The sequence below is a fragment of the Bos indicus genome, chromosome 8 (genome assembly GCF_029378745.1).
Source record: "Bos indicus isolate NIAB-ARS_2022 breed Sahiwal x Tharparkar chromosome 8, NIAB-ARS_B.indTharparkar_mat_pri_1.0, whole genome shotgun sequence".
Lineage (NCBI taxonomy): Eukaryota > Metazoa > Chordata > Mammalia > Artiodactyla > Bovidae > Bos > Bos indicus.
Genome location: NC_091767.1, coordinates 96,307,141 through 96,451,319, shown reverse-complemented (window position 1 = coordinate 96,451,319; position 144,179 = coordinate 96,307,141). Strand labels below are relative to the sequence as shown.

Genomic DNA, 144,179 nt, shown 5'->3' with positions numbered 1-144,179 from the left:
AATAACTTTCCCAAGGAAGAACACAGTTTATGAGTAGTGAAGCAGAAGTGTGAACCCAAGCAAAATGGCTCCAAAGCCTGAATTCCTACCTCCATGACTACTTGTTCATGAAGGAACAAATGTAAACAAAGAAAAGCTAAGTGCAGACTATTGCTTATTTTCTCTAGTAACATTTACTTGCAACTTACAATTTTGTTGTTAATATTTGAGTGGATACTTGAGTAAAAGGACTAAAATGTAGAGAAGAAAACTCAAAAGGGAAAGAAAGTTTATGCATTAATGTTTTTCCTCAACAATTGGAAAAAGAGGCTTTAGATGAAGAACTCATTAGTCCAACTCATTATAGATGATCATTTTGTGGGATCACCATTTGAGAGTTACTGGGGTAGGATAAGGTCTAGTCAAGGCTATGGTTTTTCTAGTAGTCATGTATGGATGTGAGAGTTGGGCTGTGAAGAAAGCTGAGCGCCGAAGAATTGATGCTTTTGAACTGTGGTGTTGGAGAAGACTCTTGAGAGTCCCTGGGACTGCAAGGAGATCCAACCAGTCCATTCTGAAGGAGATCAGCCCTGGGATTTCTTTGGAAGGAATGATGCTAAAGCTGAAACTCCAGTACTCTGGCCACCTCATGCGAAGAGTTGACTCATTGGAAAAGACTCTGATGCTGGGAGGGATTGAGGGCAGGAGGAGAAGGGGACGACAGAGGATGAGATGCTGGATGGCATCACCAACTTGATGGACGTGAGTTTGAGTGAACTCCGGGAATTGGTGATGGACAGGGAGGCCTGGCATTCTGCAGTTCATGGGGTCGCAAAGAGGCAGACACGACTGAGTGACTGAACTGAACTGAACTGATAAGGACTCGAGCTTGAGGTAGAAACATGTGGTCTGATACATGTTTTCTGGGATTTTCTAGGGTTCTTAACATGGTGCACTAGAAAGACGTTGGAAAATGAGGTAAAGTATCACCAGTATACAGCAATATTTCTTCCAGCAGCTTGTCTTGACTTAGATGTTCTATCACTTACACGCTCCCCACTGCCTGATGGAAGCTTCCATCTTGTGTATCTTTCAACCCTTGTATACCCACTGAGTCCTTCCTCAAGTCTCAACTTCTCTTGAGACCTTGCTTGACCACATCAGCTCCTCACTGAACTCACCTGACCTTCAGAAATCCTACCTTTCCAGTAACAACATGGGAGGTTTTTGAGATGTTTTGTGTGATAATTACCATAGATCTTCAACTTGAAAGTACACATTCTTGAAGTCAGGGACTGGATGTTTTTTGCCTCTTACCTTCCCTGGCACAGATCTCAAGACATGTCTGCTGGTAGATGGTGTTGAGTGAGGGAATTGAATAGCATCGCCTTAAAGCTGTTCTATGTTGGTATCTGAAAGGGCTATCCATAACATCAAGAAAGATAGAAAACAAGGACTTTTAAAGTTTGTATAATAGAAAAAGTACTTTTAAAAATAGCCACCATGGACTGTTGAAGAGGGGAGTTTCTGTCAAATGGAATACTGAAAGTCTTGCTGATTTTGACCATCGAAGCTGGGAAATGAAAACAAGGGAAAGCTGACTTGTTCTGAAGGGCAGAGGGAGAGGAAGGTGGGAGGAAGGGGAGAAAAAAGGAGCCAGGAACAGGTGGGGGCACAGGTCACAAAAGGAACTCTCCTGGAAGTAGGGTGGCCTAAAAGGACTTTTAAAGACCAGAGGCATCTAAAATGAGATACTCAATTGTCTGATCTAAGTATGCTGTCAGGCCTCTTCACCTGGTCTCTGTGTGTGTGTGTGTGAATGTGTGTGTTGGTGGTAGATTTTGTCTTTTTAGAAATTGGCAAAGGGGCTTGGTTTCACATTTTGTAAATGTGGAATAAGGAGTCAGGATTGTAGGAAGCTGACACAGGTCTGGGCTCAGAAGACCTCTGAGAATTTAAAACTCTCAGAGAAAGATTTGACTTTCTATAAAACATTGAAATGGGATTCAAGTCAAGCATCTAGATCTTGAGGTCCAAGCCTCAGGTGATAGCTGAGTTACATTTGTCAGGAAAACATCTTGCCCTAGAAATAGATAATAGAAGTGATAGTGAAAGTGTTAGTTGCTCAGTTGTATCTAACTCTTTTCGACCCCAAAGTAGACCGCTAGGCTCCTCTGTCCATGGGATTCTCCAAGCAAGAACACTAAAGTGGGTAGCCATTCTCCTCTCCAGGGGATCTTCCTGATCGAGGGATCAAGCCTGGGTGTTCTGCATTGCAGACAGATTCATTACCATCTGAGCCACCAGGGAAGCCTGAAGTATAGTGAAAGGGAGGTCAAACTTGGGATAGGAGGACAGAGTTTGTATTGTGACTCTGTGACTTGCTGTTTGGAGCCTCAATTTCATCATTTACAAAAGACACCTACCTAGATTATGGTAGATAAGGCTAGATTATACCTAGTAACAAACAATCCCCATTTTTTATTGGTTTTGAACACTGAAGTTTATTTCTCACTTGCTGTGTATATATGTCACAAAGTGGCTCAAGATCTGCTTCTGGATGTACCATTCCAGAGCCAGGCTGATGAAACAGCTATGATCATTGGCCATCACGAGAAAGGAAAAAAGGTTTGGAAAATCTACAATAAGTTCTTTTTAGAAAAAAATTACATTTTATATTGGAGAATAGTTGATTTACAGTGTTGTGTTAGTTCAGGTGTACAGCAGAGATTCAGTTATACTTGTGTCTATTGTTTTCAGATTCTTTTCACATTTAGGTTATTACAGAGTGTTGAGTAGAGTTCTCTGTGCTATACAGTAAGTCCTTGTTGGTTATCTATTTATATATCTGTGCTGCTGCTGGTAAGTCGCTTCAGTCGTATCCGACTCTGTGCAACCCCACAGATGGCCGGGCTCTCCCGTCCCTGGGATTCTCCAGGCAAGAACACTGGAGTGGGTTGCCATTTCCTTCTCCAATGCATGAAAGTGAAAAGTGAAAGTGAAGTCGCTCAGTCGTGTCCAACTCTTCGCGACTCCATGGACTGCAGCCTACCAGGCTCCTCCATCCATGGGATTTTCCAGGCAAGAGTACTGGAGTGGGGTGCCATAGTAGTGTATATATGTCAGGCTTCCCTAGTATCTCAGTGATAAGAATCCACCTGCAATGCAGGAGATGCCTCTTGTGTGGGAGACGTGGGTTCAATCCCTGGGTCAGGAAGATCCACTGGAGAAGGAAATGGCAATCGATGCCAGAATTCTTCCCTGGGAAATTCCATAGACAGAGAAGCCTGGTGGGCTTCAGTCCATGGAGTTGCAAAAGAGTCAGACGTGACTTAGCTACTAAACAACAGCAACAACTGTGTATATGTGAATCCCAAACTTGTAATATATCCTTCTTCCTAACCTTTCTCTTCTGGTAACCTTAAATTCATTCTCTAAGTCTGTGAGTCTGTTTCTGTTTGGTAAATAAGTCCATTTGTATTATTTTTTTTAATATTCCATGTATAAACAATGTCACATAATATTTGCCTTTCTCTTTCTGATTTACCTCACTAAGTATGGTAGTTTCTAGTTGTATCCATGATGCTCTAAGTGGTATTATTTCATTCCATTTTATGGCTGAGTAATATTCCATCGTCTATACATGTGTCATATCTTTTTTATCTATTCTTCTGTTCATGGACATTCAGGTTGCTTCCATGTTTTGACTATTGTCAACAGTGCTGCAGTGAACACTGGGGTGCATGTATCTTTTCAGAGTATGGTTGTCTCCAGATAGATGCCCAGGAATGGGATTGTGGTGTCATAAGTTGGCTCCATTTTTAGTCTTTTAAGGAATACAATAAACTCTTGAATAAAATGTAACATTCCCATGCCTGGAAAGTAGAAAGTTGCAATCATAACAAATAGCACTAAGGGTGACACGGCAATAAGTTTATGCTTTACTGTTTCTACAGTATCTTCATGAAGGCTGCGCCATACTGCTGTTGGGCAGCAGTTTTCTGAGTGAGTGGTAGGAAGTTTCCCTACAGAACTGTTCCCTCTCAGAGTCCATTACCCTCTGGCTAATGGCAGAGGATTGCTTTTAATCTGTCGTAATGATTTTGAAGCAGTGGATTTTAAACATCATTTAGTTGAGTCAAAGATTTTGACAGGGCATGTACAGGATTTCCTGATGTAAGTTCTGATATCCTCAATTTTATGGCATTGGAGGCCAATTCTTCTGTCTCAATAGGTGGTAAAGATCCTTTATATTCCAAGTCAAATTTAATAACTATTGGTACCATCATATCATCCAAATGGAGTATGAAGTATCCCAGTACTGTTATATCTCATTATGATATATTTACAGGCTAATACATATATATTAAATATATATATATGTATCTGTATACATGTCTGCCTGCATGTACACTCTGAGAATAGAAGCATTTATAGAGGTAATTTTTTGTATTGTCCTCCAATTGTGCCACTAAAATATGAGGATGTGAGAACTGTTAGAGTTGGGTTTCTAAAGTAATCACAGAAATGGAGACAGATCTCTGGCCAGTTTGTGTTCTTGACACTTTGTCCCACCTGCCTAAAATCATCATCAGCTCTGCTGATTTTTTGCCCAGTTTTCCCCAAGTGCTGTGTACTTTTATTCATCTCGAAGAATAGAGCCCCTCACTTTCTTTACCTAGAAGATTCTTGCTCCTTAATTACTTAGCTCAAATATTTAATTTCTTCTGTGAAGTGGTCTGTATTTTACTCTGAGATCAAACTGCTCCCACCTCTATAATTCGAAAGCACTTTGACGGTAATTCTTTTATAGCACTTAGCACATTGCATTGTGATGGTCTGTCTCTCCCCTCTAGTCATTTCTATATCGTTAGCACCAAGCATAATTCCTGGTACATAGTGGATGTTACGTGGATAAATAAAAGACAGAAGCTAGGGCTTGAAACCAGATCTTCTAATCATGACTGCAAATCATGTTCGATTTCACACTGATCGTGACTGGCTTAGCGGTGGCAACGTTCTCCTTAAGATAAAGGTTAAGAACCTCATCATAGTATAAGTTCCCTACTAGAACGTGTGTGCTTTGAGGACAAGGATCTTTCTGTCTTATTCTATCTTATAATTCTGGTGCCTAGGGTATTTTCTGATCTACGAAAGGAAGGCAACAAACATCTGTTGAATGAATCAGTGAAACACAAATAGAAGACATTTTAGCCATTATGACCACTGGGCATTTAAAAAATTATTATTTCCCCATAGCATACCAGGTAGAGGGAAGAGGATGCCAGACAAATACACTGAGATGTTAGGGGGAAAGAGGAGAGGTTGGGAGCATGGGGTCACCCAGGATGTCTGGGTCTGTTTGTGGTAATAAAAGGGAACTTTGTGATCCCCATAGCTTATTTGATATTTCTCTGTGTTGAAAGAAGCAGGATGATTTTGAACCATAGGCTCCCCTCTTTGCCACCAGAAATGCCAAACTCTTAGCGACTCCAGAGTCTAGACTACAATATTTCTTCTTTATTGGAAGTATGTAGGTGAAATTGTCATCTTGTATTAAACCTCAGACCTAGAACCTCCACATTTAGGCAATGGAGGGTGAAGCCTTGCTGGGGAGAGTGGGCAGAACCTGCTTGCCATGAATGAATCCACTCTTCCTAAGATTTCCCTTCTCTAAATTTCTCTGCCACCATCCAGCCTGCTCCCCCAGGTATATGCTGGCCAGAGTGTCCACATACTAATTAATTAAGTGTCCACACACATTAATTCACTACAGTGGGATAGATGGAGGGGGTAAAGGTGTGGCTTCAGGACTTGCCTTTTTGGCTCTGACAGAGCTACTTTCCTCCTCTAAGCCTCAGCGTCCTCAAGTGCAAAATAGGGAAAATAATTGTGTGAGGAACTGAATTGTATCTCTCCTAAATTCCTATGTTGAAGTTCTAACCCTAACTATATTTGGAGAAGCCTTTAGGGATGTTGCTGTTTAGTTGCTAAGTTGTGTCCGACTCTTTTGTGTCCCCGTGGACTATAGCCCATCAGGCTCTTCTGTCCATGGGGATTCTACAGGCAAGAATACTGGAGTGGGTTGCTACTTCCTTCACCAGGGGATCTTCCCAACCCAGGGACTGAACCTGTGTCTCCTGCGTTGGCAGGCAGATTCATTACAACCTGGGAAGCCCCACTTTAGGATGTAATTAAGGTTAAATGAAGTCATAAGTACAGGGCCTTAATTTGATAGGATTGGTGTCCTTATAAGAAAAGGAAGAGCCACCAGATTTCTCTGTCTCTCTCTCTTTCCCCCTCTGCACAGGCACAGAGGGAAGGCCACATGAGGACACATGAAAAGGCAGTGGTCTGTAAGTCAGGCAGAGAACCTTCATCAGAAACTGAATCTACCTAAGTCTTGATCACGGACTTCTGGTCTCTAGAAGTGTGGACCAATAAGTGTCTGTTGTTGAAGCTACCCAGTCTGTGGTATTTTGTGATGGTAGCCCAAGCAGACTAATACAAACAGTACCTCATAAAGCTCTTGCGGAGAACAGGTGGGGACTCAACAAATGTAACTTAAATTTGTTGTCGTGGTGACTCAACCAGCTGAGAGGAGGATGATTCACAAATAAGACTTCAGTGGAGGTTTGGGATAACCCAGGGAACACAGTCACATACAAATGGGCTCCAGAAACCTTCTGCTGTTCTTCTCTTCTTTGCAAGTAGATGGGACAGAATGGCACAAATGACTCTAGACACAGAATGGCTGGGACATTTGGATGGAAATTATGATGCCGCTACTTATAAGCTGAGTGATTTGGGGGAAAAAAAAAACAACACCTTTCTGAGGCTTGTTTTCTTGCTAACACAATGGGAGTGATAACAGCTATGAGACAGGGTGATTGTGAGCTTTCAGTTCATGTAAAAGGAGTTAGAAGCCTGACAATCCAGCACTGTCCAACAAAGCCCGGGTCCTGTTGTAAAGCTCTGTGTCGTAGCCTTACATGGACCAAACAGTAGAAGGCAGGGTCTTGTTTTTAAGAGAGAAGTTTATGGCAGTTGAATATTTATTCCCAAGAGTCAAAAATAAACTGTGTCAACATTATCCCCTGTCCCCTTGTCTAGGGCTTAGTGGGGGAAGACGTCTGAAGGTCTTGGTTTTGGTGAGAAGGTTTGTCACTGTGGTGTTTTATTTTAATTTCATGACATAACCATGAGAAGCCGTATCGCCCATTTTCACCTGGGAAGTGATGGACTGGGACATCTTGTAGTGAAAAGCCTTTAGCTCCAGTCCTTGGGCCGCCTCGCGTCTCCCTGACCATGCTGACCACTGTGGTACTTGATTGCTCTGCTTAGAACATCCTCTGTGGCGTCTGGTCAGGCATCAGTTTGTCTCTGAGGTCCTCTCTGGCCACCTTGTATAAAATCGTGGCCCTTCGCCTCCTGACACTCCTGTCTCATGTGCTCTGTTAGATATTTACTTCCTTATATTGTCTCCCTGCACCCATGAGGGTGAGGACTTGGACTGCTCTATTTCCTGCGGTGTCCTTAACACCCAGAACACTGTCAGGAACATTGCGGAGACTCAAGACAGGAGCGTGAAAAGAGCAAGTGAGTATTGTTCTTAGTATTAGCATCATCAGTATTATGGAAATGAATGCATTTCTGGAAAAGGTTGGATTGTGTCTACCCCTTTGAAGCTCATCCTGAACTTGGTCACCTCTGGTTTATCTAACCAACACTGCCCCCATGAAAGACTTGGCCTGGCCACACTTCTCCATGGCCACCCACCACCGCACCCCCCTGCCGCCTGGCCCCCGCCCCAGGCCTTCTCCAGTAGGAGTCTGTTTTATAACCCTGTGAACTGCTTGGTGACTTCGTGCTCCTTGTTGTAAATAGAAGGCAGGAATGCACTGAGAAAGACGAAGCTCAGCGTTTAAGGCAGTAATTCATTCTTATTTAACACATTTATGTAGTGCTCAGTGCAGACCAGGATCTGTTAGTATCTGTTAAGTGGAGCAGATTAGCAGACAGTCTCAATACAGGTGTGATACAGTACAGGGGTAGGGTGAATTCAGGGGTCTCAGAGAGTACAGAGGAAATGACCCCACTTCACCTGGGTCCCAGTCTGTTTGTTAGAACTGGGCTTACCGTGTGACATGTGGTTATAGAGGTGAGTCACCCATGCTGCTGAAATAAACAGGCAACACCAAAATGCTGAAGTCAGTTAAATGTAATGGATTTTTCATCAGACATATTGGAGGTATACCACTGTTGTGGCTTCCAGTGGTTTCCAGGGGTTATTCAAGGTTTCTTCATGTCTTGTAGAAGCAACAGAAGTTGTTTTTTTCTTTTCTTCATGGTCATGTGGCCCTTTAAAACCCACATTGGACATGGGGGTGGGACTTGTCTTTTTGCACATTATATCCAGCATTATATTCAGGAACAGGACGGCCTCCCTGAATCTGGGGGTGATTTTCACACAACCTATATGAGAACACATGCTGTATCTAGAAAGACCAGGTCATGTGAGTATCTTCAGAAGGCCAAGGACTGAAATACTAACCCTGATTTTAGTGCCAAAGCCTAAAAATAATCCAAGCCCAGAGCACAGCACATCACAGAGGTCTCCTCCTCAGCTGCAAAACTGTCTTATTTTCCTTCACTCTCCAGTGTTTTTCCACAAGTCTCCTTTGTTTCAGCTCCTTGGTTTGTACTTCGTTCAGGCAAGATCAGATGTGAAATTTCCTAGTTTTTAAACTGGAGAAATTACTTAACTAAACTGCTCTTCCTCATTCATGTAAGGACAGGATATGTTCTTGGAGAACTTTAGCTTCAGGTGTTAGGAAAACTTTGGGAGTTAATAGGTTTTGATGTCATGCCTGAGACAAGTTTGGGGTTGAGGTTGTACCTCATCATATTTCAGAGGCTGTTTGGTACTGAGAGATTGAAGGCGACAGCCAGGAGTTTCCTTAAAAACATTCAGCCCTGCATATGGTTCTAACTATAGTCATGTCCTCTAGGGCCTGGGAGACAGAGCTCTCCAAGAGCGCTTCTTACATCCAGGTTGGAAATTGGCTGTGGCTAGCTTGGCCTGAGGACACACTCAATACTTTGAAAGTTTTCCTCCAAAACCTCTCTGCTTCTCCTCCCTGCTCTCCTGGCTTTGTCTTCTATCCCAGGATTCTGAGCTGGGTGTGAATTCATCTGAGGGAGGTGCCTTCATGCCTTATCTCTGCCAGTGGCATCCGAGGGAAAGACGCACAGTGTTATGTGGTGCCTACCTGTTGCTCAGTCACTCAGTTGTGTCTGACTTTGTGATCCCATGAACTGCAGCACGCCAGGCTTCCCTGTCCTTCACCATCTCTCAGAGTTTGCTCAAACTCATGTCCATTGAGTCATTGATGCCATCCCATCATCTCATCCTCTGTCACCTACTTCTCCTCCTGCCCTCAGTCTTTCCAAGCATCAGGGTCATTTCCACTGAGTCAGCTTTTCACATCAGATGGCCAGTGTATTGGACCAGCTTCAGCCTCAGTCCTTCCAATGAATATTCAGGATTGATTTCCTTTAAGATTGACTGGTTGGACTTCGTTGCTGTCCAAGGGACTCTTAAGAGTCTTCTCCAACACTACATTTGGAAAACATCAATTCTTTGATGCTCAGCCTTCTTCATGGTCCAACTCTCACATCAATATATGACAACTGGAAAAACCATAGGTTTGACTATACAGATTTTCGTTGGCAAAGTGATGTCTCTGTTTTTTAATATGCTGCCTAGGTTTATCATAGCTTTCTTCCAAGGACCAAGTGTCTTTTAATTTTGTGGCTGCAGTCACGGTCTGTAGTGATTTTGGAGTGCAATAAAATAAAGTCTGTTACTCTTCCCATTTTCCCCCCATCTATTTGCCATGAAGTGATGGCCCTACCTGGTACCAGATTTATGAACAACCCCATATAGGGTAACTGTCTGCCCAGTGCAGGTCCTGAAGCTCATGGTTCCATCTCACTCAGTCATAGAGCCAGCCCTGTGCAGAGTTGGCCCTTTGACAGAGGCTTCTTCCCCATCAGGAGATTGGTCTGACACATGTCTTACTGTCATTATCATCATCTCTTTTAACAGGGGAGCTGGGCCTGGCCTGTGTGCTAGCTCAGACCTCACCTGCCTTGGTTTCCCGATGATGCTCCGTTTCCCCTAATACTAGAGTTGGATCTTGGCTAGAACACTTGTTCATTAGAAAGCTAATGTGAGCTATGCATGCAAACCACATTGGAAAAAGTAAAAAGGTGGGAATTTCCTGGTGGTCCAGACACTTCCACAGCAGGGGGCATGGGTTCAGTCCCTGGTTGGGGAACTAGAATCCTGCATGCCATGTGGTGGAACCAAAAAGAAAAAAAAACAAAACAAAGGAAAAAAGCCCAACAACGACAACAAAAAGGTACAAAAGAAATGGATGAAATTAATCTTAATAATATATTTTATTTAACTCAATAGAACCAAAGTATTATCATGTCAACATGAAGGCAATTTAATAAAGAGTACTAATGAGCTATTCAACTAATTTTTTTCATACTTAATCTTTCAAATCCCAAGCAAATTGGACACTTATGACACTTATGACTTGTACGATCATGACTTATCTTGACAGTCCAGCCACAGCTCACTTGTTCAATAGCTGCATGTAGCTGTGGCCATCGTGTTGGATGATACACACCCTGACCCTACACTGGTTAATTTGGACATTGTTGCAGCCTAGAAGGAGAACGTGGAGTGGGGGACAGTCCAGTCTCTGGGCATTTCTGATGGGTGGTCACTGTTCACCAGCCTAGGGCCCACTTTCCCCTGGAGACTGGAATTAACCTGCAAAGAACATTAATTATAGTTTATCCTGGGCCAGATTGCTGTGTGCTAAGAGCTTTGCAAACATTATCTCATTCTATCCTCAGGACAATCTGGAGGTTCTTTTTATTACCTCTGGGGAATAAGAGGTTATGTAAGTTGCCTAAGGTCAGAGAGTTGCTAAGTGGCAGTGCCAGGATTCAAAACCAGTTCCATCTGACTCTGGAGTTTGCACTCCTACTTGATGTACTGTATCCCCTCTCTTCCTCCCTGCCCTCGCCCCCACCCCGTGGACCTCAGGACTGGATGGCTGCCCTCTTTCTCTCTCAGAACCTGTCCAGCAGCCCAGTCTGTGCCTTTCTACATGGCCTTTCCTGCTTATTCACCTGGCCCGACTGACTCAGCATGAATATCCAGGCATGTTCTGTAGACAAGCTTCTCTGGCATGGGGTCCCAGGAAAAACAGACCTATAGGGCAATCCATGTGACACATTTCTCTCTCCTCCATTTGGAAAGCTGGCGAGCCCTGAGTTCCTGGCAGGCTTGCTTGCAGCTAATGAACTCAGGAATATGGAATTAGAAAACACCCTGAGCTGGTTGCTCGGCTAATGGAGACATATTGTACATCTCAGGAGCTTGTCTCGGGTCTCTGGGGACCTGGAGCCTCTCGTGTTAAACAGCTGCTTTAGCACATTGTCTGCCCTGGGAGCGGGTGCAGTGAAGAGCTCTTATGAGGAATCCTTGGGGACTGGAGGAATGTTTGCTATGAGATGGATTTTTCTGGGTGCAAACACTCCCTACTGGTCTGGTTTTCTCCTGGGAGGAAAGAAGGATTGGACTGAATGCACTGAGAATGCAGACAGCAATGAGTGGCTTGCTGACCTTCATGACCTCTGTGGGCATTCAACCTGATGGGACATTCAGCTGTGTCCTAAGGGCATTTTGTCCACACCAGGGGTATAAAATACAATCTCCATTCTGAGCTAGCTCACTTTGTCCTGGGGGAGCAGAAGGGGCCTCGGACTGTACCAAGTCCCTGAATACAGGAAGCACATGCATCAAAACATCACGCTTGACCTTTGGGGCCAGACTGACAAGACGCTGTGTGTTCTGAGTCAGTTTATCCACTTCTAAGATCAGGATTCTACTTTCAAGGGATTTCTGGGTACATGAAGGTAACTAGCACATTCTTGGTTCATAGAAGACCTTCGATGTATGCTAGTGTTCATTCTCTTAATAAGGTGAAGCCAGGGAAATGCAGAGAAAGGCATGATTAATTCCAAGAGAGAAAAATCAGAAAAAGTTTCATGGAGGAGGTAGGTTTGGGGCTTGACTTTGACAAACGAAGAGTTAGAGATGTGGAAAGAGGAATTTCAGGTGGGTGTGTTTGGGGAGAAGCCCTCAGGTTGTCCCACTAGATGTGATCTCTGGGTTTACACATGCACTATCTCACCATCTTCCTGGTTTCTGATCTTCTGATTTGCTTGAGTCTGAATTAGATCTTAATCCATGTGCTTCCATAACCACGATGTGCTTCTCTATCTGGCACTTGCTGAGTTTTGTTGACTGTGGGTGTACTGGATTGAATAATGTTCCTTCAAAATTTGTGTCCACTCAGATCCTCAGAATATGACTTTATTAGGAAATAGGGTTTGGTAGATCTAATTAAGGTCGAAGGATGGGCCTGAAATCCATTGATTGGTGTCCTTGTAAGAAAGGCATAGGAAGACCAGAGAGAAGAAGGTGATGCAAAGATGCCCAGGAAAGAAGTCAGGTGAGGAGAGAGGCAGAAGTTGGAGTGACAGAGCTACAAGGGACACCAAGGATTGCTGGTAGCCACTGGAAGCTAGGGAAAGCAAGGAAGGATTCTTTCTTTAGAGCCTTCAGAGAGAGCATGACCCCATCAGGACCTTGATTTTGGATGTCTAGCATCCAGTACTACAAGAGATACATTTCTGTTGTCTTAAGCCATCTAGTATGTGGAGATTTCTTGTGGCAGCTCTAGGAAATTAAGAATACAGTGGCAATGATTCTTTCTCTATTAGGCTGTGAGTTTCCTTATATGGTTGTGATTTCCGTGTCCAGTACAGTTCCTCTCCTGCAGTAGATGTTCAATTTCTGCTTGTTGAGTGAATGAATGAATAGCACTTGGCCATTTAAAGTCTGACCACTCTGTGTGGCATAATTTTCGCTCTCCCTTACCCCCAGCATATCTACAGTACTCTGTGTATCAATTATGTGACATTTTAATAGTCTGATTTGTGTCTAGGTTCCATTTCTCTACGATTGCACTTTCTCAAGGGTACATTTGGGTCCTGCCATATGGTCTAATGTGGTGTCCAGCACTGGGTTGGGATAGGTCCTGCACAGCCCAGGCCTCCGCAGCCTCAGAGAAGAGCTCCAGAGATGATCAGGAATGGACAAGCTTCAGCTGTCACCTTCAAAGTGGATAAAATAATACTCTACTTCCAGGACTGTTGTATTAAATTAGGGAACTAGCACAAGTACGGGAAGGTGCTTGTTAAGCGGTGTGTATTGTAAAGACAGTTTGAGTCAAATCTGGTTCCCCCTAAGATCCAGACATGGCTGGTTTGTTTGGAAGTCTGGTGGGATAGACTCATCTTTGTTTTATGAACCAGCATAAGCACCTTCAAAGCTTTGAATTTATAGATAAGGATGGGTCCACCCACCTTCACCCATGGTGTCTGCCATTCAGAATTCTCCCCTGGTCTAGCCTTCTGTAGATTCCTATTTGAACTCCAGAGAAAGAGGGAGCTACAAGTAAGCCTAAGTGCATCACTACACTTGTCCGAATGCTTTTCCTTACAAAGGAACTTGTAAGACTTTCCCTCCACTTGAGCACAAAGATAGGTTGACTTAAGCACACTAAAGATAGAGGGAAACCAAGTTCTGCTTTGGCATCTTCAGAACTGTAGCACGTTAGTTGTATTTTTGGAGGGTCCATGGGAGCTGTTGCAAAGATGTGCCCTAGCAACTGTGTTGGGGTGCCTTTACACAGCACTGAAGATGAACGAGTTCTGGACCAGGAAGGGAAGACAAAGTAGGTGATGAGAGCAGGCAGAAGGAGGACGTGAGCACACGTGAGACAGCCCTTAGAGGCCTCCTGGGAATCAATGGGGGGTGATGAGGATGATGCTAGAGTCCAGATAGAATCAGACCTCCTTAAATACTGTTTTAATGTATCTATCTCTCAGGCTAGTTTGTCCTGGAAACACGTAGGCTACATTGAAAACAGGAGCCTGGCAATCCCACTGAGCCTGAATTTATTTGTAGGAGTGAATGGAATGAAGAAAAGGATACATATGAGGAGGAAGTTTTGAGTAGATGGTTCAAAATATAATAAGAGAGATAACATTGGGTCTTGTCATTAGTACATCCATATGCATTGGGTCTGGACCCTGTGAGAGAGGCCTGTTCTTCCCATTTGTGCATAGAATTCAGCAGGGTCTTAATGCATTAAAGACTAAAGGGAAACTTTTGGCACCTCTGAGGATGACAGCTTTGGATGTCATCCCTTGGTGTCACCACCCTGGAATGACCATTATTCACCCACAGAACAGCAGGAAATTACTAGAAGGACCTGATGCCCAGTGACAGCTCCAGAGTTTCCATCTTTTATATATAATCTCCAATGTGGCTTAGGCACATCAGCATCTTGGTACTATGACCCAGGGAAATGTCATAGTATTTGGATGACTCTTCTTGAGACAAAAATGGAGGTGGGTACATGCATTCTCAGTCGTGTCCAACTCCTTGCGACCCCATGGACTGTAGCCTGCTAGGCTCCTCTGTCCATGAGATTTCCTAGGCAAGAATTAGAGTGGGTTGCCCTTTCCTCCTCCAGGGGATCTTGCTGACCCATATCCCCTGCGTTGGAGGCAGATTCTTTACCACTTGAGCCAGTGGGGAATTCTGAAGCAGGTACAGGGAGAGACAATTTCAACATCTTTCATTTAGAGTTAACATTTAACAGATGAGATAGTTTTGTTACCATAGATCAGGAGTGGATTTAGAGACAGTTGCTTCTAAGAGAAAGAATAACTGCCAATCAATCCTTCTAAAACCAATGTCACTGTTTAGAAAGATACGTCAATTTTAAACTTATTTATGGTGAATAATCCTGTTTAAAAACTGGTGTCAGTCATTAGGTTATAGACATTTTTCAGTTAGTTTCTCTTGGTGAGTGTGCCAGGAAGTTGTTTAAAACTCTTTATAGATTTCATGTATACCAGTGTGTATATATGTGTGTGTGTGTATATGTATCTATGTATACATGGCTAATGGGAGCGTTCCGTGTGCTTTGGATTTTTCCTTGTATGTAGGTCTCATTGTTTTGATGCTCCTCCTCCTGTTCCTGTTAATTTATTTTTATTCAAATGGGTTTTGGGATGATAAAATTGATCTTCATTGACGGGCAGAGATTCTACTCATTGCTGACCTGTTACATTTTAAGAATAGTCCTGAGGGTACAGTTTAAGAATAGTCCTAATGTAAACTAATTACATTGTGTAGTTTCTTCTTTGTGTAGATTGGAGTGTGATAGTCTTCCCTGGTTTCAGCAGCAGGAATAGATGAGGTTCCTTACTTATTTTGGGAGTGTATCTGATTTGATTCTGCTTTGTGAACTAAGTGAATCTTCTAACTTACTAATCTTGTTTCCTTTTTAGCATTGGTTGCTAGGAAGCTCAGAGTCAAAATTTGTTTTTATTTCTATTGTGTTATATAGGATTTTCTGTCTTGCATTTGATAAACTAGCTTTACCCTTGAGCCTACTATCTTTATTTCTTTGATGTCTTCTCAAATGATTTATCTTTAGTTCAGTTTATCTGACAATTCTATATTCATCTTTATAAGCTACCATAAGTACCTTTTTGGAGTCAGGCAGAGCTATAAATACACACATATTACAATATTGTTTTTTAACTTATAGATGGAGGAAAAGGCAAGGATTTAGAATCTTGGCATAACTCACCTCATTTCTCTGATTCTCAGCTTCCTTATCTATAATATAGGGTGAACAGTAAATTCTAGACTAGTGGACTCCTGTGAAAATCAAATGAGACAGTTGGTGCAAAAGTCTTTTGTAATATTACTTATAATAGCAGAAGTATGAGATCGCTTTTCCTTTCTATTAAAAATTCTGTGTGTAGTACACATAGATTGAACATAAAGTAGTACCAAAAGCTTCCATCAGTCAGTTCAGTTGCACAGTCATGTCTGACTCTTTGCAACCCCACGGAGTGCAGCAAGCCAGGCTTCTCTGTCCAACACGAACTCTCGGAGCTTGCTCAAACTCATGTCTATTGAGTCAGTGATGTCATCCAACCATCTCATCCTCTGTTGTTCCCTTCTCTTGCCTTCAATCTTTCTCAGAATCAGGGTCTTTTCTAATGAGTCAGCTCTTCCCATCAGGTGGCCAAAGTATTGGAGCTTCAGCTTCAGCATCAGTCCTTCCAGTGAATATTCAGGACTGATTTCCTTTAGAATTGACTGGTTTGATTTTCTTGTAGTCTTCTCCAACACTACAGTTCAAAAGCATCAATTCTTCAGTGCTCAGCTCTCTTTATGGTCCAGCTCTCCTATCCTTGCTACTGCTGCTAAGTCTAGAAAAACCGTAGCTTTGACTAGATGGACCTCAGTTGGCCAAGTAATGTCTCTGCTTTTTAATATGCTGTCTAGGTTGGTCATAGCTTTTCTTCTAAGGAGCAAGCATCTTTTAATTTTATAGCTGCAGTCACCATCTGCAATGATTTTGGAACCCAAGAAAATAAGGTCTGTCACTATTTCCGTTGTTTCCCCATCTATTTGCCATGAAGTGATGGGGCTGGATGCCATGATCTTCCTTTTCTGAATGTTAAGTTTTAAGCCAGCTTTTTCACTCTCCTCTTTCATCAAGAGGCTCTTTAGTTCCTCTTTGCTTTCTGCCATAAGGGTGGTGTCACCGCATATCTGAGGTTATTGATATTTCTCCCAGCTATCTTGATTCCAGCTTGTGCTTCATCCAGCCTGGTATTTTGCATGATGTACTCTGCATTTAAGTTAAATAAGCAGGGTGACACTATACAGCCTTGATGTACTCCTTTCCCAATTTGGAACTAGTCCGTTGTTCCATGCCCAGTTCTAACTGTTGCTTCTTGACCTACATACAGATTTCTCAAGAGGCAGGTAAGGTGGTCTGGTATTCCCATCTCTTGAAGAATTTCCCACAGTGTGTTGTGATCCACACAGTCAAAGCCTTTGGTGTAGTCAATAAAGCAGAAGTAGATATTTTTCTGGAACTCTCTTGCTTTTTGATGATCCTACAGATGTTGGCAATTTGATTTCTGGTTCAATAATTCCTTGCCCCAACTTTTTTTAATCTCTGGTCTATATTTCAGAGGAAGCTACTTTAAACTCTTCTGTTTCTTTGATATTTATCTTCAAATGTCTAAATAATATACTTTAAACGTTTTTTTTTAAATACTATGTATTGAATTCCTATTATGTTTCTTGAGGATTTATCTCCCTTATAAGCCCATTTATTCCCTTCCAGTTCTGCAGATTCCCAGTGTAATTATATAATATTTTTTTTACCTATTTATAGATAGGGTATTACTGTCACAACTACTTAAATAGTTCACTACCTGGCTAAGTAGTATGGATTCTTTATTATATTATTTTTGGGTTTTTGTGTGTTTCAATTTTTTTCTTTTTATTTAATTTTCTATTTATGTATGATACTAAATTTTTTCCTAAATATAGCAATAGACATGTTGAACACAAAGCAGTAAGTTTTCCAAATGCTTAAATACATAAGGTAAAACCTATCAATTCTATATTTTTTTCCTGGGAAATTCTTTCCTATAGTTCTCAATACCCCTTATCTGAACTGGGTTGGGTTTTCTTTAGGCTTGACACACATCATAAATTCTGTTAGCTACTTTCCTTTATTCCTAAATCTTTTAACTTTCATTTTCTGAACCCAGCCCACCTTCTACTGAATTAAATCCTTTAGTAGTTTCTAAGGAAAGGTGTAAGGGGTAAACATTTTTGAGGCTTGGTATATAAAACATTGCTGTAATTTTCTTTCTTACCTGAATGGTAGTTTAGCTTGATATAAAATTCTAAGTTAAAAAATGTCTCACAAACTTAAAGGACATGCTTCACTGTCTAAAAATCAGTGTTGAAACTGAGAAGACTAATACCTTCTTATATGTATTCATTGTCTGTAACTTGCATTTTGTTTCTAGAAGCTTTTTACATTTTCTATTTATCTCTGGTATCTTAAAATTTCACAATGATTTGCATTTATATGAGTATGTTTGTTTTTGTGTATGTACACATAAGCCCCTTTAATTAAAGATTTGTGTAAAGTAGCTATACTCCAATAAAAAATTTTAAATGATTTGTATCTTTCATTTTTTGATAATTTCTTTTCATTCTTTTCTTCACTCTGGTTTTCTTTAATTTTTATTATTGAGATGTAATTACTCCTGGTTGATTCTCTTATTCATCTCTGTGTCTTTTTGTTCCTGCTATACATTAAGATTTTTTCTACTTTAGTATTTCTGATGAATTTTACTTAGATTAACATACTTTAATATCTGAGAGCTCTCTCTTGTTCTCTAATTATTTCCTTTTTATAGCACCCATTTCTTGTTTTATGGATGCAATAGTATCTCTTATTACTTTAAAGACATGTTTCTTTTTTCAAAAGCTTTCTTATGCTCCCTATGTTGTTTCTATTTCTTCCACATTTCTTTTTTTTCAAATATTTATTTCAACTCTTTGCAAAAATCATGTTGATGATATTTCTTAATGACAAATTATGCTCCACACTCTGTTCTCATTTAAAACGTAGTCATTTTATGGAAGCTGTATGTGTGTGTGTGTGTGTGTGTGTTGATTGAATATTTATGAACTGGTAGGCTTCAGTCTGGGCACATCGTGGACTGAGAATATCTCACCATTGGTAAAGCCCTGGAAGGTCTGTCCATGATATTTTCTCTAGAACTGTTTGATTTTTCTAGAGACAGATCTTCAAAATATCTGCTCTGAACTTTTTAGATTACTGCAGCCTCTCGGGACTGCAGTTCATAGGTCAACTTACTTGTAAAAGTCTTGTTTCAGCCCTGCCCCTGCCCACCGCACCCCACATTGGGCCCAATGCTTTCCATTGGGCTGGTGCCTCTGAGCCTGTCTAGATTCTGTCTGAAATACACCTCTGTCATACCACCACGGAGGCTGAGAAAGGGGTAACGAGGGGGCTTCCTATAGTGAAGGAGGAGTTGGGGAGGGGCCGTTCCTCTCCATACAGACCTTCAGCTAATACCTCTTTCATATTTCAAGCCCCTCCCTCTGGTTCTAAGAGTCCCTCTCTTTTTCCTCCAGGGCTCCCGCAGGGAAAATTGCCCACTAAATTCTCATGATTTTATTCATCCATCCGTAGGCACTGAGTTTGTAACTTACTCTGCTCTGCTTAGTTCTGAAATCTGTTGAATTTTCATCTTCTGAAGACATTTTCTCTGTTCTCCCTGTCCTTGGATGTCTTGTATCTCTTCCTTTACTATCATTTTAGTGAGGTTATGAGAAGGGGAAAAGTAAAATAAATCTAGTGTATTTAACTTGGAGCCTTATTTGAATTTCATAATGAATATATCATTACTTAAACTTTATTGAAATATAATTTAAATACAATAAAATGTACACAGTTTGAATATCCTGGGTAATGACTTTTGACAAATGAAAAGAGCCATGTAACCACCACGATCAAGATATAATTTTTTTTGAAGCAAATACTTCCATTTGCAAAAACATGGATGAAACTTGAGGGCATTATACTAAGTGAAATAAGTCAGACAGAGATACATAAATATACTATGATCTTACTTATATGTAGAATCTAAAAGTGCTCTCAAATTTGTAGAAAGAATAGATTGGTGGTTCCAGGGGTGAAAGGGTGGGGGAAACAGATGAAAGTGGTCAAAGGGTATGAGATGAATAAATTCTGGGGATCTAATGTACAGCACATGTGCTGTGCTTAGTCACTTCAGTCATGTCCGACTCTTTGTGACCCCATGGACTGTAGCCCGCCAGGCTCCTCCGTCCATGGGATTTTCCAGGGAAGAATATTGGAGTGGGTTGCCATTTCTTTCTCCAGGGGCTCTTCCTGCCTAGGGATTAACCCACGTCTCCTGTATCTCCTGCATTGGCAGGCAGATTCTTTACCTCTAGCGCCACCTGGAAAGTTCATGTATAGCATGGTGACTAAGTCAAAACATTGGATTGCATACTTAAAAGTTCTCACCCCATACGCAAAATGATAACTATGTTAGTGATAGCTATGTCAACTTATTGTAGTAATCATTTCACAATATATATATACATATCAAAACATCACACTATATACATTAAACTCATACTATGTTATATGACAATTATATTTCAATAGAGCTGGGGAAAATACGCTGTTATTACCCCCCAAAATTCCTTATTGCCCCTTACAATTAGTCCCCCTACTCCTGCCCCCAGACAATTGTTGGTCTGGTTTCCATCATTGTGGATTATAAATATATTATTTTGTTTAAGAAATGATAAGAGGAGTTATGCAGTTTGTGAGATTGCAAAAAATTTTGAAAAACTGTCTCTGTAATGAAGAACTAATACATTTTAGAAAAACACAAAACACAAATCTAATTTAAGAAAGTGTACTATCAACTGTAAAGTGCTTGCCAAACATCAACATATTTTTAAATCAACATACACCTTACTGGAAGCTGTTGGGAGGAGAGGGATTTTGCTAGGGGAAGGTGGCTCAAGGCTGGGCTGGGGAGAAGGAGCTGAGAGAGATAATGGGACCAGCTGGAATCCCAAGTAGAAATTTATCCCATGTTTCCTTTTGGAGAAACTGGTAATTGGAGAATTATTATTATTAGATTCTGTGAAGTGAGTGGTCAGTTAAATGTCTGTGAACCCCTTCATCTTTGGAGCTGAAAGGAAGCATTTTGCTCTCAAAGAATATAGGAGATAGAGTCTGCAAAGTAACTTGTTCAGATGGTGTTTGTCTCATCTGTGAGCAGCGAATACCCAGGGAACATAGTCATTCAACAGGAAGACAGAAGGAAGAAAATACAGATCCAAATGAGGAGAACTTAAATTAAGAGCCAGTGTTTCTCTCAGATATAAACAGAGTAGGGGGTTGAGATGTCCCTGGAGTCAGGAAGGATTTTCTTCCTTTTTAAAAAAATTTATTGGAATATAGTTGATTTACAAGGATGTGTTATTTTCAAGTGAAGTTCACTCAAACTCATGTTGGATGGTGATACCATCCAGCCATCTTATCCTCTGTCATACCCTTCTCCTCCTGCCTTCAATCTTTCCCAGAATCAGGGTCTTTTCCGATGAGTCAGCTCTTTGAATCAGGTGGCCAAATTATTGGAGCTTCGGCTTCAGCATCAGTTCTTCCAGTGAACCTTCAGGACTGATTTTCTTTAGGATGGACTGGTTGGATCACTTTGCAGCCCAAGGGACTCTCAAGAGTCTTCTCCAACATCACAGTTTAAAAGCATCAGTTCTTCTCCACTCAGCCTTCTTTCTGGTCCAACTCTCACATCCTTACATGACTACTGGAAAAACCATAGCTTTGACTAGATGGACCTTTGTTGGCCAAGTAATGTCTCTGCTTTTTAATATGCTGTCTATGTTGGTCATAGATTTTCTTCCAAGTGGCAAGTGTCTTTTAATTTCATGGCTGTAGTCACCATCTGCAGTGGTTTTGGAACCCAAGAAAATAAAGTCACTGTTTCCATTGTTTCCCCATCTATTTGCCATGAAGTGATGGGGCCAGATGCCATGATCTTCGTTTTTTTAATGTAAAATTTTAAGCCAGGTTTTTCTTGCTCTTCTTTCACCTTCATCAAGATATTTTCATTCTTTTTCAGATTCTTTTCTCATACAGGTTATTACAGAGTATTGAGTAGAGTTCCTTGTGTTATACAGTAAGTCCTGTTGGTTATCTATCTTATATATAGTAGTGTGTATATGTTAATCCCAAGATCCTGATTTATCTCCCCCTGCCTCTGATGTTTCCTTTTGGTAGTCATAAGTTTGTTTTCAATATCTTATCTGTAAGTCTGTTTCTGTTTTATAATTATGTTCATGTGCCTCATTTTTAAAAAATTAGATTCCCTATATGAGTGATAGCAGAAGATATCCATCTTTATCTAACTTACTTCATACTTGGTATGATTATCTCTAGGTCAAAGGAGGAATTTTCAAGTCCTTGAACTTCAGTGTTTTAAAAGGGCAGAAAAGCACACATCTTTAGGATGAAGGTGATTAATAGCTGATTGGAACTGTATGATATATAGAAGTTTCTTTTTCTTTTCAGTTCCAATCAAAAAGCCTTGAAGTTAAAAAAATCAAGGTGGTTTGTAAAGAAATTTGAACTTCGATACCATAAATGTTTTTCATAGTTAACGTGGGTTCTTAATGGACAAAAAGGATTAAAAGACTAAGTGGGAAGAGGAGGGGAGGAACAATTCTGTCACTTGGAACACTTAAACCCAGTTGAAGAAAAATCAATAACCACATTTAAGTTGTTGTGGAAAAATGGCATAATTAAAATTCCCTTTACTCACGAGGCTATGTCTGAGTTCTTTGTTGTTGTTTTAGGTTGAAAGGGAAATATAGTTGGGCATTTAGTATATAAATTTATTGAAAGTATGTCTATCAGAGCTGGGATTTCTGTTAACTCTGGACATTAATATGGAGACAAATCCATTGTAACAGCAAGGGTTTTGCAGAAAGCAGTACTTGATGGCATAGGGCAAAAGAATATATGTTCTTTTAAAATTATCACACATGTATACCTGTGGCAGATTCATTATGATATTTGGCAAAACTAATACAATTATGTAAAGTTTAAAAATAAAATTAAAAAAAAATTATCTGATTGGAGTTAGAGATATAATTTTTGCTGTCCTCCAACTCAACAAACCTTAGCATTTTTCTTGCTCTTTTCTCTTTCCTAACCCTTGAGTAAGCAAAGTAAGTCCTGGCTGAGTGGTCAAAGAGCTGTGACAAATGACATCCAGAAGAGTCTTATTGGCCTCAGAAGGACAGATTCTAGTGTGACATCAACAGTTTCTTCAGTGGCCTAACAAGAGTCAGCCTGACAGTAGGAAGAAAAAAAGGAAGAGAAGAAAAAGGAGGCCAACTCAGCTTCAGCTCAGAAATTTTAAACGTTTTCAGGTAGTTTTTTGATCTCCCTGTGTTATGCATTTTCATAAAGAGACCTTAACAATAAAACCATGATTAACTGGGACATTAGTGAGTTTTTGATTCATTGAGTTTCTGTACTGGCCTTTCTTACTAAGGTAAAAATAAAGCCCAAGTTTGTTAAGGAAGGGGCTTGGAGTGTTTTCATAGAGTATAGGATTCAGGGAGTTGGAGTTACATTGGCCCAGGCCTCAGGGTGTGGAGGATTTGTTTGAATCACCATCCCCACCAATCACTTGTTCTGGTTCTCAGTTTCATCTTTTATTTGGAGAATCTGGGGAAAATAATACGTGAGGAGATTGGTTCATTTTGTTCAAGTTATTTGATGTTTAACTGTGTTTGCAAATGCTCTGTAATTGTAAGTCCCATTTTTGTTTAAAGCCAAGATAAGGATAGCACAGGACCTCCCTGATGGTCCAGTGGTCAAGAATCCACCTGCTAATGCAGGGAACCTGGGTTTGATCCCTGGTCCAGGCATCCACATACCATGGGGTCACTAAACCCTTGCACCACAGCTATGACCCCCCTACTCTGGAGCCTGCAAGCCACAACTGCTGAGCCCACATGCTGAGAGCCCGTGCTCTTCAGTAAGAGAAGCCACTGTGATGAGGAGCCTTCCCACCGCAACCAGAGAGTAGCCCCCACTGGCCACAACTAGAGAAAGCCCATGTGCAGCCAAGAAAAAAGAATAGAGCAACTTGGGCTTCGGAAAACTGGGAATTCTAGTGTATTCTGTGCTCCCTGTATGATCTTGGCAAGTCTTCTCATCTTGGTTTCATATTTTTCTATGTGGTAAAATATATACAACATAAAAGTGACCAATTGGACCCTTTTAAAAGTGTAAATTTCAGTGACACTAAATTCATTCCCCGTGTTGTGCCACCGTCACCACCATCCATCTCCACAACTTTTTCATCATCCCAAACTAAAACTCTGCATCCTTCAAGCAATAACTTCCCTTTCTCCTCTCCCCTCAAGCCCCGACAATAGCATTATACTTTCTGTCTTTATGAATTTGACTATACTAGGTACCTCATGTAAGTAAAATCATACGAAATGTATCTTTTGTGTCTGGGGTATTTCATTTAGTATACTGTCTTCAAGTTTCATCCATATTGTAGTATGTGTCAGAATTCCATTGCATTTGAAATCTGAATAACCTTCCATTGCAGATATTCTACATATTGTTTATCCATTCATTTGCTGATGGACATTTGGGTTGTTTCCACCTTTTAACTATTGAAATAATGCTGCTATGAACATAGGTATACATGTATCTGTTTGAGTTCCTACCTTCAGTTCTTTTGGGTTTATATCAAGAAGTGGAATTGCTGGATCGTATGATAACTCTGGGCTGAGTGTTTGACTAACCACCATATTGTTTGTCATGGCTACTGCGCCCGTCTAGAGTCTTTCATCACTGAGTGTAATGTTAGCTGTGGGCTCTTCATATGTGGCCTTTAGTATGTTGAGATAGTTGCTTTATATGCCTAGTTTCTTGAGTGTTGTTATTCGTTTCAGTTTTTTAGTTATAAAAGTAGCAGTTTGAATGAGGTGACTCAGCATGATAGACATGGAAGTGTATCATTAAGTGACCTTTGATACTTGGCTCAAACTTTTGGAATCTTGATTTTTCATTCATAAAATAGAGATAATAGTTTCTACTACACATGGTTATCAGAAAGATTACATGATATGATGTATGTCAATGGCATAGCACACATAGCAGTTGCTTAATAATCGTTCATTTCCCTGTCCATTCCGTTTTGTCATTCAACAAGCATTCATTTAACACCTACCTCTGGGCAAGTTGCTGGGAATATACAACTGACCAACATATAGAACTAGTTCTCAATATACTTACAGTTTATGGGTCTCTGTACTCTTTTTCCAGTTCCAATAATCTTTTCTCATTCACTGACAGAAAATACTTTGTATGTCTACTATAGGCCAGGTGCAGAGCTAAGCACAAAGTTAGGTGCTAATAGTCAGTGGTGATCTCCTCCTCTTTCCCCAACAAACACACACAAAACAGAGGAGGTCTTTTGTCTTCACAAGCTTACAACCTTGTGGGGGAAGATAGAGAATAAATAAAAAAGGAAATACATAATTTTGAATTGTGCCTGGTAAGAGCTATGGAAGTAATAGAATTCTATGAGAGAGAGTGAGCAATGGAAAATGGAGAAGCTGATGGAAAGATCAAAGGAAAAAACCTTGGTTAGGAGGTGACATAAAAGTTGAGGCCAGAAAAAGGAAGAATGAACCAGGAATGAGAGGAGTTGGGGGAGGAGAACCCAGCCAGGGAAGATTGTAGGTACAAGGTCCTAGGCAAGGGAGGATATAGTTTGTTAGATGCGAAGTAGTGGGGAAATTGTTAAAAATGGTGGTAGTGGAAAGAAGAGGCCAAAGTGAGAAGTTTGTATTTCACTCAAATTTCAATGGGGAACCAGGGAAGTTTTTCCAGTAGGGCATATGGCATGATCTGATTTCTAGTTCAGGAGGCGTGCCCTCATTGATGGATGAAGGATGTGTTATAGAAACCAAAATTAGAAGCAAGGAGTTAAGATGGGAAGAACTGGTATTGTTTCAGGGGAGAGATGACGGTAGCTTGGTTAAGGTGTGGGAATAGGGTTTCAGGTTTTGGTTTGAGCAACTGGAAAGATGGTAGCCCATTGAATTCTGTTCTTATAAATAAACATTTAGGTCAGATGGACACATCTCTGGTACTTATGATTGGAAAAGCTACTTCTTTACTTTGGATTAGTTGTTGCCCGCTATTGGATTTGTTCTTACAAGTGTCATAAATCTCTCCTCCTGTAAACTACTGAAGCTTCCTAACATATTTCATTCACAATCTAAAGTAAATTCAGCTGTTCATTCATTCAACAAGTATCTACTAAGATTGTTCTAGGTGCTTGGAATACAGGAGAGGATGAAAAAGCCAAAGATCCCTATTCACATGGACTTGATGTTCTACAGACGTGTGGCAAAGATGTTGTTACATGTGACTTTCTCTAGGGCAATGAAAAGATTTCCGATATTAACATATCACTTTCTTTTGCTTTTCCTTTCTTTTTCCCCTTTTTTCTTTTCTTCTTTTTTTTCTTTTGCTTTAAGAGAAAAGGACAATCAATAAGCACTTGTACTTAGGAAACAGAACTTCGGCTTACACTTAAGTGCCGTTGACCTTGGTCAAGTCACTTCATTTCTCTGAGCCTCAGTTTTCCTTTCTGATTCATAGGGAAAATGAAGAAAAACCTGACTTACAGGGGTTTGTGAGGATTAAACTCATATCTAAGGGAGGGGTTCTCAAAATGCAAGTGCTCAGTAAATGGTAACTGTTAATAATAATCTTATTGTTATTGACTGATTTGTTATTGACACTCTGAGCTAGAGCCCACTGAGAAGGCATAGCCCAGATCACAATGAAGGATCAGGCTGTGGTAAAAAGTGGGTTAATCCACTCAGATTTCTTATCCTCGTGACCTTGAACATATTACTTCATACCTCTCAGCTACAGCTGGCCCATTTGAAAATTGGGGACAATAATGTCCAGTTCATAGCATTTCCATACGGATCAGAATAAAAGTGTGTCATGACCAAATCCAGCACAGTGAGGCAATTATTACCATAGGTTGTGATGAAGATCAGGGACCTGCAGCTAGACTTGCCAGGCTTAAAGCTTGACTCCTGCACTTACCCACTGGTGAATTCGGGAAAGTTACTCATCTCCCATGTACTTCAATTTCCCCATCTGTATAGAGGAGATTCTGGTAGTGTCTACCTTGCAGTGTTGTTTGAGAATTAAATGATATAAGGGCTCAAGGCTGGCATATAGAAGTATTACCCAATAGCCATTGTTATGATCATTATAACGACTATAATCATCTTGGCTGCCCTCTTTAAGAGTCTATAGAATGCCTTATAAAACATTTATAATCTCTCTCCCCATCCTGTCCTCACATTAAGTGAATGAGGTCTTAAAGAAAAAAAACAGCCTCCACCCACAAACTGAAATTCCTCCATTGGGAGTGCGTCCCCGTCTCCTGCTTGCCATGACACCACCTGGAGGGGACCCCTTCACACCCCCGTGGATTCAGCAGTAGGCCTGCCGGAGATCTGAGCAGATGTTTCTGCTTTCCAGACCCAGGCATTTCCTCTCTTTTAGGAGCACATGCCAGCACAGTCAATATCTGGAAACCCGCTGCTTCACAGTAGGGCTGAGAACTAAACTGGTACTTTACTAGAAAATGGTAATAAAGCACTTTAAATTGCTTTTCATCCTCCTTGCTCTTAATGGCTTTTAGGTTCATACGAGACCAATCAATTAATCCTGCTTCAGAGCTGCAGGAATGGGGTGTTTTCCAGCCCCTGAATAAAAGATGGGCCCATAACAGAGATTTCCCAGAGCTATCCCCTGGATCCTGAGTCTGGTGTCTGGAGCAGTGGGCCGGTGGAGGTGCCCAACTGGGTGATGCCATCTTCCTACAACCTTGCCAGCTCTCCAGGTCCTCACGAATTGCCTCTGCCCCAAAGGCAAACCATGACTGTGATTCTGCTTTGCACACTCTGCTCCTCACCCCACTCACCTCCTTCAATCCCCAGTTTCTGTCTGGGAGGATGAAGAAGATAAGATGATTTACCTGGATGGAAAGTGACGCACAAATATAAAAAGGAGTTGCCTTTTCTTTCCTGACCAAGTACAAGATAGTTTGTTTGAAAGCTTCTTCCCTTACCTTGAGGAAATTCTCATGATTCCCAGCATTCCCAGGGCTGTGCCTGGCATACAATAACTCTCAGAGAATAATGGATGATGTGAATTAAAACAGAAACAAAGTGAAAATTTTGAAAGAAGGGAGTTTAGGGCAGGAATTTTTCCCTTCTCTTCATGACCAAGTATTGAATAGCCTACTTTTAGAAATTTAATTTCTTTAAAAAATTCTTAGGACCAAAAGATAAATGATTAATCTGTAAGCAGAAGGTAACAGATTGAAAGTGATCAATGCAAGGAGACCATCTCATTGGTTCTCCTGCAGACAAATTGGTGACGGGATGAACTGATGCTTTTCCCTTGATGAGGAATCAGTGTGGGGTATTGCTCCATCGCAGCACAGGTTTTACCAGAAGTTATCTTGAGACCTCAAGCACAACTTGTTTAGGCAGTTTCCAGTTGTAATTTTTTTCTAGGCTGTTAAAAATATTGACTTTGACAGCTTTAAAATGATGGCCTCAAAATTGGAATAATTTACATTCTGGAATTAAGATAATTCAGGCATTTCTGCTGGCAATGACAGAGGGTAGGTAGGAGCCAGTTATTTAAATCCCAGATTGGAAGGAGACTGAGCCATTAGCATAGATTGGTCTGCCTTGGGTATTCGGAGCAGTCACCTTCCCATGTAAATGGATCTTTCTGTCTCTCCCAGGCAGGCCCAGATTCTGAGCTATTTTCGGAGCTCCTTTTGGATCAGGTGATGTAGAAGAGGGTGGGAGAAGGCCGCTGACTCAGGCCACATGCCTGTTGCTGGCCTCTTGGTGTTCTGCAAGAGACTCGGAAAGCCTGAGGAAAAATTCTAGCCACTGTCTGGCCGTTGTGTGTTTACCCTAGACGTTCTCCCCTTTAAATCCTGGGTCTCAGTCCCAGGGAGTCAACATAGAAAGCATTCAGAGCAGCTCAGTGGTCCTGGACCAGGCCCAGAGCTCTCTGCCAGATTCCAAACACACCTGCTAAACAGATTCCTCTCTCCCAGCACTCTGCTGACATTTTCAGCAGGAGCCCAAGTCCCTCTCCTGGTCCATGGCATTCTTCTGAATGCTGACTGGATCATCCGCCTGCTCCTTCCCCGAGAAGCTGCTCCTCCATTCTGGCTGAAAACACCTACATCAAAAGTAAACCTGGTTCCAACCTCAAGGCTATGGCTGGGAAATGGTCAGGTGGTGATTAGGTTCTGTGGGAAAAAATGAAAGCAAAATCTTCCCATTTGGAGTTCTTCCTTCTCCTCTTTGGTACCAGATACATCTGCTCCAAACTGCTCTGAGATGTCATCCACATTTGACATATGAAAAACACAAAAACAAAACAAAAAAAAGAAAAGCTAAAGAATTGGCCCAGGGACACTTGACTAATGACTGGGTCAGATGGACCCCAAGCCAAGGATATTTTAGCTGTCATCTCTAGCAAAGATTCTGGGAACTGAATCAGTCTTCTCCATGGCATTCACCAGGTGAAAGAGACACTAGAGATGACAAGGACCTCTTTCAACTTTGTGGCTTGTAGGAGGGTTTAAGTTCAAACCAGTCACAGCCTCATTGGCCTGTGGAGTTTTATGATTGGAAGGAATATTCAAAGGCACTGAGTCTAACTCTTTAACATTCAATGCCTGAAACCCCTAAGTATACAGTAAGGAGTTCTCAATCGGACAGGAAGATTTTGACCCTCAGGGGGTGTTTGGCAATGTCTAGAGATATTTATTGTTCTCCCAACTTGGGTGGGGGTGCCCCCTGGTAGTAGAGGCCAAGGGAACCTCTAAACATCCTCCAACTCTCAGGCCAGTCACCCCTCCTCAGCAAAACAAAACATTACCTGGCTCAAAGTATCAGTAGTGCCATGGTTGACGGATCCTGATGTATGAGAAGGCAAGATGATAGAATCATAGCTGTTGGAGATAATCTGGACTAAGATCCGCATTGTCGCAAACAGGAAAAAGAGGCCCAGGATGGTGAAGTCATTTACCCTTGTTGTTATTTTTCAGGCGCTCGGGCATATCTGACTCTGTGACCCCATGGACTGCAGCATGCCAGGCTTCCCTGTCCATCTCCCAGAGCTTGCTCAAACTCATGTCCATTGAGTTGGTGATGCCATCCAACCGTCTTGTCCTCTTCTCCTCCTGCCCTCAATTTTTCCCAGCATCAAGGTCTTTTCTAATGAGTCGGCTCTTTGCATCAGGTGGCCAAAGTATTGGAGCTTCAGCTTCAGTCCTTCCAATGAATATTCAAGGTTGATTTCCTTTAGGATTGACTGGTTTGATCTCCTTTCAGCCCAAGGAACTCTCAAGAGTCTTCACCAACACCACAGCTCAAAAGCCTGAATTCTTCAGCACTCAGCTTTCTTTATGGTCCAATTCTCACATCCATACATGACTACTGATTTCACAGCAAATTTTGGTAGAGCTGGGTCTACACTCCATTTGATACTGGCACACACAATATCTAAATTAAAAAAGTGAAAATTAAAAAAAATTTTATATAGATATTACAATATCTATATAATATTAAAGTGAAAAATTATTTGTAAATATGAGTCACTTATAGAAAAACGTACAAAAAATTATCGCTATTATCACCAGGCATATTACTCTGCATATGAAATTACAACAAATATGAGTGAAATATACTGCTTGGGTATAATTTCTATTAAAAAAAAAAAAAAACAACTGTTGAAAAGCGAAGGAACCGAGAAGGAAATAGCTAGCTTAAAATCTCGCAGCCAGTCAGTGGCAGAGCTTGGAATTAAGCTCGTTTTCTCTAACTCTTAAATCAAAGGCCTTTGGGATGATCAGTCTGGGCCTTGGTTATTCCCATGACTGTAGAGGATTGAAAAAAAGAGAAAGTTTATGTCCTTATATGTGAGAACCGAAGGATATTCAGACATCTTTTATTGTATCATAGTCATCTGCATTTGATATATCTTTTGAGTCCACTGTTATGAAGGATGCTACATTTACTTCTGTTGGGTGTATAAATTACTCGGAAACTTCTGGAAGATAATTAAGCATTATGTATGAAGAGCCACCCTTTGATACAGTGATTTTACTCATTGGAACCAGTCCTAAGAAAACAATCAGAGTGCAGATAGATTTATGCACCAAGATATTACGATAATAATAATGGCTGGGATTTATCCAGCTCACGCCATATGCCAGACTCTGTGTTAAGTGCTTTACATGCTTCATCTTATTTAGTCCGTATAACAACGTAGTGAGGTGAGTATTATTCTCATCCCCATTTAAACATGGGAAGCTGAGGCTTAGAGGACTTCAGTCATTTGGCCAAAGTTACTTGGCTCTGATGTGATAAAAGGGATTCAAAGCCAGGCAGCCTGATAACACAGGTTTCTTTATTTTCATGACACTGTGATAGTGACTGATAGCAGTAAATCACAACTTTATTGGGAAAAATTGGAAAGAACCTGAATGTCTAACATTGGAGTTCTTGGTTAGGTGAATTATGATCTGTTTACCTCTTTTTGTACCTTGGCCTGAAGTAGCCTTTACTGTGCCTTCCTTAGTAACAAAGACACCAGGTGTAGACACCCATTGCACTTGAGACTAATGTTATTTAGAGCTGAACTCTGGTCACAGGAAGGAGAACACAGTTGACTGGAAATCAGACCAACCTCAGGTTGAATCCCAGTTGGGCACCTCCTAGAAATTCAGTCTGTGATGAGTCACCTTTCCTTTACCAAACCTCACATGAAAATAGTGTTGTTGGGTCCACTTTTTGGGGTTGCTGTGTGGAGTCCCTGACTTGGGAAAGTGCATGGTGGGGATATAAAAGGCGCTCATTAAGACTCAGGCATCTGGCAACAGACAGAGGTGGCGCCCTCTACTGGTTTGGGCACTGAGGAGCCGGGTTTGCTCTTCTCCAGAGAAGTGGATTCCCGACTGTGCTGTGGGAAGAGGAAGTGAGGCAGGCCACCTGAGAACCCTGCATTCTTGTGGCAAAGTGCTGGGAGCAGCTTTAGAACAATGGAAACAGGATAATTGGCTGTGGGAATTGACACAAGCAGGAAAAACCGATTAGGAGAAATCCAAACACCTGAAACAGAGGGCTCTTTCTTCTGTGGAAGCCCTAGCAGGTCTCTTGGATCATTGGAAGGGGAGAAGCTGGGAGAGGCTTGGGTGATTAGCGAGTTGCCTCTGACATCTGCCTTGGACCTGACCTGCTGGGCCTCGACTCCTAAGAATTGACCTTGAGGAGTTACTGCAGTGATTGAACTCACATTTCCTGGTTAAGCCCAGAGCAGTCTTTGTTTTAGAGATGACTCAGCTTGGAAAGGCCAGGACTGGGGTGGCCCTTATCACAAGGGTTTGACTCACAGAGTGTGACAGCAAGAGAAGGCCTGGGAGAGAAATCATCGCAGTAACCTCCTTCATTTGGGACACAAGAGTGGCTCAGAGAGACAAAGGGACTTGTCTACCATCTAGCCAGTGACAGGGCCAGAATGCCATCCCAAGCACTACCAACTCAGACCTCAGATAAGCTGTTCTCCCCTAGCACTTCTTTCTTTTTTTCTAAAGGAGACCTTGTTTTTGTAATTTTTATTTATTTATTTTTGGCTGTGCTGGGTCTTCATTGCTGCGCAGGCTTTTCTCTGGTTGTGGCTAGCAGGGGCTACCCTCTGGCTGTGGCTACCCTCTCGCTGTGGCACATGCGCTTCTCATTGTGGTGGCTTTCCTTGTTCGGGAGCATGGGCTCTAGGGCATACAGGCTTCCGTAGTTGCGGCGCCTGAGCTCAGTAGTTGCAGTTTCCAGACTAGGGCCCGGGCTCAATAGTTGTGGAGCACAGGCTTAGTTACTACGCGGCGTGTGGGAACTTCCAGGATCGGGTGTCAGACCTGTGTCAGACCTGCTTTGGCAGGCAGATCCTTTACCACTGAGCCACCAGGGAAGTCCTCCCCTAGCACCTAAACTTTGTTTATTTGTGATCTTGGCGGGTCTATTTATTGGATTATGGATCTTCCCTCAAGCATTTAAGGAACTCACAGACTTTTGTAAACTCAAAATGTATATGGTGAACACAAAGAAGTATATATCTCTCCTGTCCACAAGTGCTTGCAGTTTTAATCCAAAAACCTCTCTTGACTCTGTTTCCATCTCTCTAGTACAGACCTCTTTTCTGGATCTTTGAAAGTATCTAACTTGTCTTTTTATTAACTGCTTCTCTCCTTGAACCTTTTTATCAGTCCAACCACCAGAATCATTTTTCAAGGAAATCTTTCCATGGTTTTGTTGTTTACTAGACAAACTAAACATCTTTGGAGGGCACTTTCAAGGCCTTTTGTAATCTGAGCCCAGCCTCCATCATCAGGGTCTTGTCTAACACTGCTGCCCACCCAGACATAATATACTCCTGCCACACTGAACAATTCACAGTAGCTGCTTCATGTCTTCCTGGCTTCTTCTTCTTCCTGGCTGCTTCATGTACTCACTCTGCCTAGAAGACCTGTCTTCTGTGTCCTAGCTCAGAAAGCTTTTTCTCCTCCTTTCAGCAGAGACCAGACATCATCATATTCCTAAAGCCCCTATTATCGTTCTCCAGGCCAAACCCATTGCCCGCTCCGCTGTTTCTCCAGGACTCTGCACACATTTGCATTACAGCTCTTGTATCGTATGGAAAGGGGTTAATTATTTGTCTGATTCTTCAAGGAGGCTGTGAGTGAGCATTTTCATTCTACCTCATCCACTTCCAGGTTCTAGTATATAAGGCCTAACAGATTGTGTTCAATAGTGTTTTCAGATTTAATGAATAAATTATTGAATTCACATAAATAAATGTTTATTGCTTATTTGTTATCTTGTTAGGCAAAATATCTAGATAGATGGGCACCAAACTTGAGGGTCAGTTTGAGACGGTCCAAATTAAATTATAGCCTATGTAGGACAGCCATGAAATTAAAAGGTGCTTACTCCTTCAAGGAAAGTTATGGCCAACCTAGATAGCATATTCAAAAGCAGAGACATTACTTTGCCAACAAAGGTTCGTCTAGTCAAGGCTATGGTTTTTCCTGTGGTCATGTATGGATGTGAGAGTTGGACTGTGAAGAAGGCTGAGCGCCGAAGAATTGATGCTTTTGAAACGTGGTGTTGGAGAAGATTCTTGAGAGTCCCTTGGACTGCAAGGAGATCCAACCAGTCCATTCTGAAGGAGATCCAACCAGTCCATTCTGAAGGAGATCAGCCCTGGGATTTCTTTGGAAGGAATGATGCTAAAGCTGAAACTCCAGTACTTTGGCCACTTCATGCGAAGAGTTGATTCATTGGAAAAGACTCTGATGCTAGGAGGGATTGGGGGCAAGAGGAGAAGGGGACGACAGAGGATGAGATGGCTAGATGGCATCACTGACTCGATGGACGTGAGTCTGGGTGAACTCCGGGAGTTGGTGATGGACAGGGAGGCCTGGCATGCTGCGATTCATGGGGTCGCAAAGAGTCGGACACGAATGAGCAAATGAACTGAACTGAACTGACTGTACCTTCCCAGCAGTCTGGGATAGGGGACTTAATATACCCATTTTACAGATGAGGACTCTGAACTGCTGAGATGTTCAGCAGTTTTCTAAAAGAAGCAAGTGGCCCGAATGAAACTTAAACCTAGATTTTGTGATTCCTATTTTAATACTCTTGAGTGGCATCAGTTCAGCTCAGTTGTTCAGTTGTGTCCAACTCTGCGATACCATGGACTGCAGCACACCATGCTTCCCTGTCCATCACCAGCTCCCAGAGCGTGTTCAAACTCATATCCATAGCTCCTGGATTTTCATCCAGCCTCCATCAATCTACTTACAAATATGATTTGGAGTAAGTTGCTATCCTCTGAGCTTCAGTTTTTGTTTTGTTTTGTTTGGTTTTTAATCAGTAAGATGGGCATGATGGTATCTCTCTCTCTGGATACTCTTAACTTCATTCAGGAAACACAGAATGTAAGGAAGTAGGTAAAACTAGCAAATACAAATAAATATAATCGATTCCTTTTATGTGGCTGGAATGTAGGGTGGGGAGCTGGAATGCTGGAACTTGACAAACCCGCTTGAGATCTCATGGAATTTTCATTTAATTCCGAGGGCAATGGAGACCACTGAAGGTTTAAGATTATTTAAGAAAATGAAGAGTTATGTATTTCTATTTTCTTTTATATTTTCTTGATCTTACCACATAGCATGTGGGATCCTAATTCCCCTACCAGAGTTTGAACCTGTGCCCCTTGCATTGGAAGCATGGAGTCTTAACCATTGGACTGCCAGGGAAGTCCCAAGAGATATGTATTTTCTAGCAATGTCTCTTTGGCATGGGCTCCTACAGGAGTGTCATAACTAGTCTCCTCCCTATACTCTTTCCCTCTCCAGTCCACTTCACAATGATACTTCTGTGCCACATCCCAGCATCTCAGTTGCCTACAAACCCTCACCAGCTCTGCATATCTGGTTGGATGAAAGTACACAACGTGTATGCTGGCATTCAAGGCTCTTCACCTTTTGCCTCTGCCAACCCTTCCGGCTTCATGTTGCTCCTTCTGCTCCCAGCAGTAGCTCATCTTCATGGAAACCCAACAACTGTCACAGCTGTTTCTTGCTTTTGTACATTCTGCTCCTGGAGGTGCAATGCTATATTCTGGCATCCAGCAAAGGGATACAATCCTAATCACTATCAAAACCCAGCTCACCTAGCACTGTCCTGCTTTGCTGGAATTAGGTGTCTGCCTCTGCCATCAGACTGTGAACTCCTCAAGAGCAGAGTCCTCATTCAGTGGCTTGGTCATCTCAGAGGCTTTGACATGCAGCACAGTGCTCAGCCCAGTCTGGGCACAGCAGATGTGCAATGAGTCAGCATGGGCTCTGCAGTCAGACTGCCTGAGTCCTAATTTGAGCTTTGCTTCTCACTGGCTGTTCAGGTCAATGCAACCTCACTGTGCCTTGCTTTTCTCATTTGGAAAGTGTACAGCCTCCTAGGACTGACTGATTATATGTATGTATTGGATTGGCCAAAAAGTTTGTTGAGGTTTTCCCAAACAATCTTCTGGAAAAACCCAAATGGATATTTTGACCAACCCAGTACATGTGTGCATGTGTGATCAGTCGCTCAGTTGTGTCTAACTCTGTAACTTCATGGACTGTAGTCTACCAGGCTCCTCTGTCCAGGGGATTTCCCAGGCAAGAATACTGTAGTGAGTTGTCGTTTCCTACTCCAGGGGATCTTCCTGACCTAGGGATGGAAGCTGTCTTTCTTGCATCTCTTCCATTGGCGGGTGGATTCTTTACCACCATGCCATCTGGGAAGCCCTCATAGCATATATAGTGATAATAAAAGGGCTTGACACATAGTCAGATCAGATCAGATCAGTCGCTCAGTCATGTCTGACTCTTTGTGACCCCATGAATCGCAGCATGCCAGGCCTCCCTGTCCATCACCAACTCCCAGAGTTCACTTAGACTCATGTCCATCGAGTCAGTGATGCCATCCAGCCATCTCATCCTCTGTCGTCCCCTTCTCCTCTTTCCCCCAATCCCTCCCAGCATCAGAGTCTTTTCCAATGAGTCAACTCTTCCCATGAGGTGGCCAAAGTACTGGAGTTTCAGCTTTAGCATCATTCCTTCCAAAGAAATCCCAGGGCTGATCTCCTTCAGAATGGACTGGTTGGATCTCCTTGCAGTCCAAGGGACTCTCAAGAGTCTTCTCCAACACCACAGTTCAAAAGCATCAATTCTTCGGCGCTCAGCCTTCTTCACAGTCCAACTCTCACATCCATACATGACCACAGGAAAAACCATAGCCTTGACTAGACGAACCTTTGTTGGCAAAGTAATGTCTCTGCTTTTGAATATGCTATCTAGGTTGGTCATAACTTTCCTTCGAAGGAGTAAGTGTCTTTTAATTTCATGGCTGCAGTCACCATCTGTAGTGATTTTGGAGCCCAGAAAAGTAAAGTCTGACACTGCTTCCACTGTTTCCCCATCTATTTCCTATGAAGTGATGGGACCGGATGCCATGATCTTCGTTTTCTGAATGTTGAGCTTTAAGCCAACTTTTTCACTCTCCTCTTTCACTTTCATCAAGAGGCTTTTGAGTTCCTCTTCCCTTTCTGCCATAAGGGTGGTGTCATCTGCATATCTGAGGTTATTGGTATTTCTCCCAGCAATCTTGATTCCAGTTTGTGTTTCTTCCAGTTCAGCGTTTCTCATGATGTGCTCTGCATATAAGTTAAATAAGCAGGGTGCCAATATACAGCCTTGACGTACTCCTTTTCCTATTTGGAATCAGTCTGTTGTTCCATGTCCAGTTCTAACTGTTGCTTCCTGACCTGCATACAGATTTCTCAAGAGGAAGATCAGGTGCTCTGGTATTCCCATCTCTTGAAGAATTTTCCACAGTTTATTGTGATCCACACAGTCAAAGGCTTTGGCATAGTCAATAAAGCAGAAATAGATGCTTTTCTGGAACTCTCTTCCTTTTTTGATGATCCATTGGATGTTGGCAATTTGATCTCTGGTTCCTCTGCCTTTTCTAAAACCAGCTTGAACATCAGGAAGTTCACGGTTCACATCTTGCTGAAGCCTGGCTTGGAGAATTTTGCGCATTACTTTACTAGTGTGTGAGATGAGTGCAATTGTGTGGTAGTTTGAGCATTCTTTCTCATTGCCTTTCTTTGGGATTGGAATGAAAACTGACCTTTTCCAGTCCTGTGGCCACTGCTGAGTTTTCCAGATTTGCTGGCATATTCAGTGCAGCACTTTCACAGCATCATCTTTCAGGATTTGGAATAGCTCCACTGGAATTCCATCACCTCCACTAGCTTTGTTCGTAGTGATGCTTTCTAAGGCCCACTTGACTTCACATTCCAGGATGTCTGGCTCTAGGTCAGTAATCACACCATCGTGATTATCTGGGTCGTGAAGATCTTTTTTGTACAGTTCTGCTGTGTATTCTTGCCACCTCTTCTTAATATCTTCTGCTTCTGTTAGGTCCATACCATTTCTGTCCTTTATCGAGCCCATCTTTGCATGAAATGTTACTTTGGTATCTCTGATTTTCTTGAAGAGATCCCTAGTCTTTCCCATTCTGTTGTTTTCCTCTATTTCTTTGCATTGATCGCTGAAGAAGGCTTTCTTATCTCTTCTTGCTATTCTTTGGAATTCAGATGCTTATATCCTTCCGTTTTTCCTTTGCCTTTTGCTTCTCTTCTTTTCACAGCTATTTGTAAGGCCTGCCCAGACAGCCATTTTGCTTTTTTGCATTTCTTTTCCATGGGGATGGTCTTGATCCCTGTCTCCTGTACAATGTCACGGACCTCATTCCATAGTTCATCAGACACTCTATCTATCAGATCTAGGCCCTTAAATCTATTTCTCACTTCCACTGTATAATCATAAGGGATTTGATTTAGGTCATACCTGAATGGTCTAGTGGTTTTCTCTACTTTCTTCAGTTTAAGTCTGAATTTGGCAATAAGGAGTTCATGGTCTGAGCCACAGTCAGCTCCTGGTCTTGTTTTTGCTGACTGTATAGAGCTTCTCCATCTTTAGCTGCAAAGAATATAATCAATCTGATTTCGGTGTTGACCATCTGGTGATGTCCATGTATAGAGTCTTCTCTTGTGTTGTTGGAAGAGGGTGTTTGTTATGACCAGTACATTTTCTTGGCAAAACTCTATTAGTCTTTGCCCTGCTTCATTCCATATTCCAAGGCCAAATTTGCCTGTTACTCCAGGTGTTTCTTGACTTCCTACGTTTGCATTCCAGTCCCCTATAATGAAAAGGACATCTTTTTTGGGTGTTAGTTCTAAAAGATCTTGTAGGTCTTTATAGAACTGTTCAGCTTCAGCTTCTTCAGTGTTACTGGTTGGGGCATAGACTTGGATTACTGTGCTATTGAATGGTTTGCCTTGGAAATGAACAGAGATCATTCTGTCGTTTTTGAGATTGCATCCAAGTACTGCGTTTTGGACTCTTTTGTTGACCATGATGGCTATTCCATTTCTTCTGAGGAATTCCTGCCTGCAGTAGTAGATATAATGGTCATCTGAGTTAAATTCACCCATTCCAGTCCATTTCAGTTCTCTGATTCCTAGAATGTTGACATTCACTCTTGCCATCTCTTGTTTGACCGCTTCCAATTTGCCTTGATTCATGGACCTGACATTCCAGGTTCCTATACAATATTGCTCTTTACAGCATCGGACCTTGCTTCTATCACCAGTCACATCCACAGCTGGGTATTCTTTTTGCTTTGGCTCCATCCCTTCATTCTTTCTGGAGTTATTTCTCCACTGATCTCCAGTAGCATATTGGGCACCTACTGACCTGGGGAGTTTCTCTTTCAGCATCCTATCATTTTGCCTTTTCATACAGTTCATGGGGTTCTGAAGGCAAGAATACTGAAGTGGTTTGCCATTCCCTTCTCCAGTGGACCACATTCTGACACATAGTCAGTCCTCATCAAACATCATAGTTGGTGTTGTTAGCATCTTGATTTCAGCCTATGAATTGGTAGCCATAAAATCTTCAGTGATTTTCCTCTCCTTTGGATTTACTGTTAGTAATGGAGATACAACAGGATTTGAGATAGAGCCATCTGTGAAGTCAGAGGTTAAGTTTGCCATAAATTCCTACTTTGACTGGACAAATACCAGTATTTCTCCAGTCTACAAAAAAGGAATCCCATCTAGACAGGTCAGTGGAAGCTGAAACAGAACCTTGGAATGGGACATGGGCTCTATTTCCCCTGAGTTACTATTGATGAAGGCACTCAAGCTGGGGCATGCCAATGGCATGTGGGAGTAGAATCCAGACAGAGTGGGCCCAATAGTGAAGAAGTGGAAGTTTGTCTTTGCAAACCCTTTCTCTTAGCCTTTGCTTACTTACAGATCTCAGAGTTCTACCTTCAGATGATGTTCAGCCCTCCTTACTTATCTCAATCAAAGCTGACTGTGTACTCAATCTTTCAAGATCCTGCTTAATTTCTGCAGTGGTGTGATTGTTTGTGGCAAATGGCTTTTCAGATAAATATGTTCTAGTACTAATTCAGAATTTTTCTAGGTGAAAATAACCCTTTGGAAAGATAGCAGACAAGTTGGGACTATAAAATGTTTAAATACTTAGCCTCTCAGCTGCAGGTAGTTTATGGGGATATCTGTGTCCAGCCCTATGTTGATTGTTTTTTCTGTTTTAAAATTTTTATTTATTTTTAATTGAAGGATAATTGGTTTACAATATTGTGTTGGTTTGTGCCATACATCAACATGAATCAGCCATAGGTATATGTATGTCCCCTTCCTCCTGAACCTTACTCCCACCTCCCGCCCCTGATATTTTTGATGATATAGAGACTGGTTCTTTTGTAGTGATACTGCATCCCATAAATGACCACTCAATTCAGGAATATGTGAGAATATCTTTATCCCTAGGACTAGACCCATTCCATATTTCTGAAGGTCCAGATAATCAATAGATGTTATAGATGGGCTCAAGAATGTGTGGGAAAAAAGCTCACTCATGATGACAGTGGTAGTGGGTAGCAGTGAGGAATAGGCAAAATAAGAAAGGAAACCCAGCAGAACCTCCAAAAAAGATGCTCCTACTTCATTTGGCTGACTTCCATTGCAGAAAGAGCTCTAGATAGGGAATAAGGGAGAGGATGTATTATATTGTGAAACTAATGGTCCAGTCTTTAATAAAGTGAATGATTGCCTTATAAATAATATATAACATATAAAGGCAGAAATGCTTGTTCTTTATATTTGTTTATTCAGCTGCTAAGATATATATCCTGAGCCACTTTCTATTTTTCCCATTAAAAAATCTATTTCATTGAAAAAAACACAACATCCTTCTGACATAGGTTCTGATACAATTTTTCAGAAATATGAAATGATGAAAATAGTGCACTTCTCTACCAAGCCCTTGCAAACCAGCTGTTTAATATTTATCTGGAAGAACAATCGAGGGTGCATTGCAAGACTGTGTATATTTGGGGTGGGGTGGAATCAGCAGGTGTGGATTCCAGTTCTCCATCTTTCACAACTGGCTGTTGTTGCCTTGGGTAAGTTACCACCAAACTCCGCTGACCTAGACTCACCCCATTTGAAAACTGTGCTGACTTCAAGGATCATTGATTTCCCTTCTTGATCTCTGGTGAAAACATGTAGTAGTGCCCAAGGGCTGTAATCTCTTCAGAATTCATCTTTTATGACCTCTCGTCCAAAATGAGCACCAAATGCCCACTGTGTTGCCTAGAGCTTTCCTTGGTGCTTTTCTTAAATGATTGCCAAGGAAAGAGATTCTACAAGTTGCCTTCATAACTCAGTCCACTGTTTAGCAAACCCTTTCATCTATCAGAGTTCTTCCTTTTACATTGAATGTTGTAGAATGCTTTAAAGAACACACACACACACTCACTCACTCACACACACTCACACACTCCTGACTGCAGAGGACTATTCAGATGCAACAGGTGCAGTGTGTTATAGATCTTACAAAGGACACAAAGAAGCACCCAGTCGGCAGGAACAGCGGTTGCCAAGAATTTAATTCATCAGTACAAATCCAAAATTACAAAGAACTAATCCCACATAATGGATAAAGGACAAAAAAGAAGGATTAATGGGGAAAAGGGAGTTTCTGAAAATTCACATCTCAAGTCTACTAAACTCCTAATTTGGCCTGCTTCATTTTCCTTCTTTTCCCAGCAGACCTTAATTTATTTTTCTTAAGGAAAATGAAGTTGACTGATGAATAGTGGTAGCCTAAGAACATGGATGTGCCCAGTTGCTCTGATGTTGGTTTGAATGTGTCTGGGTGTGGAAGGATGCCTGTGTTGGGAACGTGGGAAGATCGTAGTGGGAAATAATGAATCCCTTCGTCTGAACTGGCGTGACTCTTGCAGAGTTAGAGCAAAAAGCTATTTCTTCTCAGATGAAAAGAAACCTTCTTTCTCCCAGCGGTGGAAAGAATATTCTCCTGGTGACGATCCAAGATGAGATGTTGGCTACCCAACAATATACTCGGCAAGAGTCACTATCAGCTCTTTCCTGGGGAACAATTCCTGCCCAGGTTGGATATCATCTCTGTCCTGTTGGTTTAGAGTTCTTAGCCCCCATGCTCCCCTGCTTTTATTTCAAGCATGTACCTTGGGAAAGATCTAATTTAAGAGGAATGAAAAAAAAAAATGACTTCTCCACCAGTCCCCCTGCCTTAGCCTTGGACTTGGGTCTTTCTTTCCTTTCCCAATGTTTATTTTTAATTTGTTTTTATTTATTTGGCTGCACTGGGAATTAGTTGCAGCATGCACACTCTAAGTTGCAGAATGTGAAATCTTGTTCCCTGACTAGGGATCAAACCTGGGCCCCTTGCATTGGGAACATGGAGGCTTAGTCACAGGACCACAAGGGAAGTCCTTGCTCCTAATAGTCTTTTCTTGTTCCTTTTGCTGGATTTTCTTCTTCTCCACCTGTTCCTAAATGCTTCTTTCCCAGGATATGAGCCCTGTTCTGTACTCTTAATCTCATTCACATGCATGACTTTAAAAAGATATATTTTTAATTGGAGGAAAATTGTTTGACAATATTGTTTTAATTTCTGCCATACATCAACTTGAGTCAGCCATAGGTATATATATGTCTCCTCGCTCTTGAACCTCCTTCCCACCTCCCACCCTATCCCACCCGTCTAGGATGTCACAGAGCACTGGGTTTGAGATCCCTGTGTCATACAGCAAATTCCCTCCGGCTATCTATTTTACATACAGTAATGTATATGCTTTACACATGCATGATTTTAAACAATAAGCCTCTGTAGTTGTCCCCAAGCCCTCATCTTTCATATTTGTTTTTGTTTTAAATTTCCACCTCTGTATATGAAATTGGGTAATTCAACATTGTTTTCTAGATGTTTCATGGTCACATCAAGTGTGACTTATTCCAAACTGAGCACATTATATTTATCCTGAATCAAAAATTTCTCTCCTGTCCAGTTACCCAAGGGAAGGGACTTAGGTAACTAAGTGTTCACTCCTACTGGAAGGTCATTTTACTTCTTCTTGTTTTTCTTTCTTGAACCCCTTACTAAATGTTCCCTATCTTCCCTAAATACTGACTGTATGTTTTTACATTAATTCCTTCTCTCTCTTTGCTACCAGACACCTTTCATTTATTTTTGAGCAAAAAACTGAAATTTGCTCCATGTGCATTGTTGCACTTATCTGTTAAAATACCTGTCATGCCCATAAAAGGGTGGGGTTTCTCAAGTTCGTGTTTATCTTGTCATACCAAGCATCTAGTATACTAGTTAATACTGGGTCTCAAAATGATATCCAAAGGCAAACTCCAATTCCTGGATACATTTGGTTGTTTTGCTTTGTTTTTTTTTTTTTTTGTAAAAGGAATTATTGATAAACTTAATAAAGACATTTTATGCAAAATTAGTTTTTCAAATTTCCCTTGAATAATAATTAGAATGGCTAATAATGCTGAATCCCCATTCCTACTCAGCAACAATGGGTGGCGGCTGAGTAGTGAGTCCTAGCTTTAAACAGAGCATGTCTGCTTTCCAGAATCTTTAACTCCAGAATCTCTGAGTGATACAGGATCTCAAAGACTTCCCAGTACCATATTCCTGATAGGTCTTAAAGTTTTTCTATCAGGACTGGGGATTCATCTCAATTCCTGACAATTACTGCGATCACATTCAAACTTTAGTGAGAACCAGTTCCTGTCTTCACAGGCAGCTCACCTCTTCACATGCAGTCCAAGAGCTCTAACTGTTGAAAAGATCCTCCTCGTATTCAATTGAAATTGATTAAAGATCACTAGTGGGTACTTACCTAAGTATTGTGTAGTACAGTACAGACTTTTGGTTGGAGGAGCTAGAGATCGCATCACTTTGGAAAGGTCAAGGGATCACAAATGGTTCTTTAAAATCAGAGACACTTATAATGAGCACTGAAAAAATGTTAGGATTTTGCCAGGGGTTGGGGGAGGCGGAGTACAAAGAACACTATTCTCAAGGAAGTAAATGGTAAGAAAAAACACAGAGGTGTGGTGAGTCTGGGATGCACTGGTAACACCTTGGTGGTCCAGTTGGGCTGATGCATGGTGAGGAATAGGGACAGAGGAGGGAATAGAGCCTAGAGGACAATGGGTTGGACAGTTCTAAGGAGGGCTTCAACTGCATCAAGCCCTTCTTCCAACTCCTATTAACTGCTCATTTCCATTTCCAACATTTCTCCCAACTCACCTCTCCACCGCTCAGTTTCCAGTTTCAGTTGCCTCCCGTGTAAAGTACCAGTGCAGCTTCTATGGTTCATCCTGATCGTGTATTGTATGGGCCAAAATCTTACAGAAAAACCCAAGTGAACTTTCTGGCCAACCCAGTATTTTCTTTTTCCCAAATAAAGCATCTAGCCCATAAAGACCAATTGCTGTTCAGTCGTTAAATAGTGTCCAACTCTTTGCTACCCCATGGGCTGTAGCATGCCAACATTCTCTGTCCTCCACTATCTCTCAGAGTTTGCTCAAATTCATGTCCATTGAGTCAGTGGTGCTGTCTAACCAGTTCATCGTCTGCCACCCCTTCTCCTTTTGCCTTCAATCTTTTTTTTTTTTTAATTCATATTATTTTTTTAAATTTTATTTAATTTTTAAAATTTACAATATTGTATTAGTTTTGCCAAATATCGAAATGAATCTGCCACAGGTATACATGTGTTCCCCATCCTGAACCCTCCTCCCTCCTCCCTCCCCATACCCTCCCTCTGGGTCGTCCCAGTGCACCAGCCCCAAGCATCCAGTATCGTGCATCGAACCTGGACTGGCGACTCGTTTCATACATGATATTATACATGTTTCAATGCCATTCTCCCAAATCTTCCCACCCTCTCCCTCTCCCACAAAGTCCATAAGACTGTTCTATACATCAGTGTCTCTTTTGCTGTCTCATACACAGGGTTATTGTTACCATCTTTCTAAATTCCATATATATGCGTTAGTATACTGTATTGGTGTTTTTCTTTCTGGCTTACTTCACTCTGTATAATAGGCTCCAGTTTCATCCACCTCATTAGAACGGATTCAAATGTATTCTTTTTAATGGCTGAGTAATACTCCATTGTGTATATGTACCACAGCTTTCTTATCCATTCATCTGTTGATGGGCATCTAGGTTGCTTCCATGTCCTGGCTATTATAAACAGTGCTGCGATGAACATTGGGGTACATGTGTCTCTTTCCCTTCTGGTTTCCTCAGTGTGTATGCCCAGCAGTGGGATTGCTGGATCATAAGGCAGTTCTATTTCCAGTTTTTTAAGGAATCTCCACACTGTTCTCCATAGTGGCTGTACTAGTTTGCATTCCCACCAACAGTGTAAGAGGGTTCCCTTTTCTCCACACCGTCTCCAGCATTTATTGCTTGTAGACTTTTGGATCGCAGCCATTCTGACTGGTGTGAAATGGTACCTCATAGTGGTTTTGATTTGCATTTCTCTGATAATGAGTGATGTTGAGTATCTTTTCATATGTTTGTTAGCCATCTGTATGTCTTCTTTGGAGAAATGTCTATTTAGTTCTTTGGCCCATTTTTTGATTGGGTCATTTATTTTTCTGGAGTTGAGCTGTAGGAGTTGCTTGTATATTTTTGAGATTAGTTGTTTGTCAGTTGCTTCATTTGCTATTATTTCCTCCCATTCTGAAGGCTGCCTTTTCACCTTGCTAATAGTTTCCTTTGATGTGCAGAAGCTTGTAAGTTTAATTAGGTCTCATTTGTTTATTTTTGCTTTTATTTCCAATATCCTGGGAGGTGGGTCATAGAGGATCCTGCTGTGATGTATGTTGGAGAGTGTTTTGCCTATGTTCTCCTCTAGGAGTTTTATAGTTTCTGGTCTTACATTTAGATCTTTAATCCATTTTGAGTTTATTTTTGTGTATGGTGTTAGAAAGTGTTCTAGTTTCATTCTTTTACAAGTGGTTGACCAGTTTTCCCAGCACCATTTGTTAAAGAGATTGTCTTTAATCCATTGTATATTCTTGCCTCCTTTGTCAAAGATAAGGTGTCCATATGTGCGTGGATTTATCTCTGGGCTTTCTATTTGGTTCCATTGATCTATATTTCTGTCTTTGTGCCAGTACCATACTGTCTTGATGACTGTGGCTTTGTAGTAGAGCCTGAAGTCAGGTAGGTTGATTCCTCCACTTCCATTCTTCTTTCTCAAGATAGCTTTGGCTATTTGAGGTTTTTTGTGTTTCCATACAAATTGTGAAATTATTTGTTCTAGCTCTGTGAAGAATACTGTTGGTAGCTTGATAGGGATTGCATTGAATCTATAGATTGCTTTGGGTAGTATACTCATTTTCACTATATTGATTCTTCCAATCCATGAACATGGTATATTTCTCCATCTATTAGTGTCCTCTTTGATTTCTTTCACCAGTGTTTTATAGTTTTCTAAATATAGGTCTTTAGTTTCTTTAGGTAGATATATTCCTAAGTGTTTTATTCTTTCCGTTGCAATGGTGAATGGAATTGTTTCCTTAATTTCTCTTTCTGTTTTCTCATTATTAGTGTATAGGAGTGCAAGGGATTTCTGTGTGTTGATTTTATATCCTGCAACTTTACTATAATCATTGATTAGTTCTAGTAATTTTCTGGTGGAGTCTTTGGGGTTTTCTATGTAGAGGATCATGTCATCTGCAAACAGTGAGAGTTTTACTTCTTCTTTTCCAATTTGGATTCCTTTTATTTCTTTTTCTGCTCTGATTGCCATGGCCAGAACTTCCAAAACTATGTTGAATAGTAATGGTGAAAGTGGGTACCCTTGTCTTGTTCCTGACTTTAGGGGAAATGCTTTCAATTTTTCACCATTGAGGATAATGTTTGCTGTGGGTTTGTCATATATAGCTTTTATTATGTTGAGGTATGTTCCTTCTATTCCTGCTTTCTGGAGAGTTCTTATCATAAGTGGATGTTGAATTTTGTCAAAGGCTTTCTCTGCATCTATTGAGATAATCATATGGTTTCTATTTTTCAATTTGTTAATGTGGTGTATAACATTGATTGATTTGTGGATATTGAAGAATTCTTGCATCCCTGGGATAAAGCCCTCTTGGTCATGGTGTATGATCTTTTTAATGTGTTGTTGGATTCTGATTGCTAGAATTTTGTTAAGGATTTTTGCATCTATGTTCATCAGTGATATTGGCCTGTAGTTTTCTTTTTTTGTGACATCTTTGTCAGGTTTTGGTATTAGGGTGATGGTGGCCTCATAGAATGAGTTTGGAAGTTTACCTTCCTCTGCAATTTTCTGGAAGAGTTTGAGCAGGATAGGTGTTGGCTCTTTTCTAAATTTTTGGTAGAATTCAGCTGTGAAGCCATCTGGATCTGGGCTTTTGTTTGCTGGAAGATTTTTGATTACAGTCACAATTTCTGTGCTTGTGATGGGTCTGTTAACATTTTCTATTTCTTCCTGGTCCAGTTTTGGAAAGTTGTACTTTTCTAAGAATTTGTCCATTTCTTCCATGGCATATAATTGTTGATAGTAGTCTCTTATGATCCTTTGTACTTCTGTGTTGTCTGTTGTGATCTCTCCATTTTCATTTCTAATTTTATTGATTTGATTTTTCTCCCTTTGTTTCTTGGTGAGTCTGGCTAATGGTTTGCCAATTTTATTTATCCTTTCAAAGAACCAGCTTTTGGCTTTGTTGATTTTTGCTATGGTCTCTTTTGTTTCTTTTGCATTTATTTCTGCCCTAATTTTTAAGATTTCTTTCCTTCTACTAATCCTGGGGTTCTTCATTTCTTCCTTTTCTAGTTGCTTTAGGTGTAGAGTTAGGTTATTTATTTGACTTTTTTCTTGTTTCTTGAGGTTTGCCTATATTGCTATGAACCTTCCCCTTAGGACTGCTTTTACAGTGTCCCACAGGTTTTGGGTTGTTGTGTTTTCATTTTCATTCATTTCTATGCAAATTTTGATTTCTTTTTTTATTTCTTCTGTGATTTGTTGGTTATTCAGCAGCGTGTTGTTCAGCCTCCATATGTTGGAATTTTTAATAGTTTTTCTACTGTAATTGAGATCTAATCTTACTGCATTGTGGTCAGAAAAGATGCTTGGAATGATTTCTATTTTTTTGAATTTACCAAGGCTAGATTTATGGCCCAGGATGTGATCTATCCTGGAGAAGGTTCCATGTGCGCTCGAGAAAAAGGTGAAATTCATTGTTTTGGGATGAAATGTCCTGTAGATATCAATTAGGTCTAACTGGTCTATTGTATTGTTTAACGTTTGTGTTTCCTTCTTAATTTTCTGTTTAGTTGATCTATCCATAGGTCTGAGTGGGGTATTAAAGTCTCCCACTATTATTGTGTTATTGTTAATTTCTCCTTTCATACTTGTTAGCATTTGTCTTACATATTGCGGTGCTCCCGTGTTGGGTGCATATATATTTATAATTGTTTTATCTTCTTCTTGGATTGATCCTTGGTCATTATGTAGTGACCTTCTTTGTCTCTTTTCACAGCCTTTGTTTTAAAGTCTATTTTATCTGATATGAGTATTGCTACTCCTGCTTTCTTTTGGTCCCTATTTGCATGGAAAATCTTTTTCCAGCCCTTCACTTTCAGTCTGTATGTGTCCCTTGTTTTGAGGTGGGTCTCTTGTAGACAACAGATGTAGGGGTCTTGTTTTTGTATCCATTCAGCCAGTCTTTGTCTTTTGGTTGGGGCATTCAACCCATTTACGTTTAAGGTAATTACTGATAAGTATGATCCTGTTGCCATTTCCTTTATTGTTTTGGGTTTGAATTTATACACCGTTTTTGTGTTTCGTGTCTAGAGAATATCCTTTAGTATTTGTTGGAGAGCTGGTTTGGTGGTGCTGAATTCTCTCAGCTTTTGCTTATCTGAAAAGCTTTTGATTTCTCCTTCATATTTGAATGAGATCCTTGCTGGGTACAATAATCTGGGCTGTAGGTTATTTTCTTTCATCATTTTAAGTATGTCTTGCCATTCCCTCCTGGCTTGAAGAGTTTCTATTGAAAGATCAGCTGTTATCCTTATGGGAATTCCCTTGTGTGTTATTTGTTGTTTTTCCCTTGCTGCTTTTAATATTTGTTCTTTGTGTTTGATCTTTGTTAATTTGATTAGTATGTGTCTTGGGGTGTTTCGCCTTGGGTTTATCCTGTTTGGAACTCTCTGGGTTTCTTGGACTTGGGTGATTATTTCCTTCACCATTTTAGGGAAGTTTTCAACTATTATCTCCTCAAGTATTTTCTCATGGTCTTTCTTTTTGTCTTCTTCTTCTGGGACCCCTATGATTCGAATGTTGTAGTGTTTAATATTGTCCTGGAGGTCTCTGAGATTGTCCTCATTTCTTTTAATTCGTTTTTCTTTTATCCTCTCTGATTCATTTATTTCTACCATTCTATCTTCTAATTCACTAATCCTATCTTCTGCCTCTGTTATTCTACTATTTGTTGCCTCCAGAGTGTTTTTAATTTCATTTATTGCATTATTCATTATATATTGACTCTTTTTTATTTCTTCTAGGTCCTTGTTAAACCTTTCTTGCATCTTCTCAATCCTTGTCTCCAGGCTATTTATCTGTGATTCCATTTTGATTTCAAGATTTTGGATCAATTTCACTATCATTATTTGGAATTCTTTATCAGGTAGATTCTCTATCTCTTCCTCTTTTGTTTGGTTTGGTGGGCATTTATCCTGTTCCTTTATCTGCTGGGTATTCCTCTGTCTCTTCATCTTGTTTAAATTGCTGAGTTTGGGGTGTCCTCTCTGTATTCTGGCAGTTTGTGGAGTTCTCTTTATTGTGGTGTTTCCTCGCTGTGTATGGGTTTGTACAGGTGGCTTGTCAAGGTTTCTTGGTTAGGGAAGCTTGTGACAGTGTTCTGGTGGGCGCAGCTGTATTTCTTTTCTCTGGAGTGCAATGAAGTGTCCAGTAATAAGTTATGAGATGTTTATGGTTTTGGGGTGACTTTGGGTAGCCTGTATCTTGGAGCTCAAGGCTGTGTTCCTTTGTTGCTGGAGAATTTGCTTGATATGTCTTGCCCTGGAACTTGTTGGCCCTTGTGTGGTGCTTGGTTTCAGTGTAGGTATGGAGACATTTGATGAGCTCCTGTCAATTAATGTTCCTTGTAGTCAGGAGTTCCCTAGAATCAAGGTTTGGACTTAAGGCTTCTGCTTCCAGTTATCAGTCTTATTTTTACAGTAGTTTCAAAACTTCTCCTTCTATACAGCACCATTGATAAAACATCTACATTAAAGATGAAAAGTTTCTCTACCATGAGGGTCACCCAGAGACGTTCCCAGAGTTACATGGAGAAGAGAAGAGGGAGGAGGGAGTTAGAGGTGACCCGAATGAGATGAGGTGGAATCAATAGAGGAGAGAGTGGGCTAGCCAGTAATCACTTCCTTATGTGCACTCCACAACTGGACTGCTCAGAGATGTTCACGGAGTTATACAGAGAAGAGAAGAAGGAGGAAAGAGACAGAGGTGGCCAGGAGGATAAAAGGGGAGAATGAAAAGGAGGGAGACAGATCCAGCCAGTAATCAGTTCCCTAAGTGTTCTCCACCGTCTGGAACACACAGAAATTCACAGAGTTGGGTAGAGTGGAGAGGGGTTAGGGAGGAGACACAGGCAACCTGGTGGAGAAAAAGGAGAGTTCAAAGGGAGAGAGAGCAGTCAAGCCAGTAATCTCGCTCCCTAGTGAAAAATGGGTACTGAAGATTGGGTTCTTAAAGGTACAAAATTGGTAACAAATACATAAAAGCAAAAATTAAAAATCTAGAATAGAGTTTGGAAATTAAAAAATATGATGTTAAAGAAAGGAAGAAGGGAAAGAGAGAAAAAACGATCAAACAAAAACAAACAAGGTCGTGAAAATTATAAAGAAAATATAGGTACAAAATTGATAACTAATACCAAAAAGCAAAAGTTAAAAGTCTAGAGTAGAGTTTGGAATTTCAAAAATACAATGTTTAAAAAAGAAGAAGAAAAAGAAAGAGAGAGAAAAAAAAAAAAAAAAACAAAGTCACAAAAATTATAAAGAAAATACAGGTACAAAATTGATAACAAATACCAAAAAGCATAAATTAAAAATCTAGAGTAGAGTTGGAATTTCAGATATACAATGTTATATAAAAGAAGAAGAGAAAGAAACAGAGAAAAAAAAAGTCACAGAAATTGTAAAAAAAAAAACTATAGGTACAAAATTGATAACAAATATCAAAAAGCTAAAATTAAAAATCTAGAGTAGAGTTTGGAATTTCAAAAATACAATGTTAAAGAAAAGAAGAAAAACAAAAACAAACAAACAAAAAAATGTCAAAAAATTATTAAAAAAATATATATGAAGTTTGCTTTAAAAAAAAAGGGTCTTTTTTTTTTTTTGCAAAGTAATAGGTTATAAAAGTGAAAATTAAAGGAATAATACAGGACTTAAAATTTTTTTAAAAAATTTAAAAAAAAAAGAAAGAAAGAATGATTGTAAAAATAGTAAAAATATATCTAGGACTTTCTCTGGTTTTGTTGTGAGTATTGTGGGTTCAGTTCTTTTTCGGCTAGTTCCTTGGTCCGACTTATATTTCTCAAGATCTATAGGCCCCTTCCTATGTAGTTGGTACTAACTACAGGGTTTTAATCTATTGCTTGTAGCTTCCAAGGCGGTTCCCTCTGTTATAGCTTCTTCTGTTTGCTGGTCTCTTCAGTGTATGGTTTCCGCCCTGACACAAATGGGACGGTAGAGGACACTTTTTTTTTTTTTTAGGCTCACTTGTTCAGTCGAGCTGTGGGGAGGGAGGGACGGATGCTGCAAGCAAATAACATTGGAGTGTGCTCGCAGTGCCTCAGCCACACTGGGTCTGCCCCCGCTCACAGCGCGTGTAGCCTCCCTGCCCACACTGCTCAGGTTCTAGGTTGCTCCACCAGGAACCATCCGTGGCCGGCCCTGGGCTGTCTGCACCTCCCAGGTCCAAGCCGCTCAGGTTCAGGCACTTGGGTAGTCCTCAGAGGCGCAGACTCGGTTGGCCCTGCATTTTGTGCCCTTCCCAGGTCTGAGCAGCCCAGGTGATGAGGTGTTTGGCGAGCCCGATTGCTGAGACTTATTGCCTCCCCACCGCTTGGTTATCTAGGTGTACAACCGGCGCACCTTCTCAGGCAGATGTTGACCGTCCAGATCCCCAAGAAGTTTTAGTTAGCAAAGAAGCCTGTTTACAGTTTTATAGATAATGTCCCTCTGGGGCTGCGATTATCCCCTTCCGGCTCTGGCTGCCTGTCACCGGAGGGGGATGGTCTGCAGCCGGCTATCTCTGTTCAGTCCTTTGTTCCGTGCACGGGCCTGGCAGTGTCTTAGGTTAGGGCTGGCTTTTTGCGTGGTAGATATACCACAGTCTGGTTTGCTAGCCCAAATTATTTTGCTCAGAAAGCGCTCAGGGTATTCAGGCCAGATCCTTACTCTAAGCGATGCAGCCTGCGCCGGGCCTCTGTGCCCAACCCCCGCTTGCTAGTGGTGTGTGCTGGCGTCTGCATTGCTTCTCCGCTGGGGGAGTTACTGTAGGGCTCGCAATCTGTGGGTTTTAATTGTTTATTTATTTTTCCTCCCTGTTATGTTGCCTTCTGTGCTTCCAAGGCTCGGCACAGATTAGGCAGTGAGAAGGTTTCCTGGTGTTTGGAAACTTCTCTCTTTTTAAGACTCCCTTCCCGGGACAGAACTCTGTCCCTCCCTCTTTTGTCTCTTTTTTTGTCTTTTATATTTTTTCCTACCTCCTTTCAAAGACTTGGGTTGCTTTTCTGGGTGCCTGATGTCCTCTGCCGGTATTCAGAAGTTGTTTTGTGGAATTTACTCGGCGTTTAAATGTTCTTTTGATGAATTTGTGGGGGAGAAAGTGTTCTCCCCATCCTACTCCTCCGCCATCTTAGCTCCTCCTCCTCTGCCTTCAATCTTTTTCAGCATCAGGTTCTTTGCCAGTAAGTCAGCTCTTCACTTCAGGTGGCCAAAGTATTGGAGCTTTAGCATCAATGCTTCCAGTGAATATTTAGGATTGATTTCCTTTAGAATTGACTGGTTTCATTTCATTGTAGTCCAAGTGACTCTCAAGAGTTTTCTCTGGCACCACAATTTGAAGGACTAGTTCAATCTTCCTAAGATAAAATTCGGTTTAGATATTGGGTAATTCTATTGTCGAAGGCACCTGCTTTTTTTGTTTTGTCTAATTTTAACCCCCTTTCCCTGAGTTTCAGTGATGGAAACCTGTGGTATCTGCATAAACTTATTTTCTGCTAGTCCCGACACCTGCCTGACTGTCACTAAGTCAGAACCCTGGTTACTGGACACACGTGCACACACAGCGAGGCTCAGGCATTCCAGTCAGAAGACTTGGGTGTAAAATTTATTTTCATCTCTTATTAGCTGAATGGCCTTGTGTAAGTTCCTTAACTGAGCCTCAGTTTTCAAATATTTTTAAAACATGAGCTTAGTGCAGCCAATCTGAGATTTTTGAGACAGTTGAGGTCAGTTGGTTTCTATTCTGATCTCCTCAACACCTGGGCATTCCTCCTCTCAGCCTCTGCCCTGTCTGGAACTTCCACCTATCTCTGATCAGACTGTGTCCCAGTTATTTGATAATGACAACTAACTTTTCTAAGCATTAATTTTCATGTGTCTGGCGTGGTGATAAACGCTTTATGTATATCTTTTCCCATATAAAAAGTGAAAGTGTTAGTCGCTCAGTTGTGTCCAACTCTTTGTGACCCCATGGACTGTTGCCTGCCAGGCTCCTCTGGTCATGGAATTCTCCAGGCAAGAATACTGGAGTGGGTAGTCATTCTCTTCTCCAGGGGATCTTCCCAAACCAGGGATCAAACCCTGTTCTTCCACATTGCCAGTGGATTCTTTACCATCTGAGTCACCAGGGAAGCCCCCTTTCCCAAATAATCCTATCTATCTAGCCCTATGAGGTAGGGATGATTAGCATCCAATTTAAAACTCTTTGAAGGTAAAGAACACATCAAATTCTCTTTTGTATCCCTTTTGAAAAGCAAATGATGGATGCTTGTGTTAGGCAGAATTCTACTACAGACCCCAAGAACCCTGCCTCTTGGTGTCCATGCCTATATAATCTCCTCCCCTTGAGTGTTGGGTGGGAACTGCTAGTATGATGGATGTCACTTCTATGATTAGGTTACATTATAGGGTGAAAGTGAAGGGATTTTAATGGTCTCATGACTCCCTAGCTTGCAGGGTAGATTTTTGAGCCATTTGTCTACAGTTGATAGTGGAAATGATGGTGGAGCTGAGCTCAACAAGAGAAAGAGTGTAAAGGGAGAAGAGGAACAGAGACAGAGCACTGACCGTCACATTTACCCTGGTACAAAAGAGGAAGGATTCCTGAATAAAAAGAAATAGAGAAACAGCCTGGAATAATGCATTAACCAAAAATTAATAAAGTAGCATTTTATAAGTGGCAAATTACCTATCACCCAGTTGGCCCTAAATTCATATTAATTTTCTGTCCTCCTTCTCTACTGTCATTCCTGGTAATGAGAGTATTTTTTGAAGAATGTCATATTTTGCAAAGTATTTTCATGATCTTATCACAAGTTATGGAGACAGGTATTATTATTATTACAATTTCATAAATGTGTATGCCAAGGTGTGGTGATATGAAATGGTAATAATACCTATCTCCTACACTGTCTAAAAAAAAACAAAAAAACTCTTTCCTAAAACAATCAAGTAGGATTGTAGATGTCTGGATAAAACACTGCACACAGCAGTGGAAATGAGATAAGGTGATTAAATGTCCCAAGGCTGGTAAAAGAGAATTTAGAGGAGAATATGCTATGTCTCCCCCAATTCTTCAACTTGCACATCAGTGAATTTCTCCCCAGAAGGCTGGAGATGCCATTCTTGCCTCTTGGGGCTTCTGTGTCCTATAGAAGATAGGACAGAGCTAACATTTACTCATCTATTATTGTAGAAAATTGAGTAAAAGCTTTTCCATTTCCAAATCAAGCATGGGTTATCAGCAAATTGCCTTCTCTGCTGTTGACGATTCTGTGTTTAACCTGAGAGGCTTCTGCTTTTCGTGTTAGGGACATGTAATAATGATAATCCGAATGCTCAAGATGATGGTGATGGTGATTGAATGCTAAGTGCCAGGCTTTGTGCTATGTGGTTTACAGATTCAATTTCATTAAATCAACACAGTAGTCCTGAGAGATTTAAAATTTTTCAATCTCCGTTTTGCAAAGGAGGAAACTGAGGCTTGGGAAGGTTCAATGATAGTCTACAGGACACATGACTTGAGAGAGTGGAACAGAATTTTGGGTGAAGACCTGACCCCAAGCCCTCTGACTCTTACCCACTAAGTTATACGTACTCCTGAGCTGTATGCAAAATGCTGCTCCACGCAGGTAGTTTGGGGTATAAGAGCAAACATATTCCTAACCTAGCTGTTTCACTTTGCATCTTTTTTTCTTTCCTTCTGTGAGCTGTCAGTAACAGTAGGTAAAAAAACACTATTAGGGCTTTCAAAGAACATGTGATGCAGAGTCTGACATCTTGTTGCTGTGCCATACTAGCTGTGGGAACATGATCAATTTTATTTGAGTGATGGTTATTGAGCACACACTGTGTGCCAGAGATGGTCCTAGGTCCCTGCTTCCATGAAGCTTAGAGGGGAAGAGAGGTGTTGAGTAATCAGGCGTGTTGGTTTTGTTTTAGTCACTAAGTCGTGTCTTACTCTTTGCGGCCCCATGGATTGTAGCCCACCAAGCTCCTCTGTCCATGGGCTTTTCCAGGCAAGAATACTGGAGTGGGTTGCCATTTTCTTCTTCAGTCAGACATGAGCAGGTCTTAAAGATTGGTACTCTGGAAACATCCAGCAAAGAGACTGCCTTTCATCACTTAATGGTTTGAACAACTTCAGTTTACTTATCTAAAAATGGAGATGGTAGTAATACCATTCTCCTTGTTTCTTAAAAAAGTATTTTTTTCTTAAAAAGTATTGTGTATGACCGTATCATGTAAAATGTAAATGTTAATTATCCTATTATCTGGAATTGTTATCATGAGCTTGATAATGTCCCATGTCAGTTATTAATCTCCACATTTCATATTATTTGTCTGTAGGTGACATACCCCCAACTTGTGATTTTACCAAGTAGATTCTTCAGTTCAGTTCAGTTCAGTTCAGTCACTCAGTCGTGTCCAACTCTTTGCGACCCCATGAATCGCAGCACATTAGGCCTCCCTGTCCATCACCATCTCCCGGAGTTCACTCAGACTCACGTCCATCGAGTCAGTGATGCTATCCAGCCATCTCATCCTCTGTCGTCCCCTTCTCATCCTGCCCCCAATCCCTTCCAGCATCAGAGTCTTTTCCAGTGAGTCAACTCTTCACATGAGGTGGCCAAAGTACTGGAGTTTCAGCTTTAGCATCATTCCTTCCAAAGAAATCCCAAGGCTGATCTTCAGAATGGACTGGTTGGATCTCCTTGCAGTCCAAGGGACTCTCAAGAGTCTTCTCCAACACCACAGTTCAAAAGCATCAATTCTTCGGCGCTCAGCCTTCTTCACAGTCCAACTCTCACATCCATACATGACCACAGGAAAAATCATAGCCTTGACTAGATGGACCTTTGTTGGCAAAGTAATGTCTCTGCTTTTGAATATGTTATCTAGGTTGGACATAACTTTCCTTCCAAGTAGATTCTTAAAAGGTGTGTATTCAATGCTACCCATTAGCCAGAATGTGGACAGTTCTTAGGCAGCCTAAGGACTCTGAAACTTCCCTGTGCTTGAAATGCAACTTATTTGTGCTTGAAATACATGAACAGCAGAAATAATTAGCATTTGTTATCTTGAATTCATGTAAGTGTTGAATAATTGGAAGGTTGGGAAAGATAGGGATTCATACCAAGACATAGAGTCAACTAGAAGATTACCAAAAAAATCTAGCTATGACCTGGTATTGATACATTTGGTGGGAGATTTTACTTTTTTCTCCCCTCTTCTATTTTCTTCTGTCCTTTTAAGTGTTTGCCTCAAGGAAAGGAAGTAGTTTCATTTACTCAAACTCATATGCGTAAACCATAAACTCTGTAGTCATGATCTTGAAGTGAAATCTCAAAGCTGAATTTCAAAGAGGATCAGTTGGAAACTGATGCTTGATGTAGAGATGGAAAGGCTTTTACTCAATTATCTACAATAACAGCAGGGGAAATGCTGAAAATTACTGACACAGTAAATGGATTTTTTGCATAAATGCTCTCTCTATTTTCAAGTTTACCTTAGTGTGAAAGACCTTTATTATGAAGGGGTCCTTCTAGCTTATCTGTTATATTTCAAAGAATAGAAGATAATTTGGGGGGGGGGGTCAGGCATAATGAATAGATCACCCTGGTAGATTGTTTAGTCTTAAACATCTGAAAGCTCCCAAGATTTGAATTTTCACAGATAGGTAGACAATATTTGGTGGTCACAGGATAATGTGATCTTAAATGTAGTGGTTATCTCTATTTTTTTCCTTTTTTAAAAAGCAGCTTTACTGAGATATAATTTATATACCAGAAAGTTTAGTTGTTGAAAGCATATAATTCAAAGGTCTTTAGTATATTTACAGAGTTGTGGAGCCATTGTCATAGTATAAATTTAGGACATTTTCATCACCTCAAAATAATATTAGTAGTCAATCCATTTCCTCCAACTCTGCCAGCCCCTTTAAACCACTGAACTTCTTTCTGTCTCTATAGATTTGCCCATACTGGCCAAAACATACGAATTGTATCATCAATATATAAGGTCTTTTGTGATTGGTTTCTTTTACTTAGCCTACTGTTTTTGAGGTTCATCTATGTTGAAACATTTATCAATACTTGACTTTTTTCCATTGCTGAATAATGTTTGATTGTATAGATGTGGCACATTTTGTTTATCCAAGTCCTACTTTTTAAAAATTGAAGTATAGTTGATTTACAGTGTTATTAGTTTCAGGTGTAGAGCAAAGTGATTGAGTTATATATGTTCTTTCAGAATATATGTTCAAAAATATTTCACAATTTCAGACTTTTTCATTATAGGTTATTGTAAGACATTGAATATACTTCCTTGTGCTGTACAGTAGGTCCTTTTTGGTTATTTATTTTGTGTATAGTAAGTGTGTATATGTTAATTACAAACTCCTAATTTATCCCTTCCCCCACCTCATTTCCCCTTTGGTAACCATATGTTTATTTTCTGTGCCTGTCAGTCTATTTCTGTTTTGTAAAGAAGTTCATCTGTATCATGTTTTTTAAGGTTCCACTTAGAAGTGATACCATGATATTAGTCTTTTTCTGTCAAGTCCTACAGTTTTCCCTCCCCCTCACTTCTTTGCAACCCTTTTCTCTATTCCCAGTTCCCTGGAAATCCTTTTTCCCTTGATTTCTGCAATAGCACTTTTTTTTTTAACTGGAGAGTAAGTGCTTTACAATACTATGTTGGATTCTGCCATGCATTAACATGAATCAGCCACAGGTATACATATGTCCCCTCCCTCCTGCAATACCACTTTTGATTTTCCTTTTATTCTTCTGGCCATCTTACCTCAAACTCCTTCATGGGATTCTCTTACACTTTTCAGCTCTTGATTCTCCTCAGACTTTCCACCTTTCAAACTCAGCAACAGTGAGCCCTGGCCTAGACAGCACCCTTTAGAAGGCCCTACATATCACACCCTCCCAATACATTCAGAGAGGGATACAAGGCCACCTCCGTGGTTCAGTATCCACTGCTCAGCAGGGTCATAATGTGCCTCACGTGAAAGTGAAAGTGGTAGTTGCTCAGTCGTGTCCAGCACTTTGCAACCCCATGGACTGTAGCCCACCAGGCTCCTCTGTCTGTGGGATTCTCCAGGCAAGAATACTGGAGTGGGTAGCCATTCCTTCTCTAGGGGATCTTCCCAACCCAGGGATCGAACCTGGGTCTCCCACATTGCAGGCACATTATTTACCATCTGGGCCACCAGGAAAGCCCCAGTGTGCCTCATAACCCTAGCCAATTACTTTCATCTCTAACATTGTTCAAGTCCCAGGGATCTCCTTCTCTACATCTTTCACCTAGGACTTCTAAGCAAAAGACCTCTAAGTTCAAGTCCCATAAGGGTGTAGGTCATGCTGCTGAGGAAGCCAGAGATGGACACTGCTTGGGAGTACAGGGAGGATTTGAGTGGCAAAAGTGTTTAGATAAGAGAAAACTCAAACTAATGAACATATCAAGTCTTTCCTCTCAGATCACATGAATGCAATACATTCTTAAAGAATGAAGTATCATTTCTCCCAAGTACCAAGTGTCCATTTTCTTGCTTCTCTTCACTTTCTGATTCAGAGTTCTAGAAATATTCTTGAATTAATATGAAATTTACAGTAGTGTCACATAGAAGCAGAGAAATATTTTGTATTGTTAGCTCATATTTCTCTTAAACTTGTATGCATGCAAGTGTAGATGTAATGAGTGTGAAATATGACACTGAATTTTTATATTGCTCTATAGATCTAGACACTACTCTAAGAGATAATAAAGTTAAAGTATTCTGTAATATTTTTATATATTCTATATATTATACTGTTTGAACATAATGTGTAAAATTAATGATTCATTTCTGAACTGAAACATTACTTTAACAATATTTTGGACATTCCCAATTGCTACTTTTCTATTTTGGCACTACTGGGAAAAGAACCTGAATTATTTGAGACTCTTGGTCATAACAAGGTAATTAATGATTTTGTTGAAATGAAGACAAGAATATAAATTTCAAGAAATAAATTGACAATTCATGAAGTGTGTATGACTTTTTTTTAATCCCTAATTTGCACATTTTTGGCCTACCAACAGAACATGTAGACCTTTTAAATAATAGCTAAACTCAGTCATCTTATTAGTATTTTGCCAAATTTAGCCATCTAAAATCATTATTTTACACATTTAAAATTATATTGTTACAAAGATATAATTTTAAAAGTAAGAGGATTAAACATTATGCATGGGATCTTCCATTGGTACACTTGCCCAAGGCATCACAAATATAGACTGTCTTCACAAATATAGATTGTCCTTGAGGATCCTTTCTCTGATATCCATTTCTACTTTTTGGTGACACCTATTTGCTATGGAACTCAGTTTTCTTTTTCCCATGGTATTTTTCTCTTGATCCTCAGACTTGCATATCTTAACATCTACCTTGGATCCTCCTCCTTGGACACAATATATCCCTAACAAAAAATGCACTCTAATTCCACTCCTACTCAAATTGACTCCCTCTGAAACCTGGGAATCACCTCTGCCTCTTCATTCTTCTTCCCCTCTTCCTCTAATGGCATTGGGCTGTTAACTTCTAGGATCCCATGTCTCTTTTTTCCGTTCCCATTGCCTTGACCTTTGTTAAGTCATTCTTCACTTTATGTTTGTTTTCCTGCTAGTCTTCCTGATTCCAAGTCTCGCCCTTTCAGCAAAAGTCAGGTCAGTTTACTATTCTGCTTAAAAATTTCCAGTGTCATATAAGGGCCTTTAGGAAAAGGTCCAAACTCCTTAATATGGTATAAAGGGCTCTTTGTGACCTAGGCTTTTCTCCTGCCTCTCCAGACACATCCTTTTATCCCCCAGTTTTTAAATTTTTTTAGTTTAATGTTTATTTTAGATTGGAATATAGTTGATTTACAATGTTGCATCAATTTCAGGTATATAGTAAAGTGATTCAGTTATACACATATGCACTCCTATCCTTTTTCAGATTCTTTGCCCATATAGTTTGTTACTGTGTAATGAGTAGAGTTCCCTGTACTATAGAGTAGGTCCTTGTTGATTATCTGTGTTATATGTAGTAGTGTGATAGGTTAATCTCAACATCCTAGTTTATCCCTCTGCCTCAACCTTTCCCCTTTAGAAGCAATAAGTTTTGAAGTCTGTGAGCCTGTTTCTGTTTTATAAGTAAGTTTATTTGTATCATTTGTTAAGATTCCATGTATAAGTGATATCATATGATATCCCATCTCTGTCTAACTTACTTCACCTAGTGTGATAATCTCTAGGTCCATCCATGTCGCTGCCAAGACATTATTTCATTGCTTTTTTAAGGCTGAGTAACGTGTCATTGTACATATATGTACTACATCGTCTTCATTCATTCTTCTGTTGGTGGACATTTAGGTTGCTCCCATGTCTTGACTGTTGTAAAGTGTCTGGCCACATCTTGAAACACGTTCCCCCTTGCTCACTCTGCTCCAGTGACTTTGGCTTTGATTTTCTGAAGTACCCCTTCGGCCTCAGTGCATTTGTACCTGCCGTTCCCTTTGCCTAGAATATTCTCTATTGCCATATTCGTCCCCTTTGCCCAGTATTCACGTGAATATATGATAAATGTCTATCTCTACCATAGACATTCCTTTTGGAAAAATTTCACATATTCTTTTCATCACAATATTATCCCTAGTGGCTGGCTGGTACAAAGTAAACACTCATTTGTTGAATGAATAAAAGACTCATTAATGTATCCTCAGGGCCTAGCATAGACTAGGTTAACTGCTCATGAAATGTTGAATAAATGAAATAGATAAATGGATGTATTCTATAGGAAAGTGAAAGGAAAGTGAAGTCGCTCAGTCGTGTCCGACTCTTTGCGACCCCATGGACTGTAGCCTACCAGGCTCCTCTGTTCGTGAGATTTTCCAGGCAATAGTACTAGAGTGGATTGCCGTTTCCCTCTCCAGTGGATCTTCCCGACCCCGGGATCGAACCCAGGTCTACCACATTGTAGACAGATGCTTACCTAGGTAATTGTCTGAAAGATAGCTTTTCAGAAGTTGAAGTCACCTGGAGGCCAGGTAACTTGTCCCTTTAATTCATTAATAGCTTAACCAAGTGTTGGCTGTGTCCAGGAATTTAATAAACGGAATAGGTGGACATGGAAATAATCCTGTGTTTATCCTGCCTCTACCTGCGTATGGTCTAGATTCTCTTTTCTCTAAGAGACGTCAGAGGGCTGGTTTAGCAAGAGAGTGTTCTGTGAGTCTAAGGGAGAAGGGAAGGAGTGGTGTGCAATTTGGGCATACAGTTAAGGGGCATATAGACTCGATACAGGGCTTCCTAGGTGGTGCTAGTGGTAAAGAACCCACTTGCCAATGCAGGAGATGTAAGAAACATGGGTTTGATCCCTGGGTCAGGAAGATCCCCTGGAGGAGGGCATGGCAGCCCACTCCAGCTTTCATGCCTGGAGAACCCCATGGACAGAGGAGCCTGGCGGGCTGCAGTCCATGGGGGCACAAGGAGTCGGACGTGGCTGAAGTGAGGGCACACATAGACTTGATAGTTCGGTGTAGCTCATTTAATCAATGGGTCACCCAGCTGAGTCTGTAGGCCAACAGCACTGCCCTTAGCAGGGCTATGGAACCAGGGACATGAGGGGGAATTGGCCCAAGCAGGTATAGGGCTCACCTGTTGGTTATGATGAAGCATGTATAAGAGCTATACTCTAAAAACAATCTTTGAAAGTTTCAACTAATTTAATAAACCAAAGGTATTCAGGTGTTTTGGCCTCAAGTAACAAAGAATACTCATTCTGAGTGGCTTACCCTATGAAGAAATTTATTATCTCATATTATAAGAAAGTTAGTTGTATGGCAGAAACCAACACAACATTGTAAGGCACTTTTCTCCAATTAAAAAATTAATTAAAAAAAAAGGTTAGAGATAAGGCTGCACCAGTGTTGGTTGGCAGCAAGGTATCAGGAATTTGGAGTCTTGTTTCTTTCACCTCTGGTCTCTTTGTCCTTGTCCTCAGGTTAGCTTCTCTCTTGGTTGCAAGACAGCTGCTGCAGTTGTAGATATCATAGCTTGGCATGGCAAGGTCCAGAGGGAAAAGAGGTATTAGGTTTTCCTATGTATCTTTTTTTTTTTTTTTTTTTTTAAGGAAAGCATTTCCCCCAAATTCTCCTTCAGATTTTCTCTCACACTTCATTGGCTTGAATTACATCTATGCCATCACCTAAACCCATTGCCATCAAGGGGGAATAGGTTCATGACCCATCCCTGGGGCTGGAACTAAGAGCCAGCGTAGGCAACCAACGGTATCTCCTTTCCTCAGGCAGACTCTGTCCTGAACTCCTGACTCCAAAGTTTTGCCAAAGAAAATACATCCTCTTCCCTCCAAGCCCCTACTCCATTGGAGAAGAAGGGCTGAATTTCAAAAGAATGAATGAATTTTTGTGTATGGTTTCCATTCCACATTGGAAGTATAGTCAATGGGCCCATCTCTGTGGATTGGGTGTAAGTTACAGAGTCTGGAGAGCAGTCCTAGGTTGCTAGAGATTAATTGCACAGTGCATAAGAGTGATTAAGTTTAATCACTGCATTTTCTCCCCCTTCTTACAGAGAGGAGCGTAGGTGGGATTTGCCAATTGTATCAATTTGTTCCAGCATCTAGGCCAGTAGTATTTGCAGTTATGTGGCCCTAGAGTCACATTTTCTGTCACCATTAGCCAAAGGAGCCACATGAGCCTAATAGAATATTCTAATACAGAAATGAAAGGTCTTACAGGTTACAGCAGGACCCACACTCAGTCTATTAGCTTTTGCCTGAGACTGGATTTCCTCAGACAAACTCCCAAGCTTGGCTTTGTATCCAGAGGGAAAGAAACTGGTCAAACCAGTTTAATTTTAATCCTTCGTTTTTCCTCCACCATCTTTTCACTTTGAAAACATTTTTAGATTACCATGCAGACAAAGTTATCAAAAAAAAAAAAAAAAAAAAGAAAGAAAGAAATTCAATCAAGCTGAATGTTCCAAAGATACTTAATTCAATTCCAAGTCTACTTTTGGAACACCTACTATGAGCAAAACACAGCACCAGACATGGTGGGGAGGACACAAGCTAGCAAACGTGTCATCAGAGCACATTTTTTGAGCTTTCTCAAATGATGTACCTTTGGCCAAGTACTTGGATAAATTTGGGGGTGTAAGATGAATAAGAGATATCTCTATTTTCAAGATATACATGTGTTTGGAGGGAGATAATATTAAAAACCTACTGATGTAAAATGAATATTTGTGTCCCCTTCAAATTCACATACTAAAACCTAATCCCCAATGTGTAACTACCCATCAAACACATTCAGATTTTTGGTATTTGGAGGTGAGGCCTTTGGAAGATGGTTAGGTCATGAGGGTGAAGCTCTTATGGCCAAGGTTTCAGTTCAGATCAGATCATTCGCTCACTTGTGTCCGACTCTTTGCAACCCCATGAATTGCAGCACGCCAGGCCTCCCTGTCCATCACCAACTCTCGGAGTTCACTCAGACTCACGTCCATCGAGTCAGTGATGCCATCCAGCCATCTCATCCTCTGTAGTTCCCTTCTCCTCCTGCCCCAAATCCCTCCCAGCATCACAATCTTTTCCAATGAGTCAACTCTTTGCATGAGGTGGCCAGAGTACTGGAGTTTCAGCTTTAGCATCATTCCTTCCAAAGAAATCCCAGGGCTGATCTTCAGAATGGACTGGTTGGATCTCCTTGCAGTCCAAGGGACTCTCAAGAGTCTTCTCCAACACCACAGTTCAAAAGCATCAATTCTTCGGCGCTCAGCCTTCTTCACAGACCAACTCTCACATCCATACATGACCACAGGAAAAACCATAGCCTTGACTAGACAAACCTTTGTTGGCAAGGTTAGTGACCTTATAAAAGAGATCTGCAGAGAGTTTACTTACTCCTACCAGGTGGACACACAGCAAGAAGATAACTATTAATATCTATGAACCCATAGGAGAGCTCTCACCAGACCCTGAAGTTTCCAGAGCCTTGATATTGGACTTCCCAGACTCCAGAACTGTGAAAAATAACTTTCTGTTGTTTATAAGCTCTCTGCTGCTGCTACTGCTGCTAAGTCGCTTCAGTCATGTCCGACTCTGTGGGACCCCATAGCCGGCAGCCCACCAGGCTCCCCCGTCCCTGGGATTCTCCAGGCAAGAACACTGAAGTGGGTTGCCATTTCCTTCTCCAATGCATGGAAGTGAAAAGTGAAAGTGAAGTCGCTCAGTCGTGTCTGACCCTCAGCGACCCCATGGACTGCAGCCTACCAGGCTCCTCCATCCATGGGATTTTCCAGGCAAGATACTGGAGTAGGGTGCCATTGCCTTCTCCGGGGTAAGCTCTCTAGTCTATAGTAATGTGTTATAGCAGCCTGAATAGATGAAGATAATCCACTGACATCCATTGTGATTTGTCAAGTTATTACTGGTTTCTGTGGCATCAAAGAAATGGTCAGGGATTTCCCTGGTGGTCCAGTGGTTAAGAATCCACCTTCTAATGCAGGGGATGCAGATTCAATCCCTGGTCAGGGAACCAAGATCCCATGTGTCACAGGGCACTTAAGCCTGCACACCACAACTAGAGACCCTGTGCACAGCAACCACTGAGCCCATACGCTCTAGAGCCCACTGTCTACAAGAAGAGTAGCTTGCCCACTGCAACTAGAGAAAGTCTGAGTCACAACAAATGGCCTCAGTGCTGCAAGAAAGACCCAGCACAGCCAAAACAAAACCAAAATGAAACAAAACCCCCCAACCAAACAAATACAAAAAGAGGTGGTCAAACCAAGGATGGAAAGAAAGTGAGAAACTCATCTCCCAGGCAGTGATACTGAAGTGGGTACTGAAAGGCAAATAGTCACAGTTTTCAAAAGCAGAAATAAGAGATTTACACCAAAAGCTAACAGTAAGAACATTGTGTGCAAACTTCTCTAAGAGGACATCATCAAATCTTCAAGGAGGAAGGACCTTTTGTTCTGGACTGTGGGGGTTGAGTTGGGTGGTAACAACTAGAAATGGGCATAGAGCATTCCAGGCAGAGTGTGCATTGTCAGTGTGACAGAAAGAAGACAAAGTCTAAGAAAAAAATTTCAGTCTTTTCTTCTTACCCTGTCTTCTAAAGAAAAGAATCCATGCATGTTGGATTAGCTCTGGGGCTTTCACTGGAAATTTCAAAGACGCCAGGGAAGCTGACATGCTATGGATATGAAGTCAAGCCAGGAGACAAAGGAATCTGAGGTGGCTTGAAGGCATCCTTAGAGTAGGAGTTGAGTGCTGGGGAGGAGAGAGAATCTGAGTCAGCCTTGGAGTGTGAGGGTGAAAATGAGAGAAAGGCAAAGGGAAAGATAGGCTTTAGGATGTTTTTCTGTGTGTTCTGAGCATGTTCTTCCTTTTGGTGTGTTTATGAAAGACTGCCATAGAGATTTAAATAATTTTACATTTTTGTGTCTGGGTTTAGGCTGCTTCAACACAGCGCTGTATCAAGATGATGTGATGCGGCATCTGGGCTTTATGTGGAGTGAATAAGCTAAGGTATAAAGGGTGAAAGAGCACAAACAGACTTGGGAAGGGAAGGTCACACTGGACGATGAAAGACATCATCCTGTGTGATGAAAGGCTGTGTGAAGTAGAACCCTGGGACAGAACTGGTTATTGCGGTGATGAGCTTACACCTGAAGGCTAGGAAGTTCGTGCTGCTCCTGGGCAAGGCAGAGCTTCTGAGCTTCCTAATAGGGTGGCTCAGTATCAGAGACAGGTCTTAGAACCATTACACTGATGGTAGAACCAGTGGGAAAGGGACAGTGGAGTAAGAGAGACCAATTAAAGAGTGATTAGGACACCTGATGCCAAAATATGAAATAATAGATTCAGAAGATTTTTCCTGGAATTGATTTGTTTCTTTGACTCAGCCAAGGGTTTGGGTTCATCCACCGGCCTTCACCAGGACCATAAGACAAAAACGTTGCCCACCAAACTCATTACTATCTTTTCTTTCTATCATTTAGGAGTGATGGAAGGCTTACAGATGCTCAGGGTGGCTCTGGAGCACATGCAATAGAGCAAGGTTTTTATTGATCCCCCACCAGGTGGCTGGCACAAGGGCCTTGAGCAACGGGCTTACCATATAATTAGAGTTACCAGATCAACACACAAACCAGCCCCCCGATACAGAGGGAGACTGGGGGCTGTAATCTAATGAGAGGCAGATGTCAACAGGGAGCAGATGTTTGCAGCTCTTCAGTTATATCAAATTAATCATCTCCTGACTTCAAGGTGCTTCTTGGAGTCCAGGAAATTTCCCTGTAATAAATTGCTCCTGGGATTGATTTTTAAAGTGAGAATGTATATGCCACTGTCTTGCATGCTTTCGAAGAGTTCTACCCAGAAGCAGAGCAGGTTTTTTTTTTTTTTTTTTTTTTAATATGGACAAGTTTCGGTGAAGGTCAAAAGACCAAATCCAAACTCCCAGATCTATTTCCAAAAGACAGAGAGGCTGACTTTTTATTAATAAAATTAGCTGCTGCCCAACCAGTCTGCCCAGCCTCGCATTTATTTAGCAAATAATTTTTATAGACATACTGTGTACTCAAACCACAGTAGTGTGTGAAAACAGATGCTGACCTCATGAAGCCTGCAACATTGTAGTAAATAATCCTGCAAATACATCTAAAATTACCAAAGTGGTGAGTGCTATGAAAGAGTTATGTGATTCTCAAAAAGTGTTAATGCAGGGGTTGGGTCTTAACTCTGCAAGATCAGAGCAATCTTTTGTGAGCAAGGAGCAAGAGCGCAGCTTCCCCGTCTCCCTTTCCTTTCCCTTTCTTTTCCTTCTTCTCTGCATCCACTCCCATCTCCTCCTGTCCCCCTCCCAGTTTTCCTCCCTCCTTGATGCTCTTTCCCCCTCCCTTCTCTTGCCCTCCTTCCCTCCCTCCCTGTTACCTTCCTTCCATCCTTCACTTTTCTTTCTTTTCTTCTCTTTGTCACCTTTCTTCTCTACTTGCCCTCTATTCTTTTCCCAAATAGTTCTTGAACACCCGTTAGGGACCCAAGCCCTGCCCTGGGTCTGAGAGGCGGTTGAGGGGTTGAAAAGGGAATTGTGTTCAAAGTGCTCAGAGGCAACGCAAAACTGGTTAAAATCCAGGATGAGAGGGGCAGGTGTTACCCCGGCAGTGGGGACAGGGCCTTTGGCGAGTCCACAACAGGGGCACCAGACTCAGGCTGAGGGCTGGACAAAGGGTGAGAAGGTGGTGGATGTTTGAGTCTTGGAGCATGCTGGGGGTTAAATGAGAAGCACGGCGGAGGAACTTGCAGGCAGAAGAAAGTTCCTGTTAAATAACCAAGAGAGGAAACATGAGAGGAGAGTTGTATCCTGGGGAAGACAAAAATACAGTACCACCGGGGTAAAATCCAGGAGAGGATACAATTGGAGAGATGGGTAGGCGGCGGGTCGAGGACAACGGCACAGTATTTTTTCTCCCCAAACTTATTTATTTTTAATTGAAGGAAAATTGCTCTGCGATGTTGTGTTGGCCTGTATAAACATGAGTCAGCCATGGACATACACGTGTCCCCTTCCTCTTTCATCTCCCCCCTCCACCTTCCCACCCCTCTGGGTTGTTACAGAGCCCTGGTCTGAGTTCCCTGAGTGCTACAGCAAATTCCCATTGGTTATCTATTTTTACACACGGTAGTGTGTATGCTTCCGTGTTCCTCTCTCCATCATCCCACCCTCTCCTTCCTCCCCTTTGCCTGTGTCCGTAAGTTTGCTCTCTATGTCTGTGTTCTCTATTGTTGCCCTGCAAGTAGGTGCATCAGTACCGTCTTGCTAGATTCCATATATGCGTTCATATATAATATTTGTTTTTCTCTTTCTGACTTACTTCACTCTGTATAATAGGGTCTGGGTTCATCCACCTCACTGGAACTGACTCAAATGCACTCCTTTTTATGGCTAAGTAATATTCTATTGTATATATGTACCTCAGGTTCTTTATCTATTCATCTGATGATGGACATCTAGGTTGCTTCCATGTCCTAGCTATTGTAAATAGTGCTGCCATGAACATTAGGGTACATGTGGCACAGTATTTTGTCCTGTGTGCAGTGGGGAGCTGTTGAAGGTTGTAAGAAGAGAATCACATAATCCCATCTACCAAGATCTTTTCAGGCAGTAGTGTGGTCCTGCCCACTGCCAGCAAACAGGATATTACACATCCTTACATGTGGCTTTTCCAAAGCATTTTTTTCAGGCTATGAGGCCTTGGAAGTGTCTAGTAAGTCTTGGGTGGCCTCAAATTCAGGAACAAAATGAAATCTCAAACGACTTGACTTTGACTGTGTTGCAGTAGCTGCTTCTGCATCCCCAAGCTCTCCATTCTTTATGGCCCATTAATGGAGATGAGTAAATATCTTCTTAATTGCTGGGACATTTTCATTACTGTATTGATGATAAGGTAAAACATTTCCTTTTGTTTTAAATTGCTACTGCTAAGTCACTTCAGTCGTGTCCAACTCTGTGTGACCCCATAGATGGCAGCCCACCAGGCTCCCCTGTCCCTGGGATCCTCCAGGCAAGAACACTGGAGTGGGTTGCCATTTCCTTCTCCAATGCATGAAAGTGAAAAGTGAAAGTGAAGTAGCTCAGTCGTGTCCGACCCTCAGCGACCCCATGGACTGCAGCCTTCCAGGCTCCTCCATTCATAGGATTTTCCAGGCAAGAGTACTGGAGTGGGGTGCCATTGCCTTCTCCTTGTTTTAAATGGGTGTTGCCTTTTAAGGTAGAAACATAAAAGAAATTAGATAAAATAAGCCTATAAATGATGAAAGATCAGAAAACATCCATTATTCAATATTGGGACTGTTGATATTTGGGCTAAATAATTCTTTCTTGTGTTTTGCATTGTGGCATGTTGAGCAGCCTCCCTCTGCCCATTGGCTGCAGCCCTGACAAGCAAAAATGTGTCCAGACAACAAAATCAAGAGCCCAGAAATAAACCTGTGCACACATGGACAGTTTTGTTACCACAAAGGAGCAAAGAACATACAGTGGAGAAAGGACAGTTTCTTAAATAAATGGTATTGGGAAAACTCGAGAGCTACATGCCCAAAAATGTTTCACACCATTCACAAAAATTAACTGAAAACAGATTGAAGACTTGAGTATAAGACCTTAAACCATAAAACTTCTAGAAGAAAACATAGGCAATGTCTTATGTGACATTCTTAGTAATATCTTTCTAGCTATGTCTCTTCAGGCTAGGAAAACAAAAGCAACAACAAACAAATGGGACTACAACGAGCTCGAAGTCTTCTGTACAGTGAAGGAAGTCATCATTAAAACAAAAAGACAACCTATAAATGGGAGAAGACATTTACAGATGATACATCCAATAAGAGGTTAATATCCAAAATATATAAAGAACTCGTACAACTTAACAACAACAAAATCCAAACAACCATAATCAAAAAAGGCAGAGGAGCTGAATAGACATTTTTCCAAGGAGGACATATAGGCACATGAAAATATGTTCAATATCACTAATTATTAGAAAAATGCAAATCAAAACCACCTCACACTTATCAGAATGGCTATTATCAAAATGACAAGAAAAAAGTGTTGGCCAGGATGTGGAGAAAATTCTTGTACTCTGTTGCTAGAAATGTAATTTGGTGCAGCCACCACGGAAATTAGCATGAAGATTCCTCAGGAAATTAACAATAGAATTAGCATATGATCCAGCAATCCCATGTTTAGGTATTTATCCCAAGAATATGAAAACAGTAAGTTGAAAAGATATTTGTACTCCTATGTTCATTGCAGCATTGTTTACAATAGCCACGATACGAAAACAACCCAAGTGCCCACTGATGGACGGATGGTTACAGAAGATGTGGTGTACATATATACATACACGCATATAATGGCATACAATGTAGCCATAAAAAAGATGAAAAGTTGTTGTTTGTGATCTATATAGACCATGAAGGTATTATGCTAAGTGCAATAAATCAGATGAAGAAAGACAAATTCTGTATGGCTTCATTCATATGTGGAATATCAAAACTAATAAACAAACAAAAATAAATAAAACAAATGATAAAACCAAACCAAACACCTAGACACAGAGAACAGAGTAGTCATTGCTGGAGGGATAGAGGTGATAAGGAAGATAAAATGAGTGAAGAGGACCAACTGTACGTGACAGGGAAAACTAAATTTTTGGCAGTGAACACGCTCTAGGGGATAGAGAAGTAGAAATAGAATAGTGTACACATGAAACTTACGTTATATTATATAAATCAACGTTATCTCAATTAAAAAAAAAGCTCCACTGGATGCCTGTATCACTTTTTCGTTGTCCATTCATCCATCGATGGATTCTTAAATAAAAAAGAATGTCTCTAGACATTGCCAAATGTCCCCTGGGGGCAAAAGTGCACCCTGCCGAGAATCATTCTTCTGAACAGTAAAGTAGGGAATTTTGTAGCTACGATGAAATTCAGATGAGATTCAGCCAAGGCGTGTTTGGCGAATTCTTCCTGTGTTTAGAGTCACATGAGCAAAGACCTTGGTGGCATCTGATGCTAAATGAATTCCGGCATTGCCTCCCGAAGCACATCTCCCTGCTCTCAGGCCCCTGCTAATTATTAGACCACCTCTTCCTTTCATCTCCAAATGCCTCTAATGTGTTATCATGGCACGGATCCTACTTTCTCTCCAATTACATGATCAGATGGACCTTTTTCAATTTGGCTTTCAAAGCTGGTTACTCCTAGGAGACAGCTTTGCTAAAAGCATTTAATGATCCGAGAGGTAGCCAAGCCATAGAGGTGCGTATCTGTGGGTGTGGGCAGAGTGGGGACTGTCTGGGGTTCTGTCCACCTTCGAGGGCAGCCACAACTTCCATGCCTCTGTCCTCCCCGATGGGGGTCCTCTGGCTTTCTTTAGGTTTTGCATTTCAGATTCCTGTTTGATATGATGCCAGCAGTGACATTTCAGACGTTCCCCGGCACTATTCAAGGCTGCTTTTCTCCAGCTAGGTTCTGCATGCTGCAGTCTGGCCTCACATATAAAAATGACGATGTTTTGGAGCCACCACTGGGCTGATGACACTGTCCTTTTTCTCTTTGTTTCCCAGTGCTTCTATCAGTTCTCACACCTCAAGGATGCTAAGAGGCACCCTGCTGGGTGCTTAACATGGATGTCTTCCAGAACATGCATGAGCCTTGAACTCCTTTGAACATATTTGGCAGCCGTGTGGGGTGTCTCAGTATTTTGAGCCTACATTATGGATGTGAACCCATATTTTACCTAGAATCTTCAGCCGGGAGATTGTATGCTATTTTTAACAGTGTCCTTTTTTTTTTTCCCCCAACATGGTTCTTTAACAAGGTCGTGTCATTATCAGTTATTTAATATTTCTAAAATTAGAAGCAGTTTCACCGCTGTGGCAGCTTAAGCTTTAGGCCAGAGTCTTTGAGCCTCCTCACACTGGGGCTATTGATACAAGCTCATGATGAGGCTTCCTGTGCCTTCTTTTTCTAGCATATAGTGGGTTCGAAATTCAGCCAGGCTAAACTTTTTGCTCTCCTTTGGACAGGCTTCTCACTTGTTTAAGGAACTGCAATTACCACACTTAAGCCAAAGGACTGGGGTTTGGCTGTCGGGTGGGTAGTCAATGCTCTGTACTTAGTGGTCTCCTCTGAATAGCTCAAGATAGCCTGCTGACCGGCCCAGAGAAAAGGCAAGGCAGAGAAAGAGGTAGAATAATGACTCCTTTGCAAGCAGCTGCTGCCTAATAAAGCAACCGAGAGTTATGGGGGTCGTCAAGGGGAGATGGAGTGACAAGCAAGTAGAAGAAAGAGAGGGGAACATGCAGGCTGTTGTTTAACAAAAACCTATTCATCACCTGCCCAGGTGGTGCTAGTGGTAAAGAATCCTCCTACCAATGCAGGAGATACAAGAGATGTGGGTTCCATACCAGGGTTGGGAAAGTCCACTGGAGTAGGAAATGGCAACCCACTCCAGTATTCTTGCTTGGGAAATCCCACGGACAGAGGAGCCTGGTGGGCTACAGTCCATGCGCTTGCAAAGAGTCGGACATGACTGAGCACAGCACACAGCAAGTTCATCACCTGCAGTGTGCTAGTCCCTGTGCTGAAGACTAGAGAGACCATTACAAATGATGTGGGCCTGCCCTCACCAAATCCCTGGTCTATGGGGCATGAAGGCTGGAGTGTGATTTACACCTGTCTGAAATATTTCCCAAAGCACTTCCTGGAATATAAAGAATTTTGACTACCTTATGTAATCTCTACATTGCATGGGTGCCATTGGCATCCCGATTTTATAGAGGAGAAAACTGAGGCTCTGACAGGTTAAGTAACTTGTCAAAGGTTACTTTACTGACAAAGCCAGGGCTGGAGTGCAGATCTTCCAAGTCCAAGGAAAAGTTCCATACTTCCTCCTGTGCCTAGCTTCTGTCTTCCACCCAATAAGTCCTTGGTGAAATCTCACTATTGATCGCATGGCAGAGTCTATGGGTTGTTGTGCCATATTGAAAGACAATAATGACTCCTCTTTCTGCAAGGCTCTGTGTAGCCTGAAGAATCATTAATTAGATGTGCTAGAAGTCCACAGTCCACCTTCAAGGGCAGCCTTAAAGTAGAGTCCTCAGGACAGTTATTGATTGGCCTGTTTCCATTTTCCATTGTGGAGTACCAGTCTTAATAGACCCACAACCTGGATGAATAATTTAACTTAACTTATAGAGGTAAAAGAAAAACCTGTCCACCATCAACTGGGATACAAATGTGAGCTGTGATTCACATAATTAGTATCATGCCTGTAACAGTATAGAGTGTTAGAAGAATAGTGGTTTTATACGGGATAAATAAATAGAAGGCTTACTGCCAGGATATCAACTCAAAGTGGAAAGCCTCAGTGGCTCAACTAGGTATATTGTTCACATCATACCAAAAGCACATCCTCACTGACTTTTTTTTTCCCCCAGTGGAACTGGGCCAGTGTTGAGTGCATATTTGGGACAATTAGAGATTATGTAGGATTTTAGATTTGGTGCATGTGCCAATTTATGCACGTGACCTTTAATTACTGAGTGGGGATAGTGAGAAAAAAATCCAAGGGTTACAGACCAAAAGATTTGGGTTAAATCCTAGTTCTGCTTCTGACTTGAGCCAATAATTTAATTTCTTGAAGCTCCGGTTTCCTACTCAGTAAGTGGAGGCAACATCACAGAGAAGCTGGGTGTCTGTTGGTGAGTGTGTGCTGGCAGTGACTGGAAATGCTCTGTCCACCATCTCCTGGGATGCAAGTGTGGGTTGTGGTTTATGTCATTAGTCACCAGTGTCCTCATCAGTGTTGAATGAGTGCAACGACAACCAGCTTTCTGTTAATGGTGTTAATAATCATGAATATTAATTAATTAGAAGCGGCCTGGGTCCTTGTTCAGATATGTCACCTATCAAAACCAGAGAAAAACCCCCCCTGAGGGCTGTGGGAAGGCCATGTGGATTCTGCTCCAACTTTGGGTCCCCATGATTATTTTGGAATCATCACTGGCTAAAAGCATCTGAGTGAAGAGCTTTGATATTCTCCCTGACAATGTGCTCAATCAGAGGATATGGGACTGACTTCATTGAAGCCAAACCAGGGCTGTGTGGTGAGTTGCAGTTTGCCCGTGTACGCAGATTCCTTTCTACAGTCATCTCCAAATGGGAGATGATAGAAGCTTCTGATCCTTAGCAAAACCCTACTTGTCAAAGTGTAGCCAGGAAATGAGGAGGAGCTGTCATCCTCCCAGGGTTTGTTCTAACACCCTTTTGTCCCAGCAGAATATGGCTGAAGAACTCTGTCCCAAAGATTACCACAGGGCAAGGTTGGAAAGTAGAGACGGTTTGACCAAATCCCTCCCTCTCCACCCATTTCTCCTTTTTACAAAACTGGGCATTGGAATGGATAAGAACAGAAGCAGACATATGTCAAGATGTAAGCCCCTCCTAATTTCTATTTAAAAAGTTAACCTTCAGTTTTCTTTGTGCCTCAAATTTTCTTTTCCATAGAAGCTTTGTCTTTGCTATCATTTCAGTCATTTTTATCCCTGCTAGCTGCTCACTCTGCTCCACTTGATCAAACTAACCTGGATAATGCGTGAGCTATTAAGAGAACACACTGTTTCCTTGGGGAGTCATTTATTCCCATGATCACTGATAATAGAAAGTCCTTTTCTGGGCTTGATGCTAATGACATCTCAATCCAGACTGAGTGCATTTTCTCCAGTTGTTGGTTATTCTGGAGCTGTGACCCACAGCCTGTGGTAGCAAGGATGGAATATGCTTTGTGGACCTATTCTGTGCTCTGTTCTGATTATTTCCAACAATGTGGACAAGCCAATAGAAGTGAATGGGTGTTGGATAATTCATGATTAAACAGAGAAAACATGAAGTGCTTCTGTTTTCCTTCTTGTTTGGAATTTGGCATGTATTTATAAACGAACAATGAGAGGGTGTCACTAGGTTTTACCAGTTTCTAGCTCAAATCTAAGTTTGAAAAGTAAGATTTCTCATAGGCACAGTGACAAATATTTTTGAACTCCTTAAGCACTAAAAAAATTTTTTTAACCTTTTATTTTATATCGGAGTAGAGTCAATTAACAATGTGTGATAGTTTCAGGTGTACAGCAAAATGACTCACGGATACATTAAATGCCTAAAATTGAGTTAATATAGTCACTCATATACTGTTCATCCCTTGGGGAGCCATATTGTTTCTGTCATCCCAGTTAAGAATTATAGAATTTTCTAGAACTCTCTCATTCTGCATGGTGGTGGTTTAGTTACTAAGTCGTGTTCAATTCTTTGTGACCCCGTGGACTCTAGCCCATCAGGCTCCTCTCTCCATGGAATTCTCCAGGCAAGAATACTAGAGTGGGTAGACATTCCCTTTGCTATGGAATCTTCCTGATCCAGGGATTTAACCTGGGTCTCCCACATTGCAGGTAGATTCTTTACTGTGTGAGCCACCAGGGAAGCCCTTTCTGCATATATAGTGTCTAATTCTTCCATCCATGTTCTTGTAGTTCTTAATTATTACCTACGTAGGTGTGGTCATTATTATCTTGCACTGAGTCAACTGAAAGTCCTGTAACTGATCACCATGGCCCCAACCTCACTGACTTCATCAGTCCTGCATCCAATTTTGAGATCAGTGTTCTGAAAGCAACATAGCATTCCCTGTTCCAAACCACCATTGACTGCTTGTTTCTAGTAAATAAGGGCCAGACTTGTCAGTGTGAGATTTAAGTCATTCATAACCTGCCCCAACATACTCAGACCTTTCCAAGTTTTTCCCTGCTATTCCGTCTACATCCAGCTACACTGATCCAGTCATCCCCTAAAATAGCTTTGTACTTTTTGTCTCCACCTCTTCCCATGCTGTTCCTTCTTCCTGGGATTTCATTCCTTTACATTTAATGTGTACTTTTGAATGCCTCTTCTTTAATGAATTCTTTAATAGTGAATGCAGAGTGATGTATTATAGTCATATGCGTATGATTTTGTCTCCCCACTGGACAATGAGATCGTAAAGTGCAAAGCTGTGCCTTATATATCTTTACACTCTCCGAATGTTTAACATAATGCCTTATACAGAATACAGTCAATAAATACATTTACTGAATGAATGAATGTGTAAATAGAGACAGAATCAACATATTGTTTAGACTTTGGATTAAATCAGATCCTGGAATACAGTGAACAGAAACTTTTGGAAAGTGAATTAGTGCTTTAAATACACCATAGAATGGAGAATTTTAAATCTCTTTAGTCTTGTCAAGGCCAGATCTTCCTACTTTTCTGAATCCTTTCTTTGTTTTCATTTTCTTTTTTTTTTATTAGTACATTTTATTTTTATTTTTTTAAATTTTATTTTATTTTTAAACTTTACATAATTGTATTAGTTTTGCCAAATATCGAAATGAATCCGCCACAACACACGTTTTCATTTTCTTTGACCCCTACCCCGTCACTGTCTCATAAATATGGCATGTTATATGGAAAAAAATGGTAAAGCTGTTATCATTTAAAGATTTGAAGCAATCAAATCCCTTCTCCCTAACTCTACCAAAACTGTCTCACCTATTTAATATAGCCTGTAAGTAAAAACGACTCTTTGTGATCAGATCATGGGCAAAACCATGCAGTGGGTCACTCTAGCCAAAGCCATCGCTGAAACAAGTCAGTAGTGTCTCTCAGTGACCTTATCCTTTTAGCTACTTTTACACTGACATCCTCACATTCTAGTGAACTGGCCTCCTCTTGATGTTTTGGAAGAGTTCAGTGTTCTACAATGCAGTTCCGGTGGTCACTGGGACACATATGGATATCAGTACAGGGGTATATTATACATGAGGGGATGGCTCTTTTCGTGTATGGGTTAGTTTTACCCCCAAAGTTTTTGAGGCATTTTGAAGCAGAAAGAAAATGCAATTCTCAATTTATTCCTGCTTACAAAAAGGGATCGAGTCCAAGGACTCCGAGGTTTGGCTTGGATGAACACCCAGAAGTTGGGATAGCTATCTGAAGCTCTTGCATGTGCAAATTTGGGCTGGATCAACTGAGGACAGGCGTTGTCATGACATTTCCATATTCCCCAGTGCCGTTTAGGCTGGAAAGGAGCTTCTCCTTCACCATAATACTTTCATATTTGGGAAACTTGAAGAACAGACAGGAAAAGTGGGGAGAGAAGAAAGAAAAGTTGGTTCAGTTTCTTTAAGTCCTGACAGTCTTTTCTTGCCTCCAAAGTTGTGATTCTACTGCTCTTAGCTGGGTCAGGCTCTGACACACAAATGTTACAGGTTAATAATGGGAAACTTTACAATAGATATGTAGTTCCATGGAACTTGAGAGCTAAAGAGAACCTTGGGGAAAGTCTAGTCAAACTATCTTTTTATACCGATTATAAAGCTGAGGCTGGGAGAAAAGAAATGGCTTGCCAAGGACACAGAGAGTAGAAGTATGATTCATTCTAGAGTCCTGACATTTAGTCAACACGGTTATTGTAAATCACCACCTAGTCCTAGTATATCCATCTAGATGGATTCAATGGGCTGTGATCAGACTGAGGCTGAGTTTTATTGAAATTCTTGTTTTTATTTAAACTTGATTTAAACTTTTATTTAAACTGACTTGATTTTTACCAACTCAGTTGTTGAATGAGGGCTTACAAAGTGGGATGGATTGATCAGAGGGGTTTCAGCAAGGGACTGAAGGACAGTCATCACTGACATTCATTTGCTGAGAAGGAGCATCCTTGAGAGTTCTGAGCCTGGAAAGGACATACTTTCCTTCATGGTAGAAAGTGAGTGAGTGAAAGTCGCTCAGTCATGTCCAACTCTTTGTGACTCCATGGACTGTACAGTCTATGGAATTCTCCAGGCCAGAATACTGGAGTGGGTAGCCTTCCCAACCAGGAATTGAACCCAGATCTCCCACATTGCAGGTGGATTCTTTACCAGTGGAGCCACAAGGGAAGCCCAAGAATACTGGAGTGGGTAGCCTATCCCTTCTCCAGGGGATCTTTCTGACCCAGGAATCAAATCAGGGTCTCCTGCATGGCAGGCAGATTCTTTACCAACTGAGCTATGAGGGAAGCCCAAAGATAGGAGGAGAAAAGCTAACTTCATGAGAATCCAATTTAGGAACACACATGTCACCAACCAGAGAACCAACCAAACAACCAGGAAATGAAGCAAATGGCACAGGGTGCCAATAATTTCTAACCTAGCAAGAGCAGGAAAGATGTGAAGTCTTGAGTTCAGGAAGAGAGTTGCAGGCCAAAGAGTTGGCTAGAGGGTCCCCAAAGGCAAGCTGATTCTGCCCATAAGTCTGCAGTGATAGCCATGTTTTAAAGCCCCTTCCTGCACTTCATGTTTGGTTTCTAATGATTTCAGAATCTTACTGATGGAAGAAATTTTATGTGTTTGTGAAACTCAGTTTTCTAATTTACTGATGCAGTAAATCTTTCAAATCTTACTAGCCAGAAAAATTAGATTTACACACAGGATTATTAGTGATGTTTAAGTCTATCATGATCAAATCACAGAGCAGAAAGAGCAAACTTAAACACATCTAGACAAGTGCTTTAAAGCCCACTTGAGACAAAGACTCTTTAACTATAGACCTTGGCCAAGAAGGGAATCAAGGCTAATTAGTTTTGTTATTTGCTTTCAGGTAAGTAAGGCATCTTTACCTCTTGCCCTCAAGAAGTCTCAAGTCTGAAGCTATGAACAGAGATCTTAGTTAACACAAAGACATGAAGCAGTATGTCCTTTCGTTGTATGTCCATTTAATCAAGGTTATAATACACTGCATGATTTAATTGTGGAAAGTCAAACTATACACTAGTTAATCCACCTATGACTTGAATAGAAAGTAGACATGTATTTATGGAAAAGAAGGCAAATGTTACTAATTACAGACTTAAAAAGTATGTTCCTAGGCAAAAGTCTCTGATAGTTCGTGAACAAGATAGATTGTAAAATTTAGGGGTCAGAATGGGTCCATTGAGACCAAATCAGGCTGGATTAACTTCTTTTTCAAAACAAGTTAACAAGGGAAATGCTATAGACATAATATGTCTGGATTTCAGTTTTTCTGACGTGTTCAGTTCAGTTCAGTTCAGTTCAGTCGTTCAGGCGTGTCCGACTCTTTGCGACCCCATGAATCGCAGCATGCCAGGCCTCCCTGTCCATCACCAACTCCCGGAGTTCACTCAAACTCATGTCCATTGAGTCGGTAATGCCATCCAGCCATCTCATTCTCTGTCATCCCCTTCTCCTCCTGCCCCCAATCCCTACCAGCATCAGAGTCTTTTCCAATGAGTCAACTCTTCACATGAGGTGGCCAAAGTACTGGAGTTTCAGCTTTAGCATCAGTCCTTCCAAAGAAATCCCAGGGCTGATCTCCTTTAGGATGGACTGATTGGATCTTCTTGCAGTACAAGGGACTCTCAAGAGTCTTCTCCAACACCACAGTTCAAAAGCATCAATTCGTCAGCGCTCAGCTTTCTTCACAGTCCAACTCTCACATCCATGATCACTGGAAAAACCATAGCCTTGACTAGACAGACCTTTGTTGGCAAAGTAATGTCTCTGCTTTTGAATATGCTATCTAGGTTGGTCATAAATTTCCTTCCAAGGAGTAAGCGTCTTTTAATTTCATGGCTGCAATCACCATCTGCAGTGATTTTGGAGCCCCCAAAAATAAAGTCTAACACTGTTTCCACTGAAGTGATTGGGACCAGAAGGTCCCATGAAGTGATGGGACCAGATAGGAAAAGGAGTACATCAAGGCTGTATATTGTCACCCTGCTTATTTAACTTATATGCAGAGTACATCATGAGAAATACTGGGCTGGAAGAAGCACAGGCTGGAATCAAGAATCCCAGGAGAAATATCAATAACCTCAGATATGCAGATGATACCACCCTTATGGCAGAAAGTGAAGAGGAACTAAAAAGCCTCTTGATGAAAGTGAAAGAGGAGAGTGAAAAAGTTGGCTCAAATCTCAACATTCAGAAAATGAAGATCATGGCATCTGGTCCCATCACTTCATGGGAAATAGATGGGGAAACAGTGTCAGACTTTATTTTTGGGGGCTCCAAAATCGCTGCAGATGGTGACTTCAGCCATGAAATTAAAAGATGCTTACTCCTTGAAAGGAAAGTTATAGGCATAATGAAATATTCTAAACTTTTCTGTTCTTAGGAAGATAATGGCAGCTGATGTGACAGTTAAACTAGATAATAGTTAACCAATGACTACTCTCAGCATAACTGCTTAATGCATGGATGGAAACCTGGCACTCTATATGATGGTTTTCTTGGTATTTTCCAGCTTAACATTTTGTATTGGAAGAAGATTTGTTGAACAATATACATGGCATTTTGGGGCTGATATCCAATATGATGATATCATGCATGTTCTGTCATGTCTGACTCTTTGCAACCCCATGGACTGTAGCCCACCAGGCTCCTCTGTCCATGGATTTTCCAGGCAAGAATTCTGGAATGAATTGCCATTTCCTCCTCCAGGGGATCTTCCCTACCCAGGGATTGAACTCAAGTCTCATATGTCTCCTGCATTGGCAGGCAAAGTTTTTTTTAAACTACTGAGCCACCTAAGAAGTACCATAAGATGATAAGGGAATCAGTATCTGAGATTTCACAAATCTGAAACTATGGGGGAAATGCTGAAAGAAATGTAATAGGGATAGATGTAAAGTTCAGGGAGAAATGTTGAAGGTAGAAGGTGGGAAAGAAAAGACTGACACACTGCACAGCACTCTGTGATGGCTCGTTTTATGTGTCAACTCTACTGAGCAGTGGGGTGACCACATATCTAGTGAAATATTATTTCTAGGTATGTCTCTGATGGAGATTCTGGTTGAGATTAACATTGGAATCAATAGACTGAATAAAGCAGATTTCTTTCCCCAGTCGGTAAAGAATCTGCCTGCAGTGCAGGAGACACTGGTTCGATTCCCGGGTTGGGAAGATCCACTGGAGAAGGGATAGGCAACCCAGTCCAGTATTCTTAGGCTTCCCTTGTGGCTTAGCTCGTAAAGAATCTGCCTGCAATGCAGGAGACCTGGTTTGATCCCTGGGTTGGGAAGATCCCCTGGAGAAGGGAAAGGTTACCCACTCCAGTATTCTGGCCTAGAAAATTCCGTGGGTCCATGGGGTTGCAGATGGTTGCAAAATCATTGCAGATGGTGACTGTAGCCATGAAATTAAAAGATGCTTGCTCCTTGGGGAAAAAAGCTTTGACCAACCTAGACAGTATATTAAAAAGCAGAGATATTACTTTGCCAACAAAGGTCTGTCTAGTCAAAGCTATGTTTTTTTTTTCCCATTAGTCATGTATGGATGTGAGTTGGACTGTAAAGAAGGCTGAGCACCGAAGAATTGATGATTTTGAAATGTGGGGTTGGAGAAGACTCTTGAGAGTCCCTTGGACAACAAGGAGATCCAACCAGTCCATCCTAAAGGAAATAAGTCCTGAATATTCATTGGAAGGACTGATGCTGAAGCTGAAACTCCAATACTTTGGCCACCTGAGATGAAGAACTGACTCATTTGAAAACTGACTCCCATGATGCCAGGAAAGATTGAGGGCAGGAGGAGAAGGGGACGACAGAGGATGAGATGCCTAGATGGCATCACCAACTCGATGGACATGAGTTTGAGTAAGCTTCAAGAGTTGGTGGTGAACAGGGGGACCTGGCGTGCTGCAGTCCATGAGGTCGCAGAGTCAGACACGACTGAGCGACTTTCACTTCACTAATCCAATTCATTAAAGGTGTGAACAGAATAAAAAGCTGAGTAACAAAGTATATACTCCCTCTGGCTGTCTTTGAGCTGGGACATCAGTCTTCTACTGGATTTAGAATGGAACTTAGACCAGTGGCTCTGCTGTTTCTGAGGCCTTAGAACTTCCACTAGAACTATGCCATCAGTGTTCTTGGGTGTTTTTCTCAGGCTCCATAATCAAATGAATTCTTTTGGTAAATCAGTCTCTCTCTCTCCCCTGACTAATACAGCTTCCTCCCTCCCTTCAAAGAATAAAAGAAACAAAGGAAGAGGTGGAATATGCTAAACTTGGTGCAAGTCAGGAGAGTCAGTGACTAGAGCACGTCTTGGGTCTAGAAAAAGCCAGGCAGTACCTCACTTATTACTCTGCCCTGATCAGATTACACTTAGAGTATCTCCTTCACTTATTACTCTGCCCTGATCAGATTACACTTAGAGTATCTCCTTCACTTATTACTCTGCTCAGATCAGATTACACTTAGAGTATCTCCTTCACTTATTACTCTGCTCTGATCAGATTACACTTAGAGTATCTCCTTCAGTCCTGCTAATCCCAATATAGTAGGAGGAAAAATGTCAAGTGGAGGAAGTCTAGAAGGAAACAACCAAAGCGGATGATGCACCTAAAGTCATGCCAGTGAAAAATAGTCCAAAGAACTGAGGATGTTCTTTCAGGGAAAACATTTCGGGGAAGGATAGCACAGCTGTCTGCGAATTCTCAAACTGCTATAAAACAAGAAAAGGAATGAGACTCCTTTAGTGTGACTCCAGGGAGCAGTGCCATAGAATGAACATTTTAAGGAGAACGAATTTAACCCAATTTAAGGAGTCACTTTCTAAAGACGGACTGGACTGAAATGAGAGTATAAGCTTTCTTCAAGGAAGCCATGTGACCTCAAGTGCTGAGTAGTTTGGGTTTCCTGGTAAGAGTAAGATATGCATCAGTTATCTTGATGATTTTCATTGCTTTCTTAATCTATGAAATTGCTTTTTGAAAGGAAAATGACGGTTAGTCAAGCAAATAGTATGATGTAATGAAATACTTATACTATTTAATGGAAGATACTTTTCAAAGGGCTTAATTCACTTACAAGCAAACTGTTAACATCTATTTTCTGGAGAAGGTCCCCTATGAAACTTCCTCTGTTAATGCTTTTAGTTACTTTAGTTTAAATGCCTGTATCTTTTTGAAAGTAACATAAAGGGTTTATTAAAAAATGTGTAACATGTATTTTTGACTAATTAAAGCATTTAAAAAATTAGCCTGAACAACTCACTTTCTTCTAAACATGTGAATGACATGTACTAAAGAAAAAGAAATGACAAAAACAGCAGCCTACCTTGGTTGAAACTGCTTACCATGTGCTGCATATAGTTTAAAGCATGGATTCACTCATCTACGTGAATTTAATCTCTTAATCTTCATGGCAGCTACATGAAGTAGCTACAATTATTATTATTTCCATTTCTACAGATAAAGAAACTAAGCCATATAGCAAGCTTAAGCAATTTGTTCCAGGATATACTGATTTTCTTAAAAAAAATTATTTTATTGCAGTATTGTTGATTTACAATGTTGTATTAGTTTCTGATGTACAGCAATGTGGCCCAGTTTATGAATACATGTGTGTGTGTGTGTGTGTGTGTGTGTGTGTGTGTATACATACTTTTAAATATTCTTTTCCAATATGGTTTATTATAGGATAATGAATATCATTTACTATGCCATATGCTGCTGCTGCTAAGTCGCTTCAGTCGTGTCTGACTCTGTGCGACCCCATTTACGGCAGCCCACCAGGCTCCCCCGTCCCTGGGATTCTCCAGGCAAGAACACTGGAGTGGGTTGCCATTTCCTTCTCCAATGCATGAAAGTGAAAAGTGAAAGTGAAGTCGCTCAGTCGTTTTTGACTCTTAGCGACCCCATGGACTGGCCCGCCAGGCTCCTCCATCCATGGGATTTTCCAGGCAAGAGTACGGAGTGTGGTGCCATTGCCTTCTCTGACTATGCCATATAGTAGGGACTTATTGTTTATCCATTCTGTGTGTAATAGTCTGCTCATCCCAAACTCCCAGTCCATCCCTCCCCATGGAACCACCAGTCTCTTCTCAATGCCTATGAGTCTGTTTCTGTTTAGTAGATATGTTCACTTGTGCCGTATTTTAGATGCTACATTTAAGTGATATCACATGGTATTTGTCTTTCCCTTTCTGACTTAAGTTCACTTAGTGTGATAATCTCTAGGTGCATTCATGTTGCTGCAAATGGCATTATCTCATTTTGTATGGCTGAGTAGTATTCCATTTTATATATCAGGGTATATTGTTAATCAGAAGCAAAACTAGAGCTCTGACTCCAGAGTTTACATTCTTATTACTACAATATTTCATTTTAGGAAAATTTTGATATTATAGCATTCCATGTAGAAATAAAAGTAAACCTTGGAGTCTCTACATGTGGTCCTTGGACACCCTACTCTTGGGCAGTCTCAAAAAAAGAATCTAACCTGAGATGGCAGATAAATGGTTTTGTTGCTTGACCTCACACTTCCATTGAGACAGGTTTGCAGGCCAAATGTATCTATGATCTAGTAATCCTTCCAAATAATCCCCAAAGGATGTTGCCCTTGCAGGCTGGAACTTGAATGTTTTGGTTGTTTTTCTTCTAATAATTCACCAATTAGAACTGCATGAGCAGCATCTGTCTTGTGAAAATTGACTTCATTAGACCTGAACTCAGATCCAGATTCTGCCTCTTACAGGAAGTAGGCATTGGGCCAATGGCTGTACCAGGTGAGAGCTTCCAGCTTTTGAAATGAATTCCCACTTTGTAGAGTTTCGGTGAACAACCACTGAGATATTATATATAAACTTCTTTGTAAAGATGTGACACATAAAGTATTTGAGAAGTGGGACTTCTTCTTTTATTTGATAAATGCTATACATTCTACTTAAATTTTTTCGATACTGCTGGTTGAGGGAAAAGTTTCTCCTTGTAATCTGAGCTTCTGTTTGAGATAAAAAAGAATCACATTGAGAATGGCTTCCAAATAGTCCATCGAGTTGAAACAGCCTCCTGTGTGCCTCCAGTGGGGAGTTGCATTCCAATGCCATGTGTAACTGGGGATTTTTCATGCTTTGCACAAATATTGCAGTGTATCTTAAATTTCCCCATATTGGTATCAATGATATGATTATATTTTAGACACGGCCGTGTGAAATACACTTTCCTTGAGGTGCCCAGTCTTTCCATAAACACATTTGGCACCCATTATGATCTTGCTTCAAGTAATATGACAGTGCTTATGGGGTAAGTGGAAGCTCTAGAATACAGTGTAAAAAAAGATTACATTATAGAGTGCTTTGCTAACATGGAGAATAAATAAGGGCAGAAGAAGGGAAATCCTTCTACCTACCACCAACTCAAGCATTTAGACTCAGAAAAGACCTGGACAAATGAACAGTTTTATGAGTTGTGGGTGGATCTTATCATATAAGTTCTTTCTTTTTCAGACTACCACAGATAGATTATTTTTTCTTTTCTGGGCAATTGGGATCATGATTAATTCTTTGTATTTCTTGACCGTTTTATACATAGAAGAGAGTGTTTTGATAGGGTTGTCTATTGACACTTCTTTTTCTTTAAAGAAAAAAAACAAATTCATATTGTCTTAAGGTAAGACATCCATATGCAGCAAATTAGCAAAATGCATAAAAATACAAATAGAAAAAAAGTGAAAAGTATCTGCAACTCATTATGGTGGCTCACATGGTAAAGAATCTGTCTCCAGTGTGGGAGATCTGGGTTTGATCCCTGAGTAAAGAAGATCCTCTGGAGAAGGAAATGGCTACCCACTCTAGTCTTCTTCCTTGGAGAATTCCATGGGCAGAGGAGCCTGGCAGTCTACAGTCCATAGAGTCATGAAGAGTGGCACATTACTGAGTGACTAATGCTTTCATTTTCACATGCAGAGGTTATTTATATTAGCATTTGAAAGGATTGCTTTCCATTTTTCCCCTATAAACATATATGATACATGACTGGGTTATACTATAGATACAGTTTTATATACTGCTCTTTTTTTTTTTTTTTATAACTGAGTAGTATGCTTTGAACATTTTCCTGTGTTGTTATAAAAGAGAGAGTGGCTACAACCACTTTGGAGAAAGATCTGGAAGTTACTTATTAACCTCCATATATACCTGCCCTATGAATCAGCAGTTCTATCCTTAAGTGTAATATCCAAAAGGAAGTAAAGCATTTGTTTACAAGGATGTTCAGAATGGTGTTATTTATAATAGTAAAAAAAAAATCTAGAAACATCTCAAGTATCCATGAATAAGAGAATGGATAAACTAGTCAACAATAGAAAGGAATATACTATTGATACATGCAAAGATGTGAGTGAATCTCCAATACCTTATGCTAAGTGAAAAAGATCAGACTTTTAAAAAAAGCATATATTGAATCATTCCATTTATTTGAAGTTCTGGAAGCAACAAAGTTTATCTAGGATCTGGGATCAAAAAAAATCCCCCAGAGTGGGGGATGTTGATAATATTTGTTTGCTACAGTCCATGAGCCTATAGTGACACATGGTTATCATCCTAAGTCCATAGTTTAATACGTTAGAGTTCATTCTTGATATTTTACATCCCATAGGTTTGGACAAATCATGACAGCATGATTTACAATAACCAAGACAGAGAAATAATCTATGTTCATCAATGGATGAATGCATAAAGAAGATGTGAAAAACATATACATATATATAATACTGCTTCAGATCAGATCAGTGTCCGACTCTTTGCGACCCCATGAATCGCAGCACGCCAGGCCTCCCTGTCTATCACCAACTCCCGGAGTTCACTCAGACTCACGTCCATCGAGTCAGTGATGCCATCCAGCCATCTCATCCTCTGTCGTCCCCTTCTCCTCCTGCCCCCAATCCCTCCCAGCATCACAGTCTTTTCCAATGAGTCGACTCTTCCCATGAGGTGGCAAAAGTACTGGAGTTTCAGCTTTAGCATCATTCCTTCCAAAGAAATCCCAGGGCTGATCTCCTTCAGAATGGACTGGTTGGATCTCCTTGCAGTCCAAGGGACTCTCAAGAGTCTTCTCCAACACCACAGTTCAAAAGCATCAGTTCTTTGGCGCTCAGCCTTCTTCACAGTCCAACTCTCACATCCATACATGACCACAGGAAAAACCGTAAGATGAAATATTGCCATTTGTAACAACATGGATGGACCTTGAGTGCATTCCGTTCAGTTCAGTTCAGTTGCTCAGTCGTGTCCAACTCTTTGTAACCCCATGGACTGCAGCACGCCAGGTCTCCCTGTCCATCACCAACTCCCGGAGCTTACTCAACTCATGTTCATCAAGTCAGTGATGCCATCGAACCATCTCATCCTCTGTCATCCCCTTCTCCTCCTGCTTTCAATCTTTCCTATCATCAGGGTCTTTTCCAATGAGTCAGTTCTTCGCATCAGGTGGACAAAGTACTGGAGCTTCAGCTTCAGCATCAGTCCTTCCAATGAATACTCAGGACTGATTTCCTTCAGGATGGACTGGTTGGGTCTCTTTGCAGTCCAAGGGGCTCTCATAATGAGTGCATTATGCTAAATGAAATAAGTCAGACAGAGAAGACAAGCAGTAGGATTCCACTCATGGGGAATATAAAAAATAAGCAAACAAAATCAATGACCAAACCCCAAAAAAGGAAAAATGTACAGCTACAGAGAACAGAGTAGTGGTTACCAGAAGGGGAGGGGGTGGAGGAGGGTTGAAATGAGTAAAGGGAGTCAAGTACATGGTGATGGATGGAAACTAAACTTTTAGTGGTGAGCCTGTTATAATGTGTACAGAATTAGAAATCTAATGTTGTGCATGTGATATTTATATAATGCTATAAATCAATGTTACTTCCAAAAAATTAATTAATAAAATTTTACCTTTAAAACAAAAGAGAAAAAACACTGAATTTTAAGCTTCTCTTTCTTCGTAAGTGAAACCAAAACAGGGAGTCATATTTGTAAAGCATAATGTCTATGTATTGCATTGTTCTGTTATGGACACAATCCTTCAAAACAGGAAAATTGCTTCAAAACAGAGTTAATATGTTTAATAATAATATATAAAAAGCTCATGCGACTCACTTGTAAGAAACCACTTAAACATCAATAGAGAAATGGGGAAAAATAAATGAAGCTAAAAATTTAGGAAATACATATAGCCTGTAACCATGAAATAATTTTTGAACTCATTTCTAAAACATTGATAAAATAATCTATCTTTTGTGCATTTCTGAGGGATAGAAATGTCTTACAAGGAGAAAGGCCAATGATCAGGTAGCCATGTTTTCATGTATCTCATTCAGGAAAGCCTTTCTCTTCTTCCTCTTCTGTCATCCTTCCCATTGTCACTTCCTCTCCCATCTTTCTCCTTTCCAGGCTTTCCGGGCCCTCAGTGAATCCTAGGGCTCCGGAGAAGGCGCTTGGTCCACGTTTGCATGAGGAAAGCGTATGGATTATTGCAAATGCTGCTACAACCTCTCCTCTGGGCTCCTGCCCACCCCATAGTTATCTCATCTGTTATGGTATTGTACTGCCTGCTTGCTGTTGTTCAGTGGCTCAGTCATGTCTGACTCTTCACGACCCCATGGGTTGCTGCACGCCAAGCTTCCCTGTCCTTCACCATTTCCCGGAGCTTGCTCAGACTCGTGTCCAGAACCAAGGAGATGGAGTCAAGGGATTTGGCTTTAAGCTGGGCTCTGCCACTCAGTAGCTGTGTGACTTCAGACAATGCATCCAACGGCTTTGACCCTCAGTGTTCTCCTTTGTAAGATAAGGTTAGTAACTCCTACCTCCTAGAGCAGTCATTTTGTTATTATTGTTGTCTCATGTTGTTTTGGGTTTGTGTTTTGTGTGTACATTCTTTATTTCAAATATTTGTTAAAATAGCATTGGTTTATTCCTCGGCACAAGTGCAATGTCCATGCCCTGAAGAAACTTAGGAAATATTATAGAACTTTATATCATGCGAAATGCTGGAGTGGGTGAATCACAACCTGGACTCCAGATTTCTGGGAGAAATATCAACAACCTTGGGTACAGAGATGATACCACTCTAATGGCAGAAAGTGAAGAGAAATTAAAGAGCTTCTTGATGACAGTGTAAGAGGAGACTAAGGAAAGCTGCCTTTAAACTCAACATTCAAACAACTAAGATCATGGCATCTGGTCTCATCACTTCATGGCAAATAGAAGGGGAAAAATTGGACACCTGACAGATCTTATTTTCTTAGGCTCCAAAATCATTGTGGATGGTGACTTTAAATAAAGAAATTAAAAGTCACAAAATTAAAAGATGCTTGCTCCTTGGAAGGAAAGCCATGAAAAACCTAGACAGCATATTAAAAAGCAGAAACACCACTTTGCTGACAAAGGTCTCTATAGTCAAAGCTATGTTTTTTTCTATTAGTCATGTATGGATGTGAGAGTTGGACCCAAAAGAAGGCTGAGCATCAAAGAATTGATGCTTTTGAACTGTGGTGTTGGAGAAGACTCTTGAGAGTCCCTTGGACAGCAAGGAGATCAAACCAGTCCATCCTACTAGGAAATCAGTCCTGAATATTCTTTGGAAGGACTGATCTTGAAACTGAAACTTCAATACTTTGGCCACTTGATGCGAAGAGCTGACTTACTGGCAAAGATCCTGATGCTGGGAAAGATGGAGGGCAGGAAGAGAAGAGGGTGACAGAGGATGAGATGGTTGGATGGCATTCTTGAGTCAATGGACATGAGTTTGAGCAAACTCTGGGAAATAGCGAAGGGCAGAGATGCCTGGCATGCTGCAGTCTATGGGGTCACAAAGAATTGGACTCAACTTGGCAACTGAATAACAGCAACAGAAAAGAGGACAACACTTTAGCTGAAGCCTGACTGTTGCCCAGAGAACGAAATATGAGCAGGTAGGTAGATCACTTTCTACAGTGTATTATAGATACTTTTATTTTGGACTGGTTTATGTTGGTTCACAGGCTCAGTGATGAGGTTCCTGAAATGTAGTTTTCTGTCTGGTAAACAGTGAAAGTTGGTGGCCATGAAGCTCTCAGAGGTGACACATAACTAAGAACAGGGAGTTTACTCAAATTAGGTCAGTTATTGAATATTAACACAGAAAGAAAATTTGTTACATATGGATTGAATGGAAAGTATGCCCTAATTTATGTCAAGCTGATCCATGAAACTGCTCCTGAGACTCTGTCTGGAATAATCTGTGTGATGCATTATATCAAAGATTGTATTCTGATTATATTTCTTTAATTCAATCAGAGGGCTTGCCTTGGGCTGACCTATAGTAGATTGTGACATCAAATCATTACATGGAGCTAATGCACAGAATACAAATGGGGGTTTTGTCTGTTGACTCGAGAAGCAAAATACTGAGACTATCAGGAAATAGGTTGTTATCTATAATTGGCTATTTGGAGTGTCCAGGGTTGTGTAGACAGGATTTCAGGATTTCAGTTTGCAGTTTTTGCTTTCATCAAACACTTCTATGAGCACTCACTGTGTTCCAGGCACGGTGCGAGGTGCTAGGGACCCAAAGGTGAACGATATACAGTTGGATACTGGCTTGAAGGAATTCACTCTTGTGGAGGAGACAAATGTAGTTTTTAAAAATATCGTTTATACCCATGTTCTACCACTTATCCATGTGGGGAAAGTGCTATGAGGGCATGGAGTGCAAGCAATTAATTCATCCTGGGAGCATCACAGAGATGGTGGGACTTTGGGTGGGTCTTGAAGGACAAAAGCGAGGGTTCCCCAGAGGAATAAGAGAGGGATGGTAACTCCTGAGAAAAAGGACACTGGCTGACGTTGCATGGATTGGAGACAGTCACCACGTGGGTGGTGGGGGCCCAGAACACATGGTAGGACAGTGAGAAGTTGGTGAGGTCACATCGTTGAAGACCTGAGCAGGTGACTTTCTGCAAACTGAAGAAATATGACTCCAAAATGACATAAGTAATCAAAGTCATGCTTACTGCAAAATCTTAAAAACACTACCAAATTGCCTGAAGTGAAATGGTAAAGTTTTGGTTCTCCTCCCCCTCCAGGCTGCAAATTCTACTCTAGAGAGACCCATGACTGACAGTATTTTTTTGTGAATTCATCCACAGATTGTCCATGCATCTATAACACATGTGTGAGCACGTCTGTGTGCATTCAAAAATACATGTTTATACAAATTGAATCAATGTTTATGTACAACTTGTATTGTCCATGAAAAATTAGATTTTAGACATTATTCCAAACCAGTCCGTATATTTCTATCTTATTATTTTGAATGGCTGTGTGGTATTCCATCATCTAGATGGGCCACGATTTGACCAAGTTTCTTTTCAACTTTTTACTTTGGAAATGTCCACTGACTTTCTCAGATCTCAAGTTAAGATAGCAGTAAGATAATATTGATAATCATTCAAAGTATACTTTTGGGTTAAAAGCATCCTGCTAGCAGAAGGGGATAACTGTCCTTCCAGGTCTCCTTGAGTTACTCGTCTCCACAGAAGTACTATGCTAGTTAGTTTGATCAGAAGTTCTCAGCACTTTTCTGTTCCTGGGGCTGCTGCAGAGGAGTCGGCACCCAGGGCTAGCTGCTGAAGCGTCAACAGAGGTTCAGGGGTCAGGAACACTTAAATTTGCCCTGAGGGAATGCTGCTGAGCTGGATTCACGTGGGTGGGTGACTGCTTCCTCATTTTAATCGGTCAATCAACAAACAGTATTTGAATACTTGTGCCCAGTATCAAGCAGTAGGGCAAACATGACTCCTGCCTTTGTGTAACTTATAATCTGATTAGAGAAACAAGATTCATGAAGCAGTTAGTACCATTCATTAAGCAATATGTAAGTGGTCTTGAATTATGTCCTATAGAGAAGCCCTGTAGCCACTGTTAAGAAGGATGAGGTAAGTTTGGCTAGGGTAATCAGGAAGGTCTCTCTGGGTAGAGTGAGATGTGAATAGGTTTAGGAAGATGAGTAGGATTCCAACAAATAGGACACTAAAGAGGGGCTTTCCAGCCAAACCCAGGGTACAGTCATAACCATTGAGTTGATTGACAGGAATATTCAATCCAGCTGTTTGGTTAAATAAAAGAAAAGATCTAAATTTTCTGTCTGTAGTCTCAGACATCAAAGCATCCTACAATTCTCCTTTGCTCATGAGTCACAAATTCTTCCTGGCAAATAAAGAAAGTAATGGTTACTTCCAGTCATGAAAATAAGTTGTAGGGCTTTGATACTATTGAGGTTTATGCCCCAACCCTCCTAGATTCAGCCATGTCATCACTCTTATTTCCCAGCTGTCTGGAGAAGTGTGATTGGCTACTGCTTCTAAAACCAGGGCAAGACATTATGTTTGACTTTCAGATATATTGAACCATAATCAGAAGATAGCCCAAGATTTATGAAAGAACTCAAATGGATGGGCTGCTGTCATGAACTCTGTTCCATTGAAAAACCGTGGTGTGGGTGACTTGGGGAAAGCCTTTGAGTCTAACTTTAAGTAGCTTCTTGGTGTATATTCCCAGGGGATACCTCAATCTCCCATATGGTTTCCCTAGATGTGTGTTAGGAAGAGTTCTCTTTTAACCTGGGTTATGGGAAACCAAGGGAGGTTTTTAAATCTAAGTGAACAAAGGATCTGACGGAGTGAAGCCTATCCCAGGAGTTTGAGGACCTGATCTATATCCTGGATCTTCCATTTAATTTACCTTATCTTGGTTGAGCTACTTTACTCATTTGGAAGGACTAACTTTGTGAAAATAAGAAACGTTGTTCAAGTAGGCAGAATGCCCCATCTTGCTCTAAAACCCTCTCAGAAGCACAAAGTTGAAGTAGGTCGGTGGTTCTGTGTTGTTGTTCGGTCACTAATTTGTGTATGACTCTTTGCTACCCCATGGACTGCAGCATGCCAGTTTCCCTGTCCTTCACTATCTCCTGGAGTTTGTTCAGATTCATATCCACTAAGTAAGTGATACCATCCAATCGTCTCATCCTCTATTGCCCCCTTCTCTTGCCCTCAATCTTTTTAATGAGAGTCTTTTCCAGTGAGTTGGATCTTCACATCAGGTGGCCAAAGTATTGGAGCTTCAGGATCAGTCCTTCCAATGAATATTTAGGGTTGATTTCCTTTAGAATTGACTGGTTTGATTTCCTTCCAGGTGTTCTTGGAGAAGGTGATGGCAACCCACTCCAGTACTCTTGCCTGGAAAATCCCGTGGGGTCGCCAAGAGTCAGACACGACTGAGTGACTTCACTTTCATGCATTGGAGGAGGAAATGGCAACCCACTCCAGTGTCCTTGTCTCGAGAATCCCAGGGGCAGGGGAGCCTGGTGGGCTGCCGTCTGTGGGGTCGCACAGAGTCGGACACGACTGAAGTGACTTAGCAGCAGCAGCAGCAGGTGTTCTAGTTGTAGGGAATTATGGATGCATGTGAGGGCAGTCCTAAACTTCTTAAACTGTATGCAAAATTTGGTGTGTATGTGTATGTTTCTGGGGAAAGACTCTTTAGCTTTCATTTGATTTCCAAAGAAGTTCATGGCTTCCCCACAGTTAATCATCTCTGGATGATAGAAACTGAAGACATTTTAACTTTGAAAATGTTATCATCCTTTGATTTTCTATCTTTGTAGTAAGACTTACAGAGTAAATATTTTTATAGACAGAAGGACTGGAAGAAATTCTTTAAAATCGTACTTTCTTCACTTTGATCTGAGGCTAATTTCATATATGGAGGAATATATTTTACTAGAGAATTCTTTGCAGATCAAAGTCTTATAATTTTTGTTCTATTAAGCTTGGAGTTATTTATATGCCAACTGTGTTTATTGCAGTATTAACATTGGCTTCTCTAAAATGACCTTGGGAAGAAAACATTGCTCTTTAGATACAAGGGTGTTCCCCAAGGTTTTCTATGATCTAGCCTTGAATTATGAGGTTGGGTATTCCAGGCGAAACATTTGTTCACTGTCTTACTTGCCTGAGAAAAAATGTCTTTTCTGAGTTATTTACTCTTATTTCCTCAGTGTTTACTTTTTTAGATGGTCACTATAAGGCTGTACATTTGAACAGAGTTTCTGAGTCTCCCATAGAAGCAGAATGAAGACACTGTTCCATGTTACCCAATGTCTACTGTATAAAATAGTCAATAAGGTCCTCTCCTCTATAAATATAGTCAATAAGATCCTTGGGGGGAAAATCTTTGCAAAATGAATTGCAATCTTTCTATTAAAAAGTGACCTATGCAATTTATTTCCCCTTTTGCTTTATCTGACAGCACTCTCAGAACCAGTTCATGCTAAAGGATAATTTGCAAGTGGTTATTCATTATAGGTATTTGCATGCCTCTATTTTTTTACTGTATTTACTCCACTATTACAATTTCTCATTTTTTATATTATAAAATAATACATTTTCATTGAAAAAGAATGTACAGAAGAAAGTAAGAATCATGAGAACTCTCATCATTAGGAGAAACACTTGTTAACTTTCTGGCTTCCATGGTTTCTTTTATGCATAGATACTCTTTTCAAGAATCAGTGCCTTGTCGTGGCAAAGGGGCTTGCATAACTCAATGAAGCTATGAGCCATGCCATGTAGAGTCACCCAAGACAGACGGGTCATAGTGAAGAGTTCTGACAAAATGTGATCCACCAGAGGAGGGAACGGCAAACCACCCCAGTATACTTACCAAGAATGCACTGGTCACAGCAAACACCCTTTTCCAACAACACAAGAGAGAGAGGACTTTACATAAGGACATTACCAAATGGTGAATACCGAAATCAAATTGATTACATTCTTTGTAGCCTAAGATGGAGAAGCTGTAAACAGTCAGCAAAAACAAGACCTAGAGCTGACTGTGGCTCAGATCATCAGCTTTTCATAGCAAAATTTAGGCTTAAACTAAAGAAAGCAGGGGAAACCACTAGGCCAGTCAGGTATGACTTAAATCAAATCCCCTATGAATATGCAGTGGAGGTGATGAATAGATTCAAGGGATTAGAACTAGTAAAGAGTGTGCCTGAAAAACTATGGGCAGAGGTTCATAATATTGTACAGGAGGCAGCAAACAATACCATCCCAAAGAAAAAGAAAAGCAAGAAGGTGAAGTGGTTATCTGAGGAGGTTTTACAAATAGACGAAGAAAGAAAAGAAGCAAAAAGCAAGGGAGAAAGGGAAAAATACACCCCACTAAATGCAGAGTTCCAAAGAATAGCAAGACAAGAAGGCCTTCTTCAACTAACACTGCATAAAAATAGAGGAAAACAGCAGAAAGGGAAAGACTAGAGATCTCTTAAGGAAAACTGGTAATATCAAGGGAACGTTTCACCCAAAGATGGGCTGGAAATATCAAGGGAACGTTTCACCCAAAGACAGGTACAATAAAGGACAGAAATGGTAGAGACCTAATAGAAGCAGAAGAGAGCAAGAAGAGATGGAGAGAATATGTGGAAGAATTGTACAAAAAAGATCTTAATGAACCAGATAACCACAAGAGTGTGGTCAGTCGCCCAGAGCCAGACACCCTGGAATGTGAAATCAAGAGGGCCTTAGGAAGCACTGCTGCCAATTAAGCTAGTGGATGCAATGGAATTCCAGCAGAGCTCTTCAAAACCCTGAAAAAGGATGCTGTGAAAGTGTTGCACTCAATATGTCAGCAAATTTGGAAGACCCAGCAGTGGCCTCAGGGCTGGAAAATGTCAATCCCCATCCAAATTCCCAAGAGGGGTAGTACTAAAGAATGTTCCAACCATCGGACAATTGCACTCAACTCCCATGCTAATAAAGTCGTGCTTAAAATCTTGCACGCTAGGCTTCAGCATTACGTGAACCAAGAACTTCCAGATGTCCAAGCTGGGTTTAGAAAAGGCAGAGGAACCAGGTCAAATTGCCAACATCCTCTGGATCACAGAGAAAGCAAGGGAATTCCAGAAAAACATCTACCTCTGTTTCACTGATTACACTAAAGCCTTTGATTTTGTGGATCATAACAAACTGTGGAAAGCTAGCTTTTAAAGAGATGGAAACACCAGATCATCTTACCTGTCTCCTGAGAAACCTGTATGCGCCTCAAGAGGCAAAAGTTAGAACCTTGTATGGAACAACTGATTGGTTCAATATGGAGAAAGGAGTACAAGAAGGCTGTCTGTTGTCACCCTGTTTATTTAACTTCTACGCTAAACACATCATGCGAAATGCCAGACTGGATGAGTTACAAGCTGGAATCAGGATAGGTGGGAGAAACATCAACAACCTCAGACATGCAGATGATATCACTCTAATGGCAGAAAACAAAGAGAGACTAAAAAACCCCTCGATCAGGGTGAAGGAGAAAAGTGAAAAAGCCAGCTTAAAGCTAAATATTAAAAAAACCAGGATCATGGCATCTGGTCCCATTACTTCATGGAAAATAGAAAGGGAAAAGGTGGAAGCAGGGACAGATTTCCTCTTTTTGGACTCTAAAATCACTGCGGATGGTGACTGCAGCCATGAAATCAGAACTCAGTTGCTTCTTTGAAGGAAAGTTATGACAAATCTAGACAGTGTGTTGAAAACCAGAGACATCACTCTGCCAACAAAGGTCCGTATTATCAAGGCTATGTTCTTCCCAGTGGTCACGTATGGTTGTGAGAGCTGGATCATAAAGAGGGCAGAGAGCCAAAGAATTGATGCTTTTGAACCGTGATGCTGGAAAAGACTCCTGAAAATCCCTTGGACAGCAAAGAGATCCAACCTGTCAATCTTGAGGGACATCAACCCCAAATACTCATTGGAAGGACTAATGTTGAAGCTGAATCACGAGTATTTTGGTTACTGATGTAAACATTCGACTCATTAGAAAAGTCTCTGATGCTGGGAAAGATTGAGGGCAGAAGGAGAAGAGGGCATTAGAGGATGAGATGGCTGGATGTCATCACTGATGTAATGGACATGACCTTGGGCAAACTCCAGGAGATAGTGAGGGATAGGGAGGCCTGGCATACTGTAGTCCATGGGTCACAAAAAGTCAGACATGGCTGGGCAACTGAACAATAACAACTCTTTTCCTAAGGTTGCCAATTGTACATGCTGTTATATAAACTCACTTTTATTTTACTATCATTTATAATAATATATTATGAGCATTTCCCATTTATATTAATTTTCTTTATGAGCATGAGTTTTGATGATAGTATGATATTCTATAATAAAGATCTACCATTGTTTTGAAGAATTCTAAGGTTGATATCTTTATACATAAATGTTTGTTTTCCTTTTTATTTACTTAGAATAAATACCTAGAAGTGAAATTACTAAACTTATTTTAAAGATTTTCATTACTATTGAAAATTTTCTTTCTATAAATGTTGTAACAATTTACATTTCACACCAGCGGTGTTTGAGGGTAGCTATTTCCTCACACCATTGTTGACACTAAGGAGCATTTTTTTTCTTAAGTCATCCAATAAAAAAAGATACAGATTGTTTGAGTTTGCATGTCTTTGATTTTAAAATGACTTAGTATCTTAAACATTGTATTAACTATTTGGAGGTTTCTGTATGTGTGAAATATAGAAATATGTGTGTGTTCTCAATATGTGTTTGCACTCAATATGCCAGCAAATTTGGAAAACTCAGCAGTGGCCACAGGACTGGAAAAGGTCAGTTTTCATTCCAATCCCAAAGAAAGGCAATGCCAAAGAATGCTCAAACTACCGCACAATTACACTCATCTCACACGCCAGTAAAGTAATGCTCAAAATTCTCCAAGCCAGGCTTCAGCAATATGTGAACCGTGAACTTCCTGATGTTCAAGCTGGTTTTAGAAAAGGCAGAGGAACCAGAGATCAAATTGCCAACATCCGCTGGATCATGGAAAAAGCAAGAGAGTTCCAGAAAAACATCTATTTCTGCTTTATTGACTATGCCAAAGCCTTTGACTATGTGGATCACAATAAACTGTGGAAAATTCTTCAAGAGATGGGAATACCAGACCACCTGATCTGCCTCTTGAGAAATCTGTATGCAGGTCAGGAAGCAACAGTTAGAACTGGACATGGAACAACAGACTGGTTCCAAATAGGAAAAGGAGTTCGTCAAGGCTGTATATTGTCACCCTGTTTATTTAACTTATATGCAGAGTACATCATGAGAAACGCTGGACTGGAAGAAGCACAAGCTGGAATCAAGATTGCCGGGAGAAATATCAATAATCTCAGATATGGAGATGACACCACCCTTATGGCAGAAAGGGAAGAGGAACTCAAAAGCCTCTTGATGAAAGTGAAAGAGGAGAGTGAAAAAGTTGGCTTAAAGCTCAACATTCAGAAAACGAAGATCATGGCATCTGGTCCCACCACTTCATGGGAAATAGATGGGGAAACAGTGGAAACAGTGTCAGACTTTATTTTTCTGGGCTCCAAAATCACTGCAGATGGTGACTGCAGCCATGAAATTAAAAGACGCTTACTCCTTGGAAGGAAAGTTATGACCAACCTAGATAGCATATTCAAAAGCAGAGACATTACTTTGCCAACAAAGGTTCGTCTAGTCAAGGCTATGGTTTTTCCTGTGGTCATGTATGGATGTGAGAGTTGGACTGTGAAGAAGGCTGAGCGCCGAAGAATTGATGCTTTTGAACTGTGGTGTTGGAGAAGACTCTTGAGAGTCCCTTGGACTGCAAGGAGATCCAACCAGTCCATTCTGAAGGAGATCAGCCCTGGGATTTCTTTGGAAGGAATGATGCTAAAGCTGAAACTCCAGTACTTTGGCCACCTCATGCAAAGAGTTGACTCACTGGAAAAGACTCTGATTCTGGGCGGAATTGGGGGCAGGAGGAGAAGAGGACGACAGAGGATGAGATGGCTGGATGGCATCACTGACTTGATGGATGTGAGTCTGAGTGAACTCCGGGAGTTGGTGATGGACAGGGAGCCCTGGCGTGCTGCGATTCATGGGGTCGCAAAGAGTTGGACACGACTGAGAGACTGATCTGATCTGATATGTGTGAACTGTCTGTTGTTGCCCTTTGCCTATTTTTCCTTTGGGACATTGGCTTCTTCCTTATTGTTTTACAAAAGTTCTTTGTATATGAAGAAGTATATCCTTTTGCCATCTATCTTGCATATGTTTCTCCCATTTATCAGTTGGTCATCTTTTGCTGTAAGAGCCATATAATATGGGGAGTACAAATAAAGACACCAGAGCTGGATTTTCTGGATTCATAGCACAACTCTGAAATTATTTAATACCTTTGTTCATCTCTTTCCTTATTTCTTAATTTGGATAACAGTGCCATCTTCCTGATATGTCAATACTTGGAGGGGTGCCTGGCATATAATGTGTACTCAGTTAATACTAATTTTATCAATTACGAATTTATTTTCAAATACTGTGTTTTATATTGTGCTGATTTTATAGCTATCTTTTATCTTTTTTTGTGGGGGTGTGGACAAGGATGGTGGGAGAATCAAAAGAAGGATAAAGTGTATGAGTCAATTCCATTAGCACTTTATGTCAGCTTTGTAAAGAAATAACACTTCTCCAATTCCAGGTTTGATTTCCACCCAAAATAAATATAGGTGCTTAGAAAAAAAGGTAACTTGATAGACTTGGAATGTGCTGATCATCAAACACATGGGTTCTTGCATCTATTTAGTTGTTCTGTTTTAAATGACAGATGATGTTCCAGTGACCTTTTCCTATGAGGATCTCGGGACATCCCATAGGTCTTTAATTTAAGCTTCATCCTTTCCATCCAGGAAGTAATCCGAGTAGGGCTCTCTTGTTTAAAGGGGAAGAAAATGACAGGCATCCTGGGAGGTTTATTCATGAAGGAGCTGCCAGTTAGCCATCTACTCCAGAAGGACATAGAATAATTTGGCTCGAGACCGGAGACCCCACCAGCTGAAAACAAAACAAATTATGTTCCAAATCTGATCTGGAAATGAGAAGTTAAGAGCCTCCAATTTGAAAATAATCGCATCCGCTGTATCTTCATCCTCCAAATGAGGACTCTCTTCCATTTTAGTTAGTGTGAAATGTTCCTTTTATTTCTGTTCTCCAAGTCTTGACATCACTAAAAATAAGTGACTCAATTACACTTGTGCATAAGCAGCTGGAAAACTACCAGAAATCTTCCCAGATCTAAACGGTGTAAACAGAGACACCAGAGGAGGGAAGGAGGAAAAAAGGAAACAAAAGTGAAGCGTGCAAGAGAATTTTAAAAATAAAAAGCTACACAAAAGAAGGTCCCAGGGAAGAGCTGTGGAGTGTTAATTCCATGTCTTGGTTCCTGGTAGCATGTCGCAGTCCATAAACCTCTGGGTCCACAAAGCAAACCAGGTGGAAAAAAGGATCAGGAAACTTTATAAACACCTTGCAAGTCAACGTGCCCAGCCAAGACACATTCCAACGCTCATCCTGGGAAAATGCTGGCAGACGCCTCCGGTCCGATGCCCCAAGGATCTTGGGGGCCTCATCTACAACTTGAGGACTAATGGGAAAAATGGAAACAGAATCCTGGCTGGCCAGCCAGCCCCAAAATACAACCACAAACCCCCATCAGTTTCCAAAGACTGGTCTTTTGTGGTAGCTCTTAGCTCAGAAGGCACAATTACAAAAATGAAATGTTCCAAACGTCCTATACACCCACAGCATTCTTTCATTTACTGTCTTGGGTGGAAGAATATACTTTGTCTCCTAGAGTCCTCTTGCCAGGAAAGAAAAGCAGGTTTGGCCAGCAGAAAACCTGGTTGTCTTTATTCCTTCCTCTCTGTTACTCGGGAGAGGAAGGGAAAGGTCAGATCAGCTGTGCGGCTCGGCCATATCACCCTGTGTTGAGCTGAGTGTTCTCTATATGCTTTCGGGGAGAACCTCATTGGAGATGAAAGTAGGTCACCAGGCAGTGAAAGGGGCAGGAGCCTTGACCGAGAATAAAGAGACGCGAGAGCTGGGTTAAACCCGGGGCCTGGAGCCCTCAGTGCTTCCTCTACAAAGTTGGCCAGAGAGGAAAAGGCGAGGGTTTCGCTGGGTGACCTCTCTCTCCTCCTGCTGTCTCTGCCCCTGCTCTGCTCTCGTTTCAATCAGTAAATGAAGTGTCTGTGGGAGCCCAGGAATCTGTGAAGGGACCCGCAAGGGCAGTGGCAGAGAGTTTTCCTCTCCTTCCACACAAAGACAGGCCAAAGGGGAATGGTTTAAATTGCTTCCAGCAGGATTTAGGTTCGCAGGAGGAAAATCTCTCTGAGTACGATGAGCCTCTGGAATGCATTACTAAGGGAGGCAATGGAATCCACTTCAGAGATCTCCGAGGACGCCTTGGAATGCTAATCTTTCCTTAATGGCTAATATTTTGGTGTAATCAGAGGCGGAGGCATGGATGAGCTTTTAAGTCCCTTTCACTCCTGAGATTTGAGTCTGTGCTGGCAGGAAGATGAAATATCCATCGTCCTGTGACATCTTTAGTATCCAAACCCAGCTTCATGTAGATTGCCTGAGGCTCCTTGGGCATTTGCTCCCTAACTGGTGATCAGGTCTGGGACTTGAGTGTGTAGATCTGGTGGGGGTGTGGGAGAGGGGACTGGGAAGAAAAGAATCACATTGAAAACAACAGGAGTAAAAGGACCAGCAAGAGACTTGGAGCCAAAATTTTTAGGAAGTGCTGAAATTTGAGTGAGGGAAATGACAATAATCTATCAAATATTCTAAGGGGTAGGAACACTGCCAGACTGGAAAGCAGAGCAAAGGCTCCCACGCTGGGTAGAAGGAAGATGAAAAGGGAGACTATTAAGAGCAGGATTCTTAACTTATGGGACCCCTGAGATGCCCAAGCTCACCATAGGTGTGTCAGAGGAGTTGAGGACGGAGTAAACGAATGAATGAAAAAATGTATTAAAAATACAATATTAACCATAGTTAACATTCAGAAATTTACAAATGAATCGAAGAATGGCTTCAAAGAGATCTTTATAATAATGTATCACTAGTTCAGTTCAGTTCAGTGGCTCAGTCGTGTCCAACTCTTTGCAACCCCATGGACTGCAGCACGCCAGGCCTCCCTGTCCATCACCAACTCCTGGAGTTTACTCAAACTCATGTCCATTGAGTCAGTGATGCCATCCAACCATCTCATACTCTGTCATCCCCTTCTCCTCCCACCTTCAATCTTTCCCAGCATCAGGGTCTTTTCAAATGAGTCAATAGCCATTTTTAATTTCTTGGGCAAAAACTTGTGGATACGGATTTGGGGGTAAACTTGTGTTTGCTCCTGGAGGGGCTTCACATGGGTAAATGAGGGCCATACGTCTGAGAGTTAAGGCCTGGCTCTCAGTGAAGATCTCATAGATGAATCTAACTGGCAAGACAAGCAGGTGAGTCTGTCTGGTCCCTTGGAGGTCTTAGTACTAAGATATGCTTATTGGTGCACCTGCATTGTGAGAATACTTATCTGTGCAGACAGTCAGCACCTTTCTTCCTCCAAAGCAATTTTGTTGTGTAAGAGTGCTCACTTCTACTGATTACTTTGGTAGAAACAACCTGTGTGTTTACACGATGGGAGTTTGGGCTAGCCAACATATTGCTTTCCAGTTGTTTTTTTTTAAACACTGGCCTTCCTTTATTATTTTTTAATTTACTTTTTTACAGAAGGATAATTGCTTTACAGAATGTTGTTGTTTTCTGTCAAACCTCAACATGAATCAGCCATAGGTATGCATATATACCCTTCTTCCTGAACCTCCCTCCCATCTCCCTCCCCATCCCACCCCTCTAGGTTGATACAGAGGGCCTGTTTAAGTTTCCTGAGCCATACAGCAAATTCCTGTTGGCTATCTATTTTACATATGGTAATATAAGTTTCCATGTTACTCTTTCCATATATCTCACCCTCTCCTCCCCTCTCCCCATGTCCATAAGTCTATTCTCTATGTCTGTTTCTCCATTGCTGCCCTGTAAATAATTCTTCAGTACCATTTTTCTATATTCCGTATATGTGCATTAGAATACGATATTTATCTTTCTCTTGCTGACTCACTTCACTCTGTATAATAGGTTCTAGGCTCATCCACCTCATCAGAACTGACTCAAATGCATTCCTTATTATGGCTGAGTAACATTCCACTGTGTATATGTACCACAACTTCTTTATCCATTCATCTGTCTATGGACATCGAGGTTGCTTTCATGTTCTAGCTATTGTAAATAGTGCTGCAATGAACAATGGGATACATGTGTCTTTTTCAGCCCTGGTTTTCTCAGGTATATGCCTAGGAGTGGGATTGCTGGGTCATATGTTGGTTTTATTCCTAGTTTTTTAAGGAATCTCCATACCATCTTCCACAGTGGCTATATCAATTTACATTCCCACCAACAGTGCAAGACTATTCCATTTTCTCCAGACCCTCTCCAGCATTTATTTTTTGTAGACTTTTTGATGATGGCCATTCTGACTGGTGTGAGGTGATATCTCATTGTGGTTTTGATTTGCATTTCTCTAGTAATGAGCAGGAGAAGGCAATGGCACCCCACTCCAGTACTCTTGCCTGGAAAATCCTATGGATGGCGGAGCCTGGTAGGCTTCAGTCCATGGGGTCGCTAAGAGTCAGACACGACTGAGCGACTTCACTTTCACTTTTCCCTTTCACGCATTGGAGAAGGAAATGGCAACCCACTCCAGTGTTCTTGCCTAGAGAATCCCAGGGACGGGGGAGCCTGGTGGGCTTCGGTCTACGGGGTCGCACAAAGTCGGACACAACTGAAGCGACTTAGCAGCAGCAGTAATGAGCAATGTTGAGCATCTTTTCGTGTGTTTCTTAGCCATCTGTATGTCTTCTTTGGAGAAATGTCTGTTTAGTTCTTTTCCCCACTTTTTGATTGGGTTGTTTGTTTTTCTAGCATTAAATTGTATGAGTTGCTTGTACATTTTGGAAATTAATCCTTTGTCAGTTTTATTTGCTATTATTTTTTCCCATTCTGGGGATTATCTTTTTACCTTGATTATAGTTTCCTCTGCTGTGCTTTTAAGTTTAATCAGGTCCTACTTGTTTACTTTTTTTTTTTTTTTTTTCCCATTACTCTAGGAGGTGGGTCACAGAGGATCTTGCTTTGATTTAGGTCATCAAGCGTTCTGCCTATGTTTTCCTCTAAGAGTTTTATAGTTTCTGGTCTTACATTTAGGTCTTTAATCCATTTTGAGTTTATCTTTGTGTATGGTGTTAGGAAGTGTTCTAATTTCATTATTTTACATGTGGCTGTCCAGTTTTCCCAGAACCATTTATTGAAGAGGCTGTCTTTGCCCCATTGTATATTCTTGCCTCCTTTGTCAAAAATATGGTACCAATAGGTGTATGGGTTTATTTCTGGGCTTTCCATCTTGTTCCATTGGTCTATATTTCTGTTTTTGTGCCAGTACCGTACTGTCTTGATGACTGTAGCTTTGTAGTATAATCTAAAGTCAGGAAGGTTGATTCCTGCAGCTCCATTCTTCTTTCTCAAGACTGCTGTGGCTATTCAGGGTCTCTTGTGTTTCCATATGAATTGTGAAATTTTTTGTTCTAGTTCTGTGAAAAATGCTATTGGTAATTTGTTGGGGATCACACTGAATCCGTAGATTGCATTTAGTAATATAGTCATTTTCACAATATTGATTCTTCCTACGCAGGAACATGGACCATCTCTCCATCTGTTTATGTCATCTTTGATTTCTTTCATCAGTGTCTTATAATTGTCTGGGTACAGTTCTTTTTTCTCCTTAGGTAAGTTTATTCCTAGATATTTAATTCTTTTTGTTACAGTGGTGAATGGGATTGATTCCTTAATTTCACTTTCTGATTTTTCATTGTTAGTATATAGAAATGCAAGTGATTTCTGTGTACTGATTTTGTATCCTGCAACCTTGCTAAATTTACTGACTAACACTAGTAATTTTCTGATACTATCTTTAGGGTGTTCTATGTACAGTATCATGTCATCTGCAAACAGTGAGAGCTTTACTTCTTTTCCAATCTGGATTCTTTTTATACCTTTTTCTTTGATTTCTGTAGCTTGGGCATCCAGAACTATGTTGAATAATAGTGGCGAAAGTGGACACCCTTGTCTTGTTCCTGATCTTAGGGGGAATACTTGCAGTTTTTTACCATTGAAAATAATGTTTGCTGTAAGCTTGTCATATATGGCCTGTACTATGTTGAGATAGGTTCCTTCTGTGCCCATGTTTTGAAGAGTTTTAGTCATAAATGGGTGCTGAATTTTGTCAGAGGATTTTTCAGCATCCATTGAGATTATTATATGGTTTTTATCTTTCAGTTGGTTAATATGGTGTATCACATTGATTTGCATATATTAAAGAATCCTTGCATTCCTGGAATAAACCCAACTTGATCGTAGTGTATGAGCAGTTCATCAGTGATATTGGCTTGCAGTTTTCTTTTTTTGTGTTGTCTTTGTCTGGTTTTGGCATCAGGGTGATGGTGGCCTTGTAGAATGAATTTGGAAGTGTTCCTCCCTCTGCAATTTTTTGCAAGAGTTTTAGAAGGATAGGCATTCAGTTCAGTTCAATTGCTCAGTCGTGTCCAACTCTTTTTGACCCCATGGACTTCAGTATGCCAGGCTTCCCTGTCCATCACCAACTCTTGGAGCCTACTCAAACTCACATCCATTTTGTTGGTGATGCCATCCAACCATCTCATCCTCTGTCATCCCCCTCTCCTCCTGCTTTCAATCTTTCCCAGCATCAGGGTCTTTTCAAACGAGTCAGTTCTTTGCATCAGGTGGCCAAAGTATTGGAGTTTCAGCTTTAGCATCAGTCCTTCCAATGAATATTCAGGACTGATTCCCTTTAGGATGGACTGGTTGGATCTCCTTGCAGTCCAAGGGACTCTCAAAAGTCTTCTCCAACACCACAGTTCAAAAGCATCAATTCTTTAGTGCTCAGTTTTCTTTATAGTCCAACTCTCACATCCATACATGACTACTGGAAAAACAATAGCTTTGACTAGACGGACCTTTGTTGATAAAGTAGTGTCTCTGCTTTTTAATATGCTGTCTAGGTTGGCCATAGCTTTTGTTGTAAGGAGCAAGCGTTTTTTAATTTCATGGTCACCATATGCAGTGATTTTGGCACTCAGTTCAGTTCAGTTCAGTCGCTCTGTCATGTCTGACTCTTTGCTCTTCCCTAAATGTTTGATATTCTACTTCTATGAAGCCATCTGGTCCTGGGATTTTGTTTTTTGGGAGATTTTTGGTCACAGCTTCAATTTCATTGCTTGTAATTGGGTTGTTCATAATTTCTATTTCTTCCTGGTTCAGTCTTGGAAGATCTTTTCTAAGATCCTGTCGATTTCTTCCATATAGTTTATTTATTGCCATATAGTTGTTCATAATAGTCTCTTATAATCCTTTGTATTTCTGCATTGTCTGTTGTAACCTCTCCTTTTTCATTTTTCATTTTGTTGATTTGATTCTTCTCTCTTTTTTTCTTGATGAGTCTGGCTAAGGTTTGTCAATTTTGTTTATCTTCTCAAAGAACCATCTTTTAGTTTTATTAATCTTTACTATTGTTTCTTTCATTTCTTTTTCATTTATTTGTTTGGATCTTTATGATTTCTTTCCTTCTACTAATTTTGGTGTGTTTTTTTTTTTGGTTCTTTTTTTCCCAGTTGTTTTAGGTGTAAAGTTAGGTTATCTATTCGATGTTTTTCTTGTTTCTTGAGGTAGGATTGTATTGCTATAAACTTCCGTCTTAGGACTGCTTTTGCTGCATCCCATAGGTTTTGAGTTGTCCTGTTTTCATTGTCATTTGTTTCTAGAAATTTGTGATTTACTTTTTTATTTCTTCAGTAACCTGTTGGTTATTTAGAAACATGTTGTTTCATGTTTGTGTTTCTTACAGCATTTTCTTGTACTTGATATCTAGTCTCATGGTCTTGTGGTCAGAGAAGATGCTTGATATGATTTCAATTTTCTTAAATGTACTGAGGTTTGATCTTTAACCCAAGATGTGGTCTATCCTGGAGAATGTTCCATGTGCACTTGAGAAGGTGTATTCCTCTGCATTTAGATGGAATGCCCTGAAGATATCAATGAGATCCATCTCAACTAATGTATCACTTAAGACTTGTGTTTCCTTATTAGTTTTCTGTTTTGATGATCTGTCCATTGGTGTTAGTGTGGTGTTAAAGTCTCCTACTATTATTGTGTTACTGTTAATTTCTCTTTTTATGTCTATTCCTATTGCCATTTTCTTAATTGTTTGGGGTTGATTTTGTAGATCTTTTTTCTTCTTTTGTATTTCTTGACCATATAAGTCCGTTTAACATTTGTTGTAAAGCTGGTTTGGTGGTACTGAATTCTCTTAACTTTTGCTTGTCTGAAAAGCTTTTTATTTTTCCATCAATTTGAATGGGATCCTTGCTGGGTACAGTAATCTTGGTTGTAGATTTTTCCCTTTCAGTACTTTAAATATATCCTGCCATTCCCTTCTGGCCTGCAGAATTTCTGCTGAAAGATCAGCAGTTAAGCGTTTGGGGTTTCCCTTGTATGTTACTTGTTGCTTCTCCCTTGCTACTTTTAATATTCTTTTTTTGTGTTTAGTCTTTGTTAGTTTGATTAGTATGTGTCTTGATATGTTTCTCCTTGGGTTTATCCTGTATGGGATTCTTTGTGCCTCTTGGACTTGATTGACTATTTGCTTTTCCATGTTGGGGAAATTTCCAACTATAATCTCTTCAAAAATTTTCTCACACCCTTTCTTTTTCTCTTCTTCTTCAGGGACCCCTATAATTCAAATATTGGTGTATTTGATATTGTCCCAGAGGTCTCTGAGACTATCCTCAGTTATTTTCATTCTTTTTACTTTATTCTGTTCTTCAGAAATTATTTCCACCATTTTCTCTTTCAGCTCACTGATTCATTCTTCTGCTTCAGATATTCTGCTATTGATTCCTTCTAGAGTGTTTTTAATTTCAGTAATTGTGTTGTTTGTCTCTGTATGTTTATTCTTTCATTCTTCTAGGTCTTTGTTAATTGATTCTTGCATTTTCTCCATTTTGCTTTCAAGATTTTTGATCATTTTTACTATCAATAACCTGTATTCTTTTTCAGGGAGTTTGCCTATTTCCTCTTCATTTATTTGGACTTCTGTGTTTCTAGCTTGTTCCTTCATTTGTGTAGTATTTCTCTGCCTTTTCATTATTATTATTTTTAACTTATTTTGAGAACTTTAACTCATTTGAGGTCTTCTTTTCCCAGGCTTCAGGGCTGAATTCTTTCTTTCTTTTGGTTTCTGCCCTCCTAAGGTTGGTCCGGTGGTTTGCATAAGCTTCTTATCAGGTGAGATTTGTGCTGAGGTCTTGTTTGTTTGTTCATTTTTCCTCTGATGGGCAAGGCTGAGTGAGGTGTAATCCTGTCTGCTGATGATTGGGTTTGTATTTTTGTTTTGTTTGTTGTTTAGATGAGCTGTCCTGGGCAGGGTGCTCCTGGTGGTTGGGTGACGCTGGGTCTTGCATTCCAGTGGTTTCCCTTGTGTGACTTCTCACTATTTGATACCTGCTAGAGAAGGCGATGGCACCCCACTCCAGTACTCTTGCCTGGAAAATCCCATGGGCAGAGAAGCCTGGTAGGCTGCAGTCCATGGGGTCGCGAAGAGTCGGACACGACTGAGTGACTTCACTTTCACTTTTCACTTTCATGCATTGGAGGAGGAAATGGCAACCCGCTCTAGTGTTCTTGCCTGGAGAATCCCAGGGACGGGGGAGCCTGGTTGGCTGCCATCTATGGGGTCGCACAGAGTCAGACACGACTGAAGTGACTTAGCAGCAGCAGCAGCAGCAGCAGCAGGGTTAGGTCTCTGGTAGTCTAGGGTCTTGGAGTCAGTGTTCCCACTCTGAAGGCTCAGGGCTTGATCTCTGTGCAGTCTGGATGCAAGCACACCTACAGATGATCTCCATTGCAGTGTGGTTTCCAAACAGAATTTGCTCATGTGTTCACTAGATGGGTCATTTTAGAAGCTCCTGGTCACTGGAAAGTCCCATGGGCAGAGGAGCCTGGCGGGATATAGTCCATGGGGTCACAAAAGAGTTGGACATGCCTTAGCGACTGAGCACAGTAGATGGAACAAGTTAAGATGATGTCATATTGGATTACGATGGGTCCTAAATCCCATGACTGGTGTTTGAAAAATTCAGAAGACTTCCAGTTCAGTGGCTTTCAAGCTATTTTGGCCACATCTTCTATTAAAAAATATAATTTGCATTATGACTACAGTATGCTGAATAAAGCCACTCCCTCTAAAGACATTTGAATCCTAACTTCCAGAACCTGTGAATGTCACTCTGACCCCTTAGGTCTAGGTCACGTGGGTCTCCTCCTTTTGAGGGGAGCACTCAAAAACTCATGGTCTGCAGAATACTCAGGACAGCAAGGAGCAATGGAGAAGGCTACCTTACTTTTTCTGGACTAGGGGACCCTGAGGGACTGATTCTGCACACACTCCGAGGCTAGGAGGCACGCCCTCTATTATTATTTTTAAATTGAGTTGTTTTAATTGAAGCAGAGTTGGTTTACAATATCATGTTCATTTCAGATGTACAACATAGTGATTCAACATTTTTATAGCATATACTCCATATAACATTATTATGTGATATTGGTTATTTTCCCTATGTTGTATATTACTTCTTTGTACCATTTATTTTATGCCTTGTAGTTTATAACTCTGAATTCCCTCCCCCTATTGTGTCTTTGCCCCACCTCTTCCCACTTCCGGTTTGTGAGTTTTTGAGTTAACAAGCAAAGAGAGGTGATTAGCCACCTTTTCCCTTGTATTTCACAGTGACATTCATGCAAAATTGTCCTTGTTCCATGAACTAGGCTGAGGAAAGGTGAGTTGAGGATAGATAAGACAGGGTTCCTGCCATCAAAGCAATCTATTTAGGAATAGCCATTTGCTTGCTTCAGGCTTCACTGTGGTGAAACCCAGGCAGAGAGGACAGAGGGAATGAAGCCTCTGGTGATGAGCAACATGACTCCTGGCATCCCACTTTGTTTGACTAAGACACTGATGTAATGAGAGAACATAGTTGATGGAGGTTAGCAAAAGTCAGAACCCTTGGAGAGAGAGAGTTAATATTAATACACCATACCATTTGCTTTCTTTCCCCACAGGCAGACTTTTAACTGGAATATTTGAAACCCCATCATTCTCTAAGATGAAGAACTAGCTGTGTAAAACCAGTTTGAGACCACAGCAGCCAAGGAGCTCTAAGATACTACGTAAGTATTTAAACTTGGGCTTTTTCCCTTGATGCCTTTCATCAGAACAACTTTAAAATTTTCTTAGCTGTGTTAGGTCTTAGTTGCAGCATGCAAGATTTTTAGTTCTGGTATGTGAACTCTTAGTTGTGGTGTGTGGGATCTAGTTCCCTTACCAGGGATCTCACCCAGGCCTCTGGCATTGGGAGCATGGAGTCTTAGCCTCTGGACCGCCAGGTCCCCAGAAAGGCTTTAAAGCAAGAGGCTCTGTGATTTTTCTGCTCCATGGGAATGGGTGGAGTGACATTATGGTTGAACGGCAGGGATGATGTTAATGACCCAGGGCTGGGAGTTGTTGAACTAGTGGTAATTGTCTGAATCCCACCACTGACATTTCTAGGAAGGAATTTTGGCCCTAATGATTTTGGCTGCAAAAAGTTGGTAAGATAACCTTCTCTTCCCCCTTCCCATTTTCAGCTCCTCTGGGGAAGAGGAAAACCCCAGACACCAGCTTTCTGGTAACACAAGAAGCTTCCCATAACAGTGTACTATAAATTATAATGAGCACGACCCTTCTCTTTCTCTTCCTCTTTGTTTCACTCCCTGAGCAATATTGTAAGAGTCTACACAATCTCATAAGGGACTTGGCTGGCAATCAGTGGAAGAGACTGTTCCTTTGGCAGCAGCTCCAAGTGACTAGACTAGACTAATGTATTCCTTTTTGCTTAGTTTCTACAAAATCATATTATGGTTCTATGCAGCTGAGGGGCTGGAGGAAGAAATCCAGGTGTAGAGAAATTAAGGCACAAACTGCCAAAGCCACTCAGCTAGTATTATTTCACCCATGTTAAATCATGGGCCCAGACTCAAGAAGCAGAGTTGCTGTCCCCTTGGGACATGGTCTCTGGGCAGAAGGTGAGATCCAGGGTCTCTGGTTGACCCACAGGCAGCTGGGGCTGTGATGAGAGTCTCCAGAGATAAAATATTCTGTGTGGCACATCCCTCATCAATGCCACCTTTTGTCTCTCAAAATCTGACTCTGTTGGGACTGGAGGATGCACTTTGCACAAACACCCTTGGAAACAAAGAGCACCCAGCAATTTGCTCAAGTGAACTTCTTTCTGAAAGCCATTTTTGCCTATCTTGGAGTCATAAGAAGTGAATTTTCTTAATTCCAACACTCGCTACCCATGTGATCTAGGGCATGTTGTTAGCTTTTCTGCTCCCCAGTCTCTTATTTGTAACAGGATGGGGGAATATGAATGATCTCCAAGTTCCCTTTGTTGCTCCCTTAGAAAGAGCCGATGAAAGCAAGTCTTATTTTCTGGAAGGTGCATTATTAGCAAATATTTCCCCCACCTCCTGAAAACGAAATAAATACACAGACTTTTATCAAAACTTAATTGAGGTTTCTAATCATGATCTTAAAATTTTGTTTTGTAGAAAGTGAGACAAATTCAAGCCAAATGTATTCTCACATGAAAGAAGTCAAGCTTAGTAAATTGTAGTGAGAGGGGTCAGCCTGGGTGGGTCCCCCTCAGAGGCTGGACCACATCCACAGATACTGCAAAACAGTTCAGTCCAGCATAAAAGCAAGGCTCACAGCATGTGCATGTCTGGCTCTAATGGCCTCTTGAAAGCTGTTTTGCCTGCTCCATGTACTAGGTAGTTCATTAAGAGGAGAGCTTCCAGCCATATCCACAGTTTTAGCTCTCAACAGCCTACTCTGAATTGTTCATTGATGCCATTTTGTTGCGGCTCCATCCTGCTACTCACCTTGGTGTTTATTCTTTTGTTTCTCTACTTGCTTTGCCCTTTGGACTTGATGGTAGGTATTGTGGTCCCAACTGAGTTTCCTTCCATAAGACTTTATTTCACCCAGATATTCTGCTTTAGGCCTCCTTGATTGAACCTGGCCTTGATCTCTCCCCGTGTGAACTCTGCCACCAGTTTTAGTTAACCTCCTTGAGCAGCTCCTGAACATGGTCATACTTAATAGGTAAATGAAGTGCAAATAGTTAGAATTAAGAGGCTAAGAAGATTTTAACAAAGTTTATGATGGATGCGTAGAGAACATAGAGCAGGTGATACTCCAAGAACCAAGGTATATACTGGGAATCAAGGATGGACAGTAGGGACCCAGCTACTGAACCAGAGTTCAGGGTTTGAGCTCTAGTTCACCATGGTTGTGATGGTGAGGGTTCGAATGGAATCAACTTTCTAATGGCTCCAGAGATCTTGCAGGTCTATAATAATGATACCTTTTAGAAAACCTTAACACATAAGCATTTTTACTTATTGATCCATAATAATTACATTTCAAGTAAGGAATTCTAGCAACAGTGAGGTATTCTGCAGATAGTCTGCAATCTCTGAAGACCTATAATCGTGACAGTCAGTCTGGCTTGGTACTTCCTTGGGCTCTGCTCCTTTTACCTTGCTTTTCACTGTAGGTGGCAAGTCTCACTCACCTGGTTCAAATACAAGTCTAAGTCAGTTGGTCCATATTAAACTAGGTCTTAGAAACTGTGATGCTTTCAGGCTTTCTGGACCAGGTCATCAACATGCAGTCAAGGTTTCCTCTTGTGAAACAGCCAATAGAAGGGCTGTCATTGAGGGAAGTGAGCTGGACTATAGGCGAGAGAGTTGGGCAGTACGGTAGCATGGCAGAATGGGGAAGGAGTCTAGTGCATGAGCCAGGAATGAGTTACGGGGGACGGCACTTGCTGGGGACTCAAAAAGTATTTGGGAATTAATACATGAATAAATTATTGTTTCCAATTTCTCCCAGACTTAGCATGTAGGATTAAGGCTAATGATTCAAACTGACGTATCCAGTTATGACTGAACCATCCACAGAGGTGATTCACCATTGAGTCCTGTGAATCCTACTTTTATCTCTAACTCCAGTTCTGGTTGATCTTTTGGGGCAGGTTGAGTTGTGACGAGGGAGAGAGAGGTATGAAGAGGCAGAGGTGCACCCTGGGTAGGGCTTTGCCGGGCAGTGTTTTTCAGAGCCAGCGTATTTCTGGCAAAAAGTATTACTTTCTAGAAACGTGTCTATTTGCAATGTTGATCTAATACAACATTAACTTCTGAAACATTTGTACTCATTTTGCCAATTCTCCAAACTTAAGAATTGAGTTAATAAAGTAATAGAGACATTTTAGATGGGGAAGTTCTACTTAAACAATGGCCACATGTGTTTAATTTTCCACTTGCTTCCTAAATTTCTATGCCTGAAAAGAGCCTTGGAAATCACAACCTCTTGTTTATGGACAAGAAAACTTAGGTTGTGAGCAGAGAATTTGTTCAAGGTCATATGGGTCTCAAGGGAAAAGGCAGGATCAGGATCCGAGGCCTCAGACTTCCAGAAAGTGCCATTTTAACCCTATTTCAATCTTCTAATTCACGAGTGGATGCCATTGAGGGATTTTGAGAAACTGCTTTAGCATCAGAGACCAATCAGCTTTGTTCCAGCTCATACCATGACTTTGCCTCAGTGGGCAAGTGCAGCCATGTAGAATCATGGTCTTTTTTCTTTTTTAGGGGAATTTCAAAAGGTCGGGTGAAGCACTGCATGCATGTTAAGTCGCTTTAGTCATGTCCAACTTTTTGCGGCCTATGGACTGTAGCCCATCAGGCTCCTCTGTCCATGGGATTTTCCAGCCAAGAACACTGCAGTGGGTTGCCTTTCCCTCCTCTTTGCATGACTGAGCACGCACACAATTCCATATAATGTGTATCTTATAAGCTGATATTTCATCTTATATCAACTATTTTGTGCTATGCTGTCATTTATCATAATAAGCTGATTCACCCACAAGTGCATTCCACAAATACTTGTGAACGTTGTCAATCAGCACCATTTTAGGGACCAGAGGGTTTAATGGTAATGAACAAGGAATCCTCAATCCTTGTTCTTACAGAGCCTGCAGCCTAGTAAAGGATTTGGAAAGCTATTTTTAAAGTCCCACTTCATTGTTCCTATCCAAAGTCCCCTGTAGACTATATCCTTGTCCAGCTCCCTGCTGTGACATTCTATTAGATAAAACACACTTCAGCCGAGTGAAAACATACTTCAGAAGAGTGAAACACTTTCCCCCAATTTAACCCTTGGTCAAATATTTCTTGGAGAAGCAGCTCTACAAACTCAGAAATCAAAGCGAGAGAAGGTAGATAAGCCTTAAGTATCAGGAAAGTATGGAAACTGCCCAGAGCAGAAAAGTGACTTGGTCAAGACCTCAAATATTGGTAAAGTCAGGAAGGGAACCAGATCCCTCGGCTCTTACTTTATTTCTCTTTTACAAGAATGGAATCTTCTAAAATTCAGAAACATCCCTAAAGATTTGAGCCCTGCCTTTACACAAAAGGAAAACCTTCTGACAGTACCCCATCACTCACTCCCAGCCTTGAGTCTATTTGCTTTCTGCTCTCACCCTGTGGTGATGGTTTAGTCACTAAGTCGTGTCCAACTCTTGTGATCCCATGGACTGTAGACCACCAGGCTCCTCTGTCCATGGGATTTCCCAGGCAGGGATGGTGGAATGGGTTGCCATTTTCTTCCCCAAGGGATCTTCCCAACCCAGGGATCTAACCTTCATCTCTTGCACCTCCTGCATTGCAGGTAGTTTATGCACTGCTGGGCCACCATCTTATATCCCCTATTTTGTACTATGCTATTATTTATCATAATAAACTGGTCCATTCACAAGTATATTCCACAAATACTTGTGAATGTCAATCAGCACCCTTTTAGAGACCAGAGTGTTTAATGGTGATAAATAAGGCATCCTCAATTCTTGGTCTTATGGATCCTTCAGCCTAGTAAAGGGTTTGGAAAGTTGTTTTTGCCAAGTCACCCTAGGACTTGGCAATCTCCCTTGTACAAAGTAGGCATTCAATACACTCGTTACAATTGAACAAATGAATGAGTATTGTGGACATTAATATATAGTGTGAACTTAAGTTGATCATTCACAGACACATATGAAGCACAATTTGGAAATTCACCCATGATGGTCCTAGATGAGCTTTGGGTAGGTTTTTTGAAAATTCTGTTAAATTACACAAGAAAGGAAAATGAAAGCTATTTCTATGTAGTCTCTGTCTCCATAGGTGAAACTGAAAATGGGTTTTTGATGTAGAGTGTCAGGCTGGTCTCCGAGACTTTATAAGATCACCTTCAAACTAACTACCAGTTTCTGAAAAGAGGGTAGATATGAATGATTAATACCTTCTTTTAAACACTGGTCAGTCTGGAAGAAACAGAAAGACATTTGAAGGGAATGGGGAGATATAGAAAAAAGAAATATATTGGTATATTACTGTTCACAAAACATTTTAATAGCCATTGTCTCATAGGAGACAAACAATTCTGTAAATGCTATTGTTATTCCCATTTTACAGATGAAGACACTGAAGCATAAGAGTTAAGCTAGGAAATGTCATGGCCTGCATTCAAAGAGAGTTCTCCTGACTTTAGAGTTGGTGCTTTTTTAAGCGTCTCACCCTTCTTTGTACACATGGCAACATCGCAGCCACCTGCATGCGTACAGCCTTTCATCCATGAATCACGACGCGGGAGATTTTGCGGTGAATCTGTCTTAAAAATGATGGATGCTGTACATCAGTGCACATTCCCTATTTTAGTTGACAGCATCACCTTGTGGATGAAAATACATCTGGTGTGTGTTTTTATTTGTAAATATATGTATACTCTGTCGATTAGGGATAATGAGCCAACCTATTATGCTGTCAATCAGAAGTGTTTTGGGGTTGAACTTCTTTACCAGAATTTATTTTTTAGTAATCAACTAATAAAGAAAGGTCAAATAATAATAGTTAACTGATGAGAGAACAGAATGAAAGCCGTTGTGCTTCTGGCCACTTTGGTTAAAACTTACTGCCATTTTGCTAGCTTAATTAACATTTTTTTTGAAAAGTGGGGGTTAGAATTATAGTATTTGTAGCTTTGTGGTGAGAATTAAAAGGGAAAAATAAAATAACAGCAGCTTAGCAGAATCTTGTTGTTTAAAACAAAAGAATGATAGGGTCTCAAGTCCAAAAATCTTGAAGTTCTGCATTTCAACTCCATGTGATTTTAAAACTCTCTTAACCTTTAAAACTCTCTTTATCTCTAACATAGAGAAAACAATGCCAAGCTTGTGGAATGGTCATCAAATATTGGGTAAGATAATAAGAGAAAGAGCTCCCGTGCATTGAAAGACAGGGGGTGAAAACTCCAGGACATCCATCCAGTGTGGACAGAGTCCTTACCACTTACGCAAAAATATAGATACATTTTAGCAGGCGTATCTTAGCTGGTTTGGGTTCTTTTCCTGCTGCAGTTTTTGGTAGACAAACAGGCTTATAGAAAATATTTTTATTATCCACAGTGAGAAATGACAAATACCCTATTTTTTCCTAAAAGGTTTTACAAATGAGAACAGAAAACTAACATCCCAACTTCTCAGTAGCAAAGTGGGGGCAGTTCATTCCAATGAATAGATTATTAACAATTATAATAGATTAGAATTAATTCCTAAATTTAATAATTTGGCAATTTATTACTAACTTCAATGCTTATTTGATAGAGGATTTGGCAATCTGAATTCCACGTGCTGTCCTGATTAAATGTTTCCTGCACAAGTTTCCTTGGAACAAAGTTTTGCTTTTGTTTTTGTTTTTTTTTTTTTTAATTACCCTTGTCTTGTAAGAGAAAGCCTTATTGGACAATCCATGCACAGTGGGAATGGAGTGTAAGTAATGGCTCATGGTCATAGAGTGAAAAGAGCCGGCCTCCTTAGCTGTACCACACTAGCGTCTCTACAGACTGCCAGCCTCCATCCCTGCATCACCGCATCCCCTCATCCCCTCCTGTATCCCCCATCCGCCCACAGCCCAGCCCTCAGAGCAGGGGGTCTTCAGGGCAAACTTTCAGTTTGAATTTCCCGGCTTTTGTCAGTTTCTGTCAGAGCCCTAGCCACCTTCTCCCACTGCCTGCGGTGGCTTTGTTTTCCCTTCTCCTGCATTTGCTCCTCGTTAGCCTGCGTCCCGTGTCGGCGCGTTCACCGTCGGCAGAGCACTGCTGACAGATGGTCGGGGGGCTGGGAGTGGGGCTGCCGTGGCTCCGGGCCAAAGTATGTGCCTCCCGCCGGAATGCACGGCCCACAAACTCCTCCCTGAAGCCTCGTCCCTACGGTTTGGTTCTGTGGGCGTGTTTGTATGTGCCGGTGCCCACGTGGCATGTTTTGTTGTGGTGGTGGCGGTGGCTGTGGCTGTTTTTGTTGTTATTTGGGCCAATGACAACAGAGGCCTCGCTGGCTGGAGGCTGCTTTCCACTCTTGGCAGTTTCCAGACTCCCAGACAGGAAATTCTCCTAACGATTGCAGCTGTGAATTGGCCCATTTTTCTGGAAAGGGGATAAAGACAAAAGTTCTGTGGGATCTTTCACTTCTCTCGCACAAGCAAGGACACGTTGAGCACAAACAGGGACCTGCAAGGAGATGGGGGTTGAACTGCAGTGGGGCTGGGAGAAGAGAATGTGCTCTTGGAGCATGCGCAGTGGAGCTCCCCGCGTCCTGATGTCAAATTGCCCCGCGAGTGACACTGCTCTGGGTCCCACTGGGGATTCGGCAGTTTGAACCCATTTGACAGTCAATAGAGACTCGCTTCCATTCATTTTTTTTCAGCGAAAATCCCAGAGCTGGCTCTGTGGCTGGTCGTTTACTGGGGAGTGAGGATGCGCCAGAAAACAAAACTGGCAAGGTGTAAGCCTCACGGAACTAACAACTGGGTAGACAAAACACAAGTGAGCAAACACGTATCACAGTCACACCCTTGGCAGTGTTTTCCATGCAACTTAACAGGCTGCCATGGTAGAGATGGATGGTGATGGTGATGATGGTTCCCAATTTGTAATGTGTTCTTCTTAATGTGCCAAGCACTGTTCTGAAGGCATTTCTCACTTCATAATATCTCTTTGGGAAGAATACTATGCAAAAGGACATTTGGAGTGATCAGGAAAGGCCTCTCTAAGGACAAGAAATCTGAATTGAGATGTGGAGGACACAAAAGAACCAGCCATTTAAAGAGCCAAGGGAAGGGGACTGCAAGGACGAAGGTCCTGAGGTGGAGCAGAGCGTAAGTGTATCCAGGTCATTGAGAAAGACCTATAGAACAGGGGTGACCTGACCTGTGGGACAGGGTGTAGAGGTAAGATGGTGACCAGAGTGGGAACTGGGGAGACTGGAATGGTATGGGGTGAACTTTTGAAGTAGTCAGGGCCCTTGTGAGGACCAGGTCCTAGAAAGGGAAATGAGAATGGGAAGCCATCGTTGGATTTATAGCTGAGAAGAGACATGATTTGAATTACATTTTTGTTTGTTTGTTTGTTTGAATTGTTTATTAACTTACCAGATTACAAAAATAATCCTGGTAGATACCTTAGTTCATCCTTCTAATAAGCTTGTTGATCTGGTCTTCCCTGTTGCCAGCATCTCCACCTTCTACAAAATGAATGGTCTTTTTCTTCATTCCAGCTTGTGGAAAAGACAATTTAAAGGGCCATAGGAAGTTGTTTGCTTCTTTGAAATGTTTTCCAACAGTATAGATCTCATGAATCAGATCCTCCATGCAGATGATTCCGTATTTCCCAAGAGATGGAGCAATCAGTGCATTGTCTGTCAGGGCAATTCGCTTTTTGTTGATTTTGCCATAACCACGCTTGTAGATCAATTCATTTACAGACTTCGGATTTGGGTAGCCCCAGCTCAACATTCCAGAGAAAGCAATGGCACCCCACTCCAGTACTCTTGCCTGGAAAATCCCATGGACGGAGGAGCCTGGTAGGTTCCAGTCCATGGGGTCGCTAAGAGTCAGGCATGACTGGGCGACTTCACTTTCACTTTGCACCTTCATACATTGGAGAAGGAAATGGCAACCCACTCCAGTATTCTTGCCTGGAGAATCCCAGGGACAGAGGAGCCTAGTGGGCTGCTGTCTATGGGGTTGCACAGAGTCGGACATGACTGAAGCAACTTAGCAGCAGCAGCAGCAGCAGCAGCAGCTCAACATTCAGAAAACTAAGATCATGGCATCTGGTCCCAACACTTCATGGGAAATAGTTGGGGAAACAGTGGAAACAGTGTCAGACTTTATTTTTTTGGGCTCCAAAATCACAGATGGTGATTGCAGCCATGAAATTAAAAGATGCTTACTCCTTGGAAGCAAACTTATGACCAACCTAGATAGCATATTGAAAAGCAGAGACATTACTTTGCCAACAAAGGTCCATCTAGTCAAGGCTATGGTTTTTCCACTGGTCATGTATGGATGTGAGAGTTGAACTGTGAAGAAAGCTGAGCACTGAAGAATTGATGCTTTTGAACTGTGGTGTTGGAGAAGACTCTTGAGAGTCCCTTGGACTGCAAGGAGATCCAGCCAGTCCATTCTAAAGGAGATCAGTCCTGGTTGTTCATTGGAAGGACTGATGCTAAAGCTGAAACTCCAGTACTTTGGCCACTTCATGTGAAGAGTTGACTCACTGAAAAAGACTATGATGCTGGGAGGGATTGGGGGCAGGAGGAGAAGGGGACGACAGAGGATGAGATGGCTGGATGGCATCACTGACTCGATGGACATGAGTTTGGGTGAACTCCGGGAGTTGGTGATGGACAGGGAGGCCTGGCGTGCTGTGATTCATGGGGTCGCAAAGAGTCAGACACGACTGAGCGACTGAACTGAACTGAACTCAACTGATGCAATGTATGACTCCACAATTCTTAGCATGTTAATTGATGCCTTGTTGAGCTTCACAAAGGTGCTATTGAAGATCTGCCAGAGGTGAAGGAGCTGCAGCACCTTTCACACCTTTGGGCTCACACCGTTGATACCTCTGATCCTGATGACAAATGCCAATTTGGGTTCCACGGGTACATAGAAGTTGCAGGCTTTTCATGCCATCCTAGCCATTTGAATTTCAGTTCTGTACATACGTCTCTTTTCCTTGTGATAATGCTTAAGCTTTTTCATAGATAAGCTTCCTCCTTCCCTTTTGAAGCATCTTTTGGGCAAACTTCTTTCTCAGGTGCTTGATCTTAAGCTCTGTGAAATTCTTTCACTTTTTCTTAAGGGTTTCTGGCACACCAGGAACCTTCTTTTTCTTCTCTTCTGCACTCTCCATGGTTCCAGCTGGGAAAGAGGCTGGAATTACATTTTTAAAAGATTTGTTCATCTGTATTGGGGAACATGAGATGAATTGGATCATACAATGTGGAAGTGGAAGTATGGAAGGCTATCACTGGCAAGAAATGATGGTGACATGACTAAGGATGGTAACTATAGACATGGAGAAGTGGACGATTAGGTCTCCATGTTGGCGGTGGACACAAGAAGAGAGGTTGCTCAGCTAAGTTGGTGAGGTCTTGAGACTGAGTAGTCATGGGAGCACCCCACTTTCTGACTCTGGACATTTGATGGTGGCAGATGTGACATTCACTGGGATGGAAAGGACTGATGATGGACCAAGGGTTCCTCCACAGACAAAGAGTGTACCTGCTTTGTACACTGGAGAGGTCAGTGTCCAGTGAGGAAATCTGAAGCCTGGGATGAAGAAGAAATACCTTCCACTGAGGGGGAAAAAAGAACGACTGTATGATAGCAGGAGAATAATCACCTTACCTTTGTGAGATGATGTTGTGTACTTTAACATCTGTATCTTGTCTCATTTGTTCTTCACTCTAATATTGTGCTAGCATTATGATGGTTTCAATTTAAAGAAGGAGAAAACGAGACTTACAGAAGTGAACTGACTTTTCATGGTCACGCAGTTGGTAATACTAGTTATTGTCAACATGCATGGAAAACTAACTTTGTACCAAGCACTGGTTCTACATATTTTACATATGCTGGGTCTTCATAATCAACTAAGGTAGATATCACTTTTACCCCATTTTGCAGAGGGGAAACTGAGGCACGGAATGCTTAAATAATTTGTTCAAGGTTAGAATGCTTAAATAATTTGTTCAAGGGTATATAACTATCAGAATGTAACTATTTCTTTTATTATTATCATTAGTTTTTGGCCACGCTGGGTCTTTGTTGGGGCGTGCGGGCTTTCCCTAGCTGTGGTGCGAGGGGGCTTCTCAGCGTGATGCACAGACTTCTCTAGTTGTGTGGCATGGGCTGTAGAGCATGGCCTGAGTAGTTGGGTTCAAGGGCTTCGTTGCCCCGTGGCATGTGGAATCTTCCCAGCCCAGGGATTAAACCTGTGTTCCCTGCATTGGAAGGTGGATTCTCAACTACTGGACCATTAGGGAAACCTCAGAATATTATTTATCTCTAAATAACAAAAATAAGTTTCAAGTCTGGCTCCCTATTTGTGTTGTAAACCACCATGCTCTACTAGGTATGATTGAATTAGGGCTCTGAATCTCACAACCTTTTTACTATTCTGAGATGTTTCCTTGGTTCTACTTTTGATGATTACTCTTCTTCTCCCATGAATTTGTGTACCTGGGTCATCTACAGGTTTGCTATAGATAGCTAGATGACTGTTCCTCAAATATTTTCCTCCAAAGACTATATAGCATCATGATGTAACATCTGAAAAGAACTCTTTTGTTGAAGGGACATACCTGTTAATCCTATCAAAATTAAAAACAGAAAAGAAAACCTATGAACTAATTTGGTCTACATTTGTTGATTGATCAGAAACCATTTTTTTGTTCTGACTTTAAAATTAATATATGCATCTTGGAATAGGACTTCCCATTTTCTTGACAGTCCTAGGGCCAAGTAGGAAGAAGGCACGTATACAGTATATTAGTTTCATTTTCTTGTCTCATAAAAGATGGTCCATGCACATAGCAAAGAAGAAAGAATTAGGCCACAGACAATCCCCACATATTTCTTGATAAGGTTCTGTGGGTGATCACCTTGGCAGCATATTGAATGTACTTCCTGTCATATTTCTTCATTGAAGGCAGATAGGAGAGTGATTACTCCAACCTTCTTTGTGCATATGTATCTGATCAAGTTCTCTGACTGCAAGTGTGAGTGTGATGATGAACACGCATTCTGGCACTTCACAGCCTCCCAGAAAGTGGTTCTGTTCCTGAGTAGGGTTGAAATAACCACAGGCAATTTTTTTTTTTTTTTTTTTTTTGCTGTTGGTTAGTTGAGTAAGCATGGCATTAGGTCCTCATTCTGCTCATTCTGAAAATGTTCTATTGGTTTCTTGTACCCAGTTGGTGGTGAACAGCTGCCTCACCAGGATGTTTGTTCTGAAGATGAAGTGAGATGATTTCTCCATCTTGGCCTTCATTCAATCAGGTAGCTAGGACAAGAGAGGCAAAATGCTTACCTTATACTTATAACAAGTACTGCACAAAGCTGCTTCATGTTTTATCCAAAATATGCTCCTCCATTAGGCTTGGGAAACATTACGTTCTGTTTCTGCTGTGTATTGTCATACAAAAAGCTCTGATGAGGCCTATGGTAAAGAAACATGTTTGATTTTGCTGAACGTGGTCCTTCCCAAACTATCTACTGTCATCTATGCTGACAATCATTTGTGTGAATCATGCCCCAGCCAGATCATTCTTTAGCCCATTAAGGTGTATTGAGGGACTTCCTTCCCTGGTGGTCCAGTGGGTAAGAATCCACCTAGCATTGCAGGGGATAGGAGCTTGATCCCTGGTAAGGGAACTAAAATCCCACATGCCGCTGAGCAACTGAGCCAGTACGTTACAGCTGGAGAGTTTGTGCACCCCAACAATGATCCTGCGTGTTGCAACTACGGCCCAACTACAGTATGGCTACAGCCAAATAAATAAATAAACATTAAAAAAAAAACAATGTGTTGGAATCAAACTCCTTAAAATAAAGCACTAAAAGAAAAAAAATAATGACTAGGGTAGATTGTTTCCAGTCAGATAGCCTGAAGCTCATGAACTGACTTAGTCTATTAGACATTCTGTAATTTGGGGCAAAATTCTTAAATTCCTTCGGTTCTTTCATTTGTAAAATGGGAAAATGAATATTTTCTCAATAGTTGATTGTGATTTGTTTATTTATTAGTGAATATATTCATTAAATATTTATTGAATATCTTCTCCATGCCAAGTATTGTACCAGGGACTGGGGATTCAGGGGCTAGCCAGCTGTATTAGTCAGACTTTTCTAGAGAAATAGAACTGGTAGGAGAGATAGACAGATATAGAATAAATCATAGATATATATTATAAGGAATTGGCTCATGTATTAATGGTTATGGAGGTTGAAATATGCCAACTGCAAGCTGGAGACCCAGGAATGCTGTGATATAATTCAACCCAAGTTCAAAGACCTGAAAATATGAAGTTATGAGGCAGAGGAAGATCATGTCCCCCCTCAGGCATGAAAGGTCAAATTCTTCCTTTTTCTGCCGTTTTGGGCCCTCAAGGGATTGGATGATGCCCACCACATTGAGGAGAGCAAGTTACTTTACTGCATCCATGGATTTGAATGTTAGTTTCAGCTGGAAACACCCTCAGAGACACACGTAGAAATAATATTTGCCAAATATATGAGCACCCCTTGAGTTAGCCAAGCTGACATGTAAAGTTAACCATCGCACCAAACCACTTGGAGTTGAATTGTTTAATCACAAGAAGTCCCTGATTGACCTTTTGCCCTCATACCATCCCAAGGCATCAGTTTCTGGTCCTATTTTTTGGTATTACATAGCAAGAGAGATTCACCAGCAAGGCTGCTCTGTGGCAGACTAGGACAGATGTTTTCTGAACCTCCAAGCAGAAAGGAATGTAACTCACAGCCTGGATGGGTAATGTAATATGTGCCAAGATGAAGACAAGCTATTTATCAAGGCTTCTCCTACAAACGTTTTAAAAACGCTATTCTGACTTCTACCCTTTGTACGGTTTATTTTTTTTTAATCTTGTAGTATTCAGTCTTTGTTCTTTCATTTGAGAAATTTATTTTTAAAAATTGACATGTGAAAGAGTTTCCTTTGCAGATGAATATATTACTGAGGGGAAAGGGGAAGAAGTGGAAACGGCAGGTTCACTTGTGTCCTGTGTTATTACTGGTCCCAAGATGGAGAAGATGCTTGGTCTCCTCACCTCCTCTTTCCCTCCTGATGCCCTTCTAGACTTAAAGGGAGCCCTTTTAAAAGAGATCATCCTTGAGGAAAGCACTAAATTAACCATACAGTCAACATAAGGCCTTGGTAGCTAGACAGAGGCCTTATTGATCATCATGCTTTTGCTTGTGGTTCACTGACTCCTTGCTTACCTTTTTAAGAGGTTGGTCCAATAAACTCGTCTATACTCATGGCATGTCCTGTTCAGAGCTTCTGGCTCATAGATCCAGGGTAACGTGTAATGCTTGCAGATGGGGTGGGTACAAGAATTAAAAACAAAAAGAGACCTACATCTTCATCTGTGTGATTACTCAGATGGAGAGCAAGAGGACTAAAATAGATGACTGTAAACGGGAATTCAGTGAGAATGGAAAAGCTAACAACTTGTTGGCCTTTTGTTGTGTATTGCTCCTAAACAGGGTTTCTCAGACTCCATACAATTGGCATTTGGGGCATAATTCTTGGTGTGTGGGTGTTGTCCTGTAGATTGTACACTGTTTAGCGTAAACCCTGTTCTCTGCCCACTCAGTACCAGTAGCAACTGTTTCCAGGCATTGTCAAATGTTCCCAGGGGACAGGGACAAAATCATCCACTTTCTATTAGGGGTTACAAACAGATGTAATACAGAAGCTGGCTCAATTTGTGCTATTTTCTTAACATTAATACCTTTTAAAAACATTTTGGCTGTGCTGGGTCTTCATTGCGGTGGATGGGGGTTTTCTCTAGATGCAGTGTGTGGGCTTCTCCTCGTGGCGCATGGGCCTTTCTAGTTGTAGGACACAGGCTTTTCTTGTTGTGGAACACTGGCTTTAGAGCACATAGGTTCAGTCAATGCAGTGTATAGGCTTTGTTGCCCCAGGGCACGTTGGATCTTAGTTCCCCAACCAGGAATCAAACCAGATTTGATTCTGATTTGGATTCTCTGATTCTCTGATTTGGATTCGTAACTACTGGACGACCAAGGGAATCCTAAATATTAATACCTTTCAGAAAGAATCAAAAACTGTGAATATAAAAGGATATAACAGTTAAAAATTTAGTGCATAAAGATCTACTTATAGATCCTTATAGTAGCTGTATAGTATTCTTTATAGTAGCTGTATAGTATTCTGTTGTTGCATCTCTTTATGTACCTGTCTTACTCAGGCTGTTGCAATGAATCCCCATAGACTGGTAGCTTAAACGACATTTATTTCTCACAGTTCTAGAGGCTGGAAAGCCCTAGAACAGAGTGGCAGACTGAGGTCAGTTTCTTGGGGAAGGCCATTTTCCTGGCTTTCAGAGGATGCTGTCACTTCCTTGTATCCTTATGCGGCAGAAAGCAGAGATAGAAGGAAGCAAGCTTTCGTTTTTTTCTTTTTCTAAGAGCACTAGTCAATGGCAACCCACTCCAGTACTCTTGCCTGGAAAATCCCATGGACAGAGGAGCCTGGTAGGCTTCAGTCCATGGGGTCGATGAGTCGGACATGACTGAGTGACTTCACTTTCACTTTTCACTTTCATACATTGGAGAAGGAAATGGCAACCCACTCCACTGTTCTTGCCTAGAGAATCCCAGGGATGGGGGACCCTGGTGAGCTGCTGTCTATGGGATCTCACAGAGTGGGACATGACTGACGTGACCTAGCAGCAGCAGTCCTGAAGATGAGGCCCTGTTTATTTAACTTATATGCAGAGTACATCATGTGAAATGCTGGGCTGGATGAAGCATAAGCTGAAATCAAGATTGCTGGGAGAAATAGCAGTAACCTCAGATATGCAGATGACATCACCCTTATGGCAGAAGGAACTAAAGACCCTCTTGATAAAGGTGAAAGAGGAGAGTGAAAAAACTGGCTTAAAACTCAACATTCAAAAATCGAAGATCATGGCATCCAGTCTCATAACTTGATGGCAAATAGATGGAGAAACGATGGAGACAGTGATGGACTTTATTTTCTTTATTTTCCAAAATCACTGTGGGTGGGGACTACAGCCATGAAATTGAAAGACACTTGCCCTTTGGAAGAAAAGCCATGACAAACCTAGACAGCATATTAAAAAGCAAAGACATCACTTTGCTAAAGGTCCATATAGTCAAAGCTATGGTTTTTTCCAGTAGTTATGTATGGATGTGAGAGTTGGACTATAAAGAAAGCTGAGTGTTGAAGGATTGATGCTTTTGAACTGTGGTGTTGGAGAAGACTCTTGAGAGTCCCTTGGACTGCAAGGAGATCAAACCAGTCCATCCTAAAGGAAATCAGTCCTGAATATTCATTGGAAGGACTGATGCTGCAGCTGAAGCTACAGTACTTTGGCCACCTGATGTGAAGAGCTGACTCATTAGAGAAGACCCTGATTTTGGGAAAGATTGAAGGCAGGAGGAGAAGGGTATGACAGAGGATGAGATGGTTGGATGGCATCACTGACTCAATGAACATGAGTTTGAGCAAGTTCCAGAAGATGGACATGGAAGCCTGGTGTGCTGCAGTCCATGGGGTTGCAAAGAGTCGGACACGACTGAATGACTAAACGACAACAACAACTCATTTGGTATTTCAGAATATGTCAGTGTACATGCTTGCGTATATCCCTGTGTACAAGCTCATGATAAAATTTCTGTTATTTCTTTATTATAGATTTTGAGAATTTACATTGCTTTTTAAAGAAACTATACCCTTAGTACTTTAAAGAATATGTTTAGAGAGTACCTACATGTTTTTACCAACATTCTGTACTATAAAGTTTTGATTTTTGCCCATTGAGAGGTGAAAATATTCTATTTGCATACTTGCTTTTAATAAAGTTGAACATGTTTTCAAATCTTTTCTAGACATTTATATTTCCTATGAAGAAGCCTGCTCATGATCTTTATCTGTTTTCTATTGGGTTGTTAGTTTTCTTTCTTATTCAATTTACAAGCTCTTTGTATATTAAGGAAATCATACTACTTGTATGTCATATATGTTGTAGGTTTTTTTTTTTCTTTTGCTGTTTGTTATTTATCATGATATCCTCTAGATAAGTCTTTTTAATGGTCTGTTTTTTAGAGGTTTAAAAATCAAGATGATTCTTGGAGGTTACTCTGATTATGTGGATGATGATGCTGGAAGTTAGATTTCAGAAGCTCTGCTTGTTTACAAGGGGATGGTGTAATACTTCTTGAGGACCTGTTTTTTTGCCACTGTGAGTCATTCACATTACTGGAAAAACTGAATGACCATTGGACATCATTGGCACATTTCCCATAAATCTCCAAGGAATTGAGGGCATTCAAGAGAGAATGCTTCTCATTCCCTCTGTAACCAGTCATTACCCTGATTGACTTCAAGGTTTTGTCTCTGTGTGAAAAATTAAGGAAAAACCCAAAGCAAGAAAGGCTGCCTAAGTTATTTTGAGTTTATGAAAAATAGTGTTCATCACTGGAAACAGGAATGTTGGAAGGAAGATCCGGAAGACTTATTGGAGAGCTCAGTGTCTTCAGCCATCATGATTTGGTTTGCAAGCCCCATAGTGAAGTGTTTAAGAGTATCTGAGCCCAAGAAGACAGGACTTCCATTCATCAGACAGAAATACTGATAGAAGAACTGGGCTTCAGCCTGTACCTGTGGAGAAAAAGTTCATACATAGTCACCGAGCTAAGAGGGTTGCATGGTTTCATTCTGATCCAAATTTGATAAGACAAGACATGAAAACAAGCCCCTCACTATGGGTTTTGAGGAGGGACTGTTCATTTGCTGACAGATTCACCATTAGGAATAACATCAGAGATACAGGGAAGGGAAGACCACATTTCTTCCAAGGCCACCACCAAAATAGAAAGTCCTAGCAGAATGCATCTATGCCATCAGGGGTCTTAGCCAATTGACCAAAAGACCATGTTTATTTAAGGGGAAAGGTGGTAGTGTGTTTACTGGTCTAAAAGGGACATTGCCTCTCATTGCTTATGATTCCTGGCTGTCTGTTTGTACTAAGAAAAAGAATGCAGTGTATTGTACAGTTGTTGGCTTTTGTGGCTTAACCAGAGATAAAAAACTTTACATTAGTTCAGGTAGAGTGTCCAGCTGACCCTGCTTGCCCAGGACTGTCCTCGCTTTAGTACCTCCGGTGTCCTCAGAGACCCCTCAATGCCAGGCAAGCTAGGAAAATTGGTCATGCTATACCTTGAGCTTATCCAGCTTATTGTGCTGTGCTAAGTTGCTTCAGTCATGTCTGACTCTTTGTGACCCCATGAACTGTAGCCGGCTAGGCTCCTCTGTCCATGCTTTTCCCCAGGCAAGAATACTGGAGTGGGTTGCCATGCCCTCCTCCAGGGGGATCTTCCTGACCCAGGGATCAAATCCATGTCTCTTACATCTCCTGCATTGGCAGGTGGGTTCTTTACCACTAGCACCACCTGGAAAGCACATTGTTATTTCTCTAGTTCTCTTATTCTACAGAGAAATTTTGAAAGACAAAATGTGTTTACATTTCAGAGGAAACTATAGTCATAGTTCTTGACATGAGAGATACTGGAATTAGATGTGCCAGACCATACTCTTGGGAAGAGAGAAACTCTTTGTGGTCACTTCTAATTCTGTAATTCCCTGATTCTTTAACACAGCTTCCATCTTCTTGGGAAAGTTAGGTGAGCCATAATGAAAATAATTGTCATTGGCATTTACTGGTGCTATTACCAGTCACGGTGGTAAATTCTTTCACTTTAGTCTCATGACAACCTTAGATATAAAAAGCTACTATAGGTATAAGTATTAAAAGCCTAAAGAGGTTATGTCATGTCTAAAGTTACGCAGGTAGAAATGGTGATGACGGGATTTGAATTCAGGTCTGTGTGTCTCACACTCATTCTGTCTGCCTTCCATTATCCACAAATAGTTCTGAGCAATCATTTCTGCTCTCTCTCTGATGTGCGGTTATCTGTACTGTCTATAATATGATCCCTGGAGACCAGAGAAATAGTAACACTAACAACATGGATTTGCATAACTTATTTTACATTTCAACACACTTTTACTTCTATTTTCTAGTGTCATCATCCCAGGCATGCTGGGAAGTTGTCCCTGTTGATCTTACTTCTGTGTGGTCCATAGCTGATGGACACACAAGGAATTAGTAGCAAAATTGGACTCACAGCTACAACTCATGATCCTAAAGCCTTCTGAGCACCAAGTCCATTCTGCAGAGATGAAGGAATTCTGTGACTTTCCTGGTTGCTATCACAGCCTTTCCAGAATGCTGCGGAAATCAGTCCAACTACATTTCCCTCACTTCTTGTCTCCTCCACTAGATTATAAGATCTGAGAAGGCCGGTTCAAGTGTCTTAACCCATTTGTTTATCTCCAGAATCTGACAGATAGATTCTCAAATAACACTTGATAGATAAAAGAACATCCTTCTCTTAATTCAGATGGTGCTTCCCATCCCCAACTCCCCTGCCCTGTGTACTTAGCACCATATATTTTGTCACACTATTTCCTCTGCCTGGAATCCACGTTTTCTTCCCTCATTTCTATATGATCTTTAAAGTATGGCTCAGATTCCACCTCCTCCAGGGAGCCATCCGAGGCTTCTCAGCTGCACATGTTCTCTCCTTTATACCCAGCATCTGCCTCTAGCACCCCCTGTTTTGTTGTGCTTATATCTGTCTCTCTTTTCTCATGGTGATTTATAACTTGTGTGAGTAAAAGGAAGTAGTGAGGACTGTGGCTAACTATGGGATAGCTGTTCCGCCTAAAAGTGCACAACTGCTCAATTTTAGTTCATTCAATTTTCCAGATTTTTTTAAAAATGAAAACTGAATTTGAGTCTTAAATCTTGGTGATTCTTTCAAACTTTTAACGACACGTGCATGCTAGGTTGTGTCGGTCTTGTCCAGCTGTTTTGTGACCCCACAGACTGTAGCCCACCAGGCTTCTCTGTCCAGTGGATTCTCCAGACAAAAATGCCAGAGTGCATTGCCATGGTATCCAGGGGATCTTCCCAATCTGATCGACCTGCATCTCCTGTGGCTCCTGCACTGCAAGTGGATTCTTTACCACTGAGTCATGGGGGAAGCTCCTTTTATTGACACAGAGCAGGCTGAATTTGAGCCCAAGATGGCCAGTGTTCTGATATCAACCATTCAGAGAATACAGTAGATATGTTATTGTCTGTGAAATCATATTTTAGTTATTAATTTGTGTGCTTTAATGGTTACAAGTCACTTTCATGATTTTCTATGAGTCCCGCGAAAACCGGGTAGGACCCTGCTATTCCTATTTTACAGAGAAGGAAACTGAAGCTCAGGATTGTTAAGTAATTTACTTAAGGTCATGTAGCAAGAAAGTGGCAGAGCCTGGAAACATTCTCTAGTCTTGACACCCCAGCCCTTTCTGTCAGTGCTGCCTTATCCCTCTCCTCTTGGACATAAAAGGGTAAACACCTGTTTCTTTATTGTCATCCTCAGAACAGTGTCTTTTATATAAGAATTGCCCGATGCATGTTTGTTTGTATGAAAGGAAGAAAAATATATAGCCTGGTGACTCAGTGGTAAAGAATCAGCCCGCAAATGCAGGAGACATGGGTTTGATCCCTGGGTCAGGATTATCCCCTGGAGGAGGAAATGGCAACTCACTCCAGTATTCTTGCCTGGGAAATCCCATGGACAGAGGAGCCTCATGGGCTATCCATGAGGTCCATGGGGTCACAAAGAAGAGTTGCACATGATTTAGTGACTAAACAACAACAACAATATTTAGAGGGAGAAAAATAGCCAACATGGATTATATTTCCTTTTTTATTTCAATGGACCAGTTGCATTATAATTTTCGTGACTTCTTTCTGTGATGTAGTGATTCACAATCAGAAACTCAAACTACTCCATTTCTTGGTGAAAATTCTTTTAACTCTCATTGTTTCCATGGAAGTGTTCTGTATTCAAAAGTGTTTCTATAAATATGTATCAATTAGCTGTGCCAAGCCTTATAAGACATTTGAACATGTATATGTGTGCATGTGTGTGTATCCTTGTTCAAGAGAGGGAGCAGTCTGGATTCCAGTGTGTGTCTAGTGTTATGGAATTAAGGAATCAAAAGACATGAATAAGTTCTCTATATTCTAGAAATTCACATTTCATCCAAGTTTCTAATAGGTAGACAGGGAGAAAATAGTACCATTTTAAACAAAGACTGGGAGAGAAGTAGATCTTAATGAATCAAGAAGAATCTATTTGATTTCAAATAAGCCCAGATATAACAGCCTCTGTCTTCAAAAGATTTTCTACCTCGTTGGGAGACAAAATTTTATACACATTCACATGGATACACACACTCATATTCAAACTCTCCAATTTTTACACTCAGCCCGAAGTATCTTTACTTATTTTTATCTCTAAATAATTTAGAGCTAAACCATTAATTTTTGTCCTGTATATTTTTTAGACATAACTGAATATTTTCAAGCTATGTAATTTTTGACACCTAAATAGTTTATCTTCTTTTCAGCCAGTCGTTCTCTAACCTTGCTGTTGTTCAGTTGCTCAGTCATGTCTGACTCTTCACAACCCCATGGACTGCAGCACGCCAGGCTTCCCTGTCCTTCACTATCTCCTGGAGTTGCTCAAACTCATGTCCATTGAGTCAGTGGTGCCATCCAACCATCTCACCCTCTGTCACCCCCTTCTCCTCCTGCCCTCAGTTTTCCCCAGCATTAGAGACTTTTCCAATGAGTTTGCTCTTCATATCAGGTGGCCAAAATATTGGAGCTTCGGCTTCAGCATCAGTCCAGAATATTCAGGGTTGATTTCCTTTCAGATTGACTGGTTTGATCTTGTGTCCAGGGGACTCTCAAGAGTCTTCTCCAGCAGCATAGTTCAAAAGCATTAATTCTTTGGCACTCAGCCTTCTTTATGGTCCAATTCTCACATCCGTCCATGACTACTGGAAAAACCATAGCTTTGACTATATGGACCTTTGTCAGCAAAGTGATGTCTCTGCTTTTTAAATGCTGTCTAGATTGGTCATGGCTTTTCTTCCAAGGAGCAAGCGTCTTTTAATTTCATGGTTGTAGTCACCGTCTGCAGTGATTTTGCAGCCCAAGAAAATAAAGTCTGTCATTGTTTCCATTGTTTCTCCATCTATTTGCCATGAAGTGATGGGACCGCATGCCATGATCTTAGTTTTTTGAATGTTGAGTTTTAAGTCAGCTTTCACTTTTTTAGCCTAATTTGTGTTTTTTCCTATTTAGCTACTCTGAAAAGAAGGCAAGTTGCCATATTTTCATGTAAGAAAATCTCCTTGGTACTTTGATTTGCATGGCCAGGAGCTGTTGTTTCTAGTCTCAATTGAATTAAAATTAGTCTGCTTCCAGGAGATGCTCTTATAGTGTATTGTGAGCCCCCTGCTCCCCAAACACAGTTTCTTTTCCCCTCCCTGGGGGCCAGGAGAACTTCATTATTTATAGTTTGGGGCTCTCTAAAGGAGCTTCAGATGAACTGAACCTCTCTTCATTTTGTACAGCCCCCACAAGTAAGCTATTGAATCATGAGTCCATGTCATGGTCCACCAAGTTCTGGTCTTCCTGAAAGAGCCCATAGTCTCTACTTTCTTGGGCATCAGCCCATACCTCAGGAAGAGTCCAGCAATGGTCTTTTCAGGCTCTTCCAGTTGTAGAAAGGAGTGAGATGTGGATCTGATGGTCCAAATGTGATGCCTTCACTTGGAATCAGAAGAGGAGGGCTTGAGATATGTCACAAGGGCTTGCAGTCTCATAATTGTTGTTCTCGAATAAGAGATAGCCCTGCTGCATGAGGGCTTCCCTGATAGCTTGGTTGGTAGAGAATTCACCTGCAATGCAGGAGACCCCAGTTTGATTCCTGGGTTGGGAAGATCCACTGGAGAAGGGATAGACTGCCCACTCCAGTATTCTTGGGCTTCCCCTGTGGCTCAGCTGGTAAAAAATCCACCTGCAATGCAGGAGACCCCAGTTTGATTCCTGGGTTGGGAAGATCCCCTGGAGAAGGGAAAGTCTACCCACTCCAGTATTCTGGCCTGGAGAATTCCATGGACTGTGTAGTCCATGGGGTCACAAAGAGTCACACAACTGAGCAACTTTCACTTTCACTTTCTACTGCATGATTCGTGTGCACCCTGCCCAAAGCCTCCTGTGGGGCCAACTCAATGGGATTGTCTCTGTGAGATTTTGAAAAGATTTTTGTTATTATTTTATCCAATGAAGAGTTGAAGGAAAATGTTAAAAAACTGTGGATCCAAGATAACATCGGCCTTTGAGATTTACCTCTCTGCTATAGTTATTTCAAAAGTCACATAAAAATCCACAAGACAGTTTTCAAAATTGTAGACATCAAGAGAGTATTTGAGGTCACAGGCTTTCAGGCCAGGTACTGGCTTTCAGCACAATAGTATTTGACCAGGGAACGAGGGCAAGATAATAGATTTCACATGACATTCGCTAGAGCAACCAGAGCATTTAGTGATTTATGTGCTGTGCTCAGTCACTTAAGTCATGTCCAACTCTTTGAGACCCTATGGCCTACAGCCCACAAGGCTCTTTTTCCATGGAATTCTCCAGGCGAGAATACTGGAGTGGGTTGCCATTCCGTTCTCCAGGGGAACTTCCTGACCCAAGGATAAAACCCTCATCTCCTGCATCTCCTGCATTGCAGGCAGATTCTTTACCACTGAGCCACAGGGGAAGTCCCAGGAATTGATGTACTCCGGCAAAATAAAAATAATTTGCTACTTTAATGTGTTTTGTTAGAGCAATGTTTGGTGTGGTAGGTTTTCTTATCACAAGGAATAAGTATATGATTTTGATAAAATATGAGATCCTTTTGGTTTTCATTCCAAGAAGACAAAAAGCAAACAAGGAAAAAAAGCAGAATAATCTTTGCTGTTGTTGTTTAGTCACTGAGTTGTGTCTGACTCTTTTGCAACCCCACGGATGATAGCCCACCAGGCTCCTCTGTCCATGGGACTTTCCAGGTAAGAACCCTGGGTTTTCATTTCCTTCTCCAGGGGATTTTCCCACTTAGGGATTGAACCTGTGTCTCCTGCATTGGCAGGTGGACTGTTTACCACTGAGCCACCAGGGACGCCCAAAGCAATCTTTACTTCCCAACAAAACCCTAAAAACGATGTCTATCTGAGTAATGATTCTTCTTCAATTGTCTGCTTTCTCATTAATTGATAAGGGGCACAGATGCCTCTTACCTTTCCTTTTCCAAGTCCCGTTGCTGAGCTCCACCCATCATTATAGGAGCAAAGAGGAAGGGGGTAATGGGCAAAGGGTTCATGCACACCTCTCTACTTTTCAATGGTGTGACTCTGGGCAATTTTATTTTTTGTCTTCTCTGAGACTTTCTCACTAATCAAATGAGACTAACAATACCTACTACCCAGATTGTGATGATTGAAAGAATAAAAATTCCTTTTTCTCCTGCCCCACCTGGGGAAGACCCATGACTTCATTTTAGGTTTCCTATACCTTCCCTTGCCACCACCTTCATTTCTTGGCATCTTCTTTCCAGAGCCCCTTCCTGTCATCTTACATCAGAGAGCATCTCTGGGTGGCCTCTTTGCCAGCAACAACCACAGCTTCCGTAAACAGGATACAGAGCGGACCCCATCTAGAAATTCTTATGTGGGCTTACCTGGAGAAAACTTGACTTGCAAAGTGTCTTGTTATTCTGTACATGAAGTCAAGGTGGAAGGTTAAGTTAGTGACCGACCCTTGAAAGGAGGTGTAAGATAATGAGTGAAAATATAGGCTCTAAAGTGGATACTAGGGTTTGGACGCATCTTGCTTGGGGCTCTAACAAATAATTCTAGTTGCGATTCTTACCTTTTCCTGTCCCGGGCCTTTGCCTGTACATTTTCATCTCTTGGAGAGTCTTCCCCACCCCTGTTTGTATATATCCTTAAAGTTCTAGTTCAGTGTCACCTCCTTCATGAAGTCTTCCTTGATTTATTTTTATTTACATGCTTTATTGGTTATTCCATGAATATGGCACAGAACACCCAACATTTTGTATTATGTTATGTGTGTGCTCCAGCCTCCAGAATCATGAGAAACAAATTTCTGTTGTCTATAATTATTAACAGCATCCCCTGAGAGCATCACTCTCAGAAGTATTAAATACCTTGGTGAGGGTGGTAAGTTATATGTTCGCCTGAGACTGGAGGCAGCCCCCTTCACAGAGTTTTTTGTTCATTTTGTTTCACTTTTTCCCCATTATAAAGCATCTCCTGTAATTATTTCATGGTTTTAGTTTCACTTAAGGTAAATCATATTCCTCATGAATGTAAGCATAAAAACATTGGATATTTATATGCTGCATTAATTTTTTAAAAATCCCACTCTATTCTTGCCTCAATTTCCTCCCCCTTGGCAACCACAAATATGCTCTCTGTGAGTCTATTTTTGTTTTGTTGTTGCAGTTGTTTACCTGCTAAGTCGTATCCAACTCTTTGTGACCCCATGGACTGTAGCCAGGCTTCCCTGTCCTTCACTGTCTCCCGGTGTTTGCTCAGACTCATATCCACTGAGTCTGTGATGCTATCCAACCATCTTATCCTCTGTTGCCTCCTTCTCCTCTTGCCTTCCATCTTTCCCAGCATTGGAGTCTTATCCAATGACTTGGCTTTTTGCATCAGGCGGCTGTTCTCTGTTTTGTAGATAGATTCATTGTGTCATATTTTAGATTCCATATATAAGTGATATCAAATGACATTCATCTCTTTCTGACTTACTTCACTTAGTATGCTGCTCTCTAGTTGCATGCCGATGCTGTATATGACATTACTGCATTCTTTTTTATGATTAGTACTCCATTGTACATAGTACCATATCTTCTTTGTCTTTGATATCTAGCTTTATTAGACTGGCAGCTCCTTAAAAACAACAGATTGCTTTATTTTTCATCTCACTTTATTTCCAGCCTCTAGCTTAGTGCCTGATATATAGTAGGTGCCCAATAAATAGCTGTTAAAGGAAACTTCTTTGCTAAAAAGAGCCCCCTATGGCTATTTAAATGTAAATTAGTTAAAATTAAATGAAATTTAAACTTTTATTAATCACACTAGTGACATTTCATGTTCTGCACAGCTACATGTGGCTATTCCATAGTGCACAGCGCAATTATAGAAGTTTCGTATTCACAGAAAGCTATATTGATCAGTTCCACCTTGAATGTTTGCAGAAGCAAGAAATACAATGTATCTGTATCCTGTTCATATCCAAAAGGACAATGGTTAGAGTTTTCTTAAAAAAGAATCTCAGGAGATGCTATCCAGCTTGACCTGAGGATCCCTGGAGAACCTGTTATGTGAACAAAAGAAATCTGAACAAGAATCAGCAAAGAATTCTAGATGGATTTTTCACTCACTTGTTTTCATTCAATAGATAGTTGTTATGTATTACACTGGCTACATGTAAGGGGAAAATCTGTATTAATTAAAAAATTTTTTATTGAACTATATAGTTGGTTTACAATGTTGTAATAATCGTTTCAGGTATATTGCTAAGTATGTATGTATATATACTTATGTATGCATGTACATATATCGCAAAGTATGTATATACACACACACACTCTTTTTAATGTTCTTTCCCATTACGGTTTATCACAGGATATTGAATAGAGTAGCAACACAGGTCTATGATACAAAATACAGACTGAAGTCAGAAAGACCTGTGTTCAAATGTTGACTGTGCTGCTTATTCATGTGTATGGCACAGGGCAAGATTTTGAACATCTCTGAGCATTAATTTCTCCCTATGACAAATGGAGATTGAAGTAGTACTTAACTGATAGGGTTACTGTGAGGATTAAATGAGATAAATGTGAGATGCTTTTATTAATAGTAACTTTATTATGACTCTTAATATTTATTCTTATTTGAGATTGGTATTAGCATTCTGCATTTTGTTTATTCTTCATAAATGCTGATAAAAATATACAAAAATTTTCTCTTTCAAAATAAATCAGGTTGCCAAGTTCTTGTAGTCCCATTAAATTCCAGCTGATAACATATGAAGACAGACTTGCTCAAGACTCTAAGGGTTTTTGGGTTTTTTTTACCACCAAACTTCTTGCTTCGATTATCCCACCTGCAAAGTGAAACAGAGCTATTGAGAGTTTTCAGAAGGGTGAAGGAACTTTGCTTGGCTGATAGCTTCTAACCAATGGGGGATCTAATTACATACCTGCTTCAGAATCCCAGGAGACTCAAAGTGGACTCAAGGAGTTATTTTTTCATGAAGACTCTGAGCAAGATGGTAGGCTGCTATTAGGACTGCCTTTAAAACTATAGTACATTGAAATCAAGCTTCTCATTCAGCCTTTTGAACTTTTACTGTGAATCATGTGAGAGGCTGTCTGCTAGGAATTGTAGATTCCAAAATAAGGAAGACATGAGCCCTGTCTTTAAGGAGGTCACAGTCTCATCAGGATGGAGAGTGATCTTAGAAGTTTCATTGGAGGCTGTACCACCAGGTCAGTGCTGGATGAACAGAAGGAAGTAGGTGGAGAAACGGGAGAGAGTTGCAGAAGCAAGAGTGCCATGCATGTATACATGGAGGAGAAAGTGAGTGAGAGGGTGATGCTAGGCAGGATGGTGATGGAAGATGGAGCTATACACATATGAAAGGGTCAGATTATGGAAGACTTTTTAAACTAAGCAAAGGAGTTTGGACTGAGAGCCATGGAGAGCCAGTGATGGATTTTTGCAATGAGTGACACAGTCAGACAAAATCTCATTTCAGAAAGATCACTCTTACTTGCATAGAATCTGTTGGAAGAGGACAAGAACTGAGTCAGAGAGCACTGATGGGAGGCTGATACAGTGACCCAGGTTAAGACATGATACAGGCTTGAGCTAAGGTGACAGTGTGTGCATGCTAAGTCACTTCAGTCATGCCCGACTCTTTGAGACCCTGTGGACTATAGACCCCCAGGCTCCTCTGTCCATGGGATTCTCCTGGCAAGAATACTGGAGTGGGTTGCCATTTCCTTCTCCAAGGTGACAGAAGGAAAAATATATACAATTAAGAGATATTTACATTCAGGGCGAGTAAGTTTTATTAAGCAATTGTGCCTCCCAAGTGTGCTAGTGGTACAGAATCCTCCTGCCAATGCAGGAGACATAAGAGATGCGAGTTCGATCCCTGGGTTGGGAAGATCCCCTGGAGCAGGACATGGCAACCCACTCCCATACTCTTGCCTGGAGAGTCCCATGCACAGAGGAACTTGGGGGGTACAGTCCATAGGGTCGCAAAGAGACGGACATGGCTAAAGTGACTTACCATGCATGGATAAGTTGAGTGAGTGAGCTGGGAATCAATCATTACTTCTAGTTTTCTGGCCTGGGCAAAACATGTGGATAGCATTTCATCTGTTAGAAGTTCAGGAAGAGGAGGCAGGGAAAGGAAGAGTTAAGCTTTAGACTTGGGATGTTTGTAGGACAGCCAGGTAGGGATGTGTACCCAGCGGATAGTAAGTAATACATGTTGGGAGATCAGAATAAGGAGCGGGACTGCCACTAGCATCATGGAGGCTCAAACCTGAGAATACTGTTGTTGTTCAGTCACTAAGTCACATCTGACTCTTAGTGACCCCATGGGCTGCAGCACAACACGCTTCCCTGTCCTTCATTATCTCCTTGAGTTTGCTCAAGCTCATGTCCATTGAGTCAGTAATGCCATCCAACCATCTCATTCACTGTTGCCCCCTTCTCCTCCTGCCCTCTGTCTTTCCCAGCATCAGTATATTTTCCAACACCCTGGACTGAATGGAAATATTGGACTGAATTTATTTCTTGAAATGAAATTTGAAACAAGGGAATAAATAAATGAAGGAAAGAAGTTATCCTTGTGACGAGCAGATGGAAGAGAGAACCAGCCATGGGATGGGCCTTATTTTCTTTTACTGTGACCATATATGTATTTCACCTAGTGAGGACTCACTGGTCTAGTTGGGTTAAAATGAAGATAGGAAAATACTTAGGGAAGTCACAGACATTCAAGATCAGTAGATTTTAAAAGATATTGTATTTTGCTTTCTTTGTAGTCAAGTTAATTTGTAGCATGTACAGTCTCAGTTCAGTTCAGTTCAGTCACTCACTCGTGTCCAACTCCTTGTGACCCCATGGACTGCAGCACACCAGGCCTTCCTGTTCATCACCAACTCCTGGAGTTTACTCATACTCACGTCCATTGAGTCGGTGATGCCATCCCACCATCTCATCCTCTGTCATCCCTTTCTCCTGCTGCCTTCAATCTTTCCCAGCATCAGGGTCTGACCAAATGAGTCAGTTCTTCACATCAGGTGGCCAGAGTATTGGAGTATCAGCTTCAGCATCAGTCCTTCCAATGAATATTAAGGACTGATATCCTTTAGGATGGACTGGTTGGACCTCCTTGCAGCCCAAGCGACTCTCAAGAGTCTTCCCCAATACCACAGTTCAAAAGCATCAATTCTTCAGTGTTCAGCTTTCTTTATCGTCCAACTCTAACAGCCATACGTGACACTGGAAAAACCATAGCCTTGACTAGACGGGCTTTTGTTGGCAAAGTCATGTCTCAGCTTTTTAATATGCTGTCTAGGCTGATCATAACTTTTCTTCCAAGGAGCAAGCATCTTTTAATTTCATGGCTGCAGTCACCATCTACAGTGTTTTGGGAGCCCCCCAAAATAAAGTCTGTCACTGTTTCCATTGTTTCCCCATCTATTTGCCATGAAGTGATGGGACCTGATGTCATGATCTTCATTTTCTGAATATTGAGTTTTAAGCCAACTTTTTCACTCTCCTCTTTCACTTTCATCAAGAGGCTCTCTAGTTCTTCTTCACTTTCTGCCATAAGGATGGTGTCATCTGCTTATCTGAGGTTATTGATATTTCTCCCGGCAATCTTGATTCCAGCTTGTGCTTCTTCCAGCCCAGTGTTTCTCATGATGTACTCTGCATGTAAGTTAAATAAGCAGGGTGACAATATACAGCCTTGACATACTCCTTTCCCAATTTGGAACCAGTCTGTTGTTCCATGTCCATTTCTAACTGTTGCTCCTGACCTGCATACAGATTTCTCAAGAGGCAGGTAAGGTGGTCTGGTATCCCCATCTCTTTAAGACTTTTCCAATTTGTTGTGATCCACAGAGTCAAAAGTTTTGGCATCATCAATAAAGCAGAAGTAGATGTACAATAGATGTAGAGTCTCAGTGAGTGTATAATCTGAAGGCCAAGTAACCAAAACTAGTTTTAAAGAGAGAGAGAAGGTTGGTTTCCTGCCTCAGTGAAGACATGAACCTCAACTGGCCACAAAAAGCGAAAATAATTTTCTCAGAATTGCTTACCTAATCCATGACTGGGCCCATTGTTCCCAGTCTTCAAGACCCTTAATCCTAATACAGTTACTGTCTTTTGACTATCCCCTGGCAAGACCTCAAAAGCAGTATGAAATTTTAGTGTAAAATACGATCCATTTCTCAATCTTGTGTCTGGAAGTACTGTTACACATCTCCGCTCACCCAGTGTAGTCCTAATTGCCATAGTCCTCCTACCTCACAAATGCCAGGCTGGTGTCAGAATGGGTAGAGCATTCACAGGAAGAGTCTCTCCAGCAACCCTGTTCTGATAGCACCATGGAGCCTATTGCATATTCTACCTTTGCAGTAAGCTGAGCTACTCTCACATGAATAGGACTTAAGTGCATGCCAGGCGTCTACATTATGCAATGGAGACCACCACTGCGTTTCAGAGAGGAGAATTCAGCCTTAAATGATGGGGCCAGAAGTCATACTTGGAGTTTCCAACTGTTCTTTCAGTCCCCCAGAAACTTGCAGCTTTCAAGAGAAGCTTTTTCCAAAAGCAAACTATTCTAGCATTTTTTTTTTTTAACTTAACAAAAATGTCCTTTGGCAACTCAAAGGCATATGAAAAGCAAGAATGTAAAAAAGTAAGGATCCTTCAGTGGGTGTTTCAGGCTTGATTCCTGACATCATGAATTTAATGCTTATCCAGGTGTGTGCACGAATCAGAGTGGCCAATATGGTTTAGGCTCTAACTTTTCTGCCATAGTCAGGGGCTCAGAGAAAGAGACAAGGCTGTGTATCTCCTATATATTCAGCTACTGCTGGGCAGGTGCTCAGAGTCCTGCTTGAGAAGTTGAGAGAGTCTGGGGTTGTCATTGGAGGAATCAGTAGTTTAAGAACTGAGTTGCTGGCTGGTTTCCAGGCTGAGTCTCCTTCTTAGCATCACACGTGGTGAAGAGGGAACTATTATGAAAGTCAAAGTGTACCTCTTGGTCCAGAAGTAACAACAATGATGAAAAGTGAAGAGTCTCCCTCTATAATAAGCCCTGGGCTGGTGTTTTGTAACCTGTGATGCAGGTATTATTATTCCTCCTATTTTACAAATGAGGAAGACGAGGCATAGGGAGAGTGCTTGCTCAGGTTCACACATTTAATCAGTCGCCTTGAACCCAGGTCCACCTGACTCCACAGCCTGTTGTCTTACCCTCATTTTATGCTAGAAAAGAGGAGGGTGATGCAGAGCAGAGCATGATTTTACCCTGATACAAGCATCATTACTCTAGGTTTCTTTCTATTACCCTTTGCATGGAATACCATTTTCCATCCCCTCCCTTTCAGTCTGTTTGTGTCTCTAGAGCTGAGGTGAGTCTCTTGTAGGCAGCATATACACAGAACTTGATTTTATATCCCTTCAGCTAGTCTGTGTCTTTTGATTGGAGCATTTAGTCTGTTTACAGATAAGGTAATTTTCAGTAAGCATGCTCTTATTACCATTTTGTTAATTGTTTTGAATTTGTTTTTGGTAAGTCTCTTTTTTCTTTTATTTTTGTTCTCGTGTGATACGATGTCTATCTTTAATGTTATGTTTGGATTCCATTTTTTTTCTATATGTGTGTATCAATATGGCCTTCCCTGATGGCTCAGTGGAAGAATCTGCCTGCCAACGCAGGAGACATGGGTTCAATCCATGGTCCAGGAAGATCCCCTGGAGAAGGAAATTGCAACCCACCTCAGTATTCTTGCCTGGGAAGCCCCATGGACAGAGGAACCTGGTGAGCTATAGTCCATGGGGTCGCAAAGAGTTCAACATGACTTAGTGAATGAGCAACAACAACAGCAACATATCTATTGGAGATTTTTTTGTGTTTGTGTGTATTATAGATTTTTGTATAGCAATGTATAGAAGTACATGATTATTTTAAGTTTCTGATATCTTAATTTCAAATTCATTTTAAAAACCCTGAATTTGTACTCTCCTCATAACTACTGTTTTTTCTCTTTTATTGAAATATAGTTAATTTACAAGGTTGTGTTAATTTCAAGCGTGAAGCAAAGTGAGTTAGTTAAGCACACACATGCACACACATATTCTTTTTCAGATTCTTTTCCATTGTAGGTTATTACAAGATATTGAGTAAAAAGCTACATGCACCCCAATGTTCATTGCAGCACTGTTTACAATTGCCAGGACAGGGAAGCAATGTAAAAGTCCATCAGAAGAGCACTGGGTAAAGAAGATGTAGTACATATATACAATGGAATATTACTCAGCCATAAAAAGAATGAAATAATGCCATTTGTAGCGAGAAGGGTAGACCTAGAGGTTGTCAAACTGAGTGACATAAGTCAGAGAAAGACAAATGTTGTGATATCACTTATATGAGGAACCTAAAAAAAATGATACAAATGAACTTATTTGAACAAAGCAGAAACAGACTCACGGTCTTAGAAAACAAACTTACAGTTTCTGCCATAGTTGGGTGTGGGATCTGGGTGTCCCAAAGCTTGCATTTGTCTACTAGTGGGCAGGGCCAGGGACCAAGTGGTCCCAGGGTGGGGTCTGCTTGCTGTAAGTGGGCTGGTTCCACAGCTGTGGGATCGTAGTTTTCTTGCCTTTGTTGTCTGCTTCCTGGTGAGTGAGGCTGGACTAGAAGTTAGTGCAGGCTTCCTGGAGGGCATGGCCTTTGCTTGCCCTCTTATGGGTTGAGCTGAGTCATGGCCCTCTGGTGGGCAGGACCGTATCTAGGGCATGTCTTGAGATGACTATGGGCTCAAGAAGTCTTTAGGCAGCCTGTTCACTCAAGGGTGGGGCTGTGTCCCCACCCATTTTTTTGTTTGGCCTGAGGCATCCCAGCACAGGCTTTTGAGTGGGGCCTGGTCTTGGCTCTAGTGAGCCAACAGTACCTCTGGCACCGGCCTTTTTAAATGGCTTCAGCTCCAGGCTTGGTGAGAGAGGTGTTGTTCCCAAGGTAGCCTGCTTGAACTGAAGACATCAAGAGATAGATAGGCTGGCGGGGGAACTGACCACCAAGTCAACTCTCTAGGCTGACAGTTGAGTGCAACACACAGAGAAGGGAATATTTCTGCCACCCAGACAAGCATCCCTGTTCTTGCTTTTTATCTTGGTGACTATGGATGAGACAGGGCAGTAGCTAGAACTCTACCAGTCAGGTGATATTGTACAGTGTAGCAGGAGCTGTAGGAACAATAAGACTGGCTTCACTTTGGGCTTGACTCTGGAGAGAGTCACTGTTAAAGAGACAGAAGTGAGTCATGATTGTTCTGAGTCATTGCAGGAACCCCAAAATAGGAGGTACTGACTTGTGTGGGGGCTGGGGAGCTGGAGATTTTGCTCCAGGAAACCCCTTT

General features: G+C 41.1%; 1 pseudogene; it reads right to left on the bottom strand.

Moving 5' to 3' along the window:
* Positions 1-118,800: 118,800 nt before the first annotated feature.
* LOC109562730 (large ribosomal subunit protein uL30-like) lies at positions 118,801-120,564 on the bottom strand (annotated as a pseudogene).
* Positions 120,565-144,179: the final 23,615 nt, after the last annotated feature.